General features: G+C 37.5%; 3 protein-coding genes across 5 annotated transcripts; 2 read left to right on the top strand and 1 right to left on the bottom strand.

The window, feature by feature from the left end:
* Nucleotides 1–9,972: 9,972 nt before the first annotated feature.
* Nucleotides 9,973–65,512, bottom strand: LOC139124885 (speckle-type POZ protein-like). Its single transcript, XM_070690990.1, has 9 exons — nucleotides 65,298–65,512; nucleotides 33,079–33,232; nucleotides 26,871–26,992; nucleotides 19,195–19,346; nucleotides 17,108–17,235; nucleotides 15,251–15,428; nucleotides 14,439–14,617; nucleotides 13,386–13,528; nucleotides 9,973–12,968 (listed from the first exon to the last, which is right to left on the bottom strand). The coding sequence occupies exons 2-9, from the start codon at nucleotides 33,118–33,120 to the stop codon at nucleotides 12,824–12,826; spliced, it is 1,089 nt and encodes a 362-aa protein (XP_070547091.1). The 5' UTR covers nucleotides 33,121–33,232; nucleotides 65,298–65,512; the 3' UTR covers nucleotides 9,973–12,823.
* A 25-nt stretch (nucleotides 65,513–65,537) lies between these two features.
* LOC139124886 (RUN domain-containing protein 3B-like) lies at nucleotides 65,538–88,480 on the top strand. Its single transcript, XM_070690991.1, has 12 exons — nucleotides 65,538–65,746; nucleotides 67,889–68,004; nucleotides 71,624–71,757; nucleotides 72,834–72,919; nucleotides 73,263–73,352; nucleotides 74,143–74,223; nucleotides 74,687–74,840; nucleotides 75,315–75,472; nucleotides 82,754–82,921; nucleotides 83,281–83,452; nucleotides 83,893–83,967; nucleotides 85,723–88,480. The coding sequence occupies exons 1-12, from the start codon at nucleotides 65,667–65,669 to the stop codon at nucleotides 85,798–85,800; spliced, it is 1,392 nt and encodes a 463-aa protein (XP_070547092.1). The 5' UTR covers nucleotides 65,538–65,666; the 3' UTR covers nucleotides 85,801–88,480.
* A 16,510-nt stretch (nucleotides 88,481–104,990) lies between these two features.
* LOC139124505 (alpha-2,8-sialyltransferase 8E-like) lies at nucleotides 104,991–122,719 on the top strand. Of its 3 annotated transcripts, XM_070690643.1 has the most exons (8): nucleotides 104,991–105,147; nucleotides 113,434–113,680; nucleotides 114,270–114,414; nucleotides 118,401–118,513; nucleotides 120,157–120,246; nucleotides 120,779–121,023; nucleotides 121,986–122,248; nucleotides 122,642–122,719. In XM_070690643.1, exons 2-7 carry the CDS (start codon nucleotides 113,460–113,462, stop codon nucleotides 122,207–122,209), a joined length of 1,038 nt encoding a protein of 345 aa, XP_070546744.1. In that variant the 5' UTR covers nucleotides 104,991–105,147; nucleotides 113,434–113,459; the 3' UTR covers nucleotides 122,210–122,248; nucleotides 122,642–122,719. The 3 variants fall into 3 exon arrangements, with proteins under 3 accessions (XP_070546744.1, XP_070546743.1, XP_070546745.1); XM_070690642.1 differs by lacking the exon at nucleotides 122,642–122,719 and having other exon boundaries at nucleotides 121,986–122,291; XM_070690644.1 differs by lacking the exons at nucleotides 104,991–105,147; nucleotides 122,642–122,719 and adding an exon at nucleotides 106,255–106,340 and having other exon boundaries at nucleotides 121,986–122,291.
* The last annotated feature ends 5,970 nt before the right edge of the window (nucleotides 122,720–128,689 follow it).

The following is a 128,689-nucleotide window of genomic DNA, read 5'->3' as shown; positions in this document are numbered from 1 at the left end:
CACCCACCGGTCTAGAAACGCGACACGTGCGCTATTGTTTAAAGGTGTTAATTGCTCTATACCGTTGGTACGAAGCGCGTTACGGATGTAAATGCTTGCTTGGGGACGCCAGACTCCTACTACCTCCATGGGGACGCCATCAGTAGCGTTGGCAACATCTTGCGGTGCGGAGTATTTTTATTTATTGTCATGTCTTTGCTCCTCAGGTAACTATGTTACCATAGCCAGGATTTCTGCTACAACTGAGAAACTGTGTTTATTGAGAGTAATTTCTTTTTAGATTTTCGTCTATGATTTCCGTGTTTTTCCGTCGAATTTTCGCCCACCAAATTTGACCTCGCTAGGTAGGAAGAGGCACCTTATAGTACGAAAGTTTCCCCCCTTTTACTTGTAGAAATAAGAATAAATCGAAACTACTTTGGCTTGATCAATCAGCGATGGGGATTTAAAAATTGGTAGTATGCGGTTTTTTTGTCGTTTACTCTGTTCTGTTGTAGAAAACGCCCGAGTTTTCGACGATGCATTTGTTGTTAAAAATCAAGATGGCGGCCACCATACGTCGGCCATGCGTTTTTTGAACAACGAAAATTGCCAATCAACCTGTAAAATTCCCCGTGAATTTTGACTTGCGAGGTGTATACCTTCCCAAATGTTTATTTTCTAGAATCGATTTTCATTCTAACATTACTCGAAATTTATGCTTTCGATGTTTCGGAATGCTGTTGAGTTTGCCGCGACGCCATTTTGAAACTTTGATCCTGCACGTTGGTTCTTCGGTCACGAAGTTTTTTCCTCCCTACCATGTTTAAATCTCATCCAACTCAGCATATTTCAGTCATTGAACATTAAATTATGATATTTTACGAATGGTGAGACACTTATTTTGATGTTCTTTCGTCCGAAACGTTGATTTTTAGGATAGTGATTTTGTTTGTGACTTTGTTTATCCGTTTTAAGACTTAGGGGTACAGTCGCGTACAGTTGTCTAGCGGCGATTCCTTGCAAGCTCAATCTATTTTGGAGGCCAAAAGAATACGCAACAGCTTTGAAAACAAATGAATTTTTATGTATAAAAATGTGAAAGTACCTTGAGGCTCCTACCTCAATATCGAAACGTTTGTGTTACAATATCGACAAGTTTAATCAGCAAAATCGCTGTAGTGAATAGCGCAGTGCATTCTGGTCATTTTGGTTGAAATTAGCATATTTTTCATGCAAATTCACATACTTGTCACCTTTAAGGTGTCAGAGATTCACGGATTTTTGTAATTGATATGTTTACCCGTAACGCGCATCGGAACAAAGAAACAGGAGCTGTTTCCAGACCGGTGGGTGGAGGGACGGTGCCTGAACAAAACTAAGCAAAGGAAACTTTGGCAAAATCTACCCTCTTTATTTTCTTTCGGCTTAGCCGACTTTTCCTATCAGAGAAACCCGTAACATGGCATGGTATTTTTGAAGTTTGCAACTCTGCAGTTTCGTAGCCTACAACTTTCCCCGGGCTTTTTTTGCGCAGCGGGAAAAGTTGAGGGCTACTTGCACGGCAGCAAGTATATCCACAGCAGTGCCAATACCGATGGTATATATGCACGTGCTCCGGTCCTAGTAAACCGTGGTACATGAGCAGTAATGCCCCCAAGGTATTGCTCGAGCGTCGGACAAGACTTGCGCAAAGTCTGTGACAGTAGAATTCGGGAAACTTGTTCGCGTTTATAGTAGTGTAGTCGCACAGTAGCGGAGTGATATATCTAAAATCCACATTTGTCGCCTGGCCAGCAACTAACCCATGTACGCCAAAGGGAGATAAAAAAGTGAGAGCCTACGAAATACAGTACACTGAGGAAAAAGCGTGGACAATTTGTTCGGGTCCTGTTATCCTTTAAAACGTGGACACTCCAAAAAGTGGAAGGCGTAGTCAACGATAAATACAGGAGAATTGAAGAGAATCGCAATATTTTCAACATCTGCTTTTGAATATTCATAACATTAAAATCCAAATTAAGTATAATTACTAAAACACTTACGTAATAAAATTAGCTACGAACACGATTGGAGCTATTTGGGATAATTGGATTTTCATATTTTGCAAATTTCTCAAAAGTGTTAGGTGCCATATAGCTGATTGTGCAATATCGCAAATTATTCATAAAAACAAGTGTGCAATATAAACAGAAAAGCAGATGAGATAACATTTGTAGAATAAATCGACATTACTTCACCATCCAATTATCCAAAATTAGTTCCAATCGTGTTTGCGATAAAGACGAAGTCAGAGTCAGGCTCGGCTTTGGCACTTTGCGGTGACATTTTACCGCCAGTATGGCTCTGCGATAGAAAAGAAATCTTCATGCTACAGTGCATTGATGTTTGCAGCGTTCTTTGATTGTCGATGGAAGTCCGAAGGCATGGGAGTGTGAGGCCGAACCTTTGTAACAGCTATAAAGGATACTTATTCTTATAGCTGCTACCGAGGTCCGGCCTTGCGCCTCACGCTTGCCCCCGGCCTTCGACCGACGGACCTAAAAGAAACATCGCTGCGATCACCAGTGCTAAAATGGAGTTTGAACGAATACAGGAGAATTTTACTAGGTACGCAATATTTTCAATACATATTTTTGAATATCATTACCATTAAAATCATTGATTAAGTTTAATGAATGTTGAACATTAGACCCTCACCACATCAATTGAAGGATACTTGACACGGAGACAAATCGTACCCATTTTATCTGTAAGATTATAATTCATCTGTGATGTAATGCTTAGCTTGGTGTCGCACTCACAAGTTCCTTTTTGTGGTGTCTGTGTAATTCACAAGACTCTTCATTCCGTGAACTTTTCGACGTGTCTGACGGGGCAAAGATTCACTCTCACAGGGTATTCCGGATCGCTTACAGAGCGCCCGCACATGCAAGAGCTGTATTTTTTTAGCACGTTTGTTTTCTTTATACCAATGCTTTCTGGTGAACACATCCAACAGACGAAGTTGAGCTGTCGATCATAAAAGCCGATGCACTAAAAACAAAAGACCCCAATTCATGTTGCATGCGTCAAAATTGCAATAAGGGTTTTGCTGTAAAACAATAAAACAAACTGGATTCTGAACGTGAGACCATAATAAATACGATATTTCAAGTGTAACATATCAAAGCAGAACGGAAGAGAGAAACTCGACAGGAGAGAAAGAAGGACAATACAGACATGTAAACTAATTCGTGAGCGGTTTCACGTATCGACTCGACTCAACTAATGTGATTATACGGCTGGGACGCAGAACTATCTCCGCGCTCATAGAGAAATAGTGAGACACAAATTACGACAATCCGAACAACGTATTTTCAACTCTAGTAAAGGAATATAAAATACTTGGAACGCGAAAAAGTGTAAGCGTAGTTTTTATATATTCATGTGACGGCGGATTTTCCACAACATAATAAACAACACAGTTTTCCTGAAAACAATTTCGCATTAAGGAGTTCAGCTTTTAGGGAAGGGGTTGACACTAAAGGAATGACGTTTCTCGTGCGTCAGCTTTTATGATCGACGATCCTTTATCCGTTCAGTGCAAGGGATCGAGTCTATTTTGTTGACGAGTACAAAGGCATGCCGTATATTGTTTGTAAGAATTTTGTGTACAAATGCAATGTTACTACCGTACTGTATCTTGAGGCCCAAAAAAGACCGTTTCTAGTCACCGCGCGTCATTTCAGAACCTGGGCGTCATGGATTTTTGCGGCGTTACATACTCATCAGTACAGCTATCCTTGATATCCCTGTTTGCATGTCCAAAAATGCTAAAAAGAAAACGGAAGTATTATGCAGCCAGTGATAAAAGACAATAACTGTTGCATCAATAGTGCCAAACCAGCACTGTTAGGAATAAAATCAAACAGAAAAGGAAAAAAAGAAAACCGCGTCGCCGCATCACTTTTTCTGAATGTCAGGACCAGAAACTTTTTTTTTTGTCTAATGTATCTATCCATATTCGAAATCAAGCAGTGTCGCTTCCAGGAAGGCTCGGTAACCACACTTTCCCGGACTGGGATTTTCCGACGAAAAACACTTTGATAAAAGAATCCGCAACAAAATAAGATCTAAAATGCCCCCTAATTTACAAAACGGAAAAGAGCGAAAGACAATCGAAATTAGGCAATAGCTAATCAAAAGATGAACCTAGAATAGGTTCTAGGAATTATACGGTTTAGAAATAGAGAAATGAGATTGTTGTCTATAAGTCATATTTTATCACTTATATGGTGCTTTTCACACCCTCAACAAGAAGAGCTTTTTGAGAATAGTCGACAACTTTTGCATTTCACCTGTCTGGGTTGTGGGAAAATTACTCAATGCTTTTTTTTCGGACCATGGTGATGTACAAACAGCACCCCCGGGCTTCTAAGACTTTGACAGTTAATAAGATGTTGTCCGCCATAGACACAGGACATGCCATAAGTTGGACTCGTTCGTTATACACATTTCTTCTTTCTGTTCAAATTTACCTAATCGAGAATGTACTGGTGGTTTGTCTGGGGCAGAGAATTTGACAGTCACATGCAAATTCTTGAGAAATGGTATAGGGGATAGGGTGAAAGCTCATTTTGTCTACTTGCATGCATCAAAATCGCATTGGGATTGTTATATTTTTTTTAAAACTCTTGCCGGGTGGAAATACTAGCAGAAATGCAGAACTGGATTTAATACAGAAATGAATTAAAAATGAAACACTGTCAGCAATTTTATCTCTGGATTAAGATTAATACAATCTGCATCTGAGCCGAGAAGTAAAGTGGCATGGGGAATCAATCTACATTACATGCATCACCTGCTGGAATCTGTGCGTGTAAATAAAGGCTTCATAATCAAGATATTAATTTTCCCGGTATTTTTGGAGGGAGGAGGGTTAAAGAAAGGAATTCAGTATATTTTCGATCGGATTTGAACTCACAACGTACCGCACCCAGTCACCTAGCAAAAACATCACAAAACAAAACCTCTCAGCCAAATCCCCACCCTGAAAAGGTGGTTCAATCATAGGAAACCCAGAAATCCGGTTGATGCTTTGTCGTTTGTATTGTTGTTTATTTGTGTTGTTGTTGTTGACCAATAAAATTCAATACATTTAGCAGAGTTGCATTAGATCAAATAATGAGTGTCCTTGTAGCGTTTCTTATGACATCTACATTACATTTAAAAACACAACAACGCAGCGGTTATTCTCATTGAATTTTATTGGTCAACAACAACAACATGACTAATAAACATAAACAACGATACAAACAACAGCAACAACAACAACCAGATTTCTGGGTTCCCTATGGATCAATAACTAAGCTGTTACAATTTTTCTGACTGAGACCCCTCCACACACTGTAGAGTCAGGAAGCACTGCGCTCACATATTCTCACATATTCATGTACTCGTTACCACTCATCGCACACAAATTGTATCACGTTTGTCATGCCTCAGCTTGTATTATTAATGAACACAACAAACGACAAACGCAGTGCTATTTATTGGTCAACCTCTGAAGTAACTTTATTTTGCATAAAAGAAACAACAATATATTTTACCATGTTATGGCACAAAACATTTGGAATCAACTACAGGCAAGCCGTGCTCATCTTCTGCATAAAGTGTCATCCAAGACACGCAAATCTCTATAGTGTATGTCTGTGATGAGTACAGTGCAGACAATTGCTCTTATAAATACATAAATTCTACCCTACAACAGTATAAGAACTCTGAAATTGACATTATAAATAAACAAAAACAAAAATGGTGGAGAATCCACTATGTAAAATATTCATTCATCCAGCCTGTGCTCCTTTGTTTCATACCTTCACTTTTGATTGAAGTGTCTCATCTTTGAAACGTAACTTGTACGAAATCTATGCTACATTACGTAAAGGCCATTCTCTAAATGTCACCTACTACTGTAATCTCTGATACATTTGGCAAAATATAACCCTCCGGTCTCACATCACTGCTGCTCACAGCTTCAGGGTCACACATCCTGGGTATTCACATATGTGGAGAATACCTATCCTTGATATTGATTTACCTTGACGTCATACATCCTGGCTATTAAAAAATTATCCCAATTGTTATATACCTTGACAGGCTGGAAATTTTATATCGAAGAAGGCATTCATCCAAGGGCATTATGAGTCAAACAGGTCATTCATCCTGGGTATCACAAGTACAAGAGGTCACTCATCCTGGGCATCACAAGTCCCAGAGGTCACCCTTCCTGGGTATAATAAGTCCTGGAGGTCACTCATGCTGTGTATCACAAGTCCTTGAGGTCACTCATGCTATGTATCACAAGTCCTGCATGTCACCCATCCTGGCTGGCACAAGTCTTAGAGGTCACCCATCCTGGCTATCACAAGTCTTAGAGGTCACCCATCCTGGCTATCACAAGTCTTAGAGGTACCCATCCTGGCTATCACAAGTCCTGAAGGTCACCAATCCTGGCTATCGAAAGTCCTCGAGGTCACCCATCCTGGCTATCAGCAGTCCTAGAGGTCACCCATCCTGGCTATCAGCAGTCCTAGACATCACCCATCTTGCCTATTACAAATGCCTGAAGTCATCCATCCAGGGTATACATAGCTCAAGTCCAAGAATTCACCCAATCTGGATATCATTAGTTCAAGAGGTCATTTGTCCTGGACATCACATGCTGAAAGTAATTATTCTCTGTAGGACAAATCTTCAGGTTGTAATGAGTCACCTATATGCAATCTGTTCTGATATATATGTGAGAAAATTTCACATATTTTTGTATCAAACATTTCACAGCAGTAGATGTTCAAGGTTAGTACCAACAGGCACACACTGCAGCCTGTCTATCCTCAGAAATAACAGAAGTCTATAAAATTATCAGGTAAGAATTTTCACAGATGCTACTCCAGTTTCCTTACTCATCATGGGTAACATTGTCTCAGTGGGCAAACATCACAGATTGAGCTCCCTCCCCCTGTCTGTACTCTCTTCTGAACAGCTGCATGGAATATTGGAAATGAGTTGAAACTGACTCTAGATCTGAAAATACACCTTGGCAATGGTTTGGAGATCCCTGTTCCTGGCAACCATGAGACAAAAAACACAACTAATGGTTTATTGGATTATTTCTCCACATCTATGGAAACAGTCTGTTGAAAGCAAGATCATGAATAAACAAAGTAAACACTGAAATGAGGCCTTAACTAAAAATGTGACTAAAAAGTGAGCAATACCCTGTGTGTCACGCCGGTATTCTGTATACCTATTGTGAAAATGCTGTCTAATTTAACATGACAATTTCTGTTGAAATCATAGTAATTAAGCTACTGTGTACATAATATCCCTTGTTGTATCCACTATGTACCTAGTTTATACAGAAACGTACATGGTTAATACAAATTTTGTGGGAGAAAAACAACACATAGGTGGTCTATATTGGCAAAACTCAAAAATTAGCTGCCACTGAAAGTAACCTTTCACCTTTAACCTTTCACCCATTTCTCTGCGTACATGTCCAACCTCTATACTGCAAATCATGAGCCCATACTATAATTAACTTTGAACAGGTTGTGTTACTTTGTCTTTTGATGTAGTAATGATAAGATGTTGAGCATCGAAATCATTCCTTTATGCCGTAACCGTTGATGATACATCAGCAAAATGCATATTGCTAGTACACTATACTGTAGCTACGTAAATTTATATTGAAAGTGAAGATACATATATTGCTCTCTGATGTAATGATATAAAAGTATCCCTGGCGACATTATGTCAGTTGACATCCTCAATGACAGAGATAACCACAGGGTGGCGAGTGTCCGCAGCACTCAGTAACTTTAATCTGCATGACTTAAATGGCAAAATTGGTTTCTTGCTCTCTGGCTGATAAGTTGGTCTGTGTAGCACACAGTTCCACTAAACTATGAATCTTGACATCAGTATATAGGTGCTGTGATAATAGAGTGTTCACTTCTCAGGACTTCAAATAATATGGTATCCACAAATGGCTGAAGCATACAGAAATGGAGGGCGATAATATCGTATGGTAACCAAGGTGATTCCATTGTGTGGTAACCATGGCTGATAGAATCATGTGGCGGCCAACAATGAGAGGTGTGGTAACCATGGGAAATTGCATCATATGGTGACCGACGGCAATAGCATTTTGCAGCAATGAGGCTGGCTGTCATGTGGTAACCAAGGGCAATGGCAGCATGTGGTGAGGAGACACCTATAAATAATATGGTAACCAAGAGTGTCTGCATCATGTGGTTACCAGGGATATCTTCACCATACGATAACAAAGACCATTTTTTTCCAGACAGGAATAATCTCCATCTCGCAGCAACATTACATTTCTGTATAGCAAGGCAACAGTGGATGTACACATCATATGGCACCCATTGGTGTCATTGTCTCAGAGTTTACCGCAAAGTGTGCACACAACACGTGACACCTATGTGTATCTGCATCATCAAATTTGTATCTCATAACTATTACAACCATTTTCAGTAATAGAGCGTGAAGCCACTGCAGTGAACTGCAATAAAACTGCTTACACTAATTAGTTTCAGCTGTAGCCGTGGCCACTTTGGTGTTGAACAAGGCTACTTGATAAAGACCAAAAAGTCTGCTTGTACAAAGGCAAAACTAGCTCTGTCTGAGGCTCGGGTTGTAAATGAGAGTTTACGATTGGCACCCTGTGTGCAAGATTAAGATACAATGTAACATTACCATGCACTGGTCCATGTACAAATCTTTTTTATTTCAACTTCCCCAGACAAACTGTCTGCATGGGACATACAATGTTGTCGACTTTGCCAGCTGGCTACAGCTGAAACTAATTAGTGTGAGCAGTTTTATTGCAGTTCACTGAAGTGGCTTCGCGCTCTATTACTGAAAATGGTTGTAAAGGTATACTGTCACCTGTTGCAATTTTGCCACAGTTACTATGGAAAGAGAAAATCTAACCAATCACAGATTTTAAGCGGGTGGCCTCTTTTTAAAAACAGCGCCCTCAAATGGGCATTTTGAATACCAAGGGACGCCCCTTTGACCATATATGGGCATATTTAGATTACAGGTGACTGTATACCTTTAAGCACAGAATATCCTCTTTTCACAGTAACAAAGCAAGCTTATCTGTCCTACCATGTACCATTGCTCTTAACCAATGTTCAGGTATTTTAGCTGATCATATTAACCCTTTGAGTGTTGTAATTTTTCTGCCCGCCAAAATTGAAGTGCAATATTGTACTAAGTTATTTGAATTTTTTGCAATTTCTTTTGATAATTTTGGACCGAATTTATATCACTCTTCATTGCAGCAGATTTTGATCAAAATTTTTGGAAAAATCTGAAAAAAATAACTGTCCAGACTTAAAAACATTTGTACGGGGTAATATTTTATCAAGGCTACAAAAGTTGACTTTTGGCACTCAAAGGGTTAACGCTGCATGTCACTGGAAACCAGAAATGTCCAGTATGCAAAGCCTTGTTGTATGGCTGTAGACTGGTGTTGTCAGAGTTGGATTTGAGGCATAGAACATGGAGTAATGTTTATGATGACGTTTACAGAAATGAGTTTGTGATGACAATATGGCATTTGATATGCCTCCAAGGATTACACTGCAGCATTTAAATGGTCTTATCACCATGGTTACATCCTCCAAGCATATGCAACAAGCCCCTTTGATGCCTGGTTTGACAACAAAGGCAGCCAATCAGAAACAACTTGGTGAGATCACTGTACACTTGTAGAAATTTCATGGCTAGTATGTTGAGCTGTTGATTTTCTTCAGTTTCTGAAATAGGGCTGTTCATGGGAACTGGTGGAGGAGAAATATCTGGAGTACATGACAAGAAAAAAAATTCAAATCCATATACAAGGAGAGTAGTGAAGAAAAAGTAATTGCAGACTTAAGCATGCCCATATGCAAAATACAATAGAATTCTACAGATTTCTATAGCTAACAGATATCTATAGAAGTTCTATAGACATCTATAGTTTTGGCAACATGTTCTATTGAATTCTATAAAAGCAAGATTCTATAGAATTCTATAAAAACAAAATTCTATAGAATTCTATAGAAGTTCATAGAATATTTTGTAAGGGTTGATAAACGAGTTTCAAATAAACCTACCTTTAGTAGCACTATAGAATAACCCAGCTATTCTTAGGGGATCAGTTCATCCAGTTTCAGACAGAAGAAAAAGGGTTGAAATCGCACAATGTGATCATCTTTTAAAAAGCACTACAACCTGGAGATGTGACCTTCTCAGGTACGGACTCACTGAAGCTGAAGCTTATCCACTGAATTAAACATCCACAGAGAATAAACAAACCCATATCTTCCAAGCGGGAAAGTCCTGGAAAGATCTTTGGCAGATGTTTTGCTATAATGTATCACTTTACATATATTTATATAAAACATATACATGTATGTATATGTACACAGATTAAGAATGGAGAAAAATACAGCTCACAGGATGTAAGGTACATTTCTCTGAAAGTCCAAAGCTGTTGAGAAAAATCTCTGTACTGTCTCTGCATAAAGGTAGCTGGACCCTTTCGCTCCCCTCTTTATAATAATGGTCCAACCACACCATGTGAAAAGTCAATGCGGAGGGTCACACCAAAGTACAATGTATGAGGGATGCTGGCAGTCCAACTGGAGGGTCAACTGTCACAGTGCAAGGAACATATGCATGTCTGTTAGTTAGTGCAGTGGAACGTGTGCTGAGCTGAAATTATGTCCTAACCCTTCCACCCCCATTTGCCTCTCTGAGGTCCAACGTTCCAGTAGAAAACAATGGATTGGTTCAAACCATAGTTGTGGAAAGGTTATAGAAAATGCAGTAAAATATCAATGAATATATTACAGAACCTGCAAAGCTTCCCCCTGAAATCATCATCATCAGTGCACATTCAGACCTGCCCCTCCCACCTCCCCTCCTCCATTAGAAATAAAGAAGTCTAACCTTGTAAAGGGAAACAATAGGGGTTTCACTAAGTTTGATGATGAACAGGTCAATGCATTTGAATTGCAGTGCCTCTTCATGTGTGAGCAATCCATTTTATATTTAAGGTAGTATGCGCCTCAAAAGTGAAAGACTTAAACTTTTTCTCAAACTTTCCTTAAAGAATCTTTCAACCATTCTCTTTCAAAATCAAGAATGAAAATCGCAGGTCACCGTACAAAATTTTGGTACTAGAGAAACAAATAACCCAAGATTTACAAATATTTAAAATTCAAAATGGCCACTATCCTGTGTTAATGCTATGGCTAAATATAAAATTTTCGAATTTCAAAAAACTAAGTGGGTAAAAAGTTTTCTTACATGGAGAGCTTTGAAATGAACCCCCACAAGTGGTAGATCAGAAAAGAATTGTAAAAGTTTGAGAGTCCTAATGTCTGTCCCGGAGGGGTATTTTACCTAATGTGGATGAATGCAGAAACAAATCCAGTGGTACCATGGTCAGTGACAGTAAGGGCTATCCATCTGTATCTGTGAATTTGCAATTCTGCTGATCAGACGGATTGGTGAATGTCAATGCATTTGAGCGGTCACAACCATAATTTATAGCCACTGTTTCATGTTGGCAGTCAATCCAAAATATGTGTACCTTAGAAACGCCGAAATACCCTGTAAAACAACAGGTTGAAGTGTTCTCCAGAAGAAATATTGGCTTAGCCATTAAATTTTTTTGATGTACGTATGGGTCAAGTTGGAGGATGCAAGTATTGATTTTTCAACCCCCCACCCCTCGAATGAAAACAGAATGGAATGCCCCACCCCCTTTATATGCAAATACAGAATGGATAACTTTACCCCATCCCAAATATGCAAATACAAATGTATTGCTCCACTCCCAATGCAAATAAAAAATAGATTGCCCCCTCCCTCCCAGTATGGATTGCTCCATCCCTCTTGGCTAAGTTTAAGTGTGTGTGTATGTATTTGTCTGCAATACAAAAATATTAACCTGTCCAACATCATAGGGTTGTCTAATTCCATTGTTTCCAAAGCTAATTGGGATTTATATACATGGAAATGGGGAGGAAGATTTGAAATATTGCAACCAATTGTGATTGTGAATGGGTGACATTCAAGCACACACTGATATGTGATGATTTCATGTAATGTAAAAACAAATTGAAAAAAGGAGATGGTGTAGTTTAGAGACTTCAAGCCACATCAGGAGAGCCATGGATTCATCTTCCTTATTGTGTTAATCATTGCATGTCTGAGGGTGCCTTTCATGAATAAATAAATACAGAGATACCCTCTAAGATACTGTTGAATTTCAATGTAGCTTAGCGTGGGCCTTGTGTTTTTCAGTCTTGCCTAAGCCTTAATTAACTCTTTGAGTGCTGTAATTTCCCCACCAAAATTTCATTGAAATATTTTACCAATATTTATGAATTTTTTCTGCATTTGGTTTGATAATTTTGGACCAAATGGGCATTACATTTCATTGGTTACAGTTTTTGATCAAAATTTTGTCAAAAATCTGAAAAAACTGACTGGGCTATATTTTATAACGGTGGCAAAAATTGACCTTGGCACTCAAAGGGTTAACGATATACGTATGTGTGGGTAGTAAATGAAATGGGTGCCCGAATTTTCACATCAGATGGTGCTCCAATGAATTTGCATGTGTGCATATGTCTGTACTGGACAGTGTCATAGCAGTCTGTGTGTTTATGGGATCACTGTGTGCGTCCATGGTTCCATGCACTGAAACATTCCATGGTGGTTCCGGAACGAGGGTTCTCTCTTAATCCCTGTCTAGAGTCTATCTTTTCCTCTTTCAGGACTGTTTGCACTTCTTCCTGGGTGGTCCAAGCAGCGGGCTCTGTGCACTGGCAAGGGCACGGAAAGCGTCGGCAACCAGGTGGGGATGGTTCTGTACCATGGTTTTCCAGCCGTTGGTGTCCATGACATCCATGGCATGGCTGAATGGAAAAAGACAAAAAAAACCCCACAAAGATATTACCTGTGATATCTGAATAGGTCTATTCTGGAATGAAACGTTGCACTCTGACTACTGTAGTGTTCTATGGAAAATGGCTGGAGAAGAAGTCGTGTTATGGTTTAACGCACAATGCCTTGTCTGTACTGTAGTGTGGTCCATTCATATTCCATGATTCACGTACCGAACAATATATCAATAAATATCAGAGGCTGGTATACGTTTCACATACTGTGCACTGTAGTCTATTATTAGCATATGGTTCAACAAATGTATCTGTGTATATTAATGTTGGAAAAAACAAACCTATTCAACAATCAAGTTTGGAAACTTTGGAGAGAGAGAGAGCGAGAGAGAGAGAGAGAGAGAGAGAGAGAGAGAGAGAGAGAGAGAGAGTTACCTGTTTATGAAGTCGATGGCAACTCCTTTGAGCTGGTCAGCACTGTGTAGATCTGCTAACACTAAGACCTCGCACACATTATCCACTGACAGATTTGAGCAGAGCGCCTCCTCACACATCACTTTGAGTCTTTCCAGGGCATACTAGGTGACAAAAGACAAGGTATTACTCAAATTGTGAATCATTGAATGCTTTAAACTCCTACTCCTTTGAGTGCTGTAATTTTACCCACCAAAATTTTAGTGCAACATTTTATCAATTTTTACAATTTTTTTCAGTATTTTTTTGATTCTTTTGGACCAAATGGACATCACTTTTCATTGGCTACAGCTTTTGATAAAAATTTTGGGAAAAATCTGAAATGAATTGACTGAGTCATATTTCATAGGGGGACAAAAAAATGACTCCAGCACTCAAAGGGGTAAACCCTTCCAACAAAACAAGTTGGTATAAGCCCATGGTTTTTGCTATGACTAAGTCGTACGACTGCAAAAGAATTGTATAAGTTTTTACTTCAGCAAAAGTCTTTGACATAATTTAAGCTGTGGTAGCATGCCAAGAACTCATACGCATCCACTACAGGTGACTCAGTAACATCATACATAGTTATCGAATATTTCTGCCTCATATCACATTCACATGCTTTTGTTTCTAGAAAACAATTCTTTGACAGCCAGCTACAACATGTACCTTTGAATAACTTTTGATTTTGGATACAAGCACAGTTATTGTGTACACTGTATTACCATACCCTTTCAGCTCACCAGGTCAATCGTGTCATGAACATGCAAACATCAGTTGATGAAAAATTGCTATTCAGCATATTGAAGTGAGACTCTAGTCCATGAAACACAAGTAACATGAGACTGCTGTATGACTCAAGAATAATGAAAGAAAAGAAGCCCAGCTTGTGTTTGCAGCAATATCTCATCAGTGATCTCACAAATGACCCCGTGACCTTTCTGGAAGTGTAATTTGCATATTTGGCGAGCTGTAGCAGTGGTGTGCTTCTTAGAGCACCACCACAGTTTGGATTGTGCCAGTATACCCTACCTTGTCAGCTGCTGCCAGGAGATCATCAGCCATCTTTTCTAAATTCGGAGCTTTCCCGGTATAAATAAATCGTAGCATCTCTCGAAGGACTTCGTGGTCTACATCTGTGATTTCCACTCTGTTGAGTTTCTTCTCTTCCATGTCGTGTTCAAACATTGCATTAAAAACCATGGAACGAGCTACGAAACAATACAAAATATTTACTTATTTACAGGGAAAATAGCTGTTACTTTCATAACATATCCATTTTTTTTGTACAAGTCCTTGTTTTCTTTCTTAAATACGTTGACATATGAAGTACAAGCTTAGCCAAAACAATGGGTTGTGTACATCAAATACCATATACCATGTTTTTGTTGACAAATGAATTCTAGTCCAGAATTTCCTTCAATATGGTCATTGTTAACATTATAGACATCACAGATGCACAGGTTGTGTGTGTTTGTGTTTGTGTTTTTTTTTAATCAATACCCTGTGTAGTGGCATTTCACGTAATGATCAGTACCCCTGATGTAATTGTAACATCACAGACTTTGCCTCAAGTCTCTAAATTATTAAACTGAGACCTTTTTAGCCCTTTGAGTCCTGCAATTTTTTCCACTTAAATTTTAGTGCAACATTTTACCAATTTCTATGAATAGCTATGAATCTTTCTGCATTTTATTGATAATGTTGGAACAAACGGACATCATATTTCATTGCCTACAGTTCTTTATCAAAATTTTGGCAAAAATCTGAAAAAATTGACTGGGCTACATTTTGGCGCTCACGGGGTTAAAAGAAATCAGGGTTAGAACAGGTTCAATCTTTACCAGCTAGTATTGCCTTGTGTGCCTGGTACTCCCGGCCGTTGACGCATAACGTGACATCGCTGAACGACGACTTTTCCCATAGTGCTCCCAGGTCATCCGCTAGTTTGCATTCAGGTACTTTAAGTTGTGTTTGGCTGGATTGGCCCGATATGTTGACAGACTCCGCAACTACACTCACCTGAAAATAATCAATCAATCAATCACTCCTTAAATCAATCGTTTTCGGGTCAGTATGATCTGAGTCACTTAAAATTTAAGGACTTGAGTATTATTCAGCTATTTACAAGGACTTGAAGTCAAAATTAGCATTTTCATGACATAATTTTTTTACCTTGTAATTTCAATTAACTTGTCATTTTCGCAAAATTTGAATGCTTTATCAATTTTTCAGGATTTTCCAGAACTCAATTTAATTTTACAAGACTTTCAAGGTTTTAAAATTCTATGACAGTCACTTCAATAAGCGTAAAAAAAACCTGTAAATCAATCTATGAAATAAGCATTGTATATGCAATGCACAGTCTCAGTTAATCTCATATGCGTCATTAAAATATGCCCTGTATAAAACATTCATACCCTTATTAAAACAGAAATTAACCCTTTCACCACCATGGTTTGGCCCAAACTCATTGTTATCAATTGGCAATTGTGGACCGATGCACAGAGAAATTGGGGGTGAGCAGATTGAGCAAGTATTGCCCTGACGGCATTTACAGAAAAGACTAGACTGAATGATTAATATCACATCTGCAATGTGCTCCATAAGCATGCTAAAAGGTAATACGTGTCGGTGCATGAGGGCGCCATACAGCAAAACACAATAAATGACATCTCAAATTGCTACAATTCTTTTCTGATCTACCACTTGTTCGGGCTTATTTTAAAGTTCTTTGAGAAAAAAAAAAACTTTCACCAGCTTAGTTTTTCGAAAATCCAAACTTTAATTTTCCCCCATAGAGTTAACAAAGTAATGGCGGCCATTTTGGGTTTCAAATGTGGCGAAATGTTGTTGGGTAATTTGTTTCACTAGTTCCAAAGTTTGAACAGTGAGCCCTGATTTCTATTGTTGATTTGGTAAGAGAATGGTTGAAAGTTTCGTTCAGGAAATTTTGAGCCAAAGTATAAGTCTTTCACTCTCAAGGCTCATACTACATTAAACTCAGTTGCCCAATTTTGTTTACACAGTATATCGTTTTTTAGTTTTTAAGGACAAATTGTGACTGATCTAAATAAGTTAAACCCTGAATTCGAATATACCACGGTACAAACAAAACCATGTGCGCATCGCGCACAGAAATATGTGTATTTTGTATGCATTAATAAACACGGGTTTGTTTGAACCGCCATGATCTCTTGGGTGTACTGAGTCTGCAAAACACTGTGTCTTTTTTATTCTGGAGTAGAACCATTGTGCCGTGATATAAATCTGTCATTTGTTATCACTGTGGCAGTATTCGGAGGGTTTGTGATCAGGGTTGATACTGTTAACCCCTATTCCATGTCAACAGTCCCACACTCACCATTGATATCAATGGATATGGGTGATACCATTGTGGTGAAAGATTTAAAGGGTTAAGCACAGCTATAGGGAGTATATGAGTGAGTATATCATGGTAGACTCTGCAATACCGGTAAGTCGTTGTGACTAGCGAAGGCAGATGTCGACCGTATTGCTGGCAGACACAAGCAACTGTACCTTTCAGCACAATTTCATTGAACATGATTGTTCATACCGTAAATGTTGCCACAAAATAAACTTGCCCAGTCTTGTTAGACAGCATTGTCAGCCAATCATATTTTGTGTTAGTGATACTTTCTAACACTCAGCCAATCATATCATGTGTTAGTGATACTCACCTCACAGAACAATGTAAGCTTGTCGTCTGGAAGGAGCCCATTGGTCTCTTCCATAAGGAAGTCACGTCGTATAAATTTCTTGAAACCCCAGTCCTTGCCCTGTACAAATCTGTAAGCTCTCTGACTCTCTGTCAAAACAAAGAAAAAAAAATTACAGCAACGGAGAACTGAAAAATTGCAATTCGGGCAAACTCGCGTTTCAGGAAAACATAAGATACCTGCATACCGTACAATGTACCGGTACATGTCAAATAATATAAGTACATGGTATACCTGTTAGAATGCTACATGTAAATTTGTGAAAATGCTCATCTGGATTACGTTTCTCACATTGGTGGAAAATTGTGATTATATGGGAGACAATGCAAGCATAGAGAGAGGATTCAGGGGAGGTGTGTCACCATTTGCCCACCAAAACCATGCTAAAAATGGATATGAAAATTTCTCATGTGACAATAGCCAGCTGAATATCAGTGAACAAACAGGTCAATTTGACTCAAGTACTGTATGGCTACAACTGTACTGGCATACTGCTACACATGCGCTGCCAACATTTAACATTTTTTCAGCAAGAAGCTTGGGTGATTACAAGATATACCGGTATAAGATTAGATTTGTCCTCTGGGAATAAGGAATTTTAGTTGTACTGGACATCACGATGGTGACTCCCTGCCCACGTCCAACACACAAGATGGGGCTAAGGATACAGATAGGGTTAGAGGGAGTGTCTGGGGAGGGGGGGACTTAAACTCTAGCAGGGGGAGGGGTGACTCTGCCAGAGCTGACCTTGCATGAACAATTGTTCATCTTTATTTTCATGGTACACATTATTTAAGCAATGATGTACCCCCTCCCTGCCCATGAATAGACGAAAGCAAACTTTGCACAGCATACCAGTAATGTATAAGGTGAAGCTGAGTACATTATGGAGTGCAAAGTTTGCTTGAGTCCATTATGGGCCGGGAGGGGGTACATTATTGCTATTATTTTATAGTTTTGCCAATGCCAGTGAATTTGTAGATGTAGAAAACATCTGGGGCCACAATGCTGGAAAAACCAGATACAATATCAGTAATAATCTGAAGGTATGATATCGCAAAATTGACAGGTATTGACAGAGCTATGATACTGTATCACTGCACTTTTGGGATAGTTCACCTGTCAACTATGTTTACCACTGGCAGTACAGTCTTATCTAAAATCACATTTTGATCACACATACTGATGAATCAGCTTTTTTCTTTTATCAGCTCAGCATTTCAATTATTTCCAGACTACCGTATCTAAGACTGCTTGTCTCCATGTACCATACTCTGGCTTTTACACGAGATACATCACAATTTTTCTGTAACTTCCTTCCTGTACATATTGAAAGCTTTTCCTGTTTTATAACATAAAGCACATTGAAATACCAAATCTTGGAAGTCATTACAACTTTTTAAAGGTCAATTTACTTTTCTAAGCAAGGCCAAAAATGTCAAGATCACCTTTTACAACAGGCATGAAGAGCAGACAATTGACCCAACCTCTGATAACAAAGGTTTATTTTTTGCTATGGTACATGTAGACCATATGACCGGTCAAAAATGGTTCACATCTACTTTGACCGAAGTTCATCTGTACTTTCAAGAGTGCACGTTTGTACGGCTGTTTGCAAATTTGAAATGTCGATAAAGATGAAACCGACATGAGGATATCACTAAAATGATTTTGTGCATAGTGGCATATGTCAATAATTCCACAGAAAATCTTGTACAGTTCATAAGTGTAGATATAGGTTCATCAGTAAAATTACAGCGCACATTAATTTTAGATTACAACCAATTTTAAAGTATTTGCAAGCCAGTGAGTGCAAATTTATCAGCATCCTCTAACATCACAATCTGCCACTGGTTAGGGTCATCAGTCTGGTGGGCCAATTCATGACTGCAAAAGTCTGGATGATTGCAGAATCTCTTGCACACGCTTTCTTGCGCATTTGAAAACACATCCTAGGGCCAGATTATAGAATGACTCATTAGATAGTATGGTAAATTTGGGAAAACCACAAGTAAAGGTCTTGAATTGGCTGTAGCTGCCGTACTTACCCATGGCTTTCGTTTCTTCACGTTTGGCATTGAGTATGGAGAATTTGAACTTGGCTCTGACTTCACTTTTATTGCAAGACAGTAAGAGAAGATAAAGGGAGAGATAGTCTTTGCTTTCTTCATCTAAACCTTTTGGATTCACCCGCAGGCACCTAGGAAGAGTGGGAAAACACATAGAAATTGTGTATAGAAATTGTGTATGATGAAATCTGTCCTTAAAGGGGCAGGTCGTTTATCAGCGTTATCTCAAAGCAAATTGGCCAGCATGGTAAATGGAAAACAAAGGGCCACAACCATGTAATTACTCAATTGCAACAAGGACTAATATGAAAACCAGGGAATGAGGTCTGCCCCTTTAACCCTTTTCCTGCCAGACAGTAATAACTGTATCACTTCCCCATCAGCCAAGTCAGTAAAAAGCGGTATTGAGCCAAAACATGACGTATTTTCACCCACTTGGCTTGGTATGTTATAGCATCTTTTGTCCAAAAAAATCAACTTTACAGTATTATGTTTTCAACAGCCTTCAAATGTACAGTATTATGTTAAAATACATCATATGGAATACGTTGTCTTTCATTAATTTTAACCATCTTGACCTGGTGGTGAAATATGGACTTGGCAGGAAAAGGGTTAAAGGGAAACCTAAGTCCAGCGACTTTGACAGTTTATCCCTTCCAAAATCACCCTTGAGTAAAATGCAGCTCAAATTTGCAACATAATTGCACGCGCTGACGACTACGGCACGACGAAAAGAGAACTTGAAGTAGACGACATTTATGGAAATGAGCCCGGAATTCCATGGGCGCGAAAGGGCTCATGGGAGAAGCGTGCGTGACGTCATCGGCGATACAGACGATTGTAGCTTGCAGCTGGAGGAGTACTGTGAACAGTTCAGCGCGTTCGTAAGACGACTATGGAGAGTTCGGACAGCGATATTTCTGACATCGAGTATTACTTTTCCCTGACTGAAATCAAACCATACTAATTTGAACCTGTCCAAGATATGTAATAATTAGAAAGCATCTCAAAACATCGTTCATATCTTGGTTGCTTGCGTTTTGTGTATGATTCAGCGGAGGGAGTCACTGTGCTTGTACAGACCCCGAACTGGATTGGAGAGACTGAGTGACCCTGCGATCCTTCAACGCTACGTTTCTAAAACAGAGTTTTCTGTATCAGTCGCTTAAAATTAATTTTTGGTTCGTGAATGATACGGAATGATTGACTGATTGTATGTGTTACCATGTAAGTCGAGCTTGGCCAGATCTTTAAGGTTGCGAAATCTCCGATATGTATCAGAAAATATTTATTCGCAATTTGACAAATCTATTATAGTGTCGTCTGTTTTTCGAAGCTGGTGTCGAACTTAGGAAGTCGTACTTACTCAGATCTACAAAGTGATGAAATCGCCGATATAATGAATATTTGCCCGCTATTAATTAAAGCTTGTTGTAAGGAATGTGTTACATACAAGACCAGCCCAAACTCCCGATGATTTTCGATATGTCCTCTGTTCAAGTCCCGATCGCCAAGTAAAAATGTTTACATGTAAAGAATGTAGGCCCTAATTTGTGCAAGGGCCTCCCGAGTCCCGGTGATATCCCATCGGCCCCGTGTGGACATTTAATGAAAAAAAAATGCTTTACATGTAAAAAATGTATTTCGTGCATTAATAAATCTAATAATGTAAAACATACAGTATTCTTGACTTCCGGCCATGGATGCTATTTTTGAACTAAGAGTCGGACAGAGGTATTCGGGTGGTCAGATCTGTTAGGTGGTGAAATCTCTGATATACATCGGATATTTACCCACGATTTGACAAAGTATCGTCTAGTATCAGAGTTAAAGTCCTAAGTCGCCGATATTTATCGGATAAATATCCGTGATTTCGTAGACCCGGCATGCCAACTCCACACAGTGCAAGTAAATCTAGGATCGTCTGGTATCGATATTAGCCTAGGAGTTCCGGCGCAATTGATATTTATCGGGTAGGCCTAAATATAATATCGGCGATTTCTCACACCCGGCGTGCCGAGACACAGTAGGCAAAAAGTCATTCCAATATCTTGTAATATCAATATTACAAGGTATAGTCCCGAAATTGCCTATATTTATTGGTTATATATCGGAGATGTGGCAGACCCGGGATGTCAAGATAAGAGACGCTTTGTGTAGTTTCGTCTTCGGATTTTAGAGTCCCGAAATCGCCAATATTAATATTTATCTGGTTAAAACCGGCGATAGTAGGCTGACTCAGCATGTCAAGATACGAACCGCGTTGTGTAGTTTCGTCTTGTATCGGTATCAGAATCCCGAAACCTCTTATAAAACAATCATCCTGAAAGAATTAGAACATAACGTTGTATCTTTTACAGATTTTTAAACTCGCCCGACTTTCTTTAGCCACTGTCTTCGAAAAAGCTGTTCTGTGGGAAGACGGTAAAAGCTGACTCCGTTTGTTCTTCCCTGAGTGATGTTTGCACTAAACTGAACAACAGTAACTATTTGTTATGCTACGGAGCATTAAAGAGTCGTAACGTGCAGAACTGCACTCCTGCAGTCATAGACTCCAATGCTTTGGTAGGCTGTTACACACGTTCGTGTATCGCCGATGACGTCACGAACGCTCCTCCCATGAGCCCTTTCGCGCCCATGGGATTCCGAGCTCATTTCCATAAATGTCGTCTACTTCAATGTCTCTTTTCGTCGCTCCGTAGTCGTCGGCGCGTGCAATTATGTTGCAAATTTGAGCTGCATTTTATTCAAGGGTGATTTTGGAAGGGATAAACGGTCAATGTCGCTGGACTTAGGTTTGCCCCTTTAAACACACCTCTAGTTTGTAATCAATGCATCTGTCTGTCAGGATAATTGAAAGCTAAGAAGTTAGAAGTTGAACACAATTTTACGTACATCTCTACACATCTACCAGGTACATATTCCAAATGCTATCCTATACACTATGGACAGGATGTCATGTTACACACATGTACATGTTACATTAAATATCCTGTAGTCTTAATCAACACAATGTGTTACACTGGTACTGGTGTAATGATAGAGCCATAGACAGTAAAAATTGGGTTGCCTTAGGTAAATGGATGGAAATGAGTTAGTGCAGTGATAGTCCCACATATGATATACACTAATTAGCAAATCAGGAAATCACTCAAAAATACATGTAATATAGGTTGCTGTCCCCAAAAGGGCAAACTTGTGTATGATAACCTAAATAAAGTTAAATCTCCTCCCCATTAAAGGGACAAAGTCAGCCATTTTTTCATGAATTTTGTTTGATACGTGATACTACTTATACCGTATTGTTTGACATGTTGAAAGATACTGAATGAATGGGTGACCATGCATGTATATTCGACCACGTTTTAGACATGATACATGAAACCAACGCGAGAAAGAATAAATGGTCATGACCATTAATTCTTTCTCGTGATGGTTTCATTTGTCTAAAATCGAGGTCGAATATATGCATGGTCACCCATTCATTATCTTTCAACATGTCAAACAATATAAATAGTGTCTTGTATCAAACAAAATCCATGAAAATGGCCGACTTTGTCCCTTTAACCCTTTCACCACCATGGTTTGGTCCAAACCTATTGTTATCGGTGGTAGGCATGGACCTGTTTACAGGGAATCGGGGGTGACCAGGTTAAGGTAGAATGCACCTGATGAGGACAGATATTTGGACTCTAAAATTTTTCAAATACTTTTCTGGTCTACCATTTGTGGGAGCTCGTTTTGAAGCTCTCGGTGTTAGAAAAAATTTCATCGTCCTCGTTTTTCAAAGAAAGAAAATGTTATTTCTCCCCATAGAGTTAACACAGGGATGACAGCCATTTTGAATTTGAAATATCAGTGAGTGTTCATTTGTTTCTCCAACTCTAAATTGTGCCAAGTGACTGCTGATTTTTATTCTAGCTTTTTAAAGGGATTGATTTAAAGTTTCCTTATGGAAAGACTAAGTTTTAGCAAAAATTCAAATCTTTCAATTTTGAGGAGAGTGCTGCGTTAAATGCAAGGAATTTTGATTGTCATGTGTATGTTTTACTTATCAACTACCATGAATGTGACAAAAAAGAAAATGTCTTGATAGAACACTATTAAAAAATAGCGTCAATGACACTGTAGCTCCCATCCTGGACTATTTAGTGTTTGTTCTCTGGTCAGATATTTGAACATGTGTGAAAGGGATAAAGTGCATGAAGTGAAAATACTTAAATGAAATGTACTGGAGACAGTGAAATATGTTTAATGTAATTATTCAGAATATAAAATGGAAAAAATACAGAATGAGATATATCGAATACTGTGATACAACCATTAACTCAACAAGTCATTTACAATGACATAGTCCCCACTTGTAATAGGAGTATTAGTCTTGATGGGGCAGGAAAATATGGTCATTAAGAAGTATCACTGGAGTGTATATGTTGAGATCTATGGGCACATAGGTCTATGTCGTTGTTCCCAATTTGAAACACATGTGGCATGTCTAAGTTATGGTTCTAAATCGGGAAAAAAGATCAGACCTCTAGCAGTATTGGCCAGCCAAGAAATACATATGCGCATTACAAATGAGGTACAAGATGTGACATCTTAAGGTCTAATATCCTATCAAAATTGGAGAGTATAGAACTTGTGGTTACTGAAATATGCATATATATGTATAATCAAGGTCAAAGGTCATCGAGGTCACATGACATTTTTGAAAAAAAATTATATTGCTAATTAATCCCTATATGCCAAAAAATCAGATCTCTAGCTCTATTCGCTTGCCCAGAATTAGATGTGTACATAATTAATGAGGTAAAGCGTGTGTTGTCATAAGGTCTCCCATCCTACTAAATACAAAGGACATAACACTATTTATTGACATAAACATATATTTTAGGTAAAAGGTCATCGAGGTCACATGACATTTGGTCAAATAATTTCTCTCCTATAGTTATCCCTATATACCAAAATCAGACATCCAGCTCTATTGGCTCGCTCAGAATGAGATATGCGCATAATTATTAAGGTACAGTATGTGGCGTCATAAGGTGTCCAATCATACCAAACATGAAGGGTGTAGCACTTGTGGTTACCGAGTTATGGAAAAATATGTATATTTGAGGTCAAAGGTCACCGAGGTCACGTGACATTTTGTCAAAAAAATTGTTTTGCTAAGTTATCCCTACATACCAAAAATCAGACCTCTAGCTCTATTGACTCGCTCAAAATTAGATATGTGCATAATTAATGAGGTACAATATGTGGTGTCATAAACTGTCCCATCATACCATACATGAAGGGTGTAGCACTTGTGGTTACTGAGTTATGGACAAATATGTATATTTGAGGTCAAAGGTCATCCAGGTCACGTGACATTTTGTCAAAAAATTGTATTGCTAAGTTATCCCTACATACCAAAAATCAGACATCCAGCTCTATTGGCTCGCTCAGAATGAGATATGCGCATAATTATTAAGGTACAGTATGTGGCGTCATAAGGTGTCCAATCATACCAAACATGAAGGGTGTAGCACTTGTGGTTACTGAGTTATGGACAAATATGTATATTTGAGGTCAAAGGTCATCCAGGTCACGTGACATTTTGTCAAAAAAATTGTATTGCTAAGTTATCCCTATATACCAAAAATCAGACCTCTAGCTCTATTGGCTCGCTCAAAATTAGATATGCGCATAATTAATGAGGTACGATATGTGGCGTCATAAGGTGTCCCATCATACCATACATGAAGGCTGTAGCACTTGTGGTTACTGAGTTATGGACAAATATGTATATTTGAGGTCAAAGGTCACCCAGGTCACATGACATTTTGTCAAAAAAATTGTTTTGCTAAGTTATCCCTATATACCAAAAATCAGACCTCTAGCTCTATTGGCTCGCTCAAAATTAGATATGTGCATAATTAATGAGGTACAATATGTGGCGTCATAAGGTGTCCCATCATACCATACTTGAAGGCTGTAGCACTTGTGGTTACTGAGTTATGGACAAATATGTATATTTGAGGTCAAAGGTCACCGAGGTCACGTGACATTTTGTCAAAAAAATTGTTTTGCTAAGTTATCCCTATATACCAAAAATCAGACCTCTAGCTCTATTGGCTCGCTCAAAATTAGATATGCACATAATTAATGAGGTACAATATGTTGCGTCATAAGGTGTCCCATCATACCATACATGAAGGCTGTAGCACTTGTGGTTACTGAGTTATGGACAAATATGTATATTTGAGATCAAAGGTCATCAAGGTCACATGACATTTTGTCAAAATATCCGAGATATATGCGTGAACGGATGGACTTACGGATGGACGAACAGACGGACATGACCCAATCTATAAGCTCACTGGAATTAATCTGTGGGGACCAAAAAATTGTGTCACTGCATCCTTTTTGCAATATGAATACGATGAGAAACTAAATTTTTATTTTTCGTGGCCATATACATGGGAGTCTATGGAGATCTGCCTTATACATGGGAGTCTATGGACGTGTAAACCAAAAATATGCAAATTTCACCACGATTTGCCCAAATTTGGGAAAGGTCACTCCTATGCACTTCCATACCAAGTTTCAAATCAATCGGACTTGTGGTTTCAGAGCAGGAGATTTTTTGACCAAAAATGGGAGAAAATTACAAAAAAATTCATGAAAAATAGCAAGTCCAAGATACTGACCCAAGATGTGCACAATCATTTCATGTCAGCCCAAAGTACTTACATGCTAATTTTTCATGTAATCTGCTCAGTGGTTATTGAGTTTTTTCAATTTTGACTGTTTTTACATTTTTCACTTATTTGCATATTTTTGGCAATGACAACTTCATTTGAACAAAATCTCATCTACAGCCCATCATCCATGTACACAACAAATATCAAGATGAAATGTACAGCGGTTTTGGAGTTTTTGATGTTGACGGACAGACATACAGACATACAGACATACATACATACAGACATTTCCCTAGCCTATAAGAATAGCTTCCATTGCCATATATACATATGGCTATGGGAGCTTAAAAATGTCGCTAACAGAAACATAGCCTCAATTATTTCTGTGTACTTAACAACAGTTTCGGTTCCAGGTTTTCAGTAAAGTAGCCACTAAGCAGAACAAAACATTGATATAGATTCAATTATACCACTAAATTAAATTCTTCATACAGGACATACGATACTTTTTGATATATGATACTTCAAACGGGATCTACATGAAAGCAAAGTGCAAAGATTTTTTATTGAAATATGGAGGAGAGAATATGCATCAAAGGAGTGCCAGAAATTAAAATGTCCATCATTTACACACTGCAGGGTGTGCTGTCTAATCTAGCAATCCCTTAGCACCCCTCTCTCTCTCAGTAAAGGTGTAATTTTGCCAAGGAAAACAATGGGATTGGACCAAACCATTGTGGAAAAAGGGCTGATCCTATTGTCAGATAAAGTTAATAAAGAGTTTGTTCAAGAATATCTTTTAGTTTGGAATCTTAAAAATAAACTTTATTAATCAACAGGAATACAGATACTAAAATTACATTTTTTTTCATTTATCTAAACAAACAAACAAACAAACAAACAATAAATAAACAAACACAAGAAGAAGTAATTTGTAAATAGTTAAATAAATAATTTATCAGTTCCTACCATTTGAGTTTGTCGTTTGCACCAGCAGAAAATGTTGAACTTTTGAGGACTTCACCCATTTCTTCTCGGCAAAAACTGAAGTTATTGATGGTCCACATGTATGAAAATTTGACGACCTTCACCTGTTAATAGCGATAGAAGAAAAATAATTAGTCTCTGGAAAAATATTTGGTCTTTGTCTATGCTATGGTCTATGGTAAACTGTGGTACCTGGTGATCAACTTAGGACATAAACCATATTGACTGACACACTCCAATGTCTTTGCATGATAAAGTTTGACCTTTTGGATGACCTTTTTGAATGACCTTCTGACCTTTTGAATAAGATTTGCGCTTAAATCATAAATTAACTTTTGGATGATGGAAAAGTTCCAGTTCTCAAGTATTATACATTATTATACATCTAACACTAAGAACAAGAGGTTTTTCCATGCACTAACAAATGTCTTATATTGACTGTTTTCAGCTGCCCCAAGTGCAGAGCATTCAACATGGCCACTGCACGTTCACTGTTGGACAGTTTCAAGGGACCCATTTGATGACTGCCAGACTGTATCTTGTGCTCTGTTCTTCATTAGCATCACGCATCACTTCACATCAGGTGAAACGCTGGGCTAATGTCCTGGGCATCCTTTGCAGAGGTTTCGTAAAAATCTCATATTCTATCGGCAAATATACCGGTAAACTGGTGAGGTTTATTGTTTAAGTAAAAGCTGTACTGTTCATCAGAACACTGGTATATATCAAATGTGATAAGACATATTTAAAATATCAATTTTTTAAAAGAGTACATTTCAAATTGTTGGGTGTCAAAATTGTTAGGTATTATAGTATAGCTTTGACAATACCAGTGTATTTTCTGATGCCATGCCCCAGATTATTACTGATAATATTAGATTATCCATATTGTGGCCCAAGATGTTTTCTACATCTACAAATTTTCTGGCGTTGCCAAAACTTTAAAATGATAACAATGTTGTACCCCTTCCCAATCCAGAATAGACTCAAGCAAAACTTTGCATACAATAATGTGCTAGGCTTCGCCTCATACAAATGTACATTATGTTGTGCAAAGTTTCCTTTCATCCATTATGGGCCAGGAGAGGGTACATTATTGCGTAACCATCAATTATACTTTGAAAGTGGGAAATGTTGATTTTTTATCTAGCTGTTTCAGTTTCAGCTGTTCAATAGAAAAAAGGAAAATGTCAGTTATTGGATACAGGAAAATACATATAGATTCTCAACAGATGGTAAAAGTAGCAATGCTCATTGGATTGTGGCAATATCAATTATCATTGAGGGGGTGGAAATACCAGGGTGCACACTATACTGTGTACCGATACATGTACTGTACTGGTATGTACCGGTATATATGCCCATATTCCCTTGGTGCAAGTAGATTGCCAGACCAATGTATGCACTCTGTATGTTGAGAAAATACTGTGATTTTTTTCCTAAATATGCATTGGGTCATTTTGCCATGGAAGATTGTCATTTTCTAAAATGTTTGCCAAACATTACCGACCACATACAGTCTGAAAACTTGGGTAGATGCCAGACTGTATGAGCCCCTGCGATTGAATCTTCAAGCAAGGGTGATAAATTAAAAACACCAAGATGACCCCAAAACACGGCCATATGGGACTATACTGCAAAAGGCAGAACTTGCCTGATGTGATGGGAAGGGTAATTTGGAATGCTTTGCTTATAAATTACCACCCAGGCACTGTGCATACACTGGGAAACTGGTGAATGTTTATCTGAGGTGCATAATGTGTGAATGCTGGCCAAAAAATCATTTTGACCCGGGAATTTTGTAAAATAGACTGTACAAATAAAGATTCTCATTACAACAAATCTACCAACCTTAATCAATTACCGTATTAGTAATTCTTTCAGACAGTTTTATTACATCATAAAGTGTTTTTTAAAGCTCCCCGATAAAACAAGTAGGAAGTCTGTTTCTGTATAAGGCGATTTTGGCTACATATCTGTCCAGTTGTATTGATACAGTTACATACAAAGCGTATGGTACATGTATGATGTAATGTACGGTAGGTACCCGTACTAACAGTATGGAGTAAAACTGTATCAAGATCTGTATGTGGTTCACAAATGCAGAACATGCTTGTATACGGTGCTGTAAAACGTGTCGTTTTCACTGGCACACCATTTTGGGTAATTTAGCTAAAATCAAGGGCTGGCAAATTTAAAGGAGGGGGCTCCTCACACCCAGCCCATGTGACTTTTCTTTCATCTGAGGTACATGAAGTTTCACAGTTTCATCTGAGGTGTTTGGAGTTTCATAGTTTCATCTGAGATGTTTGGAGTTCGTAGTTTCATCCAAGGTGTTTGGAGTTTCATTGTTTCATCTGAGGTGCTTGGAGTTTCATAGTTTCATCTGAGGTATATGGAGCTTCATAGTTTCATCTGGGGTGTTTTGGGTTTCATAGTTTCATCCAAGGTGTTTGGGGTTTCATAGTTTCATCTGAGGTGTATGGAGTTTCATAGTTTCATCTGAGATATGTGTTTTAGAATGCCAGACATTTGTAACTGTGCATGCTTGCATTCCTAAATGATGCAATCAAACCTGCCTTAGGTCACCTCTACTGTAAAGCTGTTAATGTAAAAAGCCCTTAGCCTAGGACAGCCACCTGTCGAATTCGGTCAGTGACCACACGTTAAAGCTCTACTTATGTCAAAGTACATGTACCGGTACAGTATTGGTGTAAACTAGCTACTAATTATATTGACTTAATAACAAAACATGTAGTGGTACTTGGAGTGTAGGACTTTTATGATTTTGAATCATTTACCAACATAACTGTGTTGCTTTAGAAATGACATGTATACATCACAGAATTATGGTGCTGGGTTCTCCAAGAGGGGATTTTGAGGGGTGGGCCACCCCACCCGCGTTTTCAGAGCATTCTATTCATTTGTTAATAACAATACAAAATCCATTTTCACAACAAAAGAATATGCAAATTAAGCATTGTCATGTAAATTGTCAACCCCTCTGCTTTTTTTAAGCTGTGGAAAACACTTTCAGTCTGCACGATAACCCGGCTTTTGAGGTGTGGCCGGTACCAGCGATTTGATTGGGTATTGTAGGGTGATTGGCATGTGTGACATTATGTTAGAAACCATTTTCTTTAATGGGTGGGTTCAATCACTAGGGTAAAAATAACAATTAATATTTTTCATCATATGAAGATGTTTTACAATAATTTGATATTGTTCGAAATTTATTCAATAAAATAATTATTTTCTTGATGATTTGAAGACGTTGACAACCTCAGTATGCACGAGTTCTATGACAGTTAAATTTTCCACCCTCCGCATAAATGGTTGACACTTCGACGAGAGTTGACCGCTGTCGATGCTACAACATCAAAACATTAGAACAAGAAACTCACATGGTTCTTAAAGTTACGGATCAATTTAAAGCTAATGATGTTTCTAGAGTAGAAATACAGATAGGTACAAACCGTACAAAAATGGCTTTGTTTGAACGAACCTACATTGAAAGGTCTAAATGTAGCGATCACATGAACATCCCGACCGGTCCAACTACCCGTCGACTGCCGTACTGTCAAGATTCGATGTCTAAAACACCAAAGAGCTGCTGTAATAGCCCCTGCTGATGTGTACCAGCCCCGAAAGAGTACTACCACATTTATAGAAAACTACAAAATATGCGTCTGTTTTTACTCACAATTACTGTATACTGTCTCAAAACTGTCATCCATATAATTTCCTGACGGGCAGTGTCACTGAGTGTGTGGATACCGGATATGATCATCGTTGCATGGACATACCACAGATGATCGTTGACACTCGCTGGAAAAACGACGGCTGGGACTATTATTTTGTTCGGTTTTACAGAGTGTAATGGGCTCAGGTACAGAGATATCGACTGATTACAGATATTGGAAGGTAAATTGCCTGTAGGGCAGTGACGGGCAGCAGTATGACCCTTTGATCGAACGTACACTTGCAACACTGCCTGCGATCGCAGACCAGTTGTGAGATCGACAGAAATTTTAGTTGTTGGGATTTTTTCAACAAATACGGCTACCACAAGTTTACCTCTGAATGCAGTTGTAATTAGCAACCTCTATTACATTACATTAATACAGAAAATGTGCTCATACGCCGACGAGTTACATTATGCATGACCTCATTATGTCTAGCCTCTAAACCAATAGGCGCAGCTTTGAGATGTCATGTGATACTATTCATGAGCATTTGTTTACAACATATGCGATTTTCCCGCCACGTCGTTAGCCTGTGTTTTCTTGATTATCTACGCCTATTTTACCTTATTAAGGCATAGCCGATGAGTCATACTTTGAGGGCAATAATAATCAGCTAAGCTGCATTCAAGAAAATGGAAAGGGATTGGCTAGTACCGCGCTTCGCGCCCTTACGACTGGGATTTGACATGTGTCAATCAATGGTTTTCACTGCAAGTTCCTCGAAATCGTGTCAATCAGAGCAATTACCGACGAGGGGGCAAGCCCCCGATGAGTAACATGAAGTTGTATGTTGCCAGGAGTAAACCATTGCCGATTGGAGAGGTTTGCATTAGTCTGACGGTACTTAAGGTGGAACATAATCGGCTTGAAAATTTTAGGGTTTTTCATTGTTTCGCTCAAAAGTTAACTGTGCTGAGAACACATTTTAATGAACCACAGAAACGATTAATCATTTTTAAACAATTAGTAATACCTAAAGGCCTTATTTTTCATAATAAATTGTCTACATGATTTTTAGACCAAAAATTACAAAGTTTCAAAGAGAGGTCCTGTCAACCCCATAGAAAATGTACCCTCCATTTCTTCGTGCAGTGAGGTCACCAGCCGAGCGGGCGGGACTTTAGCACCCGTTTACCGTACTGTGGAAGCTATGCCAAAAGTGACACAAGCAGCCTTTTTCAAGCAGCGTCGTGCTCAACAGCAGGATTATGCCACAAAATTGACAAAATTTTCGTATTTTGCCCTATATTCACACACGTGAATTCGCTCCATTTCTGCCAACGATCGCGTGTCTAGTGACCCAGATGACTTTATTTTACGTTTACATTGACAATGGGGTACGTTTAATCGGCATAGTTTGGCGATTGTCTCTTTAGACCAAAAATTACAAGTTTTGAAAGTTGAGTTCGTTCAAAATCAAGTAATTTTAGTTACCCAATTGAAAATTGATAAAATTATATTTTAAAATATGTATATTGCCAAAACATTTGTCGAAAATATTCTTCAGACCTATATCCGACACTTACCATCTCAAAAACAGTGAAAATATACCTTAGTTTATGAGAAAACCGCGTCTTTATTTTGGCGATATGCTGGCTTTTGTTTACTTTCAATGACGCCACTGAAAGACGCCGTTCTTGCCTATATTACCCGTCATGCAATGGTACCGGAAAAGCCCGGTCGTCGTGCAGACTGTTGATGATAAGATTTCTTGTGTGATACCTCTACCCTGTAAATGGCTTATGGTGCAACACCTACCAAGGTACACATACATTGTACTGGTATAATGCCATATGCACTTTTCAGGAAATTATGGTTTGCTCAACACCAGACAGGTAGTTGTAAGCTTAGACTGCAGACTGGCTTATGATCAATGGACACTTCAAAAATCTGAACAGTGATTAAATATCATTTATGTCCAGTAAATGATTTCTGAGGCGTATGCAAGGCAAATATTTAGAGTGACTTTACTCCACATACATGTACCGTAATTGAAGTAAAACAAAAACCCCTCTAAACACAGTCTACCGGTATATCACTTGTCATGTGCATGTTCAATCACCTATGCATATATTTTAATCATTATGCGCATGTTTAAATAATCTATGCATATATTTTAATCATTATGCGCATGTTTAAATAATCTATGCATATGTGTTAATCATTATGTGCATGTTTAAATAATCTATGCAGCAACATGTTTTAATCATTTATGCGCAAGTTTTAATGAATCATGGTCCCTGAATGTTCTAAGCTTTATAATAGGTCCTATGTTTTCAACTTGTGTATGGTAATAATGTCTTTCCTATCAGTTTGACTCTCCAGGTCCCTAATATAAACATTGTTTCCCTACACATGAAGTGTTTCACTGTGTGTACCGCACCAATCCTGAAGAGGATGTAAAATATGTGGGACATTTGGCATGGAATAGTCAAAGCACATACCTGTGTGTAACACCAGTTTTCTGCCACTGGAGGGGAAGACATGATGTCAGACGGTGGAGGAGTTGGTACTCGTGACGTCGCCAGTTTGTCGGCTGATCTTCACCACAAACAACACGCAATAAAATTATAGAGTGGATTTCACTATTTATGATACCTGCAAAGCAGAAAACAATTACTTGTAAATTTAAATCAGCTGAAATCAAACGACTGAATAATTACCCAAAATGGCAAATTTATACATTATCTACTTATCATGAAAACAGGTGACTATCGACAATGTATACTGTAGGGTGATGGGTATCATAAAAACCCTATCAATTTGACCACTCCATTACTCTGACCACCTCGAATCGTAATTATATTTTCTGGTCAAATTGACAGGGTTTTTACGGTAAGTGGAAAGTTGTACAGCAGATGGCAGAGTACAGGTGTAAATAAGGTTCTGCAACTCTAAAATTATCCCTTATCCTGCCAAATTCATTTGGAACTATCAGCCCAAGTTGATCTACAAACCTGTGAGGCTTGTAACATGTAACATGTTTTATTAGAACAACGATTAAAAATCTAAAACTGGCCCCTGAAATGTAAGGCCCCCGACACCGTGAAGTGGTGGCAAGTGACAGATCAGGCAGGGAGAGGGTTAGCTGAGAAGATTCTAGACCAGCGTAAGGAGTCTATTATGTATCTTCACAGAGGTTGTGGTAGGGTGTTTTCAAGTGCGTATTTTGAGCCGTCTAAGAAAACAAGTGTGTCAAACTCCTTCATACATCAGATACAGACATATTGTAAAGATGATGTTAAGTGACACCTTTTTGTCTACACTGTACGGTACATAACAAAATACTTGAGGATTGAACAAGAAGTCATCCTAATTTGAATAACAACATGTTCATCCTTGGTCTGACGGAAATCTCCTGGGAAGCCGAGTTGATGGCTGTAGTTACTGTTATCAATGCTACTTTGATTCTGAAAGTGATATATTTCCTCAGTCACAGTGCAAAATTCATTATATATACTAGAGATGACATCACCAATTATTTGAAACGTGATGTTGAAGAACACCGTAGACATCAATAAAGTTCAGTGCACATAAATCAGCCAACTTTAACGGATGACAACTTAAGAAATTTCCAGCATCACCTGTTTGTACATAGAACTACCAGTACAGGTACTGGTAAGTACATATCAGGTGTAGACTGATACATATAACCATATCATCTGGCTCTGTCACTCAGTCCATTGATCTACATCAATTGTTTTGAGTCCATATACGATACATCAATACATTTCTAGACAGTCTCCGACTTTCTCAGATATAAAAGACAAGAAACTGCATCATTGTCTAATGCTTTCAATTTTGGTCCTTTATCCAAATGTCTATCATATGCGTCATGTCATTCCACCCAATGGTACTTCACTGTACCGGTATATACCGTATATTAAAGACTCACTAAGCCAAGTGAAAACATATGGGAGATATACTAATCTCTGTTGCCAGAAGGGTTTTGAGTAAAATGGATCACAGGTTATTTAGCTTCGTAGCCAGAATCTAACCAATTGAGTGTACTTTAGGTGTGCAATGGTGTGCCGGATCTGACACGTTCCAGTTCCGCTTCCAGCTGAAGGACAAACCACTGACAAGACAAGGCATTTTATCGACTGTAACTTATACCAAACATCCCATATTGTAATGGAAAACAAAAGTGAAAAGCTTTTGTTGCTCACCCTCATACACTTTGATCTAGCCTTGTCATGTCAGATTTTTTATGTAGTCTTAAGGTAGTATGTGCCTCGAAAGTGACAAAATTTTATTGAGGAATCTTTCAACCATTCTTCTTCAAAATCAGGAATAAAAATTGGGGGGTCACCGTGCAAATTTTGGTACTAGAGAAACAAATAACCCAAGATTTACTGATATTTAAAATTCAAAATGGCTGCCATCCCTGTGTTAACTCAATGCGCAAAAATCAAATTTTCGAATTTCAAAAAACTAAGATGGTGAAGAGTTTTCTTTTACCTAGAGCTTTAAATGAACCCCTACAAGTGGCACATCAAAAAAGAATTGTAAAAATTTAGGTCTGAATATCTGTCCCAGAGGCGTGTTGTACCTTAAAAATTTGAAAATTATAACTGGTCTTGAAAACAATGAATGCATGGTAGTAAATATCAGTAGCATTATATACCGATATATACATGTATGCAGTCTCTACATGGAGTTATGAACAGTTAACTTCCTGTGGCCTATTTTATTTTCACTGGAATTTATTTTAGCTGAAAACAGATTGTTAATGTTTCACTGTGATCTTATTTTCACTTCGTCTAGTCTGACTACATGCAAAGTATAGAATATTAAAATTTTCACTTTAATTTTCTTTTAGCAGAAAAAAGGTCCAGCGAAAAATAGCAAAAATAAATTCCAAGTGAAAATACAGTATTCCACTGTATCCAATCAACATGGGAATGGCACAATTACCAACTTCCAAGTAAGCACATTTCCTCTCAGGCCAGTATCTATGGTACGGTATGATGCTACCATAGTTATGTTTCTATGTTGTTGTTGTTATATGTCGGCACTGGGATCTTGTGAGCTGAAGAAAGCTTTAAAAACCCCATCACTGCATAAATTACCAAAGCCTAAGGATGAGAAACAAACCTACAGATACTGATTCTTGTGGCCCTGTAGATTGGCACATTCCTATTGGTAGACTAAAAGTCTGCTTGTACATATACTGTACATGTGTATGTGTATGTACTGTACTGTACTGTACAATACATCGTCTGCCGTGCTGTGGTCTCGAACTTTAAGATTTCTGAACTCTGTGAGTTGATCTAGGGGTTTCTTGAAATTTAAATATTATGAATGCTTAAAGGTATATCACGGTAAAGTTTGGGAATGTACATGTTTGCCAGTAGTTTTTCTATTGCGCTCAAGTACATCTTAGGGAAACACAGGCACCGTGACCTGGGAACCATACCGCCCTTGACAAAATACTACTAATCATACAGTCAGCCAAAATATCAAGATATGAAATTTTGAGTCCAAGAAAGCACTTTTGAATCAGCCTTGTCTAAAATTGAGTTATAGGGCAAAATAGTTTACATTACGACAGTTTCATTTCCAACACTGCATTATAATACTTACATACACTTCATGTATAATACCGACTGTCCCCCTGTCGTTGCCAGAGAGCCAACCAGAAACTGATCTGAAACTCGTGTGTAAGATAATTTATACGGCACAGCAGAGCGCACTTCGATTCACCCTTTGCGGCTTACATACATTGTATGCATACTGTACCAGTACAGTATTTGCTTGTTAAACATGCTGGCCCACCTTACATTTAGGGTCAGTACATGTTGACCTACTTCTAATGAGGTTCAGTACCAAAAGGTTGCACCATTTAATTTCAATAGATTAGGGTCACTGTTTTGACCTACATTTCTGACGCTGCACTGCAGACATTGTAAACGGACAACCGACCGTACCGGTACATGTCTATGTGCTTCATTTTTACCTCAATATTAACCCTTTGAGGGCCAACGTCAACTTTTGTTGCCTTTATAGAATATGACAACTTTTTTCAGATGTAGACAAGTTTTTTCAGATTTTTCCAAAAATTTTGGTCAAAAATTGCAGCCATTGAAACTTTATGTCCATTTGGTCCAAAATTATCAAAAAATTACAGAAAAATTCATAAAGATTGGTAAAATGTTACACTGAAATTTTAGTGGGAAAAATTACAGCTCTCAAAGGGTTAAGTTACATGTATCTAGCATAATCCTCCATTGCTTGTGTATATGTGAGGTACATTTATGTCTTCAGTTTACTGACATCGATGTGCAGATGAAAGATTGCTTTCAGCAGTTGGGTTGGAACAACCATGGACATAAAGAAAAAAGGATGTCAATGGAACAACCAGTACCAAAGAAAGTACACCGGTACATGTAGTAATTACACTGAAATGAAGGTGTTAACCACAATGCTGTGGTTCAAAACTAAATTGTTTTCAATAGTGAGGTTGGAGCCGTCTCCAGGGAAATGAAACATGTACACCACTGTGCTGCTGTTTAACCCTATCATTTTCAATGGTGGAGTTAGAGCTACACAGAAATGGAGGTGTTCACCGCCAGTACACATATATTACAAATGCACTCTTAAGGTAGAATGCACCTTGGGGACAGATATTTGGACTTTCAAACTTTACAATTCGTTTCTAATCTACCACTTTAATCTACCACTTGTGGGGGTTCATTTCAAAGCTCTATAGTCAATGTGTTATAAAACTTTTCACCGTCTTAGTTCTTTGAAAATCGAAAATTTTATTTTTCTCCGTAGAGTACACATACCGGGTAGGGCTGGCAGCCATTTTGAATTTCAGATATCAGTAAATCTTGGGTTTTGTTTCTCTGGTACAAAAATTTGCACGGTGACCCCCAATTTTCATTCTTGATTTTGAAAGGGAAGAGTTGAAAGATTCCTTGAGAAAGGTTTGACCAAAAGCTTAAGTCTTCCACTTTCGAGGTGCATACTACCTTAAACACTAGTCACCATTGATGCCTTACCAATGGTAAGATGTACATACCGGTATAATATCAATTGATTTAAAATAATTGTTTCATATTAAATGAGGTGTAAAACTATTGACAAAAAATTTGCAACATGTGCATGTAGGAATTGGCATATTGTATGATTTTTCGCAAAATTATTCTGAATTGACAATACAGTTTTACACCTCATACGCAAGTACATGTATCATTGTCAATAGTTTTACACCTTGTGCAACATGTAACAATTATTTTGACTGAAGAGACGACCCCTACCGACACTCCCCCCCCCCCCCCCCCCCCCCCCCCCTGATTGGAGACTATCACCTCCCCACACTGCCTGCTACTGCTAGCAGGAGGGGTGTGGGTACATGATGTACCGGTGGCAAAGCCCCAGTTGATGTGTTAACACAAGATGGCACCAATGCTTCCCAGTATACACAACTGTGTGGACTGAACAAGGTTACTCAATGGGGTTCATTTAGGAAAGATTTTATTGATAAATAAATATAAAAAGTGCTACACGAACTGATTAGAGGCAGATCTGTTTACAAGACTCTTAAATCAAGGATATCGCCCCCTCTAATATCTATGTACAAGTACATTGTAGTCTCACAGCCTTTGATGAAATACAGGAATGATGTGTGAAGCTTCTAAGGGGAGAACCATTTGATTTCGGGGGGGAGGGGAGGCTGGAAGAAATGAGTATGGCAGCAAATTTTTTTCCGCCACTGCTGCAGCACTTTTTAAAAATTTTCTGTTATTACTGGACATTAAGGCATAACTGGATCAATTTGTTTTTCTTGTTCTTCACCTGCCGACAATTTTTCTTCCTCAAAAATCCTCCAGCCCCTCCCCCAGAAATCAAGTGGTTCTCCCCTAATCTCTGCCCTAATACAATGTAGTGCCATCCGCAGGCTGATCCATAGTGGAGAGAATGTACCATGGACCAGTTCAGACAGATGAAAATACCGGTACAGACAGATCTCAAAATCTCTGAGTTTTATAAAGTATGCTGACATGTTTGATTGGTCTTTGGTAGTCTGCTGCTCAGTAGTAAGCCTAGTCTATAGGATCTGTCCTGTATTTCAGTAACTTAAATCTCAACAGTTACTGGGCCTGCAGATAGCCTCTAGACTGAGGGCAAGCTGAATGTAGTGCTGTGCAAACAGAGTAGCGCCTACATGTACGTGCTTGTACACAGCTAAAGTTCACACTAGCTGTCACAGATATTTAGATCGCAGGTGCATGCCATCAGTAACACAATCACAGAGTAGCTGTATGAGAAACAGATATTGTCAACGTTGTCTCACCTGAGGGTATTTACAGTCCAGCTTAAAACTCACTTTCCGATTCGCTAACGCAGCGCTAACGCAGCGCCGACGCAGGGTTAACGCCGCGTTCTGAAAGGTGTGAATTGGTCGCCAACGCATAGTAACGCATTGTGGCGCACAGTGGCGCAGAACGGACCTCATTAGTGTAACGCACTGCTGAACAAAATGGGTCCGCACAATGCGGGTATTGAACTAAAAAATGTGCGCTCAGAGGCAGTCGGCGGTGACAACATTTGCTACACTTGCCTAACTGAAATAGCGGCGGCTGGGAGTAACTGAATAATCTTGAGTCCTGAACCAGCTCCAAACTCTCTTTGTCTGCCTAAGGCAACTCTAAAATCTTAGTCGTAAACAGGTCACAGTAAGATATTATCACATGCGTACAGTATGCGTACAGCTCCGAAGAAATCTACCTCAAACTCTGCTGGACCTCGACACTAGACCTCTCACGGATCGTGGTCTAAGGTTGGAACACGGACGTGTAGACCGTGGTTGGACGTGCTTTGTGAAAAATTGCAACAAGTGAACATTATTGTGGCCATTTACAATAAATAAAGTTCATGACACAGTATTAGTAATATCACAGGCACAGACCACATTGTTATGCAATATGCCAGGGGAATTTTCTGAATGAATTCGTCCGTCATTTGCCGTAGAGTAGACATCTTACATGAGCTAAAGCATTATGGCGAAACCTGATACATAGAAGCACCAGATTGTAAACTATTTTATATTAGGGAGGGTGAAGAATAACAAGTTTGAATTGTTGCCCGGTCAATTTGTTGTATTTAAAACAACGCATCCTTTTTACACAGGTAAGGAAACGAGAGCGACCAGGAAGTAACAACTGGCATCGAAATAAAATTTGTTTTTGAAATCAACAGCTTGTATTTTTGTCCTGAACTTTTTACGATTACACGAACGACTTTGCTCTGGATCCGACTGTCTATAGTAGACACTGCAGTTAGCAATATCGAGTCACTGTCATACTGAAGTAAAGTCAGCGGTGATGTCGTAGGAAAATGCAAGTGTTTTCATTGGCTTACTGATTTTTCGTGCTAATTCTGCCGTGTTTGTCACAAAAAAAATCGGACTGAAGTTTCGAAGGTAGCCGAATCGGCGAACCATTTTGCTGAGATGCCAAGTCCGAGTTTAGAGGGACCGTGGTCCATGGATGTACAAAAATACATCCGCCGTCTGTCCGATGCGTGTCCGTTTTCAAAAATATCTGAGCCATCACTCATGCACTGTGTTTAAAGAGGGTCAGTAGTACACTCTACGACTAAAGTGGGCACTGAGATGCCAGAATGTGAAACGAGAAAACCAGTTCCAAAATGACCTATAAGTCGCGAAAGTATCCAGACTGCAAACTGCATGCCCTGTTCTTGGCATTTCCAAGCAAATATGGCTACCGCTAAGCCCGAATCTGCCTCTGTAGTCATCGTGTAAAATACAATTCTAGGTTTCAGTGAATTAAAGCAGGCGACTTTATCCGACTTGGAAATATGACAACAGAAGTTCTAAACATTTATACAGGTCCTGTATTTTATTACGATGTACCGTCCCTCCACAGTTTGTAAAAGTTTAAGCATAACATTTTTTTTGAAAGTTATTATCGATGCGATACATACTAAAGAACTAAATCTGAGACTCGTTCTGTCAGTTTTGCGCTGCTGGTCTTCACAGCAACTAGCGTCTATCGGCTTTGAAAAACGTTAAAAATTTTCAGGGTAGACTCAAGTCGACAGTGTCTCCTGCATGCGTGAACGTCCTTGGACCAGAACTGCGACCTTTGTTTCATGACGAGTCAAACATACATTGAAATGTAAATGTACCAAAATTTACAAATTGACGTAACTTGACTGAACTAATTTCAACATGTATTTGACGTTCAGAAGTGACAGATAAAAAACGTGAATAATTCCATTTTGTCGAATTGAAAGCCCTCTGTGGGACCGTGGTCCGACAAAGTCCCATGGGAGCATAATGCTTCGAGGAATTCGCCTGCTATTCTTGGAAACTGCTGGTTTCCATAGCGACCATGCGACGTATAGACCATTGACTGTTGACCGATGCGGTCTTGTTCAATAAAACATTTTACATGCCGAACTTTCACTTTGAACCAAAGATTCGAGTCATATAAAATGATGGAAATAGCAAAAAATACCTCAAAAGTTGTCATTGTCGGTGTAAAAACGCACCATACATTTTCCCATACATATCAAGGCTATATACTGTCAACGTTTTTCAATTTTGCAAACTCAAAGACGACGAACATGTACTTCGATAAATCGCGTAAGCCGTGGAGAATGTGTCATAAACAATACATTTCCAGAAGTTCTCCGAATGGTGAAAATTGGTGTCATACATCTCCGCGTTAGCGCCCCGTCAAAAACTTTTTATTGCAGTTTTAATTAGGTGTAATATTCAGACAATCGCCGGTTCAGATTTTTTAATTTTTAGGGGGTGGAAATAAAAACATAATCTTTGAAATCCTTGAGTGAGTCTCATTTATTCCAAACTTTTACTCGTAATTCCTTTTTCAATTTGGCGGCCCTTAACTTTATTTTCTTTTAGTTTTTGAATAGTCAAATGCATTGTCGACATTTAATACTGCGTCAAACAACGATTTAATCGCAAGTATTTTTAAATCGTACCGACTGTAACACGAACCTCGGAAAGTTAGAGAATTTTTTGGTGCTGATGTATCCGTGGATCAAGGCTGATACCAGCATGCGTTATTATCAAAAAACATCCAATGCCGGTACGTTAGTGTTTCTACAAGTAGTGATTATACGTCTGCTTTACTTCAACACTAAAATGTCGCTTTCTTTGACACGTTGATGCGAGAAGCGACATCGTTCTTTCGTTACGACTACCACTGAAGTTATGACTGAAGTTGGCAGTGGGGAAAGTGCCGCCAATGTTAACAGTACCCATGTTTCAGCGTGGTTGAGTTATCTAAACAATAACCCACGTCAGTTTGAGCTGCAGATTCAAACGTTAAGTTCATGGATTTATGATTCCTTCAAAAAATTACGGAATTAGTTTTGTAAAAAAGTTATTTTTATTCCTTTAAAAGTGTTTCCGAACTTGATAGTATACACCAGCAATGTGATCGCAATTATTTAAACAATCATGCCGACGCGAATCTTTACTGTAAATTGTTGCATACTTCGATGACCTTTGTGACCCATCGCCTGATTATGCTGATTGGTGCGTTGAATAGGCCGAGGACAATGTCTGCTCTGGGTGGCGATTGCAATCCACGTCAAGTCTTCAAGGTCATCTGGACGACAGTGTAGCAAAATTTGACGTGTTTCCCGGGCAACTCTTCCCGTTTCGGCCCCAAGCTTTTGTTCACAATGTAACCAGGAAAGTTCGTTCTTCTGGTACCTCAATGTGTACACTATACTTTCGATGTGGAGGGAATGTCGTCGCCCGAACGACTGTCACAAAATAAAACGACACTGAAGACCTGTGGTGACGTAATAGACTTCACTGTGATATACTGATAACGTTCAGAGGAGTACGATTCAGAACACACTGCACCGCGCATATTTTACCGAGTTTGATTTGATCAACGGAAAATACGACATGAAAAAGACATTTTTTTCTGCAGCAAATAGTTTGGGGGGGGGGGAATATTTGAAATTCGGTTCGCCAGGTGTCGACTCGAACGGAAAATACTATCAGAAACTGGCACAATGTTTTAGTTTTCGTCACTAAAAGTTGGGGTTGGAACAGTTTTTGAATATCGGACTTTTTTGGCATGGTAATGTCTTTGGCATTACATTGAAAATTAAAACAAACTGAAAGGTAAAAAAAAGAATTCTGTGAACTTCATAAATGCAAGTATCGACGAACTTCATACTTCGAATAAGCTAACGGTTTGTAAGGTGGATGAATCAATCACGCTGCCCTGAGAACGAAGTGTTGCTGGCTCCTCCGATGCTACCGTACTTTAATTGTCGTCGTAAATTATGAAAGAACGACACAATTTCAGAAGACAGATGCACAAGTCTGGCACTGAAATTCACGAACCTCTTTTCTGTACAAAACTCGAAAGTAGAATTTTCTTGAGAATAACATAATCTGTCATCGGCCTTGGGCATGGATTTACAATCAGCATTGCGTATATTACGTGAAGTAAAAAATAAATTGTTTTCATAAGTCTCCGAGGTTCGTGTCAGTTTGATGATAAAATACTTTCGATCTAATAACACAAATTTCGGCAATGAAACACACCTTGTAGAAACAAAAATTTGATAAAGTAATTTTCGTTATCCATCAAATATGGAAAGAAGTAAATGCTCGAAATGGCTTTGAATTATATAATGACTCCGACACAATGATTTCCAAAAATTTCTTTATTCCCCTCCCCTTTAAAAAATATATGAAAAATATCTGAACGGCAGTTTTTCAGAATATTAATGTTATTGAAAAACTTTTAGAAAGTCTTCAGTGGACGATAACGACATCAATATATTCGGAGGACCGCTGGTAGAAGTAATGACAATGACACTTTTGTACTGATGTTTTGCTATGTACCAAAATAATTATACAAGAGGGTTTGCCGAAATAAATAATACTGAAGAAAAAAATCACATGACATGGTAAAAGAAAACGTTCGCTGTTTTGATCAACAACAATGGCAACTATTGAAGTAATTTGTTGCAATTTTCAACCTTTGTACATGACTTTACGTCCATGCTTAAAGTCGCGTATACGTGAAGTTAAAATCGGCATGTAAAATTATTAAAGTTTACATGCTTCTGAGATACCGGTATACCCCTCTAGAGCATGCAATGTTTCCCACTGTTTATGCTCCGATTTCATCCAGTTTTTCACCAACTACAACACTTTATTTCGAGTTGGAAAATCCCATGTGCCACTAGCTATTGTGTCAACCATTTAATCATGAATATTCTGGGTAGGCCACCGGCCATTGTTGTGCGTTAGCGCGCGTTAGCTTCTTTTGTTTGGCTTAACAATAGGCGTTAACGCAGCGTCATAGAGCTCGCTAACGCTGCGTTAGCTCTGCGTTAGCCTTGCGTTAACGAGGTCGGAAAGTGAGTTCTGAGCTGGACTGTACAGAAAAGACAAGCCTGTGATTTGCATCACGTCAACATAATGGTCCATGTACGGTATACACAAGCGCACACATTAGGCCAAATAAAAAAATATGTGCTGTTCCGATTACATGGTTTTCAAAAATAGGGTAGGTAGGTAGGGAATTTCTTTTTTTTTTCAATTTTTTTTAATTCCTCAATGTGCATTTTGTACGCGTTCAACAAACTATCAGTAAATAATTTCCTCATGAAACACACTCAAATTGAATATCAAACTATTAAAATAAAATAAATCGCGTGATTTCATGCGTTTCATGTTTTTTCATATAGTTATGCTTACTTCCTGGTTTATGAAGCTCAAAAAAGTCTAGGGTCGGAGGATAAAATTGGGGTAGGTCGGGTAATCGGAACAGCACACATTTTTTATTTTGGCCTTACCGGTATATCGTAGAGTGAGGAAGGGCAAGGATGCTGTGAGCCCATTTATATTTCCAGATATTAATTGCTGTGATCTAGTAACCCTTGGAGAGCTGTAATTTTTCCCACTTGAATTTTAGCGGAACATTTTACCAATTTTCGTGAAATTTTTCTGTAATTGTTTTGATAATTTGGGACCAACAGATATAACTTTTCAGTGGCTACAGCTTTTATCATAATTTTCAGAAATGGTTGAAAACAAATTGTCTGGATCTGAACGAATTTGGGGTCTACATTATATTTTTTAAACAGCTGGAATGCACGCGGTGGTAGAAGTTGCAGTTTCTATACTGTGCCGGTCTTAGCTTAGCACTGCCCTTGACAATCTTGCATAAACGTCTTATCACCGTGCTGCATCTATAATACGCCAAAGCAAGTAAGGGTAAATTACTAATTTGTGGACGCTGTCACTAGATTATCACTGGATTAACTTTGACAAAGTCAACAACGAACACACCAACAAGGTATAGCAGAAAAAAGGGGAGAAACTCTCAAAAGCCGTGTCCAGAGGTGCTAGTGGACACTTTATATTCATGTATTCATAAACAAATAGAGGGCAAAACAAACTTGAATATTCATTTGTAAACAAACAGGCCTGAAAGAAGGACCTCCCATGAATAAGTGTTAATCACAGTCCCTCTATCCACCGGTCTGGAAACGCCTATTGTAAAAGGTGTCAATCACCTAGACCGCACAGCTGAACCATGATACGAGGGCCAGTCACGTGATAATGCGTAGCTTGGGTTTGTCCTGCATGCCACAGTCCCCGATTGTGTGTACCCTTTCTCGAATTTTCGCTGTTTTTGGCTCTATTAAGTGTTCTCTGCGTCTATCTACGACACGAAGACAGAAATTATCATATCCTGAAACCGGTGTTGTGTTTTTGTGATCCTTATCCCATCGTAAATGATGATAGTGTGCGATAATTTCTGGGGTTGACTGCTGCGAGTGTGTTGACGTACGTAGCACAAGCAACGGCTGGAATTACACCGGAAAATTTGTCGTCCCTTTCTCTTGCAATGCTAGTAGTCAGTGTCTCCAAATATGATCTAAATTTGTTTTCTGTGTAATATTCTGTGAAATCATGTCTGTTAACTGAACAGAATAGGAAAGACAACTGCAGAAATGCATGTAGATTTTAGTTGTGTGGTCGCACATTTTCCCATGCAGCGTCAATATGGCGAACTCTCGATACGTACGCTCGCTCAGGCACGGCTGGAAACACACCGGAAAATTTGTCGTCCCTTTCTCTTGCAATGCTAGTAGTCAGTGCCTCCAATATGATCTAAATATGCTGTGTAATATATATCAATATTCTGTGGAATTATGTCTGTTAACTGAGCAGAATAGGAACGACAACTGCTAAGGAATGCACGTAGATTTTATTCGCATATTTTCCCATGTAGCGTCAATATGGCGAACTCTCGATACGTACGCTCGCGCTCAGGCACAGTAAATACCTTTTACAAAATGCTATTGTTATGTGGGCCATTCCCCCCCACACTCATCATGACCTGAGTTCAATTAGTCTAGAACATTCTCAAGGTCACTGCCCTTAATGACCTCACAACCTTGAATTCAATTAGTCATGTTTGGAATGTTCTGGAAAGTTGATTAGTTGTGTAAGGGAGATAATTTTAGAACAGTAATTAGCATGTCAATAAAAGTTCTAGATTGTTCTTATATGCCTTTATAAAAGGGACGTGCACAGCTTCCAGTCAGACTTTGGGGATCGTGTCTCTTGTGTGTTACTAAACTCCAGCAGTAGTCATTCTCAAGACTTTTCAAGACCTTCTCTGCCAACGCTGGATTTATACTGTGGACTTTGTGCAACTTCAAGCCTGCAAGCCAAAGGACTGTTCATTCATCCGACTGACTGTTACAACTCTGAGACTGGAGCTCTGCCGTCCCAGCTGAGATAAGTAGTCTGTACACTTTTAAAGCTTGTACTCTATCCCTGACTTAGCAATTAGTTTTATTTTCGTAATAAATTTTGTTTAAACGTTAACTGCTGAGTTCACCCTTTTGTTCGTTTTCTCTGCACGTAAAAAAATTGGGGGCTTGTCCGGGATCCGAATATTTTGAGCCGTTTGACAACATTTTGCCTGCCTTTTCAAAACTACTGTATACTGTGAACTCAGCAAAATTCAATCATGGCGGAATTCAAGCCAGACGAATTTATGGATGACCTTGATCGGGACGCATTTGATTCCCTCAAAAAAGACAACCTCATTGCACTTGCCAATTTCCTTAAAGTAGATGTCAAAAGATCTATGCGCAAGCGGGAAATACAGTACCACATTGCAAAACATTTAGTTAATTTAGGCCAATTTGAGGAATCCACCTTGAAAGATTATGAGCCCGAGTCTACCTTTGAACTAAGAAAATTAGAATTAGAAATGCAGACAAATTTGGAGATCAAGAAACTAGAATTACAAATGGAAAAAGAGAGACAGGCATTAGAAAAAGAAAAAATACAAATGCAATTACAAATGGAAGAAAGACAGAGAGAGAAAGATAGGCAGGAAAGATTAGAAATGGAAGAAAGACAGAAAGAGAGGGAATTGGAAATGAAAGAAAAAGAATTACAAATGGAAGAAAGACAAAGGGAGAAAGAAAGAGAGGAAAAAGAAAAGGAAAGAGAATTAGCAGAACACCGACTGCAGTTAGAAATGAGACGTTTAGAGCTTAGAAAGTCAGGAAAATTCTTCCCTTCAGACAGTTTTGACATCACTAAGCATTTCAGGTTAGTTCCCCCTTTCCAAGAAAAGGATGTTGATAAATATTTCCTTCATTTTGAGAAAATTGCTCAGAGTCTGGATTGGCCTAAGGAGTCCTGGTCTATGCTTTGCAGAGTGCTTTGGTGGGTAAAGCCAGAGAAATTTACATTCAGTTGTCAGTAGAGCAGGCTTCAGATTATGATTCTGTGAAGGAATTAATTCTCAAGGGCTATGAGTTGGTGCCTGAAGCTTACCGTCAGAAATTTAGGGATTGTGAGAAGGTGAAGGATCAAAATTATGTTGAATTTGCTCGAACAAAAGAACAACTGTTTGACCGTTGGTGCTCTTCTGAAAAGGTCAGTCAGAATTATGACAAATTACGACAACTTGTTTTGATTGAGGAATTAAAAGGTGCATCCGGAGTGACATCAAAACATTTATCAATGAACAAAAGGCAGATACATTGGAGGTTGCTGCACGTTTGGCCGATGATTATTCATTGACCCACAAATCTTCATTTCTCAGCAAACCATCCCAGTCTTTTCATACAGAAACAATGCAGGTAAATTTAACTCCTCCTCAAATGACAGCAGTTCACACAGTTCAAGTAACACTCCCACATCATCAGATCCCAAGTCTCAATCTCCTTCTGACAAACAGTTCGGTACACTTTCTTGTAATTATTGTAAGAAAGACGGCCATTTAATGTCAGATTGTTTCAAATTGAAAAGAAAACGTGAAGGTCAAAGTGGTCAAAGTGGATCTAAGCCCACCGGCTTTATTTCTTCATCAACTCAATTAGAGTCTAATAATGTGTGCAACACATTTTCTGAGGTTAAATCCCTCTTATCCCCAATTAATGAGGTCAAGGTCAATTCTTCTCAAGATAGCATTATGGGTATTTTCGAACCATTTATTCATACGGTAATGGTTTTATATCACTTTCTAGTGATTTTTCTTCCGCTACCCCTGTCAAAATTTTAAGAGATACCGGGGCTTCCCAGTCTCTTTTGTTGGCAGATACCCTGCCGTTTTCTGAAAAGTCATTTTCAGGTTCTAAAGTTCTTATTAAGGGGGTAGATTGTAATGACTACATTCCTGTTCCTCTCCATAATGTCTATTTGTCTTCGGACTTTGTTTCTGGACCTGTGGCTTTAGGTATTAGGCCTTTTTTGCCTTTTGAAGGGATTCACCTTCTTCTTGGAAACGACCTTGCTGGGGACAAGGTCATTACTAATCCACTTGTGACTGATAATCCTACTTAGATCAGGATCCAGAGCCAATTGAACAAGAGATACCCGATTTATTTCCTTCATGTGCCATTACTCGAGCCATGTCAAAGAAAACTTCCGAGAATCAAAATACTCTCAAAATAATGTCACAGATGTTGACTTAAATGACACCTTTCTCAGTCAGGTGTTTGACACGGATCATTCCGTTATCCCTCGTGGATTTGAAACTTCCAGTAAAACTTCTGCTGACCAAAGTCAGACATTTTCTAGATCAAATCTCATTGCAGAACAACACAAAGACCCAGATATTTTGTCTTTGTTTGACAGGGTAGATGATGAAGGTAAAACTTCAGATAGCTCTGTTTCCTATTATACAAAATCTGGTATTCTCATGCGTAAATGGAGACCTCCAGACGTTTTGGTTGATGACGATTGGGCTATAAAACATCAAATTGTGGTTCCAAAGCCCTATCGTGCTGAAATATTGCGCCTGGCCCATGAAACCCCCTGGGCTGGTCACTTAGGAGTCAGGAAAACTTATCATAAAATTCTCAGTCACTTTTATTGGCCTAATCTCAGGCAGGATGTAGCACATTTCTGTAAAACTTGTCACACATGTCAAATGGTAGGAAAGCCAAATCAGACCATTCCAAAGGCCCCTTTACAACCAATTCCTGCATTTCAAGAACCATTTAGTAGGATACTAATAGACTGTGTTGGGCCCCTACCAAAACAAGATCAGGAAATGAGTATATGTTGACAATAATGTGTACATCAACTCGGTTCCCAGAAGCCATACCACTGAGAAACATCAAGACAAAGACTATAGTGAGAGCTTTAGTCAAATTTTTCACTTTATTTGGCCTCCCTAAATGTGTCCAGTCCGATCAAGGCTCCAACTTTATGTCTGGTATTTTTCAACAAGTAATGGATCAGCTAGGCATTAAACAGTATAGGTCCTCCGCCTATCATCCAGAAAGTCAGGGTGCTCTTGAGCGATTTCATCAAACTTTGAAAAACATGATTAGGACCTACTGTTTTGACACTGAGAAACAGTGGGATGAAGGAATTCATTTTCTGCTCTTTGCTGTTAGAGAGTCAATTCAGGAGTCTCTTGGTTTTAGCCCATTTGAGCTTGTATTTGGACATACAGTCCGTGGCCCACTTAAGCTCGTTAAAGAGAAATTCCTATCAGACGATGATGATTGTCTGAATATTTTGCAATATGTGTCAGATTTTCGTACAAAACTCTCTAAAGCATGTGAATTAGCCAGAGAAAATCTTGAGTCATCTCAGCAGTCCATGAAAATCAAATACGATAAAAACACCTCAAACGGAAGTTTGAACCAGGTCAAAAGGTTCTTGTTCTACTTCCAATTCCTGGAAAACCATTCCATGCTCGTTACTTTGGGCCATACCTAATTGATAAGAAATTGAGTGATTTAAATTACATCATACAACACCTGACAGGCGAAAACAAAAACAGCTATGTCACATAAATATGCTTAAGCCATATTTGGATAGGGATAATCCTACTATAACTCAGCCTGTCAGTACCGTCAGTTCTGGCCATTATGAAGATAGTGATACTGAAACTGACTTGAGTGAAAATACTCTAAACTCAAAGCTGGGCTCGGTCAAGCTTCAGAACTCAGAAATCCTGGAGAAGCTGGAGTCTACAAAGTTGGCACACCTCCAGCCAGAACAACAACAACAGGTGAAAGAACTGCTCCACGAATATAAACACCTGTTTCAAGATGTTCCAACGAGGACAAACGTCATCTATCACGATGTTGATGTTGGGGACAGTAAGCCTGTAAAACAACATCCATACAGACTGAATCCAACAAAAGCGAAATATCTCCAGGAAGAAGTCAAATACCTGCTGGACAATGACTTTATTGAACCCAGTAAAAGTAACTGGAGTTCGCCGTGCATACTTGTTCCCAAACCAGATCACAGTTATCGTATGTGCACGGACTTTAGGAAGGTCAACACTTTAACAAAGACAGACACTTTCCCAATCCCGAGGATTGATGACTGCATCGACCGAGTGGGAAAAGCCAAGTATGTGACGAAATTTGACCTACTGAAGGGATTTTGGCAAGTCCCTCTGACAGATCGTGCTCGTGAAATATCCGCCTTTGTTACGCCAGACGGATTGTTCCAGTACAAGGTGATGCCATTTGGAATGAAGAACTCTCCGGCAACGTTCCAACGGATGATCAACGACGTCATATCCGGGCTAGACGGGTGTGCAGCTTACGTTGACGACGTCATTCTGTATAGTGACACCTGGGAGGAACACATCAAGCTCATGCGGAAGTTCTTTGAGAGACTGAGTAAAGCAATGTTGACTGTCAACCTTGCCAAATCTGAGTTTGTATGGGCAAGGGTAACTTACCTCGGACATACTGTAGGACAGGGTGAGGTAAAACCTGTTGATGCTAAAATCAGTGCCATTTCAAGTTTTCCCATACCAAACCGCAAACGACAACTGATGCGCTTTCTCGGTATGGCTGGTTACTACAGAAAATTCTGTCCAAATTTCTCCACAATTACTGAGCCTTTGACTAACTTACTTTAAAAAGAAAGTAAGTTTGTTTGGTCAGAGCAATGCCAACAGGCATTTGATACACTTAAAGCCATACTGCAAAGTGCCTCAGTGTTGTCTGCACCAGATTTCACTTTGCCATTCAAATTAGCTGTAGATGCTAGTGATACGGCTGCTGGTGCTGTTTTATTGCAAGAGGATAGTCATGGTGTAGATCATCCTGTTTGCTATTTTTCACGCAAATTTAACAAATCTCAGAGAAACTACTCTACAATTGAAAAAGAGTGTTTATCTTTGATATTAGCTTTACAGCATTTTGAAGTTTATGTTACTTCTTCAAATCAGCCAATAGTGGTTTATATTGATCACAACCCTCTTGTATTTCTACAGAAATTTAAAGGCAAAAATCAGAGATTGCTAAGATGGAGTTTAATGTTACAGGAGTTTAATCTTGATATTAGACATATCAAAGGCAGAGACAATTTAATTGCAGACTGTCTCTCTCGTATTTAGAGTTTATTGTTGTTCACTTTCAAGAAATTTTACTTTAGAGTAAAACAAAATTTGAGTACTTAAATCCTTTTCAAGATTACATTTGTAAAAGAAAGATTTTTCTTTGAAAAATTTTCTTTTTTTGAAGAGGGGGTGTGTTATGTAGGTCAGTTACCCCACACTCATCATGACCTGAGTTCAATTAGTCTAGAACATTCTCAAGGTCACTGCCCTTAATGACCTCACATTAGTCATGTTTGGAATGTTCTGGAAAGTTGATTAGTTGTGTAAGGGAGATAATTTTAGAACAGTAATTAGCATGTCAATAAAAGTTCTAGATTGTTCTTATATGCCTTTATAAAAGGGACGTGGACAGCTTCCAGTCAGACTTTTGGGGATCGTGTCTCTTGTGTGTTACTAAACTCCAGCAGTAGTCATTCTCAAGACTTTTCAAGACCTTCACTGCCAACGCTGGATTTATACTGTGGACTTTGTGCAACTTCAAGCCTGCAAGCCAAAGGACTGTTCATTCATCCGACTGACTGTTACAACTCTGAGACTGGAGCTCTGCCGTCCCAGCTGAGATAAGTAGTCTGTACACTTTTAAAGCTTGTACTCTATCCCTGACTTAGCAATTAGTTTTATTTTCGTAATAAATTTTGTTTAAACGTTAACTGCTGAGTTCACCCTTTTGTTCGTTTTCTCTGCACGTAACACTATCATGTCAACACAATAACAAGTTTGGTAATGAACTACTCAGCTGTCGATGTTAATATTCAGCTGATTTCGCCTGTCTTCTTGATTTCGGGCAATAGTCCATGACACTTGCGAACAGTGCGTGACCATTTTGTTTTTCGATCGTGATCATAATGCAACCATAATGTGTGGTCCCTTTCAAGCTTTATCTAGAGGGGCAACGTTACCCATTTAATGAAAAAATAAATTGTTTAGTGTTTCTTAAGGGAACAAGTTGTAATGTTTTGTGATATTCTGAAAATAACAACCCACAAACGTCATGTTTTTGAACGATCACATTGCGGCTGTCATAGGATCGTGGGTAGCGACATCGATATAACGGCCAGTTGAACATTGTCAGTGTCCTTTGTTTAAGGTGTGAATCGTGTGTTTGTTCATATCATGGAGTGTCACAAAGAAACCAGCCACGTTTCCAGACCGGTGGATAGAGGGACTGTGGTTAAACGCACCTTGTTTATGCATCAGAGGTGGCTGGCGCGGTAAAAATGACGTTGATCGACATGTCTAACACCACATTAAACTTAACCAGACTTCATGGGTACTGAACATTTCCGTGTAAGTCAAGAACAAGAACGGAAAAGGCTTTATAAACTCATAGACAGTCGACTGTCTATTATTTACTCAACATTCGCCTTCAACTTGTTCAGTTTATCAACTACATCCTTGAAGTTGAATGGAGCTAAAATAGGAGCTCCAGACATCACTGCATGTCATTAAATGTTTCAGTTAAATCCCCCTCAAAATTTTAAAATCCCCCTCAAAAATTCCAGCAGAGGGGGACCAATCCCCCCTGGTGTAGCATCCTGGATGAAACACTGTATATGTACCACATTGAACACTGCAAGCCCTCAAGCCTTCCGTACACGTGCTGCTACTGACAACGCATGATAACTGAAATCAGGGCATTCTTATTATCATAACCATACAATCCTAAGAAGCATACAAAAGAGCTGGCATATTTTCAGTGTTCTACTTACCCAGAATTCACAGTTCAATTATTGACAAAGCACCTGATTTCAGATTTTGAGATATAGATTCCATATACTCTACCACTAAACCTACATGCATATAATCTCTGTCCTAATTGTTGTGTCATACGGTCATACCGGTAAATACTGACATTTTCCTAACGCTGGTTCAATGCCACATAGAGGGCGCTCTTTACTGACATGGGTGCAACATGAACAATCATTTCTAAATGTCCACATATGTAGTTCTACATGAGTTGACACAATAATAGAACTTTGAGGTACTAATTTGCATATTGATAAATGTCCCCATAACCTATATAAAGGACAAACAGCTGACCTAATTCCCTTTTGTCGTTTCAATGCAGCTACGTTAGAAATACTACTTTTTGTGGTCTCTGAAATCTCTTTCATCATGGCGTTATGAGATGCCAATGAGAAAGTTATGCATGATGACGACCAGAGAATTTTTTGTTCATGGTCTTGAAAGCGTGTAAAACCAAATGCAGAAACAACACACAAATATGATGACCGAATCAAAGGATAAATATCAAAGTAACATCAGAGCATGTAACGTATTTATTGGTTGTCATGACAAGAAAAACTTGCAGGTTTATCTCTTTTCCTGACGAGGTCATATTTCACCATCAGATCAAGTTGGTTATAACTACGGTAGTAAAGCAAAACATGTCCCATATCGTACAATTTAACAAAATCTTTAAGATTTGAAGGTCCCATGGTAGAGAAAAGGTTTACACCAGCCCCTATAGGGTAACGCAAAATGTTCTTGAATTAAAGAGAAATTTCATGAAACAGTGATCATTGGTGATGCATCAATTTAGCTGAATGGGAATACAGCTTTGGTCAAAAATAATACGGTGTGTGTGTTTCCTTGAAAATGCCATAATGAACTAGAGTAGTTCCAAGGGGTACTTTTTGTATTTTTTTTTCTAATGGAGCGGTACTCACAAAAAAAACAAGAAAAATTTGGCCAAGTCATACCGTACATGGGTTTTGTAAGAGTTGAACTGTTTTAAATGGGGTATTTGGGTTACTTGAAACACATATACCGGTACTTTATCTTTATTTGGCCTTGCAATGTAGTACCAGGGATCTCCACCATTGGATTTTGAGAGGTTCAGCCACCCACGGTCTTTCAAGCGACCTATTCATATGTTAATCCCATACAAAAAAATATAATTTTACAACAAAAGAATATGCAAATTGTGCTTTATTATGTAAATTACCAAAGCCCTGTTTTATGAAGCAATAACAATCGCAGCACTGTGTAATATGTTTTATTAATGATGTCAAAGTACATGGAGGGGAGTCCCTCCTCACTCAGGTTATCACAGAAACACATGTCACCACCCGGCAGTTACCTGAATCTGTGTAAAGTGGGACACGGAGAAGTTGAACCTCGGCAGTACAGTGCATGAAAACCATATCTCTGATAAGCAATGTGTGCAGTCACTGCATATTGTATCATGAGATAACTAAGAAGTGGCTACAGATACTGACTTGTAAACATTAACCCTCTTACCATCAACATATGGTACAACCCCATTGCTTTCTATGGCAGAGTTGGATCTCTCCATGTGGATGTGGGGGGTGAAAGGGATGAAAGAAGGATAAAAAACACTCTGGATAAATCAACTAACGATTTTTCCAGAATGTTTGATATACATGTATTTAAAAACTTTTTTTAACATGTATAGAGACATACAATGTACATGTGCCGGAACTGCTCACACGAAAATGGCTGATGCCACACAGCAAGTGTTTGTGCAATTAGGTGCTTAAAATAAAATTCTTTGTTTGCCATCAACGCACTGGGAAGTTTTTCAGAGAAAATTACAAAAACAGACACAATGTTAACACTATTACAATTAAAAATTGAGATTATGAAAATACACTTGTTTTTTTTTTGTCTCTGTTTTTTTCTGGCTGGCTGATAGGTTTTTCAAACATCCAAGGACGGCAAACAAAATTTTCTTTTTAAATGGCCTTTTGCATGACTAAGACCAAGCCTGTATCATAGTAGCAAAATAAAGTAGTTCCATGGAAGTGAATAGCTAGTTTCCATCTGGATATTTCAAGAGTAATTTTGACAATTATTTTAATCTCCACTTCCTTAAAATGGTTGCCAGTATCGGTATTTTATTTTCAAAATGATGGGTGTACCCAGTGTCCTAAACAGTATAATGCAGGGTTCGCGCTAACGTTCGCCACAGTCGCAAATTGCGAACAAATGTCCGATGTGGCGACAAAAAATTGCTACGCTTTCGCCACGTGTGGCGAAAGCTCGTGACCGGGTGCCTTGTTGGGATCATTGACCCTAGACGTCTTCGAAAGTCACGTCAGTCCTGCCATCCCAGACCGACTGTTTTCCCGAAGGACCAAGAATTTCGACATGCGGGTGTTCATTGTGATCGATCCAAATATGTACTGGATTATTTATGTAGCCAACTATTCTAACAACTAGTCGTTTTTCTAAATAAGTGTACGTTATTTTCCGCAATCCAATTTTTCCAGCATGAACGCTGCAAGCATCGTGCGAAACATTTGACCATGTACGTCGCGTCATGGGTGCAAGCATGAAGGGTAATTTGAGTTCACGCCGGCCAGCATAGCAGCCACAACGTATTCCAAACAGCGTGCACCATCATTAAACACGCCGGTTCTGTCACTTTGAACGTATCAAAATAACCCTTAGATCGGTCAGATTGTCAAAATATTGAGTCATTTAAATATCTAGCCGTTGGAAAAAAATATTTCGTTGCTCTGTCATACGTCAACCGATGATCCTGATGATGATGATCCGGCAGAGTTCCTGAGCATGCACCTGACAGACTGAACTGCTGAAGTGACGGCGTTGTAGTTTGACCAGAGCTAAAATGAGCATGCGCGAAAAAGTTTCAAGATCCCCAGTTTGTATACTCCGTTCCATGTACTGTTTGGGTAGTTTCGAGACACCCAAACAATGCAAATACGTTACGAATGCAGGGTACGATGCGGCTTGCGGGTGGCGACAAAATAGTTTATTGTTCTCAGCTGGGAAAGAAACTAAGTTTAAAATAACGTCTAATTTAAAAAAATAAAATAAAATAAGCAAACCACCGAGAAGGGAACAAAGACAGATGAACCATGGTCTAGACCATGGTTGAACTAATTACAGCAAGGTTTTTGTCTGTGCCTGGAAGTGTAAAATGTGAGACTGCAGATGAGTCAGTTGATCCTAGATTTGTCGTATTGACGAACTGCTCTTTTGATTTTTCACTGAGTTTGCCAATTTAATTAATTTTCAAAACCTTAGCAATTTTTTAATACCAATTGTTTTCTTTGATACTTTATGGACAATGCTTTGCATAGTCAGGCAATCACTGTAATTTTATCCAGATCACCAAATATTGGTATATACAGCAGTTTTTAAATCATATAAAAAAATAAAAGAAAGGAACAGTCATGGCCAATGATTAGACTTTGATGATTTTTTTCATGACATGTTGTGCAAGTTTTGTTCCAAGAACTCTCTTTGTTGTTTGTGTCATAATAAAAGTTAAAAATAAACAGAAGTTTGTTTGTCCCTGTCTATGAAGAGAGCGGTCAATTTATTCACCAGCACTCATGAAATATCGATCTGAACGGAGTTAAGACCAATTTTTGTTTAATACATATTTTTTAATTGAAGGACTGACAACTTTCACAAAGGACCTGGAGTTTTACTGTGCTCCTTGTCCTTATTATCTGCTGCTACAAAATTAGCAGAAAATGTGCTCAGCAGTTTATCTGTTGAGGAATCCTTAAAGTATGTACAACAGCCCTGGCCCAACATGTGGATAATAACGTATAAACGTTATTGAAAATAGGGTTTGTGCAATTTGTATGTGAAATTGATTTGCTGGGTGTGGCTAATAAAAAATTGCTTGTGGCTAAAAAATTTTGATCATTTTAGCCACACTAACAGACTGTGGCTACAATGAAAAAATTCCTAGCGCCAACACTGTAATGTGAATGCTTGGTGTCTCTGCTATGCATTAAACCAACACATACCGGTATGTCCACCATATGTCCTGGTGATGGGTACAATGACCTTTAAGGACATACAGCGGTCATACTTAAAACATACACTAGAGTACACAATTTCTTATCAGCACCACTGTAGATCTACGCAGTAGAAAAGTTTGTTTAATCTTTACAGGATCAATGTTTGCCAAAGCATCAAAAACACTCTTATTGAATATGGTTGGAGAATGTTTCAATCAAAAGGGAATCTGTTTGAGCATTTCAATGATGACAAGAAAGATAGTTTTCTATTTCTTCTAAACAAAAACAAGGCTGTAGAAACATCAGTCTACAAAATATGACAAAAGTGAATGCCAACACGTTAGCCATTTTCAATGTCAAGTTCACTCTGTAAGTAATCGGATGAAGGGATAATTTGTTTAAAGAACTGATGCATAACTTGTACTTGTAGTATTATGCCTAGGAATCCCATCATCTTTATCCCTTTCACCCCATTTCCAACTCTAGAGGTCCAGCTTTACACCAGAAAACAATGGCATTGGTTCAAACCATGGTGGTAGAGGGGTTACTACAGTAGTTGATATTTAAAAGTCTAACACAGGTCAAAATACTGTGGTTGACATCCTTTGATTGTGAAGAGCTTCAGAGCATACAACCAATATTTAATTCTCAACATCGACTGAGGCATATTATTCCATACCAAAATTTTGACCCTGAATGACATGATATGTAGGGCAAGGCAACGGGGTTAAAGGTCAAAGGGTTTATGATCATCATCTTTCAGTCCAATTTGTTTCACTTTGTAAAGCATATGTATCTGCCCTAGTCAAGGACAAACTGACCTCTGATATACCGGGGTACTACACACCAAAGGTGCTGACAGCAGAGCTCAGATAGTCAATCAAAGGCCGGCAGTGTGAGGCTGAAGGCAGAACCTCAAGGTTTGACACCAAAGAAGTCCTAAACCAAAAATTAAGACATCCATCCTTAAAGGATGTCACCTAATCAGATCTCATCAGTATACCAAGGGGGAACCTCGGTAAAATGACTGAGGAACATCCGTTACCTGCTTAGCGCCCTTGTGTACAGGGCATTGGATAGAGAGACTACCGGTAAGGCAATACGCACCTACCAGTAGAAACTGAAAGATTTGAACACACTCTAATTTCCTTCAACTTGAAACTGTAATCATACTCAACAACAAAAATCAAGGTCACTGTGCAAATTTTGGTATTAGGAAGCTTTCATTCTTTACCGCCTTGGGGTCGGAGGAATCTAGTGGGGGTCACTCAAAAAATTGAAAGCTACAAGGGGGGTTTGCTCAAAATGTGGCCAGAAAGAAAGGAGGGTTACTCAATTTTTGGTGCAAAATAAATTGAAACGCCTCTCACATTGCACGCATCAATTTCTAAAAAATTGGGGGCGGGGGGTGGAAAGCAATAGCCTAAAGGGCAGGTCATTCATCAACTTTATTGAAAAGCAAATTGGGCAACATGAAACAAGTTCAACAGAAATAAAGGGCCAGCACCATGTAAATACTCAATGTCAACAACGACTAATGTGAGAACCAGGGATTGAGGAATGCCCCTTTAATAAGTCTTCTAATAGAGAACAATATCATGTTGTGCCTCCAGTTTTAGATGTTAGTTTCTTACATGTAATTTGCATATGACCTAACAATCAAATCTTTGAAGCACTTTACACAGAGACCCAGAGTTGATAAATTGGTAATACACTACCTCTGGTATGTTAGCCATTACTTTGAGTGAACAGAATGTGACAAAAACTGAAAGGTTGGCTAAATCTTGCGTAACGTATCACAGAACATTTATTCATGACACATATAGTAGTATATTAAACTTATATACGGATATATCAAACAACCCTCTTCCTGTCAAAATCAGTGGGAATAGCATGGATTCCTGGGTGCCTAGAATTAAGAAGCAGGCATTCAATGGCAGTTGATCTTCCAAGCTAGTAAGTTTATCATTAATTAAATGTACAGGCCAAGTCAAGTGACACACCATTGTAATGTTGACTTTAGGCATGCTGAAACTGCCAAGCTGAGCATTTATAAGCTTGTCACAGTGTTGTATTAAGAGACATGACAAGCAGGTGAAAATAGGTTTTTTGCTCCACAAGGTTTTTTTTATTGATTTGGCAGGCTGGCTGATGATAAGACTGTGAGAATCAGTCGTGTATGGATCTCTGCCAACTCAAGCCCCAACCGTGACTGAAGACAGGTGATGGATATCTGTTCTCCTGCAAAATTTTTCTGGAATGAACCAATCATATCGTACAGTTTAGTTTATTGACAACATACTGGGGTGTAAGGACTGCCCACATGGCTCCCTGAGAGGATGATAACATACCTTGTTTAACAAATGCGCTACTAAACACAGTGCCTCATCAGAAGAGTCCATGATTTATACTTAATACTATTAGAATCCTGCTACCGGTATGTCAGTTGTGGGCAATACTTTACTTCAGAAAAGCCATATTCAAGAGCCAAGTACCGGTAGCGAGTGCCCACGTGCCGCTTGCTAGCGTGCATTTCAAAGGCCACGAGTCATGTCCTCCAGCTTAAGGTAGATTCTATTTCTAGTTTAAGCTAAAAATAAATGTTTGTTCACTTCAGTTTATGTTGAGGTCCTTTACCTCCATGGTAATACACAGAGCAAAAATAAGCTTAGTCAAAACTTACAGCTGATGTTCCCTAACCTGCGACTCCATATACATGTATATATAATCAAGACAGCAGGTCCTCCAATTATCGAGCTAATTTTTTGGCCATGTAATTACTAAGCCCAATGAAATCTACACACACCAGTTTACAAACAATAACACAAATGACCTACGGTCACTGTGTTAAAAATCATAATACTGATAAATAAAAGTATACATTAATGGCAACATTATATGCATCGATCATGTAACAATTCCCAAAACTGATTCAGCGTCAAATTTGCACAATTTTAAGTGTATCCTCCCACAGACACGCTATAGCCACGTCTTGGCTTGACATAACACCTACATGCAGGCTTACAGCTTGGGATGACTTTAAACTGGAAAAAGTATCTAGGTCATATGGAAAAAAATTAATGAAAATGAAGATGACAGGAAATGGGATGTGAAACCTTGGATCGGCCATTCGCAGCAATCTAGTCTGTTCACTTTTCAAACACCCAATTGACGGAAAGTTGAAATTTTTGATAAGGACACTAGATTTCTTGGCTTGGCCAGCATTCCATGATTGAGTTTTACTATAAAAACCTAGGTCCCTATATGTAGAATTCATAAACACACAAATCGCAGGTCACCACTTCATGCATATAAAAGGCCCTGTTGAAGCCCTAATGGTGTGATTTATCAGTACCGGTATACTGTAGATGAATCAATAAATTGGAGTGAAACTGCATCTGTTTGTAGCGTAATCTGCAGAACATGAATCCTGTTCCGTGAAATTTGGCAGGCCTACACACGGCACATGGCTCTTGAATTAGTCTTATCCCTCCATTTCTTTGAGTTCACCATGGTAACTGTAGCATGTCATACTGTTACACTATGTAACTACTCTGTAAATGGCCATCGGCTATTTAGCTATAAGCAATGAAATATGCCATAACTTTTGGCTTCACTGGCCCAGAGGACAAAAATGTGTCATACTTTCTCCCTTTTATGTAACTGTACACTGAACACTTCATGGACCTGTGTATGTGCAACCTTCAGTCCTGGTTGAGGTTGAGGTTGGAGTTTGCAAAGACTCATACACCACTGAATCTTTTGGTTTGGAAAGTGGTGGCCCGTTATAAAGACAACTCATGCCTGTACATGCTGTATGCATGGGATTAGTTAGCAAATATGATTAAATATGTGACCAGAACATGTTACCAAAACAGAAGGATTAACAAAATAATTGTAGTCCTGCAACAGAAACCCTCTGCATACAAATGTGATAATGGGTCTCAGGTGTCTCTAATTAGTTTGCTGACGTGATTATAAACAGAATGTTACCAACACTGAAGGATTAATTAATCCTTTGAGAGCCAAAGTCAAATTTTGTTGCCTTTATAGAATATAACACCAACAACTTTTTTCAATTCTAGACAATCTTTGGCAGATTGTCACCAAAATTTTGATCAAAAACTGTAGCCAATGAAAATTCCTGTCCATTTGGTCAAAAACTATAAAAAAAATACAGAAGAATTCATGAAAATTGGTAGAATGTTACACTTAAATTTTGGCGGGAAAAATCACAGCACTCAAAGGATTAAAGGGCCAACAGCACTGACGTGTGATGATTTTTTCACTATACCGTGTTTGTTTTGTATCACTTGCAAGACCTTGTTTCACTCCCCAATGCACGTTGAAAAACTGACTACTTAGCACCCAAAACCAGCTTTCACATTGTGCAAAATATGCTGTTATTGTTTACATTTGAATTTCGGTCCGGACTGGAATTTACATGTCAACAACAACAATGCAGTCTACACATGTACAGGCTGAGCTGACAAGCTCAGAATACAATGTATCCATTCATGCTTTGGGGAGTAGAAACAGAAAATGCACTTCACATTTAAAAACTAAAACTATACACTTTTTCCTTTCACATGATGTCATTCACTTTTTCTCTGACAATTATTTTATTAATCAAACCTGTTATACAGACATTATTTCAAAAATTCTAATTCTAATTGCCAGTTGAATAGTGCCCTTATCCATGCATTTGAAAAACTGATAGGCTGTCATTATAACAAAAGCTTTCTCAAAAAATCCATTCATTGTACATATTTTAGTGGACTGAAAGATCCTTGCTCGTTGGCGCTCTCTACCGTCCCCTCTTACGTACGTAGAGAGCGCCCTCAAGCAACAAATCTTTCAGAAAAAGTGTAATAAAGTGAATGATCAGTAAAGGGTTACTTTGCAATATACTTTTGTCTTATTATCAATGGACATGCCATAATGTCCAAAGGTTTGCATGATGTTGTACATGCTGCCCATATTTTGGGATGCATCAAAATAAATTATTTCTACTGTAAATTTCTTCTACAAGTGTAGGATCAAACAGATACATACATGTATGAATTAATCTCTACGTGAGCATACATGTGATAACATGATTTCACGCAGTGTGAAAGTATAATATGAGGAAAGAACTTTAGAAAGATGTGAATATTGAGACCTTAGAGTGGAAATGTAGATAAAAACTGATATTCATAGCAAAATCTTTCACTTCATTGTGCTAACTTCAAGCGAAAAGTGCTAACCTCTCATTTGCAGTCAGACTTCAATTTAACCTCTTTCACCAATGTAGTTTGGGCCAAGCCATGTTATCCAAAATGAGTTAAAACTTATTTACAAGGAATTGGGGTGAACAGGTTCAAACATTTGATGACATGTCATCTAAGACTGCACTAGACTTGTATCAGCACTTGTTGTGACTTCATGAAATGCAAAGTGTATGATTGACCTCAGATCAAATCAAAACCTTACCAGTGCTGGAAGCATATGTCTTAATGATATTCATTTACGCAAAGTATATCAATGACCTTTGATCAGAAATGCAAATCTGATGTCAAATCTAATCAAGTCTAGCCAGTGCTGGAAGCATACGACTTGATGATATTCATTTATGCAAAGTACTGGTATATTATGAATGACCTTTGCAAATCTGAATATAATGACTCATTATCAGTGTAAAATATCCATGTACATGACATGGTATCCTGGATGGTGAGCTGTGAAGGCTTATGGCACAGTGATGATTATCCTTGAATGTTATTCCAGGGAGTAGGGAGAAACTACCGGTATCACTTCTGTTAAATGGAAATAATGGTGGAATAAGGGGAAAGTCTAGATTTTTCTGAAACATTTTGTCAACATTAAATACACAACAAGATCTAGAAATGCAAATGACACATTTTTCAGTTTTTTTCTGTTTTGTTTGCTTCTATTTCTATATTGGCACTGTACAGATTGAATGAGACGGCATGTTAATTTTAAACTTATATGGTCTGTCGTAAGACGTGGCATGGAACTAACAAAACAAATGCGGTAGGGATGCACAGTACATGTATCACAAAAATATGATCCACTTTGTTCACCCCTATCCTGCCAAGTTCATATGTCACCATCAGGTCAAGATGGTCAAAACCAGTTAGGCATACATTTAGAATGTCCCATATGTTGCAAATTGGATTAACAAATACTCAAGCATTTGCGGGCACAGAATGAGATACCGTAAATACGACTTTTACTGACTAAAACTACTATCATACACATGTATCATGCCAAGTAGGTGAAAATATGTGTAAGTTCTGGTTCAATACTGCTTTTCACTGACTTGGTAGATGGGTAAGTGATAGGCCTGATAGGACAAGGGTAATAAAGCTAAAAATACTCCATATTTTCAGTCTACACACTGTATATACATGTCACACAACAATATGAAAGCGAGCAGTTACAGTTGGTGTGATAATGCACTGCAACATATGTTTGCACAAGAGTTGTTCTAACAGGACTTAAAAATTAACTGCGTTATACCTAAAACATATTTTGTGAATGGTCGAGGACAGCAGGCAGGGGTCAGGGTTTTACGTCTTGGGTAGCATACAAAATCACAAATTAACTGTGTTATACCTAAAACATATTTTGTGAATGGTCGAGGACAGCAGGCAGGGGTCAGGGTTTTAAGTCTTGGGTAGCATACAAAATCACATTTGAGGTAGTTCAACCAGTCCTTGCCACAAGTGACAACCCTTTGACCCATGCCAAACCCAATAATAATCACCTTGACTGGAAAGAATCATGTGGTTCTCATTTTTACAGAACTTCAACAATCCAAATGTAAAAATCTAGGGACATACACATGATACAGTACGTGCACACAGCTGGTATGAGAATTATGTTGTGCTCACATTAAAAATCGGATTAGCGCCCTCCTGGATTATCCGGTGGATAATTTGAAATAGGATTACAGCAATGCATCAACAGCTTGTGATAGTTGTAATACCCCACTTCTATGCTGAACAGATATATCGGGGACAGTTTCTATAAGAAGGCTGGTGTATATTATATCATGATAGTTCAGGCCATGCAGGTGACTATCACTACCTCCGCGTTCAGACTATAATCCAGCCAATAATAACATTGGACAAGGCGTAAAGGTTGTGTATGCCATTGAATTTGACATATTGAGCATTGGTCAATATCAATATGATTTTCACAGTACTTAGGATAGGGAACTATATTTGACAAACATACCCCCCCCCCCCAAAAAAAAAAAAAGAAAAGAAAAAACAACAAAACGGACCACACATCAACAGTTAATACAGGGGGGAATTTACAATACCAAACTCCTCCCTTATCGTACAATGTAGCTAACTCTCTTCTTTCATGCATTATGGAATTTAAAACTCTTTCAGATTTACTAGCCTAGGAAGGCTTGGCAGCTGTCGATAGCAGTTTAGCTCTATTCAGATATATGCGGCACGCTGTGACAGTGTCTGCTCCGACTGCTGTAACGTACATAGTAAGTTTGAGGAATGACGAATATCTGCAAAAATCGTCCCCCACTTTTGCAGTTGCACTACCAGAGTCGTGTCGACCCTACGTATGTGCATTTGCCCTCAGAAAAATGGATATTCATCACTCCATAAAATTCAAATACGTTCAACCCGCCGAAAGCTAACACTGACACAAACCGACAAGCATATAAAGATTCGTCATTTGGAGCGGCTAGCGATAACTCGAGGTGACCCCATCATAAACAAAAAGAGACACGAAACGCATTGCTCGTACGCGTACGCTGTGCCAGTCACTGAGTCAGTATACGCAAAGTTCCATACCCCATATCCAAACTAAGTTTGGGCAAAAAACTTCCGAAACCGCCCCGTCCTTGCCTCAAAAGCGCATATGCTAGCGAATCTTGTGCAGAAATTTAACGTATAGAAAGCAAATTTGGGTAATTAAGGCAGAAATTTACAGAATTAGGGTATTATGACCGAACGAGGAAAAAACTTGCGACCATGAATATCTTCTTACCTCCAACGGCTCGTCGCGAAAACCGCGATAATCCGACTATCCGGCGGCAAACCGTAATTTTGCAACTACCAGTCAAATATTGAATTCTCCCCTTCCTCTACACAGTATAGATGTTGAGAAAAACACAAACGTCTTCTAGAATTCTGCAAAATTTTCAACGACGACAGGAACCTAAATTCAACAACAGATGACTGCACTCTACATCCGGGAGACTTGGTGGAGTTGAAGAGGTCAAAGTTGACAGAATATGCATGGCTTCCGCCTCTCAACTTCCTGTTATTGACAATTTTATTATATTTTTTCGTCGGAACGTCAGTACCAAGGGGGAGTTGCTCACCATCGCATTGTGAAACTATTGTCCAAAGAAAAATGTCAGCTCCCGATAGTAGAGCTGGTTTAGTGAAGCGACAGGACAGCATACGAAGACACAATTTATTGTGCGTCTGTAGGTAAGCGAAACGTGCAGTCTGAATCACGTTCTCCCCAGTTTTCAGTGAACCGAGAATCAGCGGATGTTGTTCTATAAATTTTTTCACGTTACAGAAACCAGGTTAATTGTTATAATACCGGGTCAACAAACTTGTGGAGGCCAAATTCAAATTCATGTTTTTTCACTTGCTGCAGTATACATCCATGGTAAAATCAAATCTTCGAACCAGTACTTCTTCGTTCACAATGTACATGAGCATGCAGTGATTCATTCATTCACTCTCAGTCTTAGGTTTCTGAATCCCCCGCACTCTCATTTCTTCTGAATGTTTATAATCATGAGAGAAGGACAGCATGTAACATGTCCTTCACTTTATCTCAAGCGCTTATTGCGGATGAATCATAAGGTGCATGAAATTGTTACTTTTCCATTGGTCTTCAATATCAAAAATCACGGGTGTTACTATACTGATCAAGGTATAAATTAAAAATATCAGAACAATTAAAAATAAAAATGAAGGAAGCTGGAAGGAAAAATGAGGTAGAAATATTCATTCAAAAAAGATGCTTAAACTCTGAAATAGGAAAGAAACGATTTCTAATTGGAGCCGAGTTAAAGGTATTTTGGCGGTCATAATTGATTGTAAGTACTTAAAATTCAACCTTTGACCCTTAAAGCCCCTGTAATGCTAACTTTTGATGATAATTTCACCATTTTTATTTTGAACGTGAACCATAATTCCTTGTTCTCCTCCCCAAAGAATGTTGATATACACAGTATCCAGCTTGTCAACTCAGCCCCTATGGTTGTAAACTGCATTGTTAATGTTGAGAACTTACTTCTGGTCCGGATTTATGTAAACAGTAACTATGCATACATATAGACACAAAGTTGACAAGCTAAAAAGTGGGTTTTCAACATTCTTTGGGGAGTAGAATAAGAAGTTGAAATTGATTTATAAAATAAAAATAATGAAAAAATCATTGAAAGTTAGTATTACTGGGGCTTTAAATTCTATCAGGCCTGTCATTTGCCATCTGCTAAGACACTCAAGTGACATTTGAGGCATATACATTTTAACCACTTTGCATGCATGTCATAGCAGGTCAAGTCAGCAAAAAATCATATTTAAGTTTTCGAAGGCCTTTGAATGTTCAAACATGTTAAAATCTAGCTGTGGATCTATAACTGTGGTGTTTTTTGGCGGGATTTCTGCCTTTTACGGGCTGGTTTTGACTTTTAAACCAGCCCCAGCCCGTAAAAGGCAGAAATCCCACCCGAAAACACCACAGTTATGGACCCTGACAGCTACTTCATATAAGCCTAACTGGTTTTAATCAACTTGGCCAGGTGAGAGATGAACTTAGCAGGATAAGGGTTACGGTACTTTTCCCTGATATTTACAACAAATGATTTTTTGAAAACATGTGCATCCTCGGAGAAACTGCTCCAAAAATTACAAACCCCCCCCTCCCCGTAATCATGGAAGAGCTAGGATCTGTCCAGAACATGATATGTATAAGCATCTCTATAGTCAGAGTGATTGTTCTGAAAGTCAGTGGCATGTGTCAGCTAAACTGGAACAAAGGTTGTGGCCACTTTGATAAGATATTTCATGGCACAGAAAAACACCAAGGAACACCAAGCAACCTTGACCTTGAAGGTTCATTGTGCTGAACATAACCTTGATCACCAACACTTTTGACATATGATCAATGTGACATTCTAGGCTAAGTTGGAAAAACATCTATTGACAAATGATACCGGTAGATGTTTACCACTTAGCCTATTAATGTTACATTGATTTTCTATCATTTGTCAATAGATGTGTTTCCCATTTTGTCTAATGTCACATGATCATATGTCTTATTTCTTCATTTAAAGGTATACTGTAACCTGTTTCAATTTCGCCACAGTTACCATGGAAAGAGAAAATCTAACCAATCACAGATTTTAAGCGGGTGGCTGCTTTTTAAAAACAGCGCCCTCACAAGGGCATTTTGAATACCAAGGAACACCCCTTTGACCATATATGGGCATATTTAGATTACAGGGGACTTTATACCTTTAAACCTTTTGATGAAGGCGTGCCATTAAGCTTCACCTTGTTTCATTGCCATGGTTTATTATAATATTATTAATATCATGTCTTCATTTGCAGATTAGCAGTGAAGTCCTTGATTGATAAATCATGCTTTGAGAGCATTGAAGACAGCTGTGAAGAATTTGTGAACTTTACAGTGATTCTGGAACAGATTTTGTCCTTCAAACTCAAAGGTTGGGAAACATCACTGTTCCACCCTTATCTTTTATCAGTCTGGAGATCTAATCTTGCTTTCGTGGTGAATAACATGAGTTTGGCCAAGGGTGTTTTTTTCCCTTTTTTTCAGTACCATTGTAAATGTTATTTTTTTGTCCCCGGTGGGTCTAATACTGTTGTCTGATTTCAGTCAGATATTCTAATCATGATTAAAAGTCAAATTTACATAACAATGTAATAACCTGAATCAATTAAGGGCTTAATCTTTGCAATCCAGGATGGTCTGATACACGTTAAAATTAAGAATTGAAGTTAAATGTTGAAATTGAATTCATTAATTAAACATTTTAACTGAAGAAATTCAACAATTTATCATTTTTCTTCAGCCTTTTAATTGATAATGTTCAAGGTCATCTACAAGCATAATGTCCAGTAGTGTAAGGTGTTGAGAGCGTTCTTTTGTATCAGACGTCAGATGAAATCCAGACTGGCAAATATTCAACAATAAACTTTAAACTATTTATTTTAATAGAACACTGGTGAAAACTGTAGAAAGAATCTGCACTCCAAACATTACATGGACTATCGAACTATTTTGAAAAGGCAGTAACCTAACTTCCGTTTCCCATAATTGCGGGAATGGTAACACAAAACTGTTGGTTCAAAGTGAGAAAAAAACATGAAAAGTCGTTGGCTAATAATGTTAAGTCCTCCACGGTCATGTGTTGGAACAAATCCTGTTTTCCATGACGTTCTCACAGTGACATCAAATCACTTTTGAATTCCATATAAACATCAAGCCCTAGCATGTAAACAAGGCAGATGAAAAATATTACAAACAACAAAAATGATTAATGGGTACGCTTCACAATCTTTCACAACACAAGGTGAAATTAGTCAACTTCTACTTCTTTCAGTCATCTATCAGGAATTTATCAGTGAAAAAAGTGACAAATCTCCTCTGTCTACTTGTATTCAAATTTACATTTTTGATGTAAAGCCTGTGAAGAATATCAACAAAAGGATTAGAAACTTATTTCAACAGGTCATGTGCATGACTCTCACATGACCTGACTGTGACCCTCATATGACCTCACCATGACCCTAATATGACCTCACAATCTGATATTTTCATTGAGTACATGTGCATGGCACTTTGTTTACCAAATGCAAATATTTATGCTTCAATAAGTTAGACGGTTGATTCTGTATGTAATTCAGTGCTGTGTTAGGTCATAGAGAAGCTGTAAATAAAACTGATGGACTCATTCCAACAAAATACTGACGGTAATCATAGGTGGTTATGCAGACAACTCATACACATGGGTAAAGTGCTGATGGCTGTAGTCTAGTCCCTTGCGGTGGAATATTTTTGCCTTCTGAGATTTTTGGCCTTCACCCATACTCTGTCTAGCCACATGATCAATGATCAAGCTGTTGTTGCAAAAACTGCTAATTTAATCTGTTCACCCCCAATTCGCTGTATACAGGTCCAAGATCACCATTGATAACAATGGGTTTGGGTAAAACCATGGTGGTGAAAGGGTTAATGTGAATGTTTACCAACAGAGACCATGGCATTCCTTTCAAAGCTTTCAGAGACAATCACTCAAAATGGCCCTCTTATGATTGGCCTATGATTAAAGGGGAAGTTCACCAAGGATGATTTTTACATATGTGCCATCTTTGTGGTCACTTACCCCAGAAAAGCTGTATTTCACCATTTATAATTAGAGCGATTTTTTACAAAAACCAATAAAAATAGTACAGGAAGTTGCCCATGTAATTTGAATCATGGGAAAAAAGTTCCAGGCTTAGAGCTTACATCATGTGATATGGAAGGGACCATCTTCCCATGGGTATGGCATTGTCCACTCAACCACGCTCAAACCAGGCTGTGCATATTTTCATAAGTTTTTGTTAATACTGAGTAGTATCCTTGCATGAACGATGAATCACATATAATAAACTGTACACTGTCAGATTTTGTGTTGCTGTTTACTGCTGTGTCGATGTGAGTGGACAATGCGGGCTATACCCGTCCGAAAATGTCCCTTATAAGTTTTTTTTAAAACTGGCGCGAATTATAATGGTGAAATTAGCTTTTCCGGGGTAAGTGACCACAAAGCTAGCACATATGTAAAAATCATCCTTGGTGAACTTCCCCTTTAAATGGGTGCTACTCATTAATATTCATTATACCCACTTATGGCACACATTCTGTGGCTAGTTTTGTTGACACTGTAGCTCTGCCCAAACAAGTCACGTGAGAGGATCATTTTGAGTGACTGACTTTGAAAGGGACACCAGTGATGTCATGGTCTCTGTTGGCGACCATTCACATTTAAATTAGCAGTTTTTGCCTACTGCAGCTTGATCATTGGATCACATGGCTAGACTGAGTGTGGACGAAGACCAAAAGCGGAGAATAGGGTCTAGAATACCATGGCTGCAGTTTGTTGTAAAAAAATGTGTGGAAAGTCTGATGATAATTCTTATAAGAATACAAGGACAAGACATATCAGAACTAAGGGCAGGTTACACCATCAATGACCATTTCATCACCAGATTTTGATGCATTTTTTCCAATAGAGAGGGTGAATGTGTATACCGATACTTGGAAATAGGGTTGACAACGTCAGGGTTATAGGGCCAGTAGCTGCAACTTTGATGACTTTCTCACTATTTTTGCTTTTAATGTCAACTGCAATTTCTTGTTATACTCCCCACAGCATGTTGAAACACCAACTATTTAGCTTCCCAACACAGCATCTATATACCGGTATGTGTAAAAGTCAGATGTTATTACATGTATATATACTTAGTCCAGACCAGAATTCAATCGTCAACAATAAAAATACAGTTTACACATGTGTAGGCTGAGTTGACAAGCTGAATACAGTGTACCGGTATCTCAACATGCTTTGGGAAGCAGAACAAGAAACTATTTTGACATTCAAAACAAAAATAGTGAAAGGAGCCATCAAAATTTACAGCGACTGGCCCTGTAAACTCTGTAGACTTGAAGATATCTGGACTACACAGTATACCTTGTACAAGTAACGTGCACACAGTATTTTCCACTGATCAGGAAAATATGTGGACATTGGCGGATCATCACAAGTGATGTAATTTTTGTAGGTCAGATTCCCTACACAGTCAACTGAGCTGTTTTATGCTTTTGACAAAAAAAATCAGAGCACGATGCCAGACGTAAACTTCCGGAGTCTCCTATTGCAGTGAGGTTCACATTTATTAAAGGCTATAGGTAACAGAGAAGGGTAATGGACCGGGTAATGGACTCTCTCACAGCCCTTTTTTTTTTTTTTTTTTCCCCCACATACTAGAACGTTTAATCAATAATAGTTACATAAATATCAATCTGTGCGTGGAATATTGACTCTCTCACAGCCCTTCGATAGCTAGGCCTCAAACCAGCGCCCTCAGCAGTTGAGCTGAGGCTGAGCTAGCTCGGTCAACCTCGCTTGCTAGGACCGTTGAGGGCGCATCACCATATGGTTGATAGGGCTGCATAGCAAATGCGAGGCTGTGAGAGAGTGTAGTTGTGTAAATACCGGACTTTGTCAAAAAATGATATGCGACTTCTATATTGATATACATTTATATTTATTTCAGATCAAACTTGGTGGTTTATTGTGGATGAACCGCGATGCTTCTGGAACTACATACGCGTAGCTTGTAGGAAGCTTCCAAACAATTGCATCAAGAGCATTCAGGCCATGGAGAATGTGAAGTCATCTAAAGCCAAGGTAGGTAGCATCTGCCAGTCATGATGAGCTAGACAAAGAGTGTTCTCTGCACAGTGCTGTGCAAAAGTCATGTTGGAATACTGCTGCTTTATTTTGCACTTCCGATGCCCAGAGAGTATAACACATTCTTAACCCTTTGAACACAAAAATTAATTTCTTTTGCCTTGATAAAATATAACAATGAATTTTTTGTTCAGATTTTAACAAATTTTGATCAAAAACTGTAGCCAATAACAAATTATGTCCAGTTGGTCCAAAATTATCCAAAAAATTACAGAAAAAATCACAAAAATTGGTAAAATGTTGCACTAAAACTTTGGAGGGAAAACTTGCATAGGGTTAAGGCAGTATGCATCTCAGGGACAGATTTTCAGACCCTCAAATTTTTACAAAGCTTTGCTGTTATGCTGCTTGTTTGGACTCACATCAAATTGTGATGTAAATGCAGTTTTCACCATCTTGCTTTCGTGAAACATGAAAAAATTGCATGTAACATCATCATATAGCAGGGTTTCCTCCAGAATGCACCATTTCACGATTCTCACCTTATCTGAGCTAAATCCTCACCCGAACAATGAGATCTTCAGATATTGATTACACAGAGTACTGATAGTGGCATTTCATTTCCACACAATGATTAATACCCATGATGTAACATCACAGACTTTGCCTCCACATTACAACACTGTGTCTGAACATATATGAATAAAGTTTGAATGATCAGTGTAAGCTTAATATATAGGTATAAATTGGTGTAAACATTTCATACACAGGCAAGAAGAAAAACAGGAGACTTTTTTAATTTAATTTTTGACCCATGCATGGACCAAAATTTGCATGATTTAATTTGCACAATTTATTATGGTTCCCCCTCAATCAGAACCAAACCCTCCAAACATTTTCAAGGAAAGGGGACTCCCCCCCCCCCTCTTTGTGAGAGAAACCTGGCAGAAACACTGATACAGCAATTTATGGAGGGCTTCCTTGTCCCTTTTAGCCCTGGAACAGCCATCTTAACTGACCTATTTATATGTATTCGAAGAAGCAATATGAATATTTTTTGCCATTTTAAATAGGGCAGAGCTTGGATACGCCTGGCACTGATGGAAAAAAGATTATCAGAGTACATTGCAACCGCACTGAAAGAAGAAAGACTCACAAAGTAAGCTATCTTGACTCTAGAGGGCGCCTGAAAGTTTGAGCAATTTATTCTGGTCTAGTCAAATTGACTTGTTTTGGCAATGTTCTATTATTTCCGGTGTCCTGCAATATGAATGCTTAATAGAAGAATGACAAACTATGTACAAAGAGCTGGGAAATCTTTGTAAAATTTATTAAGTGATATGATGAACAAAAATACGTGTATTATCATAACTTTTGCAAACAAAAATTTCTAATTTGTGATAAGAATCTTGTAATCATAGTCAAATTTACCTGAAGAGAACAACATACTACAACATAGCCAATATGGCTAACCATAGCTCTACCATTCTATTTCCCTACAGAAGTTTCTATGACAATGGTGCTATAATGCTTGGAGATGATGTCCATATCTTAACTGGACTTTTACTGGGACTTAATGCAATTGACTTCAGGTGAGGGCGACCTAAAAGGCCATTGTCATTTTCCTCAAAGGTCGCACATGACTAAGGAGAACAGGAAGTAAGCTTTAAGGTTGTAATGGTGTTGCAATATTGTGCCTTCCACTGAAACTTACATTTATTAATATGTAATTTTCTTCATTAACATTTTGTTTCCAGTCAGAAATTTGCTAAATCATAAGTCATGATAAGGAACACTCGTCTCAAACTAAAATATGATTGACTTTCGATGGCTGCAAAAATTTTGTTATGGGTGGAAGTTTTATTACAAGATGTCAAGTTGTCACATTCGGCAATATCACTGATCGCAAATGATGTTGTTTTTCTGTCATTAATATGAAAAAATAAATGTTTGTCCACATTTTCCACCCGAACCATAAAATAAAACCTAGTGGTGTTACAATAGATACTAAAAGTCACAGTCATTCATATGAATTTATGGTTCAGACTACAAGTTGCAACAACAACAGCTGTGCATGCAGCAACAAACTTTGTCTCAATTTTAGGCAGCATTGGCAGATGTCGCTGGCGTGCAGCTATATTTAGTAACAAACCTGAAATTGCAATCAATGCTATTGTATCTCCAGTTCTTCATTTATTAGCGAAATACTGTAGGAACCCAAGAATAGTGAAAGAGTTCAACATTGTGATATTTCAACATCTTCGAAGAAAAGTTTTTTATTTGTGTAGATATCCAATCAATCAAAAAGATATTTACTGGAACTTTTGTGTATGCTTTTACTTATTACAATCTGTTTGTTTGCGTTTTATTTTTTTTTGTTAGTTTTTGCCTCAAAGGAGAAGACTTGGAGTTGAAGGTACCTGACTGTGTGGACTATACTCCATATATGAAATTTCAGCAATGGTGAGATATCGCACTTTAACAGGAAGTCATTATCTGTGATTAGTGAAAAAGTAGTCTGTCAATTTTTTGACTCTGTAATGGCTCTTTTGTAAATTTTTGCTTTGATATCAGTGTTATGAAATATGCAAATGTGCTTCCTTATGATGGCATATTCATAATGTTCAGTTTTAAGTGTCAATTTTGTCTGTGGGTCTACTTAACCAAGTTGAAATATGGCCTGTGCATAGCAGTGTTTTTGTCCTGTGCCCACTTTTGAATATTTTTAAAATTTTAGTTGATATTTAATTTGCATATCCATGGAAAAGAAATTAATTGAGTTTGTCTCATGATATAGCAGGAAGACATAATTTATAAAAAAATTCAGTTTAGGGTGATTTTTCAATTCTCGAGAACTGAAACAAAATTTCTTAAGTGGATGTGTAGTTTTGTTCTCAATATCAAGTACAGTTTTCTGATTTTTCAGTCCGGAGAGTATATGCAGTGATGAGGAAGAAATCAAATCACTGAGTTCCCATGGCGACAGTGGTGGCCAAGATATTGAAGACGATGAGGATGACAGTATAGAGATGAAATTCAACCGACTTCAGAACAAGTACAAAATGATACAACAGCAAAAGGTAAGAAAACACACCTCCAAACTGGCTCATAGTTTATGCTCGAGGTTACAGTCTGAGAAATAAACTTAAAGATAATATGCGCCTCGAAAGTGAAAGACTTAAACTTTTTTTTCAAACTTCAGGGTTGTTTACGTAAGCAGATTACAATGTATGAAAATATGATTTTACTAATCATACTCATAATTTATATAATCATAATTATAACAACAATGGGGTTTCCAGAAGGTATTTACACAAAATAGACGACATTGTTTGTAAAAAAGCAAGATTTTATTATTCTGTATTACTTATATTAATAATTTATCAATATTCGTATTAGTTTTTGATCATAACAGGAAATATCATCACAATAATATCTAATTAGCCTGTGCAAATACCAGTATAAATATGTTATGGTTGACGTATCAGTCAGTTGTTTATGCTACCTCCAAATGTGACATGCTGTCACCTTTGTTTTAATTTGTCTGATTGTAGGGTTACTTAGAAGAGCTGGTGCGTCTCCGAGAGTCTCAGCTCTTAGAATCCCAGAAGCAGCAGCAGAGACTGATAAAACAGATAGAGGATATTGATATCCAGGCCAGGGCTGAGAGACAGCAATTTGAAACGGTCATTCTAGAGCTGCAGGAACAACTGTGAGTATTACAACTTGTGAGCTGTACCGGTAATTTTTCCCACCAAAATATTAGTGCAGCATTTTACCGATTTTTATAATTTTTTCTGTAATTTTTTTGATTATTTTGGACCAATTAGGGACATGACGTTTTACTGACTACAGTTTTTTATTAAAATTTTTCAGAAAAATCAGAAAATTTTTCAGAAAAATCAGAATTTTTTTTTATAAAGGTGACAAAAATTGTCTTTGGCATTCAAAGGGATCATTGAATTAGAGGTACTTGTAATGTTGTATGCATCATCTGTACATGTACATTGCCCTACAGTCTGATTCTGAAACAAAGTGAAAACAAAATGCGAGTGTTCAGCTCGTTTCATTTCATTCAAGAATAGACCCGTTTCTGAGAACTGCAAATAACATGTGCAGTCGACTAAACGTCATTGTATTTGACCCCTAAGAACTCCCCAATTTGAAGAAACTTTAAGAGTAAAAATCTGACAAAAAATTATGAGTTAAGGTTGTATTTGCGTCAAAAGTGAAATACTTAAACTTTTGCTCAAACTTTCTTCAATGAAAATTTCAATCATTCTCTCAAATCAAGAATAAAATCAGGGGTCACTATGCAGAGTTTGGTACTAGAGAAACAAATTACCTAACATTTACCGATTGTTGAAATTCAAAATGGCTGCCATCCCGGTATTAACTCTATGGGGAAAATAAACCTTTCTATTTTCAAAAAACGAAAACAATGGAAATTTTTCTTACACCAAGCTCGTTAAAATGAGTCCCCCACAAGTGTTAGATCAGAAAGGAATTGTAAAAATTTGAGAGCTCAAATATTTGTCCTTGAGGCACAATTGCCCTTAAATTTCCCCAACATGAGTATCATGCATGCATGTACGACTATACAGTATGGAAACGGACCTCAACACCCTTCACTGCTAAATGCAATAAGTTTCAATTTTAATAATCCATGCCTGTTGAGTTAATTAAGGCCGAATAGAATATGAAAATGAAAGTTGCAAGATTTTGTTTATATTTTTGTGCAATTTGTCCTAATACGCATGTTGAAAATTTACTTTTGACATACCTGTACTGAAGGAGATCTTGTTTGATATATTAAATTGTGAAATGCCCTGTTTGTATCGAGTTTGATACATAAAAATCAAGTGAAACCCTTCACAGAACAAACTTCAGTAAAACAGTGGACACACAGACGCTGACCCAAGGAGTCTCTTAGGAGTTTTTGTTTACTTTTGAAAATGGTCACACATTTTCAAGTTTTGACGTATTTTTGCCAACATTTCACATGTCTCTAAACCCTAATATTTTTTCTGCTCTGTGATATGACGATTGCCTTACTCTATCTCTTATAGCTGCACTTTTCCTCTGCAAAATTCTTCTAATAACATGCTTTTGTTGCCTTAGTTGTAGCTTTTCACTGATTACTTCTTTCTCCACAACGATCATCATATCTTTTATTCACACATTTTGTATCTTGTTTTTCTTCAGATGTAGAATTTATTTCTTGCTCAAGGTTTGTTTGTTTGCTTTTCTTTTCATTTCATTTCTGGAGGTATGCAAATGCTCCAATCAGTGAATTTTCCACACCAAATCATCTCCCACTCTGTAACATTTTCACGTCATTTTAGGCTCACCAATCAATATACTGCCACCTGACCCAGGTTTACAGTTATGATACTAGTATTCTTGCCTTGATCTAGGGATCATGCTGATACTCAGGGTTTTTACGTCATCATGTCACCGCATTGACTGAAAGGTTCAGTTGTGTGTGTCTCCCAGCCGGTGTTGAATATTTGTTCTCTGATAAAATCTTGTTAGAACTGATCAGTGTTCCCTCGAAAGTTTTGAGTGAAGCAACTCAGGCTTTTGTGCCCAAAGGGCACTGTGGCTGCAGAGGCAGCAATGTTGCATCTCTTCTGTATACTGTATGCTAATTTATCGAGTTATGTAAATCCATTCCTGTAATCACAACGTACCCTGAACGCATACGCATGCTGTATATTGCTAGCAATAGGGCCATGCATCACCGACGAGCACTAACACTCAAAACATAGAAGTGAAATCAGCATTGAGATTGCACATTTTGCCCCTAGTTTTGAGGTCTATTGATAACCAAAACTAATACTGATCGAAATAACTGAAACTAACGTTGCACAAAACATGAAACTCCACAGCGAGAGCAGTCGGATACACTGTGCAACTTGTGTGCAAATAAACCTTAGCAGGAACACTGGAACCAATAATGTTTGGCTGTTTGGTTTATTGAAAGTATATTTTGGTAAGAAGATGAGCCACATGGCTCCTGGAGTGAATGATAGCATTGTTGTGATGTAACAGAGTTAAGGTAGTATTGCGCCTCGAAAGTTAAAATTTTGCTCAAACTTTGCTGAATGAATCTTTCAGCTGTTCTTTTTAAAAACCAAGAATAAAAATCGGGGTCACTGTGCAAATTTTGGAACTAGAGATACAAATTATTCAAGATTTACCAATATTTGAAATTCAAAATGGGCGCCATTCCTGTGTTAACTCTACGGTGGAAAAAATAAAATTTTCGATTTTTGAAAAACTAAGCAGGTGAAAATTTTTCTTACACCAAGAGCTTTAACATGAACCCCCATAAATGGTAGATCATAAAAGAATTGAAAAAGTTTGAGAGTCCGAATATCTGTCCCCAAGGCGTGGTCCACCTTAATGACCATTTAAATGAGGCATGACTTTATGCATGCTTAGAATCCTCACGGTCAGTTGTGAGCGACACTTCATTTCTTTGACTTCACTACTAAAACAGTAATCTTCACACACTGGACAATCGTGATTTGGGAGAGAGTCGTTTGAGATCCGATCCATACACAACAGAATCTTTCAGTCTAGTCACAGCATTGTATATTTACCCAGTGTAATAGCACTGATCACAAATGACGTCACTGTTCTCTCTCATTATAAATATTCAGAAATAAATATTTGTCTGCATTTTCCGCATTAACAACAAAAATAAACCCTGCCAGTGTTGCAATGGCTACTAAAAGTCACACTAATTCCCATGAATTTATAACACAGACTACAAGCTGCAACAACAGTCATGCATACCACGACAAAATTTGTCTGAATTTTAGGCAGCATTGTCAGATGTTATGCGCGTGCAGCTTTATTTAGTAACAAACCTGAAATCGCGATCAACGCTATTGAATTATCACACATCCAAAATGGGCTGCAGCACCAAAAATTTTTCATAAATAGGTTTCAGCATACTTGATTTTCTGGGAAACGTTGTTTAAAAGTCGCTGTTTTTCACGAACATCACTTAAAAATCAACAAAACAACCATTCAAGTTCAGGCAATCAACAAAATGTTCACATTTAACAATCACACAATTGCACAAAAATAAAAAGCAAATAGTGGAGATTTTTACTTGAAAAAAATGTGTGAACAAATGGAATAATATTTTTACCAAATTTGCCATCATAACACCCAAAATTTCAGAGATTTAAGGTTTTGTTTAATGGAATTTCACAATCATCGAGTATTGTCAATTTTGTCAGACTTTTACAAAGTCTGGGTATTATCGTGTACTTGTCAAAAATCTTTTTGGCATAGATTAAGCCTTTGAGTGCTGTAATTGTTCCCACCAAAATTTTAGTGCAACATTTTTACCAATTTTTATGAATTTTTCTGTAATTTTTTGACAATTTTGGACCAAATGCACATCACATTTCATTGGCTACAGTTTGTTATCAAAATTTTGACAAAAATCTGAAAAAAATTTACTAGAGCGTATTTTCTGAAGGAGACAAAAATTGAATTTGGCGCTCAAAGGGTTAAGGGCTCAATTTTTCACTATTTGACAAAATGAGTACAGGAATTTACAAATTCTATACTCTCTCATGATCATCGCTTGGGGCACTCTTCACTGAGCAGGTATCACTGACACGAGCAGATTTTGATTAACTGAAATAGGCTTAGACGAACAGATCCACAAAGTTTGCTGTGAAAACTCAACAGATAAAATGTTGAATCAATTTAAGGTATTATGTGCCTGGAACGAGAAAAACGTGAACTTTTGCTCAAACGTAGGAGTCTTTCAGCCCTTCTCTTTTTTTTTAGAATTTATAAGATTTTTATTTGAGTCACATAAAAGGAAAGACAGTCACATTACTCATTACTGTCAGAAGTATTAACAAAGTAACATTACAATATGATTAATGTATCAGTGAAAATAACAAGTCATTGTTGTGGACCAGTTAGTTTTAAATATTTCCCCATTTCTCTATGTGTTTACCTAGTTTGTTTTTTCTGTTGGCAATGAAGAATTCTGTCTCCTGCACATTCTGGACATAGTTCACAAAGTCTGCAAAGTTAGCTCTTTTTTACTACACAAATATCTGTTAAATTTGCAACTAGTAGTAAGAAAATTAGCAATTATTGGAAACTGTGAATTTCCAAGCAAAACAGTCTCAGGATTAAGCGGAGTCTGGAAACCCAGCCCTCTTCCAATTGTATCGCTAAAAATTCTCCAAAATTGGCTGACATGGTCACAGTGAAAAAGCAGAAGAAGAAGTGTTCCCCATTGTCTGCATAAAAAGTGCAAGCGCCTGAGGGAACTCTAGATGGTGTCCTATTAAAAAGGGTGACATTTGTTACTAGAATATTATGTGTCAGCTTCCACTGGAATTCACACAATTTTGTATCTAGGGTTAATTGAAAAGGTGACCGGTAAATATATTCCTGCTCATAAAAAGACTGTTCAAAGTGTCCATAAACATTTTGATTGAAGAGAAATAAAGTATTGCTTAACAATACCAGCTACAATACGCTTTATGGTGCACTGGTTAGTATGATAATGAATGCTTCTGTGACGCTCTTTGAATAAAAGCCCAGCATACCCTCATCACGACCTACTAATATTGTTTACATATCAGCATTCTGATTCCAGGCAGCCGGTAATGCAGAGATTTAAAGCATACCACCTAAGAAAATGCCGGTTTGTTGCACTCTTCTGAACTATATGCTCCCATTTTAGAATGTCACCATTGCTGTCAAATAGATGACCAATAAATTTAAAACCAAGTTTATACAAATCTTTAAAGAAAATACTTTTCCCTGCAACTAGAATATTTTCATTGTTCCAGATACACTGGTCTAAGAAATGAGTCTCCATGCTTGGTGAAGATGTCAGTGATTTCTATGTTTTAAGAATGGTAGTAAGAAAAGTTCAACCATTCTCTTTCAAAATCAAAAATGAAAATGAGGTCACCGTGCAAGATTTACCAATATTTGAAATTCAAAATGGCCTCCATCCATGTGTTAACTCTACGGCAGAAAAATAAATAAAATAAACTTCCCTTTTTTCAAACAACTACATGTACCTGTAGTTGATCATGGTGATTCAAGCACACTTTACACAGTCAGACATTCTGTTTGTATGAAGGCAAAACCAGCTCTAGCAAGGGTCATAGATTATAGTGTATGATTGGCACCTTGCATTCAAGGTTGAGATAACATTACCATGTAAAAGTCTTGTTCAAACAAGTTGTTTGTCCTGTCTACAAAATGACCAAAGGAAAAACTGATGCTATTGTAACTTACAAACTATCATCTGTAGACCAAATATGAATATTCTTGTGTATATTTTTCTCTTTATCGCAGTGTCTCTTTAGGTTAAGAAAATCAGTGCAGTTATGTTCAATTCTCCCAGACAAACATCTGCATGAATACAAGTTTGTAGGACGCTGATATCAGTGACCCCATAAAAAAGGTGCTGCCTCGATTTACAACCCTTGGTCTGTCTTGTCTTTGTACAAGAGGAATTTATGACTGCATCAAGTACCTTAGGGTAGGCTTGATCAACAGTAAAGTGGCCACCAGTGTAAGGTTCTTACCTCCAATAGCTTAAAAATCAGTTCCCTCAAGTGGTAGGCCAAATGAATATATTGTAAAAGTTTGTCCTAAAAACTGTCCCTTAGGTGTATTCTACATTAACATTCCATCATCCCTAACATTTGACGTATTTGCAACCATTTTGTTCTGTCTGTATAATAATTTCTCCTTCATCACCTGAAATCGTGACAACATGCCTGCTTTCAACCTGTCAACACCTGTGTTCCCACTAAGGCTTATTTGCACGCTATTTGCACAGTGTGATCGCTATATTGTTCCCCCTAAGGCTTACTTGCGTACTATTTGCGCAGTGTCTGTGACTGCCCTGGCAGTGGAATATCATGTATTGCACAACTTTAGTTTCAGTCATTTCGATCAGTACTAGTTGTGGAACAAAACTGGGGGTGAAAGGTGCAACACTGGTGCCAATTTTACTTCCGCGCTTAGAGTCTTAACGCTTTTTATGGCACAGTTGCTAATAACACACTGTACGTGTACACATTCAGGTTACATTGTGACTACATGACTGGATTTACATAACTCGATAAATTAGCATATACAGGGAAGGCAGAACATGGCTGCCTCTGCAGCCGCAGAGCCCTTTGGGCACCAAAGCATAAGTTGCTCACCCACTCAAACCCTTAGAGGGAACACTGGGGCTTAAACATGAACTTCCCCTATAAAAGCTGGCTTGTCGTATATCTATGCAAATGTCAAAAAGCCACGCTATCGATCAGATGTGCCTTGTTTGGTCCCAGAATCCTATAATTTTGCCATGTTTCAGGCGTTCATTGTCATTGAATCTTTCATATGATGTCTGTGAATATATGGCGACTAAACTTGAGTCAAATATAAACTGAAAAAATGTTCCGTCTTTTGTCGGCATATGTTTCAAAATGTGTTCCCTGTACAACCATTTGACCCCTCTTTGCATATGTCACGTAAGTGCCGAACATGATTATTCAAATTCCTCACACGGCCAAAGCCATGCTATGAGAATTCAAAAACTCCTGCCCAGTGTATGTAAATGGCTGCGTCATCAGTAATCCCCCTATTGTGTGCCCACGGTCCTGTAAGTTCCTGTTTAATACGGCATGTATGTGTAATGTCCGACTTTATCATTGACTATGAATTTTGAGTAGAGGTGAAAATTCATTTTTCACCAATTATTTCATATTACACAGTGCATTATGTTTGAAAGAGTAATGTTTTCATTTCAACATACTTTTGGAAGAAGAATACAGAAAATTGGCTGGTTTTCTCGACCATAAAAAATAAAAATAGTTATTCCTCTAGTTCCTTAACAAAATTACTGTGATGTTTAAAGAAATGACCGGATTATAATCACTTCAAACTTGTGGGAAGTTTTCTCTAAGACTTGTTAAATTTAAATTTTTTTAAGGTTTTTAGTCACAGAATCTCCTAGAAAGCAACTTGAGAACCATCTGACTGGACAGTGGCAGACAGTGGATCGACAGAAACGAGCCAATCTTCCGATGATTGCCATGGAGAACATCAAAGCCAGTATTGAAATGATCCCCGCTGAACAAATGGTGCCACACACAGACATGTAAGTCAGGTTACCATAGCCACAACCTTCCCATGATGCACTTAAAATGTCAGGGATTGGTTCAGGGATGACATTAAATGGGTGTGATTATTGCTCACGTCACGTGTTCCTAAAATATTGTGTCTTGTGTAAATATAATATTGAGTAAACCTATGAACAACAGCAACAAGCTTATTTGATGCCCAAATCACCAGTAACTTGAGGTTTATAAATGTGTTCAGTAAACCCTTTCACTCAGTATAGAAAAATGTTTGCGTTTTAATCATCATTTATGCCCACATTTTCTTAGCAACAAGTTTGCTTTTTTGAAAAATTAATGCAACACACAAAAATTTTGTCGTTTAATATTTATTTGACAGAGAAAGCATACAGAGTCTTGAACAAAGCAACAGTGACGTGCCGCTTCCAAGCCCAACCTCAATCTCCTCAACTGACAAACACGCTGAACTGCGAAATATGATACGAGAGCTGCAGCGAGACAAAGAGGAGACACCCTCGCTGGTTCCATTGACAGGCTCACTGACCTCACAGGTAGGAGCTAGGGGAACATATCTCATTGTTCTAAGGTCTGTAGCTTGTGCTACATGTATCTCATTTTGAGGTTCAAAAAGAGAATATTAAGTCCTCACCATTGTAGCAAATGAAAATTCAATTTTTCCCCGCAGAGTTTAACACCATAGAAAATCATGGACATGGTAAATTTCAAATACCATGAAATCTAAGAGAGTATTTGCTTCTCTGATACAGAGATATGTATTTTTATCCCTGACTTTTTATTCAATTATGAAAGAGAAAGATCGATTGTTTGAGGATGCTCAGAGTACGCAAGAAAGTTGCAAAACAACATTTTGAAAGGCAATTTTAACTTTAAAGCTCACAGAGACAAAAATCCTTTGAAAATATACTGAAATTTGGAATTTTGAAAACTGCAAAATTTGTTTTTGTTTTGTGTCATTTTGTTTTTTATCTAGGTGAGTCTTAAGTCAGCAGAGATAAATCTTCACAGCAGTTCAAGTTCTGTAGTGTCATCAGACAACCAGCCTCAGGTGAGTAAAGAAATAACAAATTCATACATGTAAGTTTTCCCGAGCTTTGAGCCAGAGCTGTCGTACAGTTGCGATGTCATTGTTCGGTTTTCGTAGTAGTGTCCTGTCTTCATGTCAAGAAGCTGTGGTTGACTCACCAATTCAAATTATTTTGCTGAATATGTTAACAGTAGAGTGTATGGTCTGTATTTGTAAACATATTGACCGACCATGAGGGTAAAAACCCTTATTTGTTGCCTGAACGACTAAGAGGCATCTGTTTCAAGAGCCCTAATAAGGCCGAGGAACACAAAAAACCAAGAGTTTTTTCAATATTCATCAGCATGTGTGCATGAACTGCTGTAAGAAGTACAAACACTTTACATTGGGATAATAATATCAGAAGTCTGAATAAGTATAGTGTGAGTATACTGACAGTATCTCAGAAGTCTGAGTAATAAGTACCCATGGTGTGAGTATACTGACAGTGTATCAGAAGTCTGAATAAGTATAGTGTGAGTACACTGACAGTATATCAATCTGAATAAGTATAGTGTGAGTATACTGACAGTATCTCAGAAGTCTGAGTAATAAGTACCCATAGTGTGAGTATACTGACAGTGTATCAGAAGTCTGAATAAGTATAGTGTGAGTATACTGACAGTATCTCAGAAGTCTGAATAAGTATAGTGTGAGTATACTGACAGTATCTCAGAAGTCTGAATAAGTATAGTGTGAGTATACTGACAGTATCTCAGAAGTCTGAATAAGTATAGTGTGAGTATACTGACAGTATATCAGTCTGAATAAGTATAGTGTGAGTATACTGACAGTATCTCAGAAGTCTGAATAAGTATAGTGTGAGTATACTGACAGTATCTCAGAAGTCTGAATAAGTATAGTGTGAGTATACAGACAGTATATCAGTCTGAATAAGTATAGTGTGAGTATACTGACAGTATCTCAGAAGTCAGAATAAGTATAGTGAGTTTACTGACAGTATCTCAGAAGTCTGAATAAGTATAGTGTGAGTATACTGACAGTATCTCAGAAGTCTGAATAAGTACCTGAGTATACTGACAGTATCTCAGAAGTCTGAATAAGTATAGTGTGAGTATAATGACAGTATCTCAGAAGGCAGAATAAGTATAGTGAGTTTACTGACAGTATCTCAGAAGTCAGAATAAGTTTAGTGAGTTTACTGACAGTATCTCAGAAGTCTGAATAAGTACCTGAGTACACTGACAGTATCTCAGAAGTCTGAATAAGGATAGTGTGAGTATACTGACAGTATCTCAGAAGTCAGAATAAGTATAGTGTGAGTATACTGACAGTATCTCGGAAGTCTGAATAAGTATAGTGTGAGTATACTGACAGTATCTCAGAAGTCTGAATAAGTACCTGAGTATACTGACAGTATCTCAGAAGTCTGAATAAGTATAGTGTGAGTATACTGACAGTATCTCAGAAGTCTGAATAAGTACCTGAGTACACTGACAGTATCTCAGAAGTCAGAATACATGTAAGTATAGTGAGTTTACTGACAGTATCTCAGAAGTCTGAATAAGTACCTGAGTACACTGACAGTATCTCAGAAGTCTGAATAAGGATAGTGTGAGTACACTGACAGTATCTCAGAAGTCTGAATAAGTATAGTGTGAGTACACTGACAGTATCTCAGAAGTCTGAATAAGTATAGTGTGAGTACACTGACAGTATATCAGTCTGAATAAGTATAGTGTGAGTACACTGACAGTATTTTGTTTTCCTTTTCAGAGTGTTATGAGCAAATCCACTGATCAAACTCCAGGAAGTTCAAAAGCTAACCAGGACAACATCAGCAACACAAGTTGATTTGGGTTAACAATCTATAGAAACTTATTTCAGAGTACTTATGACAATATATCCCCTCACTCACACCACTCACTTTATACTTCTCTCTATTATATCTATTCTATATATCTATGATATACATTTACCTGGAATCTATCCATTAAGTTTGTTGAGATCTGTAATAATTATTTTTCATATTTTCCATTTTGAACGTGCATTCACTTTTCGTCAAGTGACGATTGAAGTTTCCATGCAGTGATGTAAGTGGTACATTTATTAATTTGAAAGATGTCACAGTGCAATTTTTGGTTTCTTCTCGGTGAGAAAACAGCAATTTATTTTTCACTAGAAGACCATGTTGTGCTCCTATCTGATGAAATGCAGAAGTGGGATTTTTTTTAATGATTATGTTGTTGACCTATTCACCTCAATTGCCTGTAGACAGGTCAACACTCACCATTGATAACAATAGGTCTGGGATAAACTATGTTCTTGGTGAAATCGTCAAATTCTTCATCCCTGGCCACCATTATGCCCCAAAGTCAGGCTAGAATTGTCTTTTATGTTGGAAAATGACCCTGATGTACTAGAATGTATTGATATTAGGCTGATACATTGAAATATCCATACATTTTGCAAATTTATTTAAAGAACACATTGGTTTGCAGTGCTAATGGACATTTTACAGTAGTACAAAGACACACACAATGTACTTAGTATTGAGCACTCTACTGGGTACAGTATTTGTGTTCTTAAGGTAGTATGCGCTTCGAAAGTGAAAGACTTACACTTTTGCTCAAACTTTCCTCAAGGAATCTTTCAACTATTCTCTTTCAAAATGAAGAATAAAAATTTGGGGTCACCGTGCAAATGTTGGTACTAGAGACACAAACTACCAAAGATTTACCAATATTTGAAAATGGCCGCCACCCCAGTGTTAACTCAATGGAGAAAAACAAAATGTTAGATTTTCAAAAAACACAGATGTTAAAAGTTTTTGTTTACCAAAGGCTTCAAAATGGGCCACAAGTGGTTGATCAGAAAAGAATTGCAAAAGTTTGAGAGTCCAAATATCTGTCCCTGAGGCACGTTCTACCTTAATCAAAGATTCTTTTAAAGAATTTATCAGTGACATTTCAGGGACACAAAGTCAAAAACTTACATAAGCAACTAACTACCGGTATATTTCCACTGGAAAAAATGGCATTTGCTTTCTTTTTATGGCTTCTTTCGATACATTTACTTCATTTTCAGTTATAATTTGTCAAATTGGTTACAAGACAGAATTGTGGTTCCTGAATGTGTATGAGAGGTGATGTAACCATATAGTAAATGAAAAATATAGATATCTATAGGAGTCTTACAGTTGTGGGTTACAAGACAGAATTTTGGTTCATGAATGTGTATGAGAAGTGATGTTACCGTATAGTAAATGAAAAATATAGACACCTATAGGAGTCTTTACAGTTGTGAAGAGAGATGAAGTGTTGATGCTAAGTGCCTCAGAAGGTCACTTCTCATTGGTTGATTTTAATTATTTACAGGAACGTAAGTTTTGTAGCCAAACATTCTATAATTTGTTCATTTTTTAAAATGTTGGCCAATTCAATGCAGGTATATACATACCGGTATTATCAAATATGCAAAAAATATCTGTTACATGATACATAACTATTTATTTATCAAAAACTTCTTTTTCAATTTTTCAGCTTTCTTATGTTGTTTGCCAGTCACTTAACCTCTGTATATATGTCGAAATGTTTTATTGATATTCCTATTGTTTACATAGCAGATTGGTTGCCTGTATTCATTGGGGAAACATAAACGGGGAGACGGATGAGCAGGGGTAAATATACCAATAAAAGTGTGTATAATTGTATGATAAGGGGCCAGTAGCTGTATTTTATCGCTATTTTTTGTTCGTCAGTCAACCGTAAGTTCTTGTTCTATTCTCCAAAGTATGTTGTTCACCGGCTATTTAGCTAGCCAACACAGCGTTCATACATGTAAAATGCCCTTTTATATATATGATTTGCATTTGAATTCTAGTCCGGACCAGAACTCACTGGTCAACAATAACAATGCAGTTTACATAAGTACAGGCTGAGTTGACAAGTTGAATACTGTGTATCTCAACATGCTTGGGGGAGAAATACCAATTTTTGTTTACAACAAAACCAAACATGGTGGAAAAAACCATCACAAGTTAAAACTACAAGCCCTTTAAAGTATGTCAGACATACGGGTATTGTAAAATGATTACTAATATTTGTAGTCTTAAATTTAGTGCTTCAATGTAAGCTTAACCTGTTCACCCCCAATTCCCTGTGAACAGGTCCACAATCACCATTGATAACAATGGGTTTGGGCTAAACCATGGTGGTGAAAGGGTTAAAGTATTACAGCGCAAAGTTTGCAAGATGTTAGTTAAAAGTTCCCATGAATGTTCTGCTGTCAGAGTTCCATTGAACATTTCATGCAGGACTTTGATATTTGGTACAGTGGTAGATCGATGTATGAGGAGGGCGCTACCACCCTGTGTAAAGGCAGTGAATGTGGGAGCATTCTTGTGCTAATGGTCTTCCAGTCTACACCCAATTTGATGTAAACAGGTTCACACCCTCCATTGATAACAGTGGGTTCAGGCCAAACCATGGTGGTAAAAAGGGTTGAATGAGTCTTTACCTCCCAGACTATTCATAAAAATAAAGAAAGGAATTCAATAGGGCCCATAATATATATAATTTCAATGGATGTCATTTACTAAAAATGATGTGGTATGGAAAGTGATTCTTTGCATTGAAGCACTCAGAACGTTCTACTATCGGATTTATATGTAATAATTGTTTGCTTGTAGACCTTGGGGAATAGTGATTTCAGATCTTTAAGAATGTATGCGTCAAACGTATTTGCATGGCCATTATGTAGTATACCAATTTATAGTGATTTTCAAAATAACTTGGAATCACAACGGTCTTGGGTGATAAGAAAAACGTTTCTGGCGATAGAAAATAACGCCAACTGTATCCATTGCAAACTTTCTCCTTTGATAGATTTTGCGTTCACTGTGCCACAGTCAACACTGTCAGTGTTGCCGTGCTCCCATTGAAAAACTCACGCTGACTGCTCAAACATTCTCAATTTGCATTTACCACATTTCCCGTCGATGAAACTGCACAGAACACTAACGATAGGTTTTTTCGGTACAGTGTGTACGGGTCAGTACAACAATTGGTATTTCCTACTCTGAATGTGTTTTTTAAGTGAGAACAGTGTACATTGTATTGGGTACAATTGTTGCAAAATCCACCAAAAAGAGAAAGTTTGTAATGGATGAAGTTGGTGTATTTTCTATCACCAGAAACATTTTTCTAATCACCCACTAGAAGCATGTTGTAATTCTAAGCTATTTTGAAAGTCACTATATTTCAACTCTGCAGTAGTCACCTGTTGCATTTCAGCGAGTTGTATGCAGTAGACTGTATTTAAAAATTGATAGAACAGAGTTGACATTGCATTGTAATTTCCATGGCAGTACAATATTTTTTGAATATCTATCCAACCTTTCCCTAACACGGCCTTTGATAGAAAATACAGATAATTATACGAAATGTAGTCAGGTTACGTGTACTTGGAAATCAACATGGTGTTATGTAGGTCATTCCCCCACACTCATCATGACCTGAGTTCAATTAGTCTAGAACATTCTCAAGGTCACTGCCCTTGATGACCTCACAACCTTGAATTCAATTAGTCATGTTTGGAATGTTCTGGAAAGTTGATTAGTTGTGTAAGGGAGATAATTTTAGAACAGTAATTAGCATGTCAATAAAAGTTCTAGATTGTTCTTATATGCCTTTATAAAAGGGACGTGCTCAGCTTCCAGTCAGACTTTGGGATCGTGTCTCTTGTGTGTTACTAAACTCCAGCAGTAGTCATTCTCAAGACTTTTCAAGACCTTCACTGTCAACGCTGGATTTATACTGTGCTGACTTTGTGCAGCTTCAAGCCTGCAAGCCAAAGGACTGTTCATTCATCCGACTGACTGTTACAACTCTGAGACTGGAGCTTTGCCGTCCCAGCTGAGATAAGTAGTCTGTACACTTTTAAAGCTTGTACTCTGTCCCTGACTTAGCAATTAGTTTTGTTTTCGTAATAAATTTTGTTTAAACGTAAACTGCTGAGTTCACCCTTTTGTTCGTTTTCTCTGCACGTAACAATGGACAAAGTGTATATTTACAGTTAATGAAAACCAATACACAATTTTGAATGTTATTTTTTTCGCAAAGCAACATTATTTTTGAGTTTTACCAATGTAACTTCTGCTTTCATTATTATTATTGAAGTAAATATTGCATATTAGCAGCTGTCTCTTCACCGTTCTATAACTTTTCTTACACACATACCCTATTTCGCCATTCACCCCAATTCCCTGTAGACAGGTCCACCATCCCCATCCTTAATCATTGGTTTGGGCTAAACCATTATGATGAAAGGGTTAAGGTGATATTAGCTATAACTTTTAATGTATATTTCAGCATGTATATGAATGAATTGCATTGCTATTCTTGAAGAGTGAAACTAAGTCAAGACTAAAATTCAAACGTGAACAATGACGGTGTATTTTACAGATATACCCTGACTATAGTATTTGATGCAATATGCAAATAATATGCAATATGCAAATAACATATTAATCAGTGCTTCATGGTCTTTAAACATTGATAAATCTAAGCATAACAGATGTACCCCAAAAGTTTAATCAAATGCAGTGGGCCTACATTCAGTTTTGATGCATGATGTTTGTTTAGGCTCGACAAACATAGTAAATTTTAACCGAGCTGTCGACAGCGTCTTATAACCTTTGGCCGTATCATGTACTGTAACAGTATATTATTCATTGCCGTAAGCATGCCCGGCTTTTGTGAACAACGGCATGATTCAGTGCACTTACAGCCATGTATTGTTGTCTCACGGAAGGAGAAAATTGTTTCTTCAGAACTTCTGTTGAAGATTGAGAAAGCATTAGGTCAGAGTGCATTTCGAATGGCTTATATTCAGCAGAACTGAAGCGATGCATTCACCACTAGCCATTGAAATTAGGGTAAGGTCGCACACAGGATCGATTACAATTTGCCATACTCAGTTTTCAAGTTAGGATTTGTATCAGTGTTCTAGTGTGACTAATTTATGTCAAAGACTTTAAGGCACGGTCAAAATTTACTACTAGCCGTAAGAATAAAATACAATTAACGCGAACAAAGCAGTTATTAGCACAATTAACAGATCTGAATTATTCACAATACGTATTGAAGGCATTCAGTCAATTTTTACCAAAATAACTTGGTCGGCATATTGAGCACCAATCTCAGGTCTTGTGGCAAAAGTACAGTCAAACACGATGGTAAGAATGTGGTGATGGTAGTTTAAACACGATTGGAACTAATTTGGGATAATTGGATTGTCACGTAAGGTCTGTGAAATCAGCAAATGTGAGCGCATCTGCTTTTTTTAAGTTTATACACTTGTTTTTATGAGTACTTTGTAATATCGCAACATTCAGCAATATGGCACCTAAAACTTTTTAGAAATTTGAAAAATACGAAGATCCAATTCTCCCAAATTAGTTCCAATCATGTTTTTAATATGAAAACATGGATGAGCCTGGAAAAGTCAGTCTTCTTCACAGTAGTCAATCCTTTGAATCATTTTAATTTTTTTTAAAATTGTATCAAGAAATTGCTATTAGTACTACTTTCTACGAAGTAACAATCTGTAGGTTATGCAAAAATCACCGCAGATACAGCAATATTTAGTGTCATCAAACTCAAGATGTAGTTGGTTTCGCTACCTTTCAATCATTAATTACGCCTGATAATGCAAATTAAGGTAGAATGCACCTCGAAACTGAAAGACTTAAACTTTTGCTCAAACTCTCATTAAAGGATCTTTCAGCCATTCTCTTTCAAAATCAAGAATAAACATCGGGGTCACCGTGCAAATTTTGGTACTAGAGAAATAAATCACCCCAAAATTTACCGATATTTGAAATTCAAAATGGCCGTCATCCCTGTGTTAACTCTATGAAGAAAAAATAACATTATCGAATTTCGAAAGATTAAGCCGGTGAAAAGTTTTCTTACACTGAGAGGTTTAAAATGAACCCCCACAAGTGGTATATCAGAAAAGAATTGTCAAAGTTTGAGAGTCCGAATATCTGTCCCCGACGAGTTTTAGCTTAAACTCAAACTGCACCAATAACCAACAACATGACTGAATAAAGTAATCACTGTTACTTATGATTATCTTTTCCTTGCCCGGACTGAAAAGGATTCGTATTGGTTTCAAATAACAGGGAGGATAATCTTTCAATATGTTATTTTCACACATCAGCTACTAACACATTTTGGAGTTCGTCATAATCCACAACAGTGGTTACTGGCTCCAAAATATTTCGCCCAACCCCGGTTTTATTCGCATCGTGCAAATGTACACAAACGGGATTGGGAAACCAGTCCCAACTGATTTTACTTTTGGATTTGATTTTATGTTTTGCCAGATAGTTTCATCCATTCATTAATAGAACAACAGTAGTTTGTTGTGAATTTTCTGTTGTCTTTAAAATTACATTTTTCAGCAGTTGTCTCTTTCAGATTGCACCCTGGGTCTTAAAAATTGTTAAATATTTTCAAAGTCCTACCACATGAAAATCCATTTGCCCTCTCGTACTCTCCCTTCTGGCCTCTGCCCTGCCTTTTCTCCGCTAATGAAACATATTTCTCTGCCTGCAAAGAATTGTACCGAATACCCTGGTCAGTATTTTGTAAGTGTCGCTCTTGTGTGTACAGAACACATTAGCCTAGACAGTATACAAGTGACAAGTATAGAAATGATTAGCCATGGTAAGACATTGCTGTATAGTAATCTGCGTGTCAACACTCAGTCTTTATGTCAATAACACTGCGATCGTAGATAAGTTGTTTGCAATATTAAATTCATCGTTTGCCACAAGCAAAACAACAATGCTCCATGGGAATGACCACATAATATGGTAGTTTCAAAATTAAGTCCTCGACCAGTGAAACCACACAAAGTTTACAACAGGATACACAGAACAAACAAAATAGTACAAGCTCAAAACAGAACGTATGATGCCAAACATTTAGACGAACACTGACACCAAGTTGTCAAGTATTAACACCACTTCAGGTTAGAACCGGATTCTTCACCAATTTCTTATGCTGCTACTTTACGAATATTAAAGGTGTACAGTCACCTGTAAACTAAATATGCCCATGTATTGTCAAAGGGGCGTTCCTTGGTATTCAAAATGCCGATATGAGGACGCTCTTTTTAAAAAAGCGGCCACCCGCTTAAAATCTGTGATTGGTTAGATTTTCTCTTTCCATGGTAACCGTGGCAAAATTGGAACAGGTGACAGTATACCTTTAAGTTGAGAGGCACCGACTTAGGATATACTTGATATACTTTAAGTAACTGACACCCGCACCAAGTTGTCAAGTATTGACATCACTTCGGATCTTTATTACAACAGCAGCTGTGAAAACTGACGGTATAGTGACTGCATTGGACTCTACACAGTACTTGACCTTACTACAAATCCAACGACCTTTAATGAAATTAAACTGGTATGACTCTGCCAAAGTTCAGGAAATTTACTAGTGAAACGCCCTCCCTTGTAGAGATATTATCTCGTTCAAGATTGTACGAGAAGGAGATAAGAAACGGTGTGATACTTTTAATTAATTCTTTGTAAAGATTTCAATGAGAACAATCGAGTACGGGATATTCAACAGTGTGATCTTGTTTAATCTTAAGAAAGATATCTCTAAAGGGAGGGCGTTACACTACATATCAAACTATTTTCACCATATTCCAAATAACCTCGAAGGAGTTTATCAAACTTGGTGCACCACGTGATGATTCAACGAAGCAGTTGAAGATGTCCATCAATTTCATTTCAGCTAATTACTTACACGATTGGAACCAATTTTGGATTAAAGGATCTTCATACCTTTCAAATTTCTCAAAACTGTTAGGTGCCCTATAGCTGAATGTTGCAATATTACAAATTACTCATAAAAACAAGAGTTTAACTTTAAAGGAAAAACAGATGAATTTGTGTCCAATCCCATAGCTTCTCCTAGCCTCTCAGAATCCCAGCTTGCCCATTCCTATTACCTCGTAGGCCGAGGGTGGAATATTGCTTCTTCTTGGCATGGTTCTCCTCTTGACAGATGTGTTCCTACCAATGTGTTTTCATTTCTCTAAGTGAGTGTTCCTTCCTATTTATATGTGTACCTAGGGGCTTAATATTTAAAATTGAGGGTTAACATTGGATAAATGAGCGTTTTAAGGGGCTGGAAGCTTCCATGCGCACCATCAAATGGTTTTGGGAGCCCTCGTGGGTGAAATGGAGGCTTAGAGAGGGAGGTGTTCTCACTATAATCCCGAACCCCATCGGTTTTTAGAGGGCTTGGAGCTTCCATTTGTCAATTTAAGCTGATAGTCACCTTCTTAAAAAGCCGATTTTTTTTAATTGGCAAATTAAGGCTACCAGATGCCTCTCAATATTTTGGTGTGGACTTCACCCAAACGGTGTAGGGAGCCCTCCTGGGTGAAATGGAGGCTTACAGATGGAGATGTTCTTACTTTAATCCCCCACTTTGTATACTACTGACACCGCCCACTGTGATTTACAATGAGTATTGAAAGTACAGAGAAGGCGGTATAACTATACCAGACAGAGCTGAAATAAGTAAAGTAGGTGGACTTTGAAACAATTTGGTGTTGGTTTTCACAAAATGAGGATCACTGGAATAATGAGAGCCACTTCCACAGAAATCAATATTTGACTGCGAGCTGTTTTGGCATATTTGTTGCATTTTCTCTTTGATACTTAATGGTAGAATGTCGACATTCCTTATGCTTTTTCTGTCTCTTATTAGTGGAATCTCTCGCACATACAACGGTGTGGGGAATTGCAAGCCTAGCGCTGAAGGTTCGAGCTGGGCAATCTGAGTGCGAAGCATGAGGTCATTGTATGCTTTTGCTTCCATTCCCCCACCGTTGTATTTGTGAGATTCTACACCAATAAAGGACAAAAATGGCACAAAATACTGTTGACAGTCTAACTTAATGGCCGCGACCAAAACGAACTTTGATATCGGCATGACATGCGCAAAAATTAATAAAATCCCTTCAAATAAAAATGGCAACAAAAATTGATCTTGATAAAACAAGCAACCCTATCTTGGTTTGTCCCTGCCCCTGTCAGACCCTGACCAAAGGTTTTGACTTTGATTGATTATTGTCACGAAGCAAAACACTTCTTCCCGACATTCATTTGGTTGGATAAATTTATTGACTCATATATATTAGAGCTTTATAGCATGCACGAGTATCTTAACCCTTTGTCAAGAGCAAACCTGGCACTAAATACGAGTCAATTTTCGGGCTGATTATTTGGTGAATTTAATTCACAATGTAACCATTAGCTTGCAACACAGTTACGTGTGGTTTGATACACAGCGGCCGCCGCGTGGTATGCATACCTATTTTTCTATGCATACCACGTGGCAGCCGCTATGTATCCAACCACACGTAACTGTGGCTTGTAACGCACTATATCTGATGTCTGCTTTGCCGGCGAAACACGCAACTGTGCATGTCTGCAACAAATTGAAAATAGGATCAAGACTGCGGGTTCTAGTTTTAATTTTACGTAGGGCTGATGAATAAATCAGACGGAACTTTTGGCTGACATGTGCTATCCCAGTATCATTATTTTTATTTCCAAATATAACTTGTCTTGCGACAGTTGGCCAAAGTCAATTGTAGTTTCGGAGACTCGGCTAGACGCCATTTACCATGCAAAGGATTGCTCTTTAACATGCATTTCGACTTGTGATTACTTGGGCTGATATATATATATATATATATATATATATATATATATATATATATATATATATATATATATATATATATATATATATATATATATATATATATATATATAATATTTTCACACATATACTGATCACTTGTTATCGGTACATTTACTTAAATTCAGGTTTTGATGTATCTAATGATTTACTCATTCACTAGTGCTTATTAAGGCTTGGTCAATTCAAACAGATACACGTAATTGTCGATGATATCAGAAAATGCATGGCTTTTCAAATGTTTAACAACTGTTAATTTTTACTGTGTGGAGAAAATAGAGCTTTGCAATTGGGCATGACGAAATCCATTAACCCCAGATAAACTTTCATTTTATAAGTCAGGACCACAGTATTGTTCAAGAAGGTAAGGTGATTCAGAGAGTACTGTTTTGTTACAAAGACATTTTATTTTGTGGAGCAGTCATACTTCAATGCATTTAGATAAATCCTTGCTTCTGTTACCAACATCTACGAGGATCAAATAGAGGCAATTTCCATAGCTAGGGTGTCTGTTTTCACGCGGAGCCCTCTGTGTACAATACAATCGAGCCTAACCTTTGAATTTTGACCAAACATTACATGTTGCGACATGTGCGTCGAAATGACCACCTAGCTGTAACAGCATTTACTCTCTGTAAGCAAAGAGAGAAGTGCAAGCATACCTGTACAGACATTTGGAATACTCACTCTTATCTGTCGACATACTTGGCAAATTGAGCCAATATAATTAGCAGTGTATATTAGGTATGTGGAATCACTTCGTTATCCTCACAATGTTAATTATTCGATTTTAGTGGTCAACGTGCAGATTCAATGCTACTTCCTTATGCACATCGCACAGTGCTTTAAAACGTAGACACACTTTAAAAAGAACTGTCAACAACTTGTTTGTAATATACGATCGCGGTCAATAATTAAATCATTACCATTAGTTGCAAACTTACGCTAGTAGATTGTAGTCACAAGTGCATGGTCGATATCTGGTCTGAAAATGAAATAGTTGGATTCAGCAGTCATTATGATTGTGGTGAATATTGACATTACAGTGTGTGTCAACAATGTAAGATTACATAAAATATACAGTTGGTGGGGGTAGGGGAATTGTAAAGGGTTACTAGCAAAATCATAAACAGTTAAGGGGTTACACAACTCTTATAAACAAACTGGGGCAAGGCAACCACATCACATGTGAAAGTTGTTCTAGGTGTCACCATATTGCGTTAGTTTAATGCTAAATTTTCGAAAGTTTGTGCAAAGGGGACAGACAATCCATAACAATCGCGGCCAACCTCTTTAGTACAATGAGACAATAAAGGAATGTGAAAATATGTCTTTTTTTCAATATTCTGGTAAGCTAAAATCTATTGCACATTGAAATATATCCCCATGCCTATTTTCTGCTTGACTGATTGAATCAACTGAAAGTAGGAAATTCTGCTTCTTATTGTCTTTTTTTTGCTAACAACTTCACCAGGCCCTGACAACAGGTTAGGATTGATTTATTATATCAAGAAGCAAAACACTCACCCGGACATTCACTTGTTTTGATAAAATTATTTACTCATCTGATAGAGAGACTTTTTTTGCATGCGCAATGCTCTTTTTATTACGCTTTTGTCAAGTGTAAACTTGGCACAAAAAACGTGTCCACTTGCGGGCTGTCGATATGATGAATGTAACTTCCAATGTTCCTTTATTATTTTTCAGCGTAAAATGACATTGGGAATACATAGGTTTCTTTGTCCAGGGCCCTTGTCTGATATTTATATCCATTTCGTTCTCAATTTTATCTAATCTCTAATCTTGAAATCATTAGCTTTCCCTACTTAACCAGTAAAATACCATCAGGTCCAGCTTATGGTACATACATTCCACAACTCCCGAGATACTGTAGAGCTTGTAATTCGTATGAAGACTTTCAAGTGAGACACTTTTTAGCCTTAAAGGGGCAGTTCTCAATCCCTGGTTCTCGCATTAGTCCTCGTTGACATTGAGTATTTACATGGTGTTAGCCTTCGGTTTCCATAGAAATTTTTATCAAGTCGACCCATTTACTTTTAGATAAATCTGATAAATGGTCTGCCCCTTTAAGGCTATTTAGATAGGGGTTTTCACAAAGTAGATTTGCTGGATCATACAAGAAGTTCAATGGTAAATATTGAGATCTTATATACGACAAATCTATTGCTGAAATGATAAAAGACAGCATTCCTGTCTTTGACTCACAACAGTAATTTAGCAGCTGGCTGTATTACCGTACAATTACTTTGTCACTTAAGTTAAACCTTGATGGCTGTAACATGCTAGCAGGGTAGGCTTACCCATTTCGGACACCTGGTACCACCACTTTACTAGTGGTTCGAAATTGCGCTATTGATTTTGTCAGCTCGACCCGGACTTTCGGTCCCTTTAAATACTTAGAGTGTCCTTGTTTTTATCATCCCATATCAGAGTATCAGCTAAAACAATCTACGGTGAGTGCAACATGAAAACTCAGCGTAAATTAGTTGTGTTTGTCTTTTGTGCTGGCGGATTTGCATATTTCCTGATCACCCTACTTTCCAATGATTCAATACTGGGTGTTTGGAAGTTGACGTCATGGACTCGATCAGGAAATGGACTGTCCTGCTATCGCCAGCTACAGAGCATCAATAAGAAGACTACCACCCCGGTTTCAAGGTTTCAAGTTTTGAGGCAATCCTCATGTCAGAGAATGACTGTACCTGTGCTGTGGTGCAGAGCTGTCACCACCCGACCATCGGCTACATAAAAAAAGTTGCCTTGCAGCCACATCTCAGCTGTACCAGTAGAGATCCCGTATTATGGAGCTGATGTAGGACAAAAAGATGTCTGTGCCCACTGTGGTTGTGATGAGGCACAGATAAATGCTGAATTGAAAAAACAATACAGGACTGTCTTACCTATGTGTAATGCATGCCATGAACTTGGCAAAATGCCAATCACTTACAGCCCATTTTGCAAAAAGTAAACAATCAGCAGCAGCAAAAAGCATCTGCATCACAAAATGTCAAAAGCTATGTTACGCTGCATTGATTGTCAATGCTACTTGTTTCTGTTTACAATATAAAGGAAAATGAGGGCAACTCCACACATCGGCTCTACCAAGATTTGTTTAATATTACGATATGGTGAATAAAAGGATCATTGCATTTATTTTGTGTGGAATACATGGCGAGACACCGGTGAATCGATAGTGCTTTGACCCTAGTCATGTGATCTTGGTCCCCGGTAAACCGGTTTGTTGATTGAGTTATTCGTCTCAACGGTGTTTCGGAACCAAAAATGGGGTTCCTTCATCAGTCGCTCTCTTGTTTTGTATCCCCTCCGCTTGGTTGTGTGATAAAGTCATCTTCGTCCTCGAGGAGGAGAAGCCAGATTCGTTATTGAGAGAGTTAGCCACTATTGACTAACTCTATAGTGAGCGATCCGGTGTGTGGTGTCATATTATAATTAACATGACCCAGCATCGACCGGAGTTTCTGGACGCTTATAAGGATTTTTGTTTTAGGGCATATTTTGAGCGTTGCTAGTGCTCGTTATGTTAAAAGTAAATGTTGTACTAATCTGAAAACGATTAGTTTGTTTTAAGCATTTAAATCGATTATCTGAACTTTTGGTTTTGTGTCAATTTTTCATGGACTTTGTAATAGATTTCGGGTCGATATTGGTGCCTGCTTTCCGGTGTTTGAAAAGCATGTTGTGAAGGCTGTTTCGAGAAATAAATCTTATTTCTCTGTGTTTAGCCATTCCCAGGTTTCATGGTTTCGTTAACAATGGTTGCTGTAAATGGCCTTTGAAATTTGTTTGGTCTGAGGAGAGTATTGGTTTATTTAATTCATGAGTTGAGAAATTCAATTGACGGTATTAAAATTTTCCCATTTTCTTTTTTGCAGAGAAAAAAAAATTACCAAAAAAAATTTCCTACCTACCTACCCTATTTCTGAAGAGCATGCTACAGGAAACACAAATTTTTTTTTGCCTAACAAGCGCAGTGAATGCATAAAATATATTTCCAACCAACTTCGAACTTAGATTTCGCTTGTCCCGGGAGGTCATTTATACCTCTATGGTGTGCTGAACGAAGCATGTCTTGTCGACACTGAATGGAAAACGGAAAATCACTCATTTTATAGTTAGGCCAAAGGAAAAAAAATGTGCTGTTCCGATAACCCGACCTACCCTATTTATTCCTGCTGACCCTAAATTTTTCAGAGCTACGTAAACACGGAAGTAAAAAGAAACCAGATATGAACTGAACATGCTCACGTGTTTCATTATATATTGTAGTTATGTATAAATTTGAACCTTCGCCACATGTTTGCAACTTCATTGAAAGTGTTATGATCAACATAAGGAATAATATTCACCACAGATTGATTCTATAGCCAAGTGTATAGGCTATCCCCAATCAGGAAAGTCATTAAAATATGCAAATTAGGAATTGACTGAAATGTTCTCATTTAAATGCAAATTAGGAATTGGCTGAAGTAAAAATGTTAAATGACTTTCAATAATCTCGTATCATAATATCTTTAATGTACAAAGCAATTCGTCAACTTTGGTCTAGTCAAGACAGATAAATATCCTTAATTAGGAAAGTTCATAACATTTGCAAATAAGGAATTGGCTAAAATAAAAATTCTTAATGACTTTCAATGTTGTATCATAGTATCTTTAGAGTACATACCAAGTTTCATCAAATTTGGTCTAGTCAATACAGATATATATCCCTAATTAGGAAAATTCATTAAATATGCAAATTAGGAATTGGCTGAAGTAAAAAAGTTTAATGACTTTCAATAATGTTGTTGTAGAGTATATTCAATATATGTAGCAAGATTCATCAACCTAAGTCGAGTCAATTCAGATATATATCCCTAATTAGTGAAGTTCATTAAATATGTTAATAGGGAATTGGCTGAAGTAAAACTGCTTAATGATTTTCAATTATGTTATATCATAGTAGCTTCAATGGACATAGCAAGTTTCATCAACTTTGGTCAAGTCAATTCAGATATATTTATCTAATTAGGAAAGTTTATTAAATATGCAAATAGGTATTTGGCTGAAGTAAAAATGCTTAATGACTATCAAAAATATTAGATCATAGTATTTTTTATAATGTACATAGCAAGTTTCATCAATTTTTGTCAAGTCAATTCAAATAAATATCCCTAATTTCAAAAGTTCATTAAATATGCAAATTTAGAGTTTGATGAAGTAAAAATGCGCAATGACTTTCAATAATGTTAAATCATAGTATCTTCAATATACATACCAAGTTTTGTCAATTTTGATCAAGTCAAATCAGATATATATCCCTGAGGAAAGTTCATTTAATATGCAAATTATCCATTATCTTTTATGTCACCCCTTCATACCTTTCACAGCTGATATATCTTGATGTGATCAACATTTGTTGCGAGTCTCATCAAATTGTGTGCAGTCGTTGTCAATATATATCTGGGTTTTTTTCTAAAATCATTAATTATGCAAATGAGCAAAAAGAAAGCAAGCCCCACCCACCAAAAACTAATTAGTTCTTGCCATTTGCATACTGAATCTATGTATCAGATTTGATTCTGATCTGATGAGCCGTTTTTGAGATATTGAGTACACAGACAGACAGACAGACACACAGACAGACAGACACACAGACAGACAGATATCGCTGCGACATATGCTCACGTGTGTCAACACGGGAGCAAAAAAGAAAAAACCCGTAAATAAAATCACGTGTTCGTTGTAACCTCTACAAATGTAATAATCTCCACAAATGTAATATCAACCACAAGTGTAATAAAATCAACCACAAATGTAATAAAATAGTCAACCATTAATGTAACAACCCGCAACCACAAATGTAATAAACAAATTAACCATAAATGTAATAAAACTCAACCATAAATGTAATAAACTTGAACTTGCATATGTGATCATTTGTTTATCAATGCCCTGAGTAAATAATAACTTTAATAACACTAGTGTGATGTTATTGCATACTTTCCTGAAACTAGGTTTCCTTTCCGAAACACAGAATAGAATACTTTGAGAACACTATCAGAAAACGGCGAGGTACTGATCAAAGCGTTAGATAATGGAAGTGGAGCAGTTCTAGACACTGATAATTACATAATAAGGAAGCATCAAAATAACTCGTCAAGCAGTGATACCACACAAAGTTTGTGACAGATGACTCAGAACAAATAACAGAGAAATATATACTTTATAACAGAAACTTACGACACAAAACACGTTGACGAGAACATATATTTCAATCTAGTATGAAACAATACAAACACTACCTTGAACACAGTGGAACAAAATTAGACATCCTGGCGTCCCTAGTGAAGGAACAAACTTCAAGTGAGACAACATAGGAAAACAGACAATCTATCGATTATTCCACACAATTTATCCACTGGAGACGAATTTGAGGCGATCGATTAAGAAAGTACGGCAATTTTCGAAAAAACGGCGTTAAAGGATCTTGTGGAGATTATTACATTTATGGAGTTTACATTCGTTACCTGGCATTTGGTTTTTGCTTGAACGAGGACGTCTTTTATGTTTTTAATCCTATATGTATGATATGTTTTTCTGGAAATGTTGTGGCCAGTGTTTGATCGCCCTGAACCCCTGAAAGGTGCATATTTAAAAACAAAAATATTTTGGAAAATAAAATCCCTGCCGATCTACCTACCCTATTTTGAAAACCATGTTATCGGAACAGCACAATCTATTTTTGGCCCACTGCCGTACCAGCTGCAATAATTGTAGCCTTGGTTGGCCGGGCGCTCGGGCTTCCGTCGCGTCGTGCGGCTCTCGCTGTGCCCAAACCGAGCCGCACGACCCAAGTCAAAGCCCAATGGCCAACCAAGGCAACAATGATTGGAGTACTGCCGTACATGCGAAAGGAGGGATCGTTTCTCACGTCTGAGGCTAAACCAAGAACGATGATCGTCATTTCACCATAAAATACTATCATAGAAGAACAGTGTAAGACACTTAAAAGTGAAGCCGTGCAAATAACTTGAACGTTCGATGTTTCGTCGTCTTATTTTCAGGCTTGCCACTATACATATGTGTTGATCACATGATCTTGTCTGGTGACTGTGCCAACTAATATGCATTCAAAATTCTGACGAAATGGCGGCCAATATTTCAGCCCATACCTAACCCTGGTTTTGTGAGCAGCGCTGCCAGCGCTAGAAATAGGGAAGGGGACCAGTACATACCACTGTCTGTGTCACTATGTCAATTAAAACATTATCACAAGAACATACGATTGGTTTGGAATCAAATTTGGTGGACAAATTCCATTTGGGGAGTGCAAGAATAGATTAATTATTTGGTTAGCATGGTCTGAGTAACTAATACTATTTGCATAAAGTTCTCCAAACTAAAATTCCTATTACTATAAATAACATTTGCGGATATTTACGGGTAGTCTGTTGTACCTTGTATTTGAACACTCCCACAAAGTGCATCATCCGTATGCAGAATGCCGTGTTCACCGAAGGGATTTGCAATAGGCTAATGAAAACAAAATTACATTTGGCCCACATACACAATACAACAGATGTTATCTATACTGTACAGTTACTCTCTTTCACCAGCTTTATATCCCATCAATGAACCTTGGAAAAGGCAGGGACTGTGTCACCTTCAGATGACTGGTTTACTGAGGATTGTTGAACTCGTGAAGGTCACTTCTATCTCCACTACTTGACCATAAAGCTTAGCGGTTTTGGCAAATTAGATGTGATTTTATTCCTTGATGTTTAAAATGTGATGCAGGTTTAATGGTTGCTTTGATCATGGGAGAGGGGCTGGGGCGGTTGTACTCCAAATAATTTCATAAGGGAGTGTGCCCCCAAGATAGATATCAACCCCTATGCATTCCAAAAATGTGACCCATTGTTAGGGAATTTCATGACACAAATTCGGGTATTTTATCACATTCTATGGTATGTAAAGGTTTTCCTAAAGCATGGTGCACTTTGCTTTGTTATCGACCCATACTTAGGGTCTTTTCCCGAATGATAAATCGACTCATTATTAGGCCTTCATCATGAAGAAAGAGCCCTACAGGCGGCACATTTTCTATGGCATACCACTGACGCTTGGATGCTTGCCTCAATGCCATTTAATATACAAGTTCAGTCGATTGCTGTCGAGACTTCTGAACATTTTATCAAACAATATGTTCATTCAAAAAGTCAGCAGATTTTTTAGTGAATGTGAATTTTGAAATGGCATTTTTTGGATGTGAAATATCGTAACTGGAACGTTGCTGTACAATTATATTCAGTATTATAGTAAAATTAATATCTGATGAGAAATTTTGAAATTTAAAGGAAATTCCGAACTTTCTTCGGACATTCCGAAATTAATTCGGAATGTGTTTTGACTTTATAGTTGCCCGAAGGAATAATCACAGGCCATGCCTAAATAGCTACAGTGTGTATTGAATTTTGATACAAATGTGCAGGTTGTTGGACTTATATATGAAGGTCACTTCCACCTCAATGTTTGACCACATAAGCGGTTTTTGGCAGATTTAATGTATTTTTTTCTTAATTTGTAAAATTTGAGGCAGTTTGCAAAGGTCAACTTGTTTCAACTTGAAGGAGACCTGTCTTATGTCATTTTCCATACGAATTTAATGGATTGCATATTTTACGTACATTTACCCTCAGATTAGTATAGGGTGATACATACACGAATTTCACATATTGATAATTTATTTTTAGACATTTACTAGTCGCTCCAAACTGCTAAATTCACTTACGTTCATTATTAATGCGTGTAACTATTTGCATGCAAATATTATTGGTTAACTCATGACGTACAAATTATACAACTAAAAGCTTTCACCCTTATTTAAAAGATTGGTCCACGGAATCCCTTTATGTTTAACAAATCCACATTATTTAACGCTGTGAAAACAAGAACATTTGGCACGATTCCAATCGAATGACCTTAACTAAATTTTGATGTAGACATACTGGACCATAGCATTAGTTAGGAAGGTAAGGCAATTCAAAGCAATTTACTTTTACGATACAAAGACATTGGATTTTGCGGGGCAGTCCAAGTTTACCACATTACGCTAAATATGTGCTTCGGTTTACATACGTTTGAGAGATTCTGATAGAGATAGTTTGTTTAGATTCAGTATTCTGCTACCCGGATTTCCCTAGAGTAAAATGCAGAGTTGGCAATGACCTATCATGATTCATTTCACTGATAAGTTGCGACATGAACGGCACAATGACCAGCTTGCAGTAAGAACATATACATGATGTCTGTACACACACTCGACTGTCACCGTTAGGTATTACATAATCAGCCGACTCAGCCAGTATAAATTATGGTAAGTCGGTTTTTTCTGTATTTCATGGCTTTGTTTACTTTTGTGCAGAGTCCCTCTATCCATAGAGGGACTGTGGTTTGTGCCACGTGCACGTCCAATGCTACTTCTCAATGCATAGCGCACGGTACTTTAAAACGTTGGCACATATGAAATACAACCGTCAGCAGCTTGTCTGTAGGTGGACCACAGTTTTTTACAATCGCAGTAAATAATAGGCTACTTCTGGAGAGAGTTTCAAAAGTTCAAGGTCCATCTCCTGCATCTCGCTTTCATGCGAACAGATCCACACTTAGCCTTGATAACAACGGAGATGTTGAACTCCAGTAGAGTTATATTACCATCACGAAACCATGCTGGTTAAAGGGCAAAACAAACATTGAACTCATTATGCTCTACTTATTGAGAGAGGTGAACCACAACGATGCTTTGGCCAACATAGCTAAAGGTTTGTAAACATATGAATGGTGTTTTACTGATTTAGACCAAAGGCTTTTTACAGAAACAGTGTCATTTGCAAAACATTTTTCTGAAGCGAAATGTGACTGCAGAATTATTTATTTACGTTTTCCATGTCATTTCTCTTCATTTCTCTTCCCATAGTTGCCAGTTGTTTCCATACCATTTTCATTAGTAAATGTATGTAAAAACGATCGAGATGGCAAGATATTATGTCATTTCTACACGGAAGGTACTGATAGGGTAACCGTATGGTGGTGCATTTTTTTGCCATCGTCAGACTGTCTACATCCGTGTGCGCATTGCGGTTGCTTTAATTAAAAGAGAAGTAAAAACTATATATATATATATATATATATATATATATATATATATATATATATATATATATATATATATATATATTTGAACTTTAGCTGTCAAATAGAAATAATTTTCATTTTTGAGATCTCAATAAAGTATTACATCTCACGTACTATTCGAATATCCTAATTGCCTTAGACTAAGTAAGTCACGTGTCGGGTTGAAAAATTTACAATACCTGGTAAAGGAAACTCTTGCCGCTCGGCGAGGTGATTTTCAAGGCTGTGAGCGAACCTCAGTTTAGTGCGCATCATTTATGTGCGCATGATTTGCAATTAGGCACACTGTTTACGTTGACAACACGCTACGACCCTCATGCACAAGATACGTTATTCTCAGGTTGAATGAGACGACTATATAGTACAACTACAAATGTGAGTACGTATGGCTAGCTACAAACTATGATGTGTCCATCCGTTCTCAGATATTTTTTGAAAGGATTTTAAGGTATGGCGACGGAAAATGTGTTTATTCACAGCTGCGAATGTCTGCCTGCAGCTGTGAGTCACAGTCTACGGTATATGCTGACAGCTGTGACTACCTTATAGGTTTAGAAAAAGCAGCTCGTGTTACCAACGATAGTAAATAGCGATAAGCTGCTCACGACGGTATTCCAGTAAAATCTCAATCGGATTTTAACTCATAACATATACGACACCTGGTTACCAAGCGAAGACATCAAAAACCACTCGCCTCAGAGGTTTTATCATATACCTTATGGAATGATAAATATGTAGTTTACATAACATTGAACATTGCTTGGGGGATAATGCGTGCGATATCAAACATTCATCACCGTTTGTGTCAATTTTTCATAATTGCGAAGGCGGCTTCCCGTCACGGATTGACATACATAATGACGTCATTTGCTTTCTTGCAGAATTCTAAAACGCGCAAAACAACATTGGCGTTTATTACACCTCACGTATTATTCAGGTACTGTGATTGGCTGAGCCTCACTCACGTGATATAGAACAAAACGTGATAGAACATGGCACAGGTGATATAGCCCTGTCGCGTGCGCTGATATAGCCCTGTCGCGTGCAGTGATATAGCCCGTACCACGTTCAGGAATAGCCCGCTACCACGTTCTGGAATACCGCGCGTCCATTCTGCGCGTACCACATCATCGCGTATATACATATGCTTGGTATTTTCTGTGAAGCAATGGCTTTTGAAAAGGTACAAGAAATTAGCTAGACCTGAAATACACGACGTTTAGTACATTAAACGAGAAAAGCTTGAACAACACTGTCTTCGTTTTTAGACGTTAATTTAACTTCATGCAGCATTGCGATCGAGGAACAATCGAACATTTCACTGTGGCGAGTCTCGATCGACACTTGGCTGCTTTCTAGCAAAGTTTCGAAAACAAGTGTTTGTTCGGTGTAATAAAATTAATAACACACGCTAGCACGGGCAAGATCACGATTTGTTGCCAGCCCTCGGGCTGGTGCTCATGACGGTAATATTGATGATACCCTCGCCTTCGGCTCGGGCATCATCAATATTACCGTCATGAGCACCATCCCTTGGGCGGCAACAAATCGTGATCTTGCCCTTGCTGGCGTGTTATTATTTAAATATCGAACGCGATTGAGTCATTGGGGTCATCGCCACAGTCCTACAGGGACTGTGGCGATGACCTCAATGACCCGAGCGCGTTCGATACACGCCACAAGTACCGCTGCGATATCACAGCTACATGCGTACTAGTAGTACGTGACGAACAGAGATCCAGGCTGAAATCGAGGTGTAGGAAGGACAAAAGCGTGATGTCAACTTATTGTAATTTATACTGCACAAGCACGCTCTTTAGTAGATACACAGGAGTTCACCAGAATTTAGAAATATATAAACCGATGTCACCTGTGCGGCTCCACTGTCGCCACGCACGACTACGTTCTGAGCGAGCAGACGTTTTCCTAATCTCGCACTGGCTCTGTGTACGAATGGAACTAGACTCTCCACAGTCGCTGTGCCTTGTTTTTTGCGCGCCCACGGTGGGCCTGCATTCGAAGGCAGCTGTGCAGCTGTGAGCACGTGCTGCAAGACACAGCGACTGTCAGTTCTTGCAAGTATATGAATATTCATAAGGGTAGTGACGTCAAAAGTAACACCTATCTAACTGGGCGGAGAGAATATATACTAGTAGCTGGTAAACTTATATACGCGTTATGTTTTTATTTTTCATTTTTAATTTTATATGGCTATGGTACTTGCCATTTTTTTTTTGATAAACGGATTTGTGGAGTTCTATAAAGTACCTGGATCAGGCAGAAATCCGACCGGTCGCTTGCAAGGATTCGCGCCTCGTCTGTGAAGGGCGCGCGCGTGTTCCAACAGCATGAACAGGGAAGACCGCGAATCGCAGGGTCTCTGCCAGACTAGAATGGAACGTTTGCGGATAGCAACGCGCGTAGCAACCAGAATCGAGGTAGTTCAGAAATGTACGCGATTCCCCGTATTTGGGCGTGATACGTATGTACGGCGCTTATCTGACAAAACGTGCTTATCTGACAAAAATAACTAATTACTGCTTGTAGACTTACTCATTTGTGGAAAGTAATCCCTCATACAAAAGTCACAATACTTCGTCTATTAAAACACACGAATGACATTTTAATTACAGAAGTCTAAAATCACAAACATCACAAAATGCCATAAAATAGTTAAAAATACAGTAAATTTCATAAATGCACGGAAGTGAGGGCGCCCTCCCCATAGGTTTACACAGGCACTTGAATGTAGGTAGGCCTATATGATAAAATTTTGATGATGCCTGATTCGATAGCTGTGGAGTTATAACAGTCAATAGGTGCCGTTTGTGAGCTTTCACCATGCGTTTACTACATTACCCTGTTTGTTTATACATATATATATATATATATATATATCACTTACAGAGAGATGTTATTTTCCTCAATAACTATGTGCAGTCCAGGTTTCGTTGACTTAGACCAGAAAGAGAAGTTCATTTACATCTTTAGTCAGTCAGATAAATTACCCCTTGTTAAGTATATTTCAAGTACTTTACTTTCTCCCCCAGCAGCAGCAACAACCACTGTTTGTTAATCCTTGTAACGTTGAATTGTAAAGGTATTTTTGCCTTACCTTTGCCTTACCACACTTCTTAAGTGTGTTGTTGTGCAATAAACATATATATATATATATATATATATATATATATATATATATATATATATATATATATATATATATATATATATATATACACATACACGGTATAACGCTGCAAACAATGTTACATGCGTGTGCAAATCATTCTATATAAAACATCTCCACACTGAAGTTTGTGTAATGAACGGAGGGCCAGACACATATAAATAGATGTGACATCTCTCATCACGGACAACATTGCAGTGTGTAACAGAAATGGACTGAGAGTATCGGAAACACAATTGGAACTAATTTGGGATAATTTGATAGTGAAGTAATGTCGGTTTAATCTGCAAATGTAAGCTTATCTGCCTTTCTTTTCAAGTCATACACTTGTTTTTATGAGTAGTATGTGATATTGCAATATTAAGCTCAAGGGCACCTAATACTTGTGAGAAATCTGAAACTATCCCAAATTAGTTCTAATAGTGTTCAGAGAGAAAACAAAAACTTCCACTAATGTACTGGATGCCAAAGATGCATAAGAACCAATCTGGAGCTCGCTTTATTGTAGTATCAAGCACTAGCAGCACAGAAGCACTCAGTAAAGCGGTTTCTACTGTCTATAAATTAATTTTTGAACAAATGCATATTTTCCATCTATAAAGTACATTTTATAGGAACATCAAAACCTACTGGGTTGTAAAAAAATATTTTCCAGTAATTGAAAAGTTGAACGTCATCAACACTATAGCAAAAAGGCCAAATGCTTCCCGACATTCGACTTCAGCACACGATACACCAAAATTGAACACAAGGATCTACTGAACATTTGATTTTTCGTCTTCTAATTAAGGTATTTTGGCGCAAAGATAAACAAAGCTATTATTTTTCTCAAGCATCATTGTAATCTGCCATAGAACATCTCATAGTAGAAAGCTATTTCCAGATAGGCAACTGATTGATTCTACAAACCATAGGCATTCCTATAAGGATATTGACCAAGCGCTATTCTGGGCAAATTTATACTTACACAGATATTAGTATAGATTCATGTCAAAAGCTCGTGCTCGGAAATTTCATGGATGCGCATGATTCATCGATGACGTATGTTTCCTGAATGATCACGGAGAGTTTTGTAGATCGTATGAACAAATTTATCCGGCAGAGCTCAAGTTTAAATGTGAGCATAATGGGCAACACCTGTACGAAAGATAAAAACTTGCTACATATTAGTACATATATGTTACAAATTTGCTAAACACTTTAATTGAACATGTGAAATATGCACCAAGTTTGTTCTAGTTTGGTACAAACTAAGGGGATTTTCACCGTGATTGTGGTGGAATTTGTACCAAGCTTGTAGAGATATGTGAAATATGCGTCAAGTTTGGTACTGACTTCAGACTTTTTTTGCTGTCACACATGGCACTGTTGTACAGAATTGTAGCTGTGATATCGCAGCGGTACTTGTGGCGTATATCGAACGCGATCAGGTAAAGTCCCGCGGATGTTATGAGATAAATTTTCTGCTCAAAGTGTTGGGAAACCCCCGAATTTTTATATTTTAGGTAATTTTCTTTTGTGGCCTTAAATGACCTATACCAACCCACTGTCCCAGGATATGTTGTGAGAGAGTTTTGAACGCTGTGAACATAATTGTGTCATATTTAATATCAATTTGTAGTAAAATTTGATCCAGAAAACAAAGCTGAGGTAAATTATTTCATTGCGGGTCAATTTTTGCAACTTTTGCATGTAAGACACACAAGAACTGATGAGAAATATGGATCCAGGATAATTCCAGATGTCGTAATCCCCCCACAGTGGAAGGCATTTCACTATCTGTAACTGATTTAAGTGCTGTTTACATTCGTATGATAGCACTCATAGCATTAATTAAAACATCCCCAAGGTTGTAAATACATTTCCTGCCAGCTGGTCTTATGTAAGGGATGGAACATTTGATATTCAGGAGGGGGTAGGGGATAGAAGATTGATGAGGTAGCATTACTTTTTACCAGATCCCTTGTACATTTTTTTCCCACTCTTTATTTTTCCCCCACTCTCCCACCTTTTCTTTTTGTCAAGCTTCTCTGGCTAATTTTTTGTTGACATTTGCTTATGTATGTAGGATCTGCTTGTCTCATTGCTAGAGAAGTTGATATGCATGTTCCTAAAGATGACCTCCAGTACCTAAGTTGCAGACCTTATTTGCTTTTGTCATTCTTGTTTTTCTGGTTTAAATATTTCTTGAATTTACCAATTCAAACCGAATGTGAGCACACTGTCCTTGACGGTATTTACTTCTTCTAAGGTATTTTGGCGCAAAGATAAACAAAGCTATTATTTTTCTCAAGCATCATTGTAATCTGCCATAGAACGTCTCATAGTAGAAAGCTATTTCCAGATAGGCAACAGATTGATTTTACAAACCATAGGCATTCCTATATGGATATTGACCAAATAATATTCTGGGCAAATTTATACTTACATAGATATGAGTATAGATTCATGTCAAAAGCTCGTGCTCGGAAATTTCATGGATGTGCATGATTCATCGATGAGGTATGTTTCCTGAATGATCACGGAGAGTTTTGTAGATCGTATGAACAAATTTATCCGGCAGAGATCAAGTTTAAATGTGAACATAATTGGATACATTTCTTGAATTGGACATATCTAAAGTAGATGGAATATTTTTCAATAAACCATTTGACAAGTGCGACGATTTCAAGTTTTTCACATAGGGGATTCGATCTCCGATGATGACGATGATGATGATTAAACATTTAAAAATGAAGAAAAATAAAAATATATTTGGACTCAGTAAAGTTGTTGTTGTTGTTGTTGTTGTTATTGTTGTTGTTGTAGTTGATAGTATTTGCAGAAAAGGACAAATTATGTGCTGCAAAATTCAATACAGCCTCACTGTACACATGGAGGTAAGCTACCTCCATGCTATACACATGCGCTCCAAATTCAATACAGCCTAAAGTTAGGCTGTACTGAATTTGGAGCGCATGTGTATATAGTATAAAGGCTGTATTGAATTTTGCAGTGTATGTGTATAGTTTGGCTGTATTGAATTTGCAGCACATACTTTGTTCTTTTCTGCAAATACTATCAACAACAACAATAACAACGACAACAAATTTACTGAGTCCAAATATATTTTTATTTTTCTTCATTTTTAAATATTTAATAATCATCATCATCGTCATCATCGGAGATCGAATCCCCTATGGTTCTTCATAGTGAGAATGCCAGATCCCGAAAGTAACATCATTGATTAATCTTTTATGGCACTGTATTGTCAGAATATCTCCGCATTGCTAGCGCAACACTTCTAATAGAAAACTTTCTTCCGAAAGTTGCCAGCCTGTGCAACAGGATGCTGTCTCAAGGAGGAGTACAATATAAAATCATCAGACAGTTTCATAAAGCTATGTCAAGATATCCGGTACGCTTTGAAAAATTCAACACCTAAAGACATCACACATAACATCAGACTCTGAATAACTTATGGTGTGGTTGTACCTAATCATTACTGCCTGGGGAGCCAAGGCAGTTGACTCAGTGTGTTTTTTTAAATCCCTGAAACGGTTGCCTTGGTAAACAACTGATGAACACTTATGGAGCTTTTTATGATGTTCATTCTTTGCTACATGATAATTGTTATAAACTAATCCTGCTGATGTCATATCTTCATCATTCATCTTACACCGTCTTAGAGAACAAATAATGAGCCACTCTTTGCATTTGCATGACGTTACTATACACCATTGCTGTACTTATTTCTGTCCGAGTAAATTTCAACTGTATGACTACTTCTGAATATATATATATATATATATATATATATATATAGAGAGAGAGAGAGAGAGAGAGGAGAGAGAGAGAGAGAGAGAGAGAGAGAGAGAGAGAGAGAGAGAGAGAGAGAGAGAGAGAGAGAGCGTGTGTGTTCGATGCGGAAGGCAGAGTGTTATACCCGGTAAGTGTCCGAAGAATGCAGGATGCATGGAAACTTAAGTAACCGATATTATTACTATTATTACTTTGTTCTTGGAGTAATTTGTATTATGTATGTATATATATATATATATATATATATATATATATATATATATATATATATATATATATATATATATATAACTTAACACAAGATCCCAAGTAGGTATATATATATATATATATAATATATATATATATATATATATATATATATATATATATATATATATAACTTAACACAAGATCCCAAGTAGGTCTACTGCGAACTCGGACTTGATTTTCAGTTTCTGTAGAAAATGAGACAATACATATGGTTTCATTTAATACTAGATTCAACATCCTACGAAGACTGCAGCATGAAAATTGGACGTAAGATATTGGTGAATTTATTTTGTGTTGTCGGACTTACCTCTTTCCTGATTATACTACAAGTGCTTTCAAATGGTTCCATAGTTTGTGTTACGAACGTTAACTCAATGCCTCGCGCAAGAGATGGGGAAGGTGTCTCCGTAGTGGATGTATTTCACAGTATTGATACAAATTGGAGCTTCAATGCCAGAGAAGCGGATATATTTAGGTATGTGCACAGCTTTGTTTTAGCATGTTACGGAGTATGTGTGTTACATTGGTCTATGTTTGTTTGAGCGTGTGTAAAACATTACATATAGATTTAGAGAGGGGAGGGGCTCCTGAAAGGCCTTTGAGCTATACTTGTCATATAGTAGTCTACTAATCAATATTTTGAAAGGTAATGAAACCCGATGTAGCACCCTAATAAGCCTGATTGAGTGCAACAGTGAGGGACACAGTCATGATGTATGTATACCTATCACAATCTAAGCTCACATGCCCCAAAATATTTTCTACACTGAACATGTGAAAATGAATATGTCATCTTATGTGATATTGTATTCTATGTTTTCTGCGTGGTGTCAAATGTTTGAAAACGGTGGGAAATGTAAGATGAACTGAAATCTGCTTAATTTCCTTACTGCTCTATCACACATGAAGGTTGGCCAATTGGAAAGTATATTTGAGAATACATAATGAAAATATTTTCCATTTGAAGGTCATCTAATATCAGTAAGTCGATGCTAATGAGCCTTAATGGCACTTTTGATTGGGTGATTTTCCTTGATGGTATATTTTACGTTATATATGTCTAGATCAGAGCTGGAGGACCATTGCACAACATCCAAACTATTTATTATAACACAGGAAAATGTTAAATATCATGGTACAATAGGATACGAGGCCGAGTGGCTTTCGTGGAAATTTGTGACATCAGAAATATACGATAGATTTCCAAAGGTAACGTAACTTGACATGTACTACTTATCAAAGGCCAAACATTGGTTCTTACCACAATTCTTCACAGATTCACTTTAACTATCAAATCATCAGTGTTATTCAAGTGAAGCATAACATTTTCCAAATAAAGTGTTCATCTGTAAATGCTGAATATATAGATAAATACGATTTTTAGCTGCTATAGACTATAGTCTATAGAAGCTATTGGGATGGGTATCCGTCCGGCGTCCGTCGTCAGTCTGTATGTATGTATGTATGTATGTATGTATGTATGTATGTATGTATGTATGTATGTATGTATGTATGTATGTATGTCCGTTTGTGAGGCGTCCGTCCACTCAAATATCTTGAGAACCGCAGTACTTACTGATTTGATATTTGTTGTGTAGATGAAAAATATGATTTTGAGAAGCTATTTTTTTTAATTTTTTGATATTGTTGAAAATAGGCAAATTAATGCCAAAAAGGTGTTTTTGGTAAAAAATCTTCTTCATAACCGCTGGTCAGACAGCTTTGTTATTTGGTATACAGGTCCCTAGGGATAACCCAGCTTAGATTTGTTCAAATTGTGATGAAATATGCAAATGTGTATTTTTAAGGAATTTTTTTGTCATTTTTGGTCAACGTTTGACTTACATTGTATGTAATTCTTGTACTGTATAAACCCTATCAATTCACCCAGAAAAAATAATTAATATGATTTTAAATAATTGAATTAATTATGAAATCATCAAAGCCAAAATAATTTTAGTGTGGAATTATCAGAAAGTTCAACTTTTTTTGACAGTTCATAGTGAATTGAGGAGTAAAACATGTAAAGGCAACTTTCCTGAATCCCAACTTTGATATATTCTGAACCACCATTTATGTTATCTAAAAGAAATTGCTCATAATAGTTTGTCATGATAGGGTGGTCAAATAAATAGAGATAGAGAAAGTTCTAATTTCCATTTATGGTTGACTTGGTGAGGATAAAATAAGATTACTTTTTGAGGAAAAAAATAGAGTGGTCAATTAAAAGAGTGGTCAAAGTGATAGGGTTTTTATGGTAAAGCTGGGCTGTAAGATTCCTCATGTGCTATTTATAGCAATTATGCAATCTGTGTAAACAGTGCAATGAAAGTGTAACATGATTCCTTATAATGCTTTTGATGACCTTGAACTTCTTAAGTTTCAAACATTTGTCTCTTCAGTGTGCTTTCTCTGAGTACGTACAGTCTCAACTTATTCAACAGAACTTACTTACAATGTTAATTTGAAAGTTAAAATGTGCTTGGTTAATAGGATGAAATTACTGATATTAAAAGATAACTAGCTCAAGATTCTTTATAACCTGACAGATATGCTGTTTTTTATGACGTAAATCTTGATTTAAGCAAGTCTTGTTTACTTTAATTAGAATGTAATTAAGTCTCGTTTATTTGCTATTATAGACTAATATAGTCTGATGAAATATGCAAATCTGTATTTTTACGGAATTTTTTTCCATTTTTGGTCAGGCCATCCTGAAATGAGCTATCAAAGATATCCACCTTCTTCATCAATACATGTGTCACAAAAGGTTATTCTCTACATAACACAGCAGAGCTCTGTCAACTGTTGAGTCGCTTGGTTTTTCAAAACCGCTGGTCAGACAGCTTTAATATTTGGTTTACATGTCCCTAGGATGACCTTAGTGAGATAATTTCATACAGTCAGGAAATACTTAATTTTGTATCCATGTCTATAGTAGCTTCAGGGACTTTGGCCCTATGTTTATAAAACTGTCATGCTAGTAAGGGCCTGACATTATTCATGAATGATGAGTTTACCAATTTGATCACAGGCGCTCATGACATGTGTGCATTTGTAGATCAAGAACACATAGATAAGCACAATTTTTACAAACTGTCTTGCTGGTTAAAGACCTGAGATTATTCATGAATGATGAGGTTTATCCTCTTCCTTCTGTATGTTGTTATAATCATCACTGAAATATCACACGGACAATCAAAGTTTTGGCCATAAAATCAGCTTCTGTAAAAAGTGACTCTCCCCCCAAGATAGGTTTATAAAAAGAGACCCTCCCCCTTGAGCTGTTTTCTAAAAAGTGACCTTCCCCCATTCCCCCGGCCCACCCCCTGTAATTACTGAAAGCTCCCTAAGATAAAACCCACCATGCGTTCTGTGCACACAATGTGTGCATACCAGACATCGAATGGGCAGGCAGGCTGCAAAGCCCTGTAATTGCCAGGAACTCACTGTTCTTCTCAATGTCCTGTAAAGCATTTAATGGTAACCATACATTGACATTTATTTCAATCTATGGCTGGACGGAATAACGCATGTGCACGTTTTGTTGAAAGGCTGAATACTGAAGATTTCAACATGATAGCGTGTACAACAATATATTTGAAGTGATAACAAGAACAAAAATACTGCAAAATGTTAAATTTAGTTCAATAGTGTTGGCGTAATAAATGTTTAACCATATAATAAGGAGAGAGGGTTGATTAGACTGTCGACAGTCCCTTGTGCCTTTTCTGTTTCTTATTGTTGTAGTCTCTCGCACATACGAGGGTGGAAGGAATTGCAAGCGTAGCGCAGAAGGCTGAGGTCAAGCAATAACTAGGTGCAAGTTATTTATTAAACTGAAACCTGACTTACCCTTGTGCTGTTTGTTTATGCTGAGTTTTGACCAGTTCACGACATATGCACTCGCTATCGCTCGTGCATATATGAAGTGAACTGGTCAAAATCGATTGGTATACCGTCGCTGGGTGTGATTTATTGCTATTATATGATAACAATATATTGAAATTCTGGCGTGGAACGTCAAAAACGGATTTTCGCTCAAGCTCAGAGCTCACGCGTATGCCAGCCGTGGTATTTCGCCAATATACCACAGTTCTGCTCGCGTCTCGGCCAATCGGATCACTGTATTTGCGCCATAATATACTGGTATGATGTGATATGAAATATGGTAGACGCCCTGACCATTAACGTGCATTTGTGGACCAGCGCGAGTGAAAAGTATTAAAATTAACAGCTCATTAATTTTAGGTTTCCTTTCGCCCACGCTCATAAACGTTAATAGTTAGGGTGGAGTCTTTTATTTCCATCATAAGCTTATTATCAACGGCGGGAAAGGTAATTGCCAATTTGCATATTTGATCAACTTACATAGGGATATAAATCTAGCTCTACTTTACTAAGGTTGATGAGAGTGCTTATTTACATTGAAGGTACCAAGATATAACATTGGTGGAAGTTTGACATTCTGATCAATCGTTTATTTGCATATGCAATTATATTGTGTAATTAGGCTACATATCAATAATGAAGGCACCGATTTTTACCGGACTTCTGCAATAATATATTGATCCTACTTATGTTAAGTTATTTTGTCAGTTTGATATGGACGACGTTGTAATTATAGGGTATTTGAAAATTCTTAATTACGCTAGGTATATAAATAGTGGGTCAGCCGATTTTGCTGGAACCTCTGCTATGAATCGATCATTGTTAGCATAATTACAGTTTTTGTAAGTTAGGTGAGTGTGACATTTTAATTAATAGCACCTTTGCATATGTAATAAAATTACATGATTAGCTTATACATCAAAAGTGAATCTACTGCATTTTATTGAAGTTCTAAGGTGCGTTTAGCTTATACAGTAAGATTTTTTCATGCTTAAAGTTTGATGACTGTGCTATATCATAATTAGTTCATTTGCGTACATGTTTGTGTAAATGCCAAACTGAAAGTAGAGCAAATATCAAGGACGAATACTCTGAACTTGAACAAGTACAACATTAATGAATGACATGTCGTAACCCCTAAATAATAAGCATGATAAGAAACATCATACTGGTGTAGAGTATACATAAATATGTATAAACACCAAGATTTTTGTTATATTTGCTTTCATACAATGTTTCTAATGCATTCCTTATAGCACACAGTGTCCATCGAAGTCTTACTTTGATTTGTTTCTCTTTTTCAGAAAATCCCATACGAGAAAAAAATGTTTAAGAAATGTAGTGTGGTTGGTAGTGGTGGAATTCTATTGGGTAGCAAATGTGGCAAGTTCATAGATACAGCAGACTTTGTAATGAGGTAATTACATATATCTGTTGATTCTCGTGTTATATAGAATTCACTTCTGGATCTGCATTCAATTTTACCGATAATAATGCACATATCATATTAATATCGACTTGGCATTTCAAATACTATCAAAGGAGACCGAGAAATAAGCATGGTATAGAATTACCCAAAAATATTGAGTTACTGGGCCTTACAGTGAATTTCCAAATAGCCTTGACTTAAAACGTGCTTGGGTGATAAGAAAAACATTTATGGCGATAGAAAATGACGCCACCTGCATTCATTACAGTGTTGCCGCGCTGTCTTTAAAAAAAATCAACAACCGTACACTGATTGCTTGAACATTCTTATATTGCCTTTATCACATTTCCCGGCTATGAAACTGCACAGAACGTTAAGGATATGATTTTTTCTCAGGGCAGCTTTACTGGTCGATACAACGATTGGCATTTTCGACGCTGAACATGTTTTGTTATGAGAACAGTTGACGTCGTATTGGGTTAAATTGTTGCAAAATCTATCCTTTGGCGTCATTTTCTATCGCCAGAAACGTTTTTCTAATCACCCAAGCACGTTGTAGGGCCTAATTCTAAGCTATTTTGATATTCAGTATTAGGCCCTATTGCCGTTTAGTCTTTATCAGTTTCAACAGTATAACCACTGGAGATTAAATCGTTGCCATTTGCACCTGTTGTTTTCCAATTGTATATCATTTTAATTGGGAGTCCCCAATCAGGGCTTCAAACTTAACCATGGCATGTTTGCAAACACATGGAATGGGATGATTTCTCGCATAAGACACATGGTCCACAATGCATTGCTATATTGTGCATTTTGTGGTGAACTTTCAAGTTACGTGTGACTTCAATCTAAAAATGATGAGTATATGTTTCATTTGAAATTATTCAACTCAGAATAGTTAAGGAAGTGTCATTATCCCATTTCCATCTGCGATAGAGATATTAATTACTATGAAAATATATTTTTGTATTTAACACTGACAAACGTTATATGTGGTCGCCATCATATATTGATATATTTTCACTTCTAGCCTTAAAAAACATTTAGTTGGCGATTATAAACTAATACATAAGTGCAGTCTCGTCTAGAAAAACACAAGTGCGAAATATCGATAACTTAACATAAGAAGATCCTAGGCAGTCATTTTCACATATTCTCGTAACATAATAGAATTTTTGTGAGGATCTGTAAAATTGTGAAATGAATGGATACTATTCATAGGTATAAATAATTTGATAACACAGTCAGAAATGATGGACAATGCATGGTGTACATGTTATAATGTTACTACACAATCAAGTGGCACCATACATAACACATACATTTCTAATATTCAATTTATACATTGATACACTAATGTCATTGAAATCGTGTTACAGACATGCATTAGTCGGTGGCATTTTTGTAAAAAGTCCCTCATTATCCAGTTAATGTATTCTCAAGAATTCGAAAATTTACACAGCTTACTTATTGCCAGTAGAACGTCCAAGATTCTAGACTTACAAACAGTTGGATCACAAGGCAGTCTGTACCAAACCTAAATCTTGTATTAACATTTTCACTGCTCTTCTGATTAATATTCTTCCAGTATTAATCAGTCCATTTGGACTAATTCTTATTTTTATTTACAGGATGAGTTTTGCAGAGGTCACCACTTATAATGATGATGTTGGTTTGAAAACAGATCTGGTCACGTTAAATCCGTCACTGTTATGTTCCAAGTGAGTAATGGGCATTGATCAACATCCATATAAAGGCCGTACGGAACGCCCACACCCAAGGCGTACACCCCTCCGGCTGTATCTGCACGTTCATTGTTAAACGGTTTCAAGGGACCCAGTGGACGAATGTGAGACGTCTCGTGCTCTCTTGTGCACAGGCTATCCAGCAGCGCGTTCAAGATAGCATTCCACAGTTTCACTGTAAATCGGGAGAAACATTGATAACATTGCACGAAAACGGCCACTAGACAATTTGATGCCCTAGTCACGAATGAAAGATGTATAATAATAAGGTTATCACGGAAATCCCGGATGCACTCAGACGTTGGCGCCGCGCGTCGCCCTCCGCTAATGCCTCAAAGTATCCCTAATTTTAAAGTAAGAAGTTATGGAATATGGAAATAAGTAAAGCAGGGTCTATGTATGTGATAACACAATCAGCGTACCGTTCTCTTTGTTGTGTATATGAAGCGTACGATCATTCATCTTACATAATTTATGGACATTGAATTTTCATTTCGATTTGTTATAGTTACTCTGGCCTGGACGAGAGAGGAGCAGTGAGGTTCAAAGACTACGCCAAGCAGCAGTATAAAAATGCACCAGTCTATACATCACCTTTCAGTTACCGTGGGCTTACTACAGAGCTTTCATTCAAAGCACATGATACACTCAAACCCGAAAACATAAAAGTTTTCTTTGCCCATCCAGACTTCATATATACGATGAGAAAATTTTATCAACAAAAGAACATCAAAGAAACCCGAGTGACAACAGGCAAGTTAAATTATAAAACTCATTATTACAATGATAGTAAAGGTATACTGTCACCTGTTCCAATTTTGCCACAGTTACCGTGGAAAGAGAAAATCTAACCAATGACAGATTTTAAGCGGGTTGCCGCTTTTTAAAACAGTGCCCTCACATGGGCATTTTGAATACCAAGGAACGCCTCTTTGACCATATATGGGCATATTTAGATTACAGGTGACTGTATACCGTTAACACTTCTACTCTTAAAGGGATACTATATGTCTGCCATCAATTGACCTTATCCGAAAAGTATGATATGATACATTAATTGGATTTTAATAGATATGGATTTTAATAGATATTGATTTTTCATCATATTTCCTAGAGATTAAAATAAGGAGCAATAATGTTTGTTCAGATGTAGTGGCTGGTATGAAATTTATTGCAACAAATCACGAATGATAGTGTTTGCTTTTGAAAATTGACAGAAACCATTTTTGAGACCAATAAAAGCAACATCTGAAAGACTCAATTTTTCCGAAATGGCACATCACACGACATCTACAATCAATGAATATTGTTATGTCTTTGAGGCCAAGAGACTGCCCTATTATTTCTAGATAAATCTATTTCAGTGTGTAGTATTCGGATGCAAGTACGACAACAGTAACAATTCTGACTTTCACTTTAATGACGGAGGTGTATCTTAACCTCTGTGCTGTATTTACATTCATGCTATTCATGGACGTATAGCACTGTAACAGTTCCTGCAAAGTTTAAGGTTTCAGCCATTAGGTACTTACCAAATCAGCCACAAGCTATTGGGTTACGCTCCCATGCATTAACATTTCAATTGATGTTTCAAATAGCAAGCAACCTTGTAGCCGATATAGATCCACAGAAATATTGCAAATAACAATTTCCTGTTTTTTGTCAAGATTAAAACGTCAAAAACACTTTGGTCTCTAATGACTTTATGTTTGTAGGGTTGATACTGATCACTGCAGCAGTAAGTTTCTGTGAAGAAGTTCACGTGTATGGATTCTGGCCTTTCTCCGAAGACCCGGATGGAAAAACCCTCAACTATCATTATTTTGACGCTTATTCATACCCGAATTACCTACACAACATGACAGCCGAGTTTAAAATGCTTGTGGATTTGCACAACAAAGGTGTTATACGGTTACATGTCGGCAAGTGTAAGAAGTGATATTTACAGACAGCCCACAGAGAGGTTTTTAGTGCCTAGGTGATAGAGCTGTTTTAGTCAGTTTAGTCATATATATATATATATATATTATATATATATATATATATATATATATATATATATATACACACACAAGCAAACAAATAAACACAATTTTTGGTATATTTTAAACATTCAGTCAATCTGTGTTTTAATAAAATTGTTGTAAGGTGATAGAGCTGTTTTAGTCAGTTTAGTCATATATACACACACACACACACACACACACACATATATATATATATATATATATATATATATATATATATATATATATATATATATATATATATATATATATAAACACACACACACACAAGCAAACAAACAAAAACAATTGTGGGTATATTTTAAACATTCAGTCAATCTGTATTTCAATAAAATTGTTGTAAGGTGATAGAGCTGTTTTAGTCAGTTTAGTCATATATATATATATATATATATATATATATATATATATATATATATATATATATATATATATATATATATATATAATATACACACACACAAACAAACAAACAAACAAACACAATTTTGGGTATATTTTAAACATTCAGTCAATCTGTATTTTAATAAAATTGTTGTAAGATCAGTTTTAAAGTAGGGATTCAAAGTCTCCATATTTTGAATGAGCTGTGAATGTACTCAACACTGTCTATGGATAACCAGATGTCCAGATCTGTTGTACATAAATAGACGTCTATAATTAATATCAAAGAGAGAAAAGAAGTAAATCAAAACCTTTGATGGGTCTTTAGACTTGCCATAGGTATTTTTATAAGTTTTATAATATATATTTTTATAAGTGTCTGAGAGGACATTTTCTTTTATTAGAATTAGAATTTTTTAGAATTAGAATAACTTTATTGTCCAAAAATTGGAAAATCGTGTTTTTATCACTCGCAGTAAAATACATACAATAAAATGAAATACAAAAAGTTAAATGGCACACATAGAAACACAATTACAAAGACACTGCTGATCCACAGCACATGAAAGTGATTTGAAAAAAGTGGTTAAAACTACAAATTGAGTTCAACTCATACTGTGTTGTTTAAAATAGATATTGCTGACGGAATGAAAGAATGTTTGTAAAAATTTCTCCTAGCTCTCGGCACTCGATATGTGCGCCCAGATGGAAGTTTCTGAAACAATCTGTAAATTGGATGTGTGCTAGCATTAAGAATTGGACGTGTTTTTCTGTTCATGGAATTGTGATATAAAACTGATAAGGGAATTTGCTGTGTTCCAATAACTTTGCTTGCTGTATTGATTACACTACTAAGTTTAAGCTTATTTCTTATAGTGAGATTTCCATACTACATTACGATGTTAAAGCTTATCACACTTTCTTTCAGACTTCTATAAACTCGTTCACGTATACATTGACTGACATTGAAGCTTTTCAGCTTCCTTAGCAGAAATAGTCTTTGCTGTGAATTTTTGTAAATAATATCGGTGTTTTCCCTGGAAACAGAGTTTGTTGTCAGCGCCGGTGCCAAGATATTTAAACAAACTCACAATCTCAACCTCCTCATCATCAATTACAATTACTTTAGGTGTTTGTCTTTCTCGCCTATTATCACATACCAATTCTTTTGTTTTTCCAACATTGAGTTTGAGAAAGCTTTGTTTGAACCAGGCATTGAGTCGATCAATCTGAACAAAATATTGAGACAGGGTGAACTCGTCTTTTAAGCAACCAACAAGAGCCATGTCATCTGCATATTTTATCAAAGTTAAGATCGAATTGTTGCATGTCATTTCATTGGTGTAGATGGAAAATAAAACTGGCGATAGAACGCAGTCCTGGGTACACCTGTATTTAAAACAATCTCTTTGGATAGAACGCCCTCTACACTGACACGCTGTGGTCGGTCACGTCAAAACCAATTCACCCATAATACAATATTATGACTGGTATTCACATTTAAAAGCCGCTGTAGCAACAGGTGTGGTTGAATAGTATTGAATGCTGATGAAAAATCCATGAAAAGAACTCGTACATATGAACCTGCGTTATCTAGGTGGCTTGTTATCAAATTAAAAAGAGTCAAAGTTGCATCCTCGACTCCCCTGCGTGCCCTGTAAGCAAACTGAAGTGGATCTAAATGATTGGTTACAGATGCAATTAATTGGTCACAAACAAGTCGTTCTAAACATTTTGCTATGATCGATGTCAGGGCAACGGGCCGAAAATCATTCAGTGCTTTAGCCCCTGTCTTTTTGGGGACAGGGATAATGGTAGAGGTTTTTCATGACCGAGGTACATGGTTTAAATTGAACAAAGTATTGAATAGCTGAGTAAATACAGGGCTAAGCTGTTCGACACACAGTTTCAACACCCTTCCCCCTAAACCATCTGGTCCCGGGGCTTTATGGAAATTCAATCTTCGAAAACATTTTGATACATCCTGTTCATCAACTTCAAAACATGATTGAGTGAGAGTGTTACAGATCTGATCACACTCTCTTGTAAAGATATGTTGATCAAAACGTGCATAAAACTGGTTGAGTTCATCGGCAAACTTGACTGGATCTACGGTCATGCGCTGTTGTTTCTGTTTTCTCCCGATCATATTATTCAAGCCTTGCCAAGCCTGCCTGGCATTTCCATTACTTAGTTTCTCTTCAACTTTGTTTTTATAAGCAATTTCATTGAAAGCACAGATAATAATGACAAAAACTGCCTTTTGGTAACTATTGTTTTAGTCATGAAAAAAGCACCGTTTTTGCAGTAAATCTGGGACACAAAGGAAAATAGTTGCAGCAATGAGAATGAAAACTATTGTGTCATTGTTTTCTTTCTAAAGTATGTCACTGAATCAAATATATTGAAATATTAGTGCATGTTGCTTTCTTATTCTGAATTCTCATAGAGAAAACAGAAAAGTATCACGACTTTGCCATGCTTTTCATATGAAATTTTCATAATGATTGGTACATTTTTCGAAACCGACTATTAAATTGCAAACATCATTGATATATATATCTGAAATTATTAAAGTAATGCGCCCAAAGGATGCGCCGCAAAATATTAAACATCCAGATATCTCAGATATGTCTGATGTATGAACGTCATGAAGCAGAAGGGCATGCTGAAAAATATATGATATTTTAAAGTAACGTAACGTGCCCGGAGGGCACACCGAAAAACATTAACATACAAATATCTATTACACACACACACACACGGACAGACAGACAGACATCGCTATGACATTAGCCTTCACTTCCATGAAGATGCCATTTTTTAAAACTGAATGTTTTCGTTACTCGTTTTTTAACAGAGCTTTTTACCCGAGTAGTGTTATGCCCTTTCATGGCAAATCTTCAACAAGTGTTAGGTCATGCAAGTCTATTTTATTAAAACATTACACGGGTTTTGTTAAACAATAATTTTTATCCTGATAACACTTGTACTTGGGTGGGAAAGTGCCACTGTAAAAATTGCCGTCTCTGTTAATTTCTCTGTTTTGTTTGTTCTGTTTTGAAATTTCTTGTATTTTTTTATGACTGTTTTATTCTGCGTTTGTCTTTTCTGTTTTTTAATTTTGTATGTGTAACTTGTTACATGTGTGTTTTTGTGGAGGGTTGTTTTTGTATAGGTGTTAGTCACCTGTGCGACTCATCCTGACTTTATGTCACAAGCTGAATAAATAAATAAATAAAATAAATAAATAAACACGTGAGCTAACAACCGTCAACAGCTTGTTTTTAATATACGATCGCGGTCAGTAATTAAATCATTACTATCATTTATAGACTTACGTTAGGAGATTTTAGTCACAAATACATGGTCGATATCTTGTTTAACCACAACCATATATGAACTGAATATGCTCACGTGTTTTACAACAGGTTCATTAATAGTAGTACGCTTAACAGAATGTTGGATATCCAGTAAACAGACTAGAAAATTTTAGCATTATAAACTCAACAGAACAATTTGACCTGCTAATGTGACCCCTGAAACGGAAGGACTTTGAGTTTGACAAAATTACAAACTTAGTTATCAAGCATTGAAATTGACTGCTGATGACTCGACATGTATTGACATTTATCAAACACTACTAGATGCATGAAATAATACAGTATGACATGAACTACTGCATACTTTTTGACTGTTATGAAGTTGTGTTATACAATTGTACCTTTGACCTGTCTCATTTTAAAGTGTCAGACCCCAGGATAATCACTAACCAAAACACAAGAACAAAGAAGACATTGTATATGCTGATAGCAGTTTAATTGAGCGTACAACGCAGAGTGAAAGACAGACTTCTGATAGGACTAGCCTTGTAAACGGTCTACTGCCAGAGTAACTATCTCTGACGAGGATTTATTGTATTATGTTTTTCAATATTCCTGTCAATAAACCCGATTCATACCAATATAATCGACACATCCATGTGAGCCGTGTAATAAGAACAATCAGATATCTGTTATATCATTATATGTAGCAGGTTTCATCAACTTTCGCACAGTACTCTCAGAGTTAAATCACTAATTACAAAACTTTATTTTCTATGTAAATGAGTTAATTATTAACTTTGCATTCCCAATGCTTCTCAGTACAATTAAATATTTATCAGATCAATATCTCTGTAGCAAGTTTCATCAAATGTAATGCTGTAATTGTGGAGTAATAGCACTAATTACAAAGTTCATTAAATATGCAAATGAACCCTTAATTAACTTCACACTACTGAATGCTTTATACCACAGTTAGATATCAGTCGTATCAGTGTGTGCAGCAGATTTCATCACATTTGGTGGAATTATATCGGAGTTATATGACTTATTACAAAACTTCATAAAATATGCAAATGAGCTATTTATTAACCTTACACTGCCCAATGCTTCTAAGTATAATTAGATATATCAAATCAATATTTGTTGCAAGTATCATAAAGTTTGGTGCGGGAATTTCAGAGTTATGTCACTAATTCTCGACCGCGGAGTGACGTCAGTAGGTGAAACGCACACGAGCGCGTGAATGAGAGATCAACAATACAGAAGAGCGAATGACACAGAAATTGTGTGGAAAAAGCAGAACTAAAAGTGATGTCATTTAGGTATATTGAAACTTTGAATATTGTTTTGGTAGTTGAAAAATCCGAACCCCTTCATGGTGCTGTGACGCTAAAATGACGTAAAAAACCACAAGTACCCGGATGACCCGTGGTCGAGAATAAAAAAATTTCATTAAACATGCAAATTAGCAGATCATTGACATGACATTCACAGTATCATCATAATGTTCTGAGATTGTCATCTGTGAAAAGTTTCATGACATTTTGTGCAGTATTTATTGATATATGTCTACACTGTCATTACCGTCCCCATAGGGAAACCATTGTATGGAAAAAAACAATATTGCATAACTTCATTAATATGCAAGCCACACTAACCAAAATCTTAACAGTTCTTGCAAGTAGCATACGGTACCTGTGTACCAAATCTGACCTGCATCTATTCAAATGTTTTTGAGTTATCGTGTAAACAGACAGACAGACAGACACACACACACACACACACACACACACACACAGACAGACATCGCTATGACATTAGCCCACGTGTTCACACACGTGAGCTAAAAATGAAATAGTTGAATTCAGCAGTCATTATAATTGCAGTGGATATGGACATGATTGTGTGTGTTAACAATATAAGATAACATAATTGGTGGGGTAGGGGAATTGTAGGAAAGTCACTCACAAAATCATAAAGAGTTAGGGATTACTCGAAACGTATAAACAAACAGGAGCAATGCAACCACATCTCATGTGTCAGTTGTTCTAGGTATCACCATATTGCGTAAGTTTAATGCTTAATTTTCGAAGGTTTGTGCACGACGGAGCAACAATCTGTAACAAATAGCTGCCAACCTCTTTATTGCAATGCGACAATAAAGGAATTTGAAAATATATCTTTTGTTCAATATTCTGGTAAGTTAAAATCTGTTGCGCATTGAAATATATCCCCATGCGTATTTTCTGCTTGACTGATTGAATTAATTGAAAATAGGACATTCTACTTCGTATTTTTAGTTTGTTCATTTCCGACTCCACCACTCCCTGACAACAGGTTGGGGATTTGATTAATTGTATCAGGGAGCAAACACTCACTCGGTTATTCTTCATTTGTTTGATAAAGTTACTTACTCATCTTATAAAGAGAAAATTTCTGCATGCGCAACGCTTTTTTATAACCATTTTGTCAAGTGCAAACTTGGCACCAAAACGAGTCCTTTTGCGGGCTGTTGATATGGTGAATGTAACTTACAATGTCACTTAAATATTTTTCAGCGTATAACGAGTGGGGTTACATCGGTTACTTTGTCCAGGTCCCTTGTCTGATATTCGTATCCATTTCGTTCTCAGTTTCATCAAACCTCTAATCTTGAAACCATTAACTTTCGCTACTTAATCA

The sequence above is a fragment of the Ptychodera flava genome, assembly GCF_041260155.1.
Source record: "Ptychodera flava strain L36383 chromosome 23 unlocalized genomic scaffold, AS_Pfla_20210202 Scaffold_24__1_contigs__length_23054250_pilon, whole genome shotgun sequence".
Taxonomy (NCBI): Eukaryota; Metazoa; Hemichordata; class Enteropneusta; family Ptychoderidae; genus Ptychodera; species Ptychodera flava.
This window is presented reverse-complemented; position numbering and strand designations above follow the sequence as displayed.

Bases quoted from the DNA above. Each gene is read 5' to 3' on its own strand.
- LOC139124885 (XM_070690990.1), bottom strand. From the start codon at position 33,120: ATGTCTTCCCCTCCAGTGGCAGAAAACTGGTGTTACACACAG. The intron at 19,347-26,870 runs GTAGGAACTGAT...CACTCTTCCTAG, and splicing joins GCAAACGACAAACTCAAATG to GTGCCTGCGGGTGAATCCAA. The intron at 13,529-14,438 runs GTAGGGTATACT...TTTGTCACCTAG, and splicing joins TCCTGGCAGCAGCTGACAAG to TATGCCCTGGAAAGACTCAA.
- LOC139124505 (XM_070690643.1), top strand. From the start codon at position 113,460: ATGAAAATTGGACGTAAGATATTGGTGAATTTATTTTGTGTTGTCGGA. The intron at 113,681-114,269 runs GTATGTGCACAG...ATATATGTCTAG, and splicing joins AGAGAAGCGGATATATTTAG to ATCAGAGCTGGAGGACCATT. The intron at 114,415-118,400 runs GTAACGTAACTT...TCTCTTTTTCAG, and splicing joins TATACGATAGATTTCCAAAG to AAAATCCCATACGAGAAAAA.
- LOC139124886 (XM_070690991.1), top strand. From the start codon at position 65,667: ATGTCAGCTCCCGATAGTAGAGCTGGTTTAGTGAAGCGACAGGACAGC. The intron at 74,224-74,686 runs GTGAGATATCGC...CTGATTTTTCAG, and splicing joins TATATGAAATTTCAGCAATG to TCCGGAGAGTATATGCAGTG. The intron at 75,473-82,753 runs GTGAGTATTACA...AATTTTTTTAAG, and splicing joins CTAGAGCTGCAGGAACAACT to GTTTTTAGTCACAGAATCTC.